Source organism: Scardinius erythrophthalmus (genome assembly GCF_964197995.2).
Source record: "Scardinius erythrophthalmus genome assembly, chromosome: 15".
Lineage (NCBI taxonomy): Eukaryota > Metazoa > Chordata > Actinopteri > Cypriniformes > Leuciscidae > Scardinius > Scardinius erythrophthalmus.
In genome coordinates, this window is record NC_138235.1 from 26,387,645 (window position 1) to 26,531,823 (window position 144,179).

The 144,179-nt window shown below is 35.1% G+C and overlaps 5 protein-coding genes across 6 annotated transcripts in view; 1 reads left to right on the forward strand and 4 right to left on the reverse strand.

The window, feature by feature from the left end:
- Window positions 1-11,038, reverse strand: part of lrp1ab (low density lipoprotein receptor-related protein 1Ab) — a 134,582-nt gene extending 123,544 nt beyond the window's left edge. The window contains exon 1 of the mRNA XM_081385685.1: window positions 10,432-11,038. Within this exon, the coding sequence (XP_081241811.1) occupies window positions 10,432-10,528 (97 nt within the window). The 5' untranslated portion in view covers window positions 10,529-11,038. The remainder of the gene's footprint in view (window positions 1-10,431) is intronic.
- An 8,265-nt stretch (window positions 11,039-19,303) lies between these two features.
- rbms2b (RNA binding motif, single stranded interacting protein 2b) lies at window positions 19,304-44,619 on the forward strand. Of its 2 annotated transcripts, none has more exons than XM_081385754.1 (14): window positions 19,304-19,471; window positions 28,579-28,745; window positions 34,370-34,428; window positions 35,143-35,234; window positions 40,248-40,405; window positions 40,492-40,571; window positions 40,648-40,757; window positions 40,859-40,905; window positions 41,025-41,118; window positions 41,487-41,537; window positions 41,619-41,729; window positions 43,681-43,761; window positions 43,856-43,943; window positions 44,161-44,619. In XM_081385754.1, the coding sequence occupies exons 1-13, from the start codon at window positions 19,322-19,324 to the stop codon at window positions 43,934-43,936; spliced, it is 1,281 nt and encodes a 426-aa protein (XP_081241880.1). In that variant the 5' UTR covers window positions 19,304-19,321; the 3' UTR covers window positions 43,937-43,943; window positions 44,161-44,619. The 2 variants fall into 2 exon arrangements, with proteins under 2 accessions (XP_081241880.1, XP_081241881.1); XM_081385755.1 differs by having other exon boundaries at window positions 40,657-40,757.
- Window positions 44,620-45,740: 1,121 nt separating this feature from the next.
- On the reverse strand, window positions 45,741-59,288 carry senp1 (SUMO specific peptidase 1). Its single transcript, XM_081386663.1, has 18 exons — window positions 58,683-59,288; window positions 58,160-58,221; window positions 57,871-58,070; window positions 57,628-57,724; window positions 57,343-57,526; window positions 56,988-57,135; window positions 56,644-56,762; window positions 55,612-55,895; window positions 55,464-55,527; window positions 55,349-55,387; window positions 55,162-55,246; window positions 54,943-55,086; window positions 52,759-52,890; window positions 52,376-52,579; window positions 50,773-50,852; window positions 47,555-47,639; window positions 47,357-47,452; window positions 45,741-47,261 (listed from the first exon to the last, which is right to left on the reverse strand). Exons 1-18 carry the CDS (start codon window positions 58,817-58,819, stop codon window positions 47,199-47,201), a joined length of 2,223 nt encoding a protein of 740 aa, XP_081242789.1. The 5' UTR covers window positions 58,820-59,288; the 3' UTR covers window positions 45,741-47,198.
- A 382-nt stretch (window positions 59,289-59,670) lies between these two features.
- LOC308702725 (protein lifeguard 2-like) lies at window positions 59,671-64,539 on the reverse strand. Its single transcript, XM_081385799.1, has 12 exons — window positions 64,323-64,539; window positions 63,357-63,441; window positions 63,030-63,130; window positions 62,886-62,950; window positions 62,750-62,803; window positions 62,530-62,580; window positions 62,364-62,403; window positions 62,094-62,131; window positions 61,781-61,868; window positions 61,575-61,670; window positions 61,435-61,488; window positions 59,671-61,230 (listed from the first exon to the last, which is right to left on the reverse strand). Exons 1-12 carry the CDS (start codon window positions 64,335-64,337, stop codon window positions 61,078-61,080), a joined length of 840 nt encoding a protein of 279 aa, XP_081241925.1. The 5' UTR covers window positions 64,338-64,539; the 3' UTR covers window positions 59,671-61,077.
- A 244-nt stretch (window positions 64,540-64,783) lies between these two features.
- fitm2 (fat storage inducing transmembrane protein 2) lies at window positions 64,784-67,250 on the reverse strand. Its single transcript, XM_081385927.1, has 2 exons — window positions 67,076-67,250; window positions 64,784-66,846 (listed from the first exon to the last, which is right to left on the reverse strand). The coding sequence occupies exons 1-2, from the start codon at window positions 67,246-67,248 to the stop codon at window positions 66,267-66,269; spliced, it is 753 nt and encodes a 250-aa protein (XP_081242053.1). The 5' UTR covers window positions 67,249-67,250; the 3' UTR covers window positions 64,784-66,266.
- Window positions 67,251-144,179: the final 76,929 nt, after the last annotated feature.

A 144,179-nucleotide genomic window follows, 5' to 3' on the forward strand; every position in this document is an offset into this window, starting at 1 on the left:
TGAGACAACCTTTGCTTGGAGAGAGCCTTTCCCTTCAGCTTCCCACCATGACAGACAAAGAGCTGGTCTGAAGTCCTGAAACACTGCGTTCTGTCTACGTAAGCATGGAGGGTGCGTACTGGACAGAGCAGTGCCAAGGCTGGGTCTGCCTCCTCCGAGGGCAGCGCTTGCAGGTTCACCACCTGGTCTCGAAAGGGTGTGGTGGGAACCTTGGGCACATATCCAGGCCGGGGTCTCAGGATCACGTAAGAGTTAGCCGGTCCAAATTCCAGGCACGCTTCGTCAACCGAAAATGCCTGCAGGTCCCCTACCCTCTTGATGGAGGCCAATGCAACCAGGAGCGCTGTCTTCATTGACAGGAACTTAAGCTCCACTGATTGCAGAGGCTCAAAGGGAGCACTCTGCAGGGCAGTTAAAACCACTGAGAGGTCCCAAGAGGGTACGAGGGGAGGACGAGGAGGATTCAGTCTCCTCGCTCCTCTCAGGAAACCGATGATCATGTCGTGCTTTCCAATGGACTTACCATCAACTGCATCATGATGTGTGGCAATGGCGGCACCATACACTTTCAGGGTGGAGGGAGACAGCCTTCGCTCCAACCCTTCTTGCAGGAAGGAAAGCACGACACTGATCAGGCCTTTCGTGGGTTCTTGAAGTTTAGAAGAACACCAGTTGACGAAGAGGTTCCACTTCAACGCATAGGCATGTCTCGTGGACGATGCTCTAGCGGAAGTGATGGTAGCCACCACCGCTGGTGGTAGGGTACTCAAACCTGCCTCGTCCCGTCCAGGAACCACACATGGAGATTTCAAAGATCGGGACGAGGGTGCCATAGGGTGCCCCGTCCCTGAGAAAGCAGGTTCTTTCTCAGAGGAATTGGCCAGGGAGGTGCTGTCGCGAGGAGTACTAGTTCTTGGAACCAGGTGCGGTTGTGCCAATACGGGGCAACCAAAATTACCTGCTCCTCGTCCTCCCTGATCTTGCGCAAAGTCTGCGCAAGAAGGCTCACTGGGGGAAACGCATACTTGCAGAGGCCCCGCGGCCAGCTGTGCGCCAGTGCATCCGTGCCGAGCGTGCCCTCGGTCAGAGAATAAAACAGGTCGCAGTGGGACGAGTCGTGGGAGGCAAACAGATCTACCTGTGCGTCCCCGAACTGATCCCAAATCAGCTGAACCGACTGGGGATGGAGTCTCCATTCTCCAGCGAGAGGCCGAAACCGAGACAGATCGGCTGCACGGTTCAGGTCTCCCGGGATATAAATGGCTCGAAGCGACCTCAGATGCTTCTGACTCCATATGAGGAGGTGGCGGGCGAGTTGCGACATACGACGGGAGCGCAGACCACCTTGTCGGTTGATGTACACTACTGTGGCGGTATTGTCTGATCGGACTAATACGTGCTGACCCCTGAGCAACGCACAGAAGCGGTGCAGGGCGAGACGTACAGCCTGCAACTCGAGGCAATTGACATGCCAAAGGCGCTGGGGTCTTGTCCAGGAGCCCGCGGCAGCATGTCCATTGCACATGGCGCCCCAGCCCATTGTGGAGGCATCTGTTGATATAACAACATGCCAGGAAACTCGTTCTATGGGCACTCCAGCCCATAGAAAACTGAGGTTCGTCCACGGGGTGAAGGTCTGACGGCAGGTCGAAGTCACTGGGACTCGGAGCGTGCCGTGTTGCCATGCCCACCTCGGGACTTGATCGCAAAGCGGTCTCATATGAAGCAAACCGAGCGACGTTACTGCGGCTGCGGATGCCATATGCCCCAGGAGCCTCTGAAATAGTTTCAGTGGAACCGCACTCTTGCCCTCGAACTGACGAAGGCAAGTTAGCAGTGACTGCGCGCGCTCGCTCGTAAGCTGCGCGCACATGGCGACCGAGTCGATTTCCATACCGAGAAAAGAGATCCTCTGCACGGAGCAGAGTTTGCTCTTCTCCCAGTTGACCCGAAGGCCCAGACAAGCTAGGTGCCGGAGCACTAGGTCCCTGTGTTCACAAACCTTGTCTCGAGAGTGAGCTAGGATCAGCCAGTCGTCGAGAGGAACAAGGGCTGCCTCGACAACCTTCATGAAGACGCGAGGAGACAGGGCTAGCCCGAAAGGGAGAACCGCGTACTGGTATGCCTGCCCCTCGAATTATATATATATATATATATATACTGGTATGCCTCATTTGCATATGTAAACATGACATTTCAGAAAACTTGTAATACAAAAAATGTCTGTCTCTATGTAAGTGAAAAACTGGAAAGGTTTTATGGTGATATCTATAACTTAAAATTTTTACCCTATCCACCTGTAGTGTTTCGGCTGTGAATAATGCACCTATTGTTTCAATAACAATTACAAGAAAATGGGACCCTTATTTCAATGTTATACGGTGGATCCTTATTCAGGAGACATTGAACTTTCTAAAAATGTGGTATAACAACTTTTCCTCAAAAATGCCTACAGGGTTACACAATCTTGAAGATTCGGACCTGACTAAAATATTAAAGGTATAGCGGAGGATCTTTCCAAATTTTAGATAAGACCCGCCCTCTCCACTTTTTGAAAAGTTTGATTGATTCACCAGAATGATTGACAATTAGGAGGACCAATAGTTTAGGTAACCCACCAGGAAGTAAAACATCCTCCGCTATACCTTTAAGCAGCACAACTGTTTTCAGCATTGATAATAATAAGAAATTTTACTTGAGGACTAAATCAGCATATTAGAATGATCATGTGACACTGAAGACAGCTTTGAAGTCACAGGAATAAATGACATTTTAAAATATACTAAAAAAGAATCATAAGAGCATAAGAGACTTCTTTCAAAAAAAAAAAAAAAAAAGATCCTAAACTTTTGAATGGTAGAATATGCAAAAGAGTGAATGAGAGAAATTGAAAAGGTAAAAAAAAGAAAGATATAAGAGTTCTAGTGCGTGAGTGTGGGATGTTTAGAAAACATGACAATTGGCCTCAACATTTGAGCAGCCATGTTTGCACCTCATGTGAGGAAGGAAGAAGGCAATCCATTTAGAACCTTCAACATCGTCAGATCTTCATACTCAGACTCTAAAGAAAGAGTCAAACACTTCACACAACATCCCATGTCCGCGATAATCATTACATCCCACCAAAAAGAACCTAGTAGTTGACAGAAGCACTTGCTAACCACTCGCTTATGTCACTGGCACATCAACAGCACCCACCTACTTGTGTTTTGCTACATGCAGCCATGTCCTCCTGGGTGTAGCAGTTAAATAGGGTAAACATTAATACCGCAAGCTGAAAACACCAATTACAGCATATTTAACTCAATACCATCAACAATATCCTCTTTTATCCACAGCTCCAAACCTCTCACACAAGGAGGAACCATGCGATATCTAGTCGGTTATGCAAATCCAGGTTTAGCCCTCAGTCCCAGAGGAGTCTTCCCAGGAAGAGGGGAGGTTAAAAGAGGGAGATTAGAGCCTCCTCAGGCCCTGGGTGGTAAGACTCCAGCTGAGCAATCTAATGCTATTACATTGTGCTTTGCTTATTTCAAAAGACAATTCCTGTATGCCGACAAAAATAAACTGTTGAAAATCTGATTTTCCTGAGGTTCCGGGTTCATTGCAAGCACAGAAAACAGAAAACTCGCGCGCACATAAAACCACGTCTCAGACAGCACGCAAATGTTGAGTCTTGCACTTGAACGGACAAATTCATGTCAACTTGCCAGACTTGGCGAGTATCCTAGCAAACGTAGTAGTTTACGTCTTAAGTGAACATAGACAGTTGATAAAGACAATATATTTGTATCAGTATCAGTGTACTGAATCTGTGCATTGTGTCTTAAAGTGACAGCAGACAAATATTCCTGCTTAAGGTTAAATCAAACAACAAAAGACAAGGAAATCACTCACTGCTCTTGACTGAATAGCTTTTGTAACTTATTTTATTTGTGCCTTTGCTCTACTTTATTAATTTGTGCTGTCGCTTGTAGTTTTGATTATTTGTTCTTATTTTCTTTATTTTTATTTGACATTAGTCCTTTTTTCCCTGAACATAGCGCAAACCGAACCGTACCAAAACTGTGATTCTAAAATCGTGACAAAAACCAAAGCGTGAGTAATTTGAACCGTTACACCCCTAGTACACACATACAAACCACACTCTGACATCTATACCAACACACCCTCAAAATTATAACTGCACAATTTATGCAACTGTCTCTATAATACAGAAATTAGGAAAAAAGTAAGTATTTGCTTTATAGGCCAAACCTGAGAAAATTGTTCCATCTGGTAAAAAATATAAATAACATTTTATTTTGAAGCTTTGCCAACAGAATGAAAGCCTATTACAAAGACTGCATTTTAATTAAATTCCCCTTGGATTAAAAATTGTAGTTTTAACTTTAAATGGGGTCATTTTTGTCCTTAATGTCCTAAGTGTTTTGCGTACCTAGTGTAAAATAGATTTATAGAAGATTAGAAAATAGATTTATATTAATAGATTTATTCCAATAGAAATACACACTTCTGCCTAAATGTATGCAGTTGGCATTAACACAGGGAAAATGATAAAAAAAAAAAAAAAAAATGAAAAAGACAAAAATGTCCTTAAGGAAGCAAAAACTTAATACAGATTTTTGAGTAATTCAAACCTACTTTTTCGTAGTTCACAGAACTAGAAATTACAAACAAAATGCAAATAAATGTGCTCACCTGACTCATATATATCCACTGTTTCTTTAAGTTAAAAAATGCATTCCTTATCATAAGGCTGACCTTTAAAATATCAGTTTTGACCTGGAAATGAGCAAATACCCTACTACAAACCTGATCTCTGGATCTATACACAATATACACTAATTATAGAAACAGTATAATATATTATTAAAATATTTGTGCATAACCTAAATGATATTCCCGAGCTATAAGAATTCCCCATTTTGCGACCTCAAAAACCAGCACATCAAACAACACTGACAGTGTGTCACAGATGCATAGACCCTGGAATATTCCTTAAGTAAGCGGTCACATTTGAATATCTGATGTGCAGTGTTCACTTCAAATAAAGGTTACGTAACAGAATTTGCTGTTGCAGTGCTCTTCAACTAACAACAACAAAAAGAAATCCAAGCCTGAATGAGAATGTTACCAAGAGGTTTATAATGTAGCTCTATTCATTCATCAAATGGGGCAGAGATGGTGTGGGAGAAACGAATGGCTGAACGAAAACTGAATGTATGAGTAGATGTATTAATGTATGAATGTGGGAGGATTCATGGATTTATCTCTTTATTCTACAAGAGGATTGTAGAAACCTCCGGAGTATCTGAGCCACAAAGACAGGTGTGTACATAAGATAATGCACTGATCAAGCAGAGGACAAAAACATTGGTTGGTTAGGATCAGTGTTAATATTGTTAAAGAAAACTAAATGAAAACATAAGTAAAAATAAAACATAACCAGAAAAAAGCTGAAACTAAACTAACATGTTTTAAAAACCAACTAATAACACTAAGACAGTGCTGAGAAATTTAACAACGTTAAACGTTTTTAAATGATACCAGTTTGCTCATTAACTTTGGCAGCCCTAAAATCAGTATTGTAATTCTCAAATAACTATTACAAATAGTTTTTATAAATCGAAATAAAGCTTAAATAAAATAAAAAATATTAGATAAACAACTTAAACGTAAAAAAAAACTTGTCCAACTAAATGAAATAAAATAAGTTTGTTAGAAGTACTAAAACTTAAAAACAAATAAAAGCTAAAAGAGAAATATTTTTTAAAACCTGATAAAATTACACACATACAATTACTAAAACTTACACTGAAATTAAAATGAAAACTGTAATTAAAAGCTAATTCAACATATTAATAAATACTAAAATAACCAAAAAAAGACTAAAAATTAAAACTTAATAAAATGTAAAAATAAAATGAATAACTATGAATGAAAAATTTGCCAATACCAACAAAAACTAAATAATAATAATATTTTTTTCCATTCCTGTATTTACAGACATGTTCTAAAGAGGGGTGGGCAATATACCGGTACGATTAACCAGAAGAAATTTGTCATCCGGTAGAGAATTTGGACTATTGTCTTTATTGCGGTTACGCTCATGTGATGTTGCTGTGCTACGCAGTCACGAAAGCTTATCATTTTAAAACATTTTTAAGGATACTGTAGAACTGAACTGAGTGCTTTTTGCTGACTAATTGGGCTCGAACGATTAAAAACATATACCTATGTGTTAAAGTAACCATATCTTTGCAAGTCAACACAGTCATTTATGTCGTAAGTGAACGTAAACTGTTGAGAAAGAAAACACACGAGTATATTGGATTCATGCAGCAGCTCTTAAAGTGACAGCATCCAAATTTACCTGATGCCGTTATTAATGGTAATCAAGCAACAAAAAAGAGAAAATCTCTCACTGCTCTTAACTGAATCACTTTTTGTAACTTTAATAAAAATAAATGTATAATTTGCACAGTGAAGACTATGCAGTGTTTTTATATACATTTAATTACTTTATACAACATAGTATTTCTTATTTCTAGTGTTTGAAGTTCAAAGTGTTTCAGGTAGGCCTAAGTCTATTTCATTTGAGTTTTTGTTCTATTGTAGTTTGTTTTCCTAAATACTTAGTTTTGCTTTCTTTATCACTGATGTATGGAAGCTTGTTTCCACAAAATAGAACATTTTAAAAGATAATTGCGACTTTTTATCTCACAATTGCGAGTTTACATCTCGCAATTCTGACTTTCTCAGAATTGCGAGTTATAAAGTCAGAATTGCATGAAATAAAGTCGCAACTGCGTGTTATAAAGTCAGAATTGCATGAAATAAAGTCGCAATTGCGTGTTATAAAGTCAGAATTGTGTTATAAAGTCAGACTTTTTTCTCGCAATTGTGACTTTATATCACGCAATTCTGACTTTATAACACGCAACTGCGAGTTTATATCTCGCAATTCTGACATCTTTTCTCAGAATTGTGAGATATAAACTCACAATTGTGAGATATAAAGTCCAATTCTAAGGAAAAAAAAAAACAGACTTTTTTTTTTTTTTACCTCAGAATAGTTTATATTTCACAATTCTGACTTTATAACACGCAATTGCGACTTTATATCGTACAATTCTGACTTTATATCTCCCAATTGCGACTTTATTTCACAGAATTGCAACTTTATATCCCGCAAATGCGACTTTATATCTCGCAATTGCGACTTCATTTCTCAGAATTGTGACTTTATATCGTGCAATTCTGACTTTATATCTCCCAATTGCGACTTTATTTCTCAGAATTGCGACTTTATATCCCGCAAATGCGACTTTATATCTTGCAATTGCGACTTTATTTCTCACAATTCTGACTTCATATCTCGCAATTCTGAGAAAAAAAAGTCACAATTCTGACTTGATATATCGCAATTGTGAGATAAAAAGTCGCAATTATTATTTATTTATTATTCAGTGGCGGAAACAAGCTTCCATACTGTTGACTGTTTTTTATTACTTAGGCTAATAACTATATTGTGATATATGGGTCATATCGCCCACCCCTAGTTGTAAAGCAGAAAAACTGGTCTACTCCAACACTGAAAAAGCATCAGTTCTCCTGTTCCAACAGTGATCCACACAAAGCCACGAGTTCCTGCTGTAGTCATTGACAGTAGACTGATTCCAGCTCGGGCCCACTCACCACCTACGCCTGAACCACTGCAAGGGTCACTCTGCATTCCATGAAGCCAAATGCTAACACGTACATTAAATCAGTGCTTAGCATTACATGCCAAAATGTGATCTAACAGTGAGGCAATGCCTCTGCAGATACATACTCCCAAACCTGCACGCCAAGGATGGTCACTAATGGTCTGCAGTGCTTTCCTATTCCTCCCTAAAGTTAGTTATGAGGTGGTCTAGAATAATGGCTCCGCTCTATCCAGATGTTCCAGAGAGCGTGGAGGTGGAGCAAGACAATACAACACAAGAACCTCCACCCTGCCTCTGTCCGCCAGACCACTTCCTCCTCATTTTTCAAAGAGCAGACAAACTCCCAGGTCATTCACATAGCATAAAACCAACATATTACTCTCATTTCATGCCAAGAAAACCTCATCTCATTAGTTTCATAAATGAGGAGTGTTCAAATATAGAATATTTGTTTATGACAGTAATCTTTACGTTCCAGTATAATAAAAATACCCACATCCCTCAGGCACCAAACCCTGTCTAGACAAGATAACGGTTCATCTGAGGTCTCCTGAGGTTCATTTGGTTCATTTTTTTGTGGTCGCAACTCGCAACTAAACCTATTATCAGAGATCAGCAGAGGCGACTCATCTGCGACAGTCAAAATCATCTGACAGGCCGTCTGTGGTGGCTGCACGTGGGTCAAATGTGCAGAACAAACAAGTTGAACGACTACATCACATGACTTGCGACACAATTGTTCATACGTCATTGATTCAACAGTCATATAAATTACACAAATGTTTCCTTAAGTAATTGAAAGGGATAATCAAAATAACTAAATATGTTCTTTTGTGTTACAGGCGGTTAAATGTTTTGTCCATACAATAAAATCAATGCGCTCCAAAAACAACACTGAACATCACTGGCTTTCATTTTGTAAGAATTTAATGAGAATATTCCACAGAGATAATAAAGTCAAATAGCCTTGGAATGCCTTGAGAATTAATATAAGATGATAGAATTCAAATTTTTGGGTGAACTATCCCTTTAAGACAAAAAAAGAAATTGCAGTTAAGATGTGATGCACTACCTAGTAAATGACTTCTGATCAGGCTTACATATGCACTTATTTCTCTGGCATGAGCATTGCATTTAGATCTGCATAATTCAAAATGTGGGCCATTTGTAGGCCATTTTTCTGAGCCCTACAAAAAAGGACTGTTGCATAATTTATACAGATGTCACAGAAAACTATCCGGAGTATTTATTCAAAAGGCATCCAGTGTGCTTTGTAGGCACCGCATTTATGTGGGTCGTTACTGTTAACATCACAAACTATAAAACAAAAGCTATAAAAAGTAATAACTAGGTCAAGCTCTTTGGTATTTTAAAATATTTAGCCAACTTAAATACCTCAAACTGCCTTGGAACAATCTGGAACAATCAGATGTGTCAGACAAAGACAACCATACTATGAATTACTTTGGTGGTTCTCAACTGGTGGGTTACAACTCAAAAATGGGTCACTGCTCTGACAGAAGGGAAAACAGAATGCTAAATGCAAATATTAAAATGTAACTAACCAAATAAAAGTGCACCGTCAGTGGGCTTCTCAGGAAGTAAAAATGCTACTCGAATCTTTTAAATCAGTGTGCAATCATGTTTCATGGTGCAAAACATTTGAAATTTCCATAAGCCAACAAAGATTTGTTTTGTGGCATGCTTTAATTCTTGAAACAAATTACTATTCAATAAAAAAAAACAACTAAGAAATATTCAATGGAATTACATTAAATACAGGTTCATTTGCAGCATAAACTTGGCTTGTACCATTTATGACAATAAGAATATTTTTGTTTCATTTTGAATAACAATAAAAAGTGCCTCTGTCAAAATCTGGGTCCTGAAGCAAAACTAGTTAAGTGCATACTCGGATTCAAATCACTTCTAAATAAACTAAACTTGTACAAACTTGGGATAAATATTGGAGTGCAAACACATTATCTGATTTTGGAGAGCAACTAGCCCTGAATATATATCCGTCTCAGATTATGGTGTTTTCGTCACGCAAAACAAACGCTAAAGAATCGACAAGACTCTTTTGTTGACGATAACGACTAAACGAAGCAGTAGTGCCTATCCGTGCACTTGAATAGACCGCTAAGAATGCGGGAATATGGAGCCTGTCCCCTGCATGCAAATAGACCTGTGGCGAGCTCCGCTTTCACTCATACTGTAACAATTCATCCAAGCACGAGAATAACATTTGACAGGCGTTTGAATTCATAAACGACTACAGCGAATGCACAGGCCTATTGAAGCTATTGCAATATAACTCAACTCCCACATCTCCAATCTGTCCCTAATGGCACAAACGCGTTAAAAACCGGGCGATTTGTAGCTTCTCTGCACAAATGCTGATAATGCGAATGTTTCATAATGAAATAGCGCGAGTCTGGATGAGGATAACAAGGACATATGTAGCAATTACAGCACAGGTGATAAGAAAACTGTGCAAATACTCTCCACAGCAAGCTGTTTAATTGATTCAAAATCAATCCCCAAACCTGAAATAATCACATATCGCTGCTGCCCACATAGTGGGTGTCGAAAGCAGCAGCCTGCACGTACTGTACGTTAGCTTGGTCACTATTACCAGGCCATGTCTGAAAACTTTACAGACTGTCTTCCAGATGCATGCATGGACAAAACAACACGTTTAATCGTGGTTACTCACCTTCAATGGCTCTGGTGGGATCTACAACCTCTATGGCAAAAACTACTCCCAGGTAGAGCAATCCAACAGCCAGCATGTTTGCATTGTAAGATGGCATTGCCTATGAAAATATCACAATTGTTCACGTAAAGCTGGATTCGAACACCTCATCCAAACCTCACAATTGTCCGTCGTGGTCTGTTGTTTCTTGCGCCCTCCGACACGCTAGAAAATGCAGCTGAGCAGACAATATGCACGGTAGAGAATGTATCATTCAAATGTATAAATATATATAAAGGCTTTTCCAGCCTAAAAAGGCGAGGTGTTGTACAATGGCACGGTCATGTATGTTGCTTACTGATTAACAGCATGCAAACAGAGGTTTATGGTGCGTTTTTTAAAAAATGCTTTAAAATCAAAGCGGTCTTCTCTGTGATGAAATTATTCCTTTTGCAAAATCAGGATAATAAAAATACAAGCTCGTCAGTTAGCGGTCCTCGCTGCAAAAATAAAATAAAAAAGGCTCCTCTCTTCTGTGCCCCACCGCTTCTGATGCTGGTGGTTACAATTTAAGTGAGGGGGGAAAAGTGGAGCCTCTACTGGACTGCTGCATGACGTCACCCACCTCGACAGGAGTCCAAAAAACTCAAAGCCCTACGCGGCACTGGGCTCCTGCGCATGCGCGGCTCAGCTTACGGATAACCATTTGTTTTCCCCCTCATTCGGTGGAAACTGATCCCGCCACGCAGCCATCTTGGCTCTTACTTCACGGCTCAAGTAATTAATTTGTATCCCTATTAATTGACTAGCCTATATGAAAGATTGCAATTAAATAATGAAGTTTTAAAATTCACATGTGGTAATAAATCTATTACTTTAGTTTGTATTGTATGTTTTTCTTCAGCATCAATGATACACATGATGGATGAATGATATGATGGATGAAGAACACAACAAAGAGCCTACTTGGCTACTTATATAAATAGTAATAAAAATGACAATAAACAATACTAAAACCAAAATTAATGTTTTTGTTAGTTAGTTATTGACTCCTTTGAGGTACGTTTAGGTGGCAAAATTTTGGCCTTTTTTGTATTTTGATTTATATAACCTAGATTTTAATGCACCGTTTTTTGTGTGACTTTTTTAAATGCTGATACATGACAAGAGGGGGAGTTTCCTTTTGTGGGCCTTTTTGTGCCTTCTTGCTTAAATGTCTTTTATCCAGGAGGAAGTTTAATGTCACAGTCCAAGGAACAGACAAATACATCTCTGGAAGCTTGGAAAATCCACCTCACTATAACAGCAGGAAAATGAGTCATGAACTTTTGTTTCATACAGCCCAGACAAACAGCCCAGGTAGCCTAGTAACTGTACGGTTATTGATCATGTTAAGACTGAAATTTAATTGACATAGAGTAGCTGTGTAATTAAGTTTCGCAGTTTCTTTTTCTCTATTTCTTTGTTCATCTTCGGGTTCTTTTGTCTCTTTTCGTACACAGATGACATGGGTCCATCTAGTGGTCAATGTAAATGATTGCATTGCATGACTGGAGTTGGTAATCGTGATTGAAAGAGGGGAGTTTCCTTTTGTGGGTCTTTTTGTGCCTTCTTGCTTAAATTCACGTGTCTTTTATCCAGGAGGAAGTCCAAGGAACAGACAAACACATCTCTGGAATTATCTGAAGCTTGGAAAATCCACTTCACTAACAGCAGGGAAAAGAGTTATCAACATTTGTTCCATACATCCCAGAAAAACAGCTCAGGTAATAGGCTTGTGTCTCTAAATGTGCCATTTTCTTATATTGTGTATATCTTGCACTCATTTATGCATTTACACTTTGAGCACCAACCAGAAGCAGAGAGACACCACCGTTACATAGGTTGCTATATTGTATATAGGCCTTAACTATGCTTGTTCTTATTATAATATATTCAGAATAATGTGTAAGTGGCCTGGTCTTTACAAAATTTCAGCATGGCTAAAGCATTTAAGGCACTTACATGGTGAAAGTATATAAATAAAACATGACAAATTGAATAATTATTAAATACTTTTAAAAATCTTAGTTCTCTCTCAACATTTGGAGGGTTTCTGTTGCAACTAACTTAAAATAAGTTGAAGTATACTAAAGTAAACTATAATAGGTATAAATTAAATTAAAATAAAATAATAAATGATAAATGACAAAAGCATAAAGCAGAATTACTAAAACTGAACCAAAATTAAAATGAAAAATGAAAACTGAAAAAATAAAATCTAATTTGTTTAGACTTTATTTTAAGGTGTTACAGTGTAATTATAGGCTACTATTAATATTGATTAAACATTTACTTTGTAATGGGGTTAGGATTTGCTTTAGGGTTACTATGCATAATTTACTGTTATTACTCATTTTAAAAAAGTTATTTAATGCTGTACCAGTGTATAATAATACTTTTAAAAAACTGCTGCCAATAAACAAGAACAAGAAAATCAGTAGGGTAGGATGGGGGATGATGCCCCCCTTAATAAAAAATTGTATTTACTTTTAAATTGTATCATATCTAGATACTGTAAGTTCAGCATGTGACGAAGCGTAATCTGAAATGTTTTATTAGAAAATAAATAGAAACATTTGCTAATTTAATTGTTATTGCACAAAATATAAAATTGTATTGTGTCAAATATTAAAAGAGGGGTAACATGGCCCCTACTGGGGTAAGTTGCCCCCACCTGGAATAAGAAGACCGCAGGTATAGACATATGAATATTTACTTATTAAATTGCCTATATTTTAATTGAAGATATGCCATAATAGCAACACCATAATAATGATTTCACTTAACTAACCTATAAGTTTTAATGAAAGCAAAGATGTCTAAAATCTAATTCATGGAAATACTGAATAATAACCCCATTACTTACAATAATTATTACATTTAAAAATAATAACACTATTAACAACATGCCACTTGCCTCATTAACAAATAGACACAAAAAACATTAATATTCAACATAATACAGTATCATAGATCACTATTTTCCAGAGACACAACACATAAAACATAAAATATCTAATTTATTCCATCAAAGTGTCCTGGCCACTGGGTGGCACTACACACCAGCCTATATTAGTCTTACTCTTCTCCACAGCTGACCTTAAGAAAGAGTGCACATTTTCTACATTTTATTTTAGCGCTTTTTGTTCCACCCTCTCTAATAAATCCCACTGTTGTACATTGAACAAGATACACAGCTCTTAAAGATTTTACAGCTCCCACTGAAGCGTAGCCTAATATACTATTAAGTGCGCCCGGCTGTTGCTTGACTTTAAGAAAAATCCTGTCAACAAAAAAAGTAGCTATACCTCCTTGCCAAACATGAATCATGCCCAAGAATGATGCATGGAATACCGCCATAGACTTCTTTTTAAGGAAGGTCCAATAGATCAAATGATGTCATGTAACATACAGCCTGTTGTGAATCAGTGATTAATTCACAGTTTTTATCTTCCTTGATAGTTTCCTTGTATTGTTTGGTACACTCTGTACTTTTAATTCTTTTATACCACAGTTTTAAATCTTGGCTGAATAACCTTCATGTCTTTTAACATCTGATAAGCCAAACAGTTGAGGGAAAAAATCCTACAAAAATAAAAAAAAATACATTCTTCATCTGAATGACATCTGCAACTCATAGAGAGGTCACGACAACAGACAGAGTCTCTGATGTGGGACATCCATTCCAGTCGAGTCTTTTGGGAAGATGTGCAGCCGGCAGATGTTGTGGAAAGAGAACAGCATTCTGGCTATGTGGAGCATCTGGGAGTAGCATAGTCGGTATGTTTGTTCGTCCACGTGCCTCAACATGTATCTACCCTCATTCCCCATGCCTCACTGGGAGAAAGGCTTGGGGGTGGTGATAAAGCTCATTGTACATTGGGGTATAAATCCAACAAGCTCTTCGTCTGACACAGCATGACAACCATGCATGCTTAATGACCTCCTCCCCCCTAGGCATCTGTGACAATCTGTGCATTCAACTGTCTCTGAAACTCACCCAGTGCAAGATTTGGCTGCCAATTTGGGTAAAGCAACCTCTTTTTTTTCCCAGTTTCAAGTGAGCCATTAGATTTGTCATCTTGTGCCACTATGAATCTGTGGTTTATTATGCGTATACCTATCAAAACATGTGGTCTCATCCAAGAAACCTTCATTAAAGGGAAAGTTCACACAAAATTCAGTCTCCATTTATTCACCCTCATGTTTTTCAAACCACAAAAAAAGATATTAAGCATGTCCATGCTGCTTTCGCCATAAAATGCAAGTGAATGAAAACCTATAAAATCCCATAATAGAGCTTCATATTCTTCTCACGACAGATATTGAAGTCGTTATAAACAGAAAACCTTTCTCTCATTATAGCTCTGAAATCTTATTTGTGAACCAATAAAATATGGTATCTCTGACGTCAAATCTGATATAACACATTGACATGATGTATTTGAAAACCGTGAAGCAGATTTAAGAGCAAAATGCAGCAAACAAATAGCCTGGCTAACGTCAGACCAAGTCTCATTTGAGACTTGGTCTGGGAACCACGTGTTCATTTTCTCGTATTTGAGGCGTGGTTTACGAATGCCCAGAGCCGTTTATTGGGCGCTATGAATGTCTATCAAATGTGCCTGTATGTAGCTCATAGCCAATCGCTTCAATTATACCAGATGACGTATGTAGAGTGACAGAAATTTGACGAGGAAAAAGACGATGGGTCAAAGATTTATTTGTACACGATGGCGTTTAGCGAATATTACCGTTTGTGCAAGATAAACATGAGGGTAGAAGGTAACGTCGAGTCTGATGCCATGTTGGATCCATAGATATAAACAAACTGCTTCGGTGTCGTCATGTCGTCTTGCTGCTCCCTCCCCGTTCTGTGATTGGTTCCCTTTTTCAGGGGAAAATTTGGTCCATGGTGTCCAGACTGCCTAGCAGCGTGAATAAAATCGCGCTGCGAGCAAGGCAGTATGGGGAAACCCAGGCTAGCAAACAAAGATAATAATGAATCAATAAACGTCAAACTAATATAGCATTTCAGGACGAAATGGAAGTAGCGACAGATCTTTTCTGTATTGTGACGGACATCCCATCAAATTAGCGTGAATTTTTATTCTATCCATCAGGTGTTGGCTGGATTGTGAGATGTGGGCGTTGCCAGCTTGTAGGGGCGGGGTTTAAGCGGACTAAATGATTGGAGGAGTCCTGCATACATCACCAGAGAGAAGTCTGTAATTTCCCCCGGGAAGATCCAGTTAGGACATTTTGATTAAAAATGACCAGCTCAAAAGCAATTTAAAACAATAAAACACATGCATGGATGAATCATTCACAATAAGATCTATAACATGCATTTAGAAACATATTTCATGCCAACTTCAACTAAATTAAGTCATTAGCCTACTTAAAATACATTTGCTTTATTTCAGGCAATGGATGCACCTCACGCTCAACAATTGACATGAAGATTGATGCGGATCAGTTAGCAGAACGGCTCCTGACTAGCAGTGGGGGAAAGAGATCTGTGTGTGTGTGGTGTCCTGTGAGGCCTACATGTTGTGTGGGGGTTGATTTGAGACAGTGCCAGCGTAAACAGTCCCAGACCACATGTTCTCTCAGGGCAAAGCGCTTGGCCACTCTCCAAGCACATCTGCACACAATCCCCCGCCTTCACCATCCACAGTGCTGGAGACTGAGCTGGTTACAATGGGGGTGGGGGGGGGGTGCACTGCGTACCCAGACTCCACCAACCTGCTGCAGACAGTCAGGAGTGCGAGAGACGAAATTACAAAAGTAACGATTTATTGATTAGAATCACTCAGTCCCTGATGATTTGGTTTTGGTGTTATTTTGCGTGCATGCATCTAGGGGTTGCTGTTTGTATGTATGAAATGAGTTTCTCGCTAGAAAATGGACCTGAAAACGTTACGGCTCATATTGCATAGCTGTGAGCCTTGCTTTCCGTTACCTTTGAGCGTCACCCAAATGTGTGAGAGCGCTATGAATAATTGGCAGCAATTGAGACCTTTTCTCTAGTGTGCCTTCGTGTTTGTGTATGCGTGTGAACATTGGGTAAATTACATCACACATCTTGGACTGTGGGATGTCTGCTAGGCCAACATTACTCCTCTGGCCCACAGCCTTGAGTGAAGAGACATAGCATAAATCAGGCCTGTGAATCTCCCAGCCCTGCACTGCAGATGTCACCGCGCTCAGAATGTGTTTGCATTTGCCAATGGTGACAGTGGAAAGATATGGCTGCGGCGTCCTGTTTGTGGTAAACAAAATATTTGCAACAAAATATGGAAATCCCAAAACGCTTGAACGTACGCGACCTGAAAGACAATGCATGATCTTTCTGTCCATTTCCTTCAAAGGAAGACGTCCTAAATAGCAGGTTAGGAAGTGAGCCAGGCTTCCACAGGGTGATAATTACGGCAAGGGCCATGCTGACAACACCTGAAGAATTCAAGGTATGCGCAAACACCAAAGATATTCACAACCCCCATCAAGACTTCATCCTCCACCTCCTGCTGCAAGCCACAGTCCGTATGAACACGATTTTGCCTTAGACTTGTAAAAAAGCTGTCGATTACTTGATATATTACATCACCATCATTAATTACGTTGTTATCGTTTTTATTTTAAATATGAAGAGTTCAGAAGCCTCTAAATGCCATCTGAAATTTTCTTCTAGAATGATCATTTTTATCAAGCTCGTATATTTAAGTTCAGTAATTTCACTTAAATGGCAATGAAAATGACCTATCAATTGTCATTTAAGTGAAATTACTGAACTTAAATATACAAGCTTGATAAAAATGATCATTCTAGAAGAAAATTTCAGATGGCACTGCCCAGTGCCATCTGCGAATATGTGAGCGAATATAAAACAGCGAATATGTGCTGCCCAGAAAAATATGTATTGTGCAAAGAGACAACCTTAATACATATATTGTTCAAATGTTGATCTCAGTACAAGACAGTAAAGACATTTATAATGTTACAGAAGATTTGTATTTCATATAAAAGCTTTATTTAACAAGGAATCCTGAAAAAAGTATCATGTTTTCAACACTGATGATGATGTTTCTTGAGCACCAAATTGAGCATATTGATTTCTAAAGGATCATTAGACTGGAGTAAGCCTGGCGCCATGACTAGACTAAATTACATTTTAAAATCTATAAAATATAGGTCTATTTTTTTTCATAAGGTGTTTGTAAGTATCTTTCTGATGTTAGATTTGTTCTGTGGAAGGCCAAACTGTTTATCTTGTGTACATACATTAGCTCAGTGACCTTCATTTGTCCAGGAAAGCTTAAAGGCTTGGAAACAAACTCTTATGTATTTTCTGATATTACCCAAGGTGAAATTGATTGCAAAACTAAACCGAAATCTCGGCAAACCATAAATAATTTCCGAATATGGATGTACATTTCCAGTCCTGTTTAGAAATTCTTTGAGAATGCCCAGCAAGGCTCTAATCATTAAAATGCAGAACGTATAAATATGTCTCTACATATTAAACACAGTACCAACACCGTAAGAATGTTGCATGTAGCTCTTATCTAAACATAAACAAGCAACATGACAGAGACCGGTACAGAAGGCTACAAGCAAAGAGATTTCATCTGCAGTGGCCAAACAAAGAAATCAGACTTTTAAACAACTATCCTCCCACATTAGCCACTCATCTGACTTCAGATAAACACTGTCGGCTCCTCTGCTGTTGTGTGATGCTGCAGGAGATGACTTGGCGGTGTATGACTGGGTTCTGCTGTGGGCTGACACGTGATCCTATGTGTCTTTTGGGCTTTGCTGGCAACATGGTGTTCCTTTGCTTACACTGTAAAGTGGTTAAATGGCAGGTCAAAAAATTCCCAATAAAAATGACAGTGTTACAGGGATTATGGGATGCATTTCGATGCATTTGATGAGCTTGATCAAACTCATAACTTATCTAATAAATAAATATGCTTATGTACAAACCTAACCATAATATGCACAAGTGATTAAAAAAACCATAACTAATTATGAGATTTATGCAGACTTCTGGGAACATCCTTGTACTGTTTTCACGAAATTAAAAGATAATTATTTTAAACATAATTTAACCACCCTGTCCTCGCAGATAAACTAACTAGATATGGCAATTTGCACACCATGTACACCAATTTGTACATGGTGAATCATACATAATGTATGATTAATATAAAAAACTATGCATGAAGGTCCACCCCTAATCACTGGTGCGTAAGCAGATCATACGAAAACATGAAAGAGATTGTACAAATTCATATGAATTAGTCACCAATTTGCCAAAACATTAAATAGTTTAACAATATTTTTCCTTCCACAAATTATAATTTTTACAGTAGGCTATTATATGAAAATTGCATATATTATTCCATTAAGCCTATAACGTAGGTTCATTTTTAATTTGTATAGTGTACTGCACCCAGATGTGAGTGTCACAAGAATACATGTGAATTTACATTCCCATATAGCCTAAATGTCTAGCTGTTCCCAGAGGTGCATACTATATGACCAATAAATATATTTAATGTTAGAATTTGTGCAGCTGGGAAAATTCAGCATTGGTTCCCAAGCAAGTTCAAGAAGAGGTATTTCAGTTGATTTCCCCCATTAGGATCCTTGTTTTAAAAAAAGTTAATATGAAACCAGAACTCTTATTAGTCATAAGAGAGTATATAGCTTTCAATACCATTTAAAGCAGAAAAGCGTATTGCTGTTTTTTCTTCCTGTGTGCTGAACAGCAGAGAGAGAGAGAGAGAGAGAGAGGGAGAGTGAGTGAGTGAGTGAGTGAGTGTGTGTGACTCGATCTCTTCCACAGACTCCAGCAGGCTGAATGTCCCCGGTGACGTCAGCGGAGTGTTTTGGCTGCACTAGGCGCTCCGGACACAGCGCTGCTGCTGCTGCTGTAAAAATGCTGCTCTCTGTACCGCCAAGGACAGGAATCAACCCATATAACGGCTATACCAGCAGAACCAGTAAAAAGGTAAATCCCCGTTCAAATGCGTTGGCGTCAGACGCTCAGGCCGGTGGAAAACGCTCATTTATGTCGCTTATCTCTCTGTGTGTGTAATTGCTTGAGTGTGAGCTGCAGTGTCCTTGAAAGTGGAACCGTGAAAATATTGAAGTGTATCATCGCGCGATCGTGCCGGATAATATACCGCTGTTGAGTAAGATACTAAAGTGAGCGTGTATTACAAGTGGGCATCTTAATGTAGATTGATCTACACTATTGGCTGGCTGAGAAGTCACTGACTCAACTTGCGGTCCGAAATGTTCACGGATAGCTACTTATTTATAGGGACACGATGATTTTGGATTCGTTGCTGTAAATCAGTATAGAGGACAATTATTTGGGATTCTCGAGGAAAATGGTTTGACGGGGGGGGGGAAGAAAATTAGTTTAACTTAAGTTTTACGTTGAGTCATTCGCCCCACCCCTATAAATCCCACTACTATGACGGGAAACATTTAGGTTTCGGATTGACTTCGCAGAGACAGAAAGTCAATGATTCCGACGTAGGATGCCTTTGAATTATCGGCTATTTATTTTCGGAGAGACTAGGTTAAAATAAGGAGGGGAGGAAAAGCTTTTTTAACATGTTAATGACGCAGTTTATTTGTAAAAATGAACGCATGTTCGACATAAGGTGGGCTATGATAGTGGTTACGTGCATTGAAGTATTAGAAAAACGAATATTATCAACAGATAGCCTACCATTTTTTTATGACCCATATGGTAGGCCTATTGATTGTTTTTATGATTCAGTGTAATTCAGAAACGATTTTTAATTATAATTTTATTTCAGACACAAATAATTATTCTAATCAATAAAAACAACATGCATTATGAATATATTTATTAATAATATTTAAGTTTTTAATCAATTTTAATAAAATGTTTTTTCTTAAGCTCAAAATGCTACGTATTTATCACTTAAGAATGAATTGCGGTTGAGCTTGAGTATGCATATTTATGCAAATACTATACATAAAGTTAGTTACTTCCCCTTTGAACACTGTTGTTGTTTTCTGCTGAACCCACAGAGATGCAATGCCATTGTGTACACTACTATACTATTCTTTTAAGACCCACCAAATTGTGACACTTATCAGTAGACTGAAGAACTGGTAACTGATCCAAAACTGTTTCTGTAAGAAATTTTGGTTAAATCAGTCAATCTCTACCTGACACATGGCGATGATTCTCTGCAAGCCAGTTCATGTATATATATATGCATTTATAGTTGTCTATGACCAGCATATATTTTTAACATAATGAGTAAATCAAGTGTGCTTGCTTGCAGCTTTATTCAAAGGACATCTTTATCTTCTGCAATCTTTAAGGCTTTTACAAGGTCATTATCATAGATGTATGAAAATTACCATTGCAATAAAAGGACAGCAGAAAGCAAAGAAAGACTATTAACGTGTTGATAATTTTATGAATTATTGGCTGATAACCTTTTTACCAGGGAGAGTAGATGAATGGGAAGCAATTATTTTGAAGGTGATATTGAGTATGATGGTCTATCTACTCATTAACAGTTTCATAAGCATACACCCTGTGATCTGATCCAGCTTGGCTCTCTAAATGTTATTTCAGCTTCACGGCCATGATCACGACAGAATCCAAGAACAACGCATAGATGTTCTCGTGTTCAGCTGTCCGACCCGGCTCACTGATTTTATATTACCTTGCAGTTTATGAAGAAATAAGAGAAGACCACAACAATAGAGATTCACTGTACATATTTAACCAAAGACTTTGACCCCATTGTCATTTTGTTATTAGAGCTAACCGTGGACTCATTTTTTAAAAATAAACACTTCTAAGTGTTGCTCTAGAAAACCATGAACTGACTGACTGCCACCAGCCCAGCCGCTGAGCAGGCAGGTGTCCGAGCCCATGGTGCATCTCTTCTCAATAATTCGCACAGCAGGTCGTGGTTACACAGTGCTGGGGGAGGAAGTGTAGGTAGTAGCTAGAAAGAAAGAAGCTGTGTTGGGCAGGTGAGCTCCATGTCCCTCGGCCATGAAGAGACTTCACTGAAAGGTTGTATGTTGGCATCGAATCTATAGATATTATGCCATGTATCACCCGAGGGATGCCGGTGAAGATGGTAGACAGTGTTTTTGGAAGCAGTTTTAGGCAGAATTTAATTCAGGGCATCTGCTTGCAATGGCAAAATAACTTGGTGATGTCAGAATCAGATTGCTTCTTCACCGGCTGGAACGGACTGGATGAAACAGTATTGGGTTTGAGTAGGGGCTTTTGGCCAAAAGCCTAGAGGCAGCCCTATCAGTTGAGTTCGGAAGGCTGTTGTTACTGCCAATGTGAGCCAAAAAGGAGGATGGCAAGTTCAGTTTGGACAACAATTTCAGACCCGTGAGGTCCCACTTGGAATGAGAAACGTGTTGGTCATAGTGTCCTGGCCATAGTGTATTGTGAAGCTGAGGGAGCCCTCTATATTGATTTTTGCTGTAGCTATGTAAAAATGCAGAGAGAGAATGTCATGTGTGGGTAAAACTACCAAACAGGATCTCTGCAGTGATACTGCAGTGTGGTCATTGAGAGGTCATACCATGAACAGAACGAAAAAGCTAATCAAATGCACTCTGGTCATTCGCATGTGGGTCAAATTTACTGAAATACTGGTTAACCTATAATGTTTGTCTTGAAATTTTGTGACTTTCTTGAACATGCTTGCAAAGTGTCGACACTCCAGTGTTTTGTTGAAAGTGCATACAAATGATCTATTAAGATTATGATGTTTGCGGGTCAATTTGAAATCGTTAAATAAGGCTTCTGCATATATACCTGAAATAAAAAACTTTTTTAAATTAATTTTGTTATGTCAGTTTCTCAACTACCCTCTAAGGCTATTTATATTTACATTTATGCATTTGGTAGACACTTTATCTGAACTGTACAATTTTATATATTCATGCATGTTCAGTTTGCTGGAAATCTAAACCAAGATCTTAGCGTTGCTAGCGCCATGCTCTGTTTGATCTTCAGAAAAGTACACAGAAGAAGCGCTTTTCCACACTTCTTCTGTTTAAAATGTTACAAAAAAAAAAACAGTTACAATACTATTAATAATATTCACAGTTTGATGTAGTGTGATTTTTGGTGAATTCAATTAGGGTCAGTTTGACCCTGAGCATAACAATTGTACACAGATTTTTAACCTAATGCAAGAGTTAAAAGCAAGTTAATAATTTTGGCAATGCAACTTCACCTACTTTAATACAAGATACATATTTAATAATACAAAGTTCACTCGTGTTCAATGTGAATTTTTGTGCTTGTTGTGAATAAGCTCTGCAGAAAATCACTATTTCCACAGTCTGAGTGCCTACGAGTTATCAAGGGACATTCATTTTTCCAGAATTTTTGGATATGGCGAGTGTGCAGCCACTGGTCTCTAATTTCCTCCTTAAGTGCCCCAAACTTAGATAGGCTTCCTAAGCCCTGCAGGTCTGCTAAGCACTGCTGCACTGACTCACAGAATCGCTGTCAGTTCTGGTGGAAGAAAATCCACTGGAAAATGACACTCTGTGGGATGGCAAAATGTTGCAAAAAATCATTTTACACAATATGAATATATGAAACTCATTAGAGTCTTCCGAATATTCTGTGACCTTTCAGGTAATGACAAAGGCTTTTAGGCGAACCACTCAATTTTGAATGTTAAGTTAAGGGCTTTGAGATTTTTATTGATCTAGTGAGGAACAATGAGAGCAGACTCTGGCTGCAAAAGAGCTTCTTATCTTTGCTGTTGGGTGGAAACCTTGTATCTCCAAAAACGCTACTTTTTTGGAAATGGAAAAAAAACACTGTATTTTTTTTAAATTATGATGAAACACTGTGTTGTAAAAAAGGTGATATTGTGGCTTTATATATGGTCAGACACTCATTATATTACTATAATTTTACCAAAATCAAGCTCAAATTTAGGTTTTTGACCAGCAAATGTCAGACATACATGTTTTGTCCGTTATTGGAACAGACATATTTGGGGCAGTACGTGCATCGCATTACATTTTCATCAATTTACAGGTTGTTAAGTTTACTATGGTTATCTGGGCACTCCGTTTTTTCTGTCATTTGGCCAAAATCTCATGTTATGAAAGATAAAGTGCTACAGGCTATTTAAGACAGTTCTGTAAATGAATTGATGACAAATGCTAGACTTAGACACTCCGCTTCTCAAATACATAAAACATTAGCCTTAATATATTGTTTCTTGAGTAGAGAAAATGCTGCACTTGTTAAAAAATCCAGTTCGGAGACGGTCCGAACTTCGGTCCAAATTTCGTGCAACACTGCATTCACGATAGAGGCGAGGGGCGGAGTTATGAGGTTTTACAGACAGTTTGAGGGTCCAATGGGATTACAAGTTTTAGTCACATGCCCTTTTTAATACTTTTTATTGGGTAAATATTAGCAAAAGCCAAACCCACAGACGTAAAGGGTGACCAATAGTAATGATTTATGAAAATATTTAATATAACACTTTACGCTGGAAAATGAAGGCACACAGTGCAAAGCTATATCAAGAGTAATTTAAAGTACTAATAATAAACACTAAATTGGAAACTTAGAATTTTAACCCTTGTAAAGTTTTAAATTATTAAATTGTTGGTGTGATTCTACAAAAATATTTGAATCACTCTCTTCTCTTGGTACCGCCACAGAAATGTGTGTTCACTCACACGCACGCACTTAGAAATTCTTCTTCACGGGATGGATCGCTGTTGAAAGACACAGTTTTGAAAACCAAGCAGCCTAGACGGAGAGTCATTCCCCTCCTTCCCGCACTCTTGGCAGGGATGCAGATTGCTCAGATAAATGACCTAGAATTCCTGGAATTCCCATCTCAAACATTGCATGGATCCTGGGTTACTGGCTGTGGTTTAAGTTATTTGTTACATTTCTTTCTTACCAAAGGTGATATTCTGACATTTTTGATCAGCCAAAAGATATGCAGACAGAGAGGGTGAGAAAATTGTAATACAAGATGTAATCCTGCTTTGTGAGTGTAGCTTGAAAAGGGTGGAGATTTTTCAGAGGGATTTTTGAAGCATTCCATATTTCACACGAATCGCAATATATGTGATTTAGAAACCATGTCTCTATTCATATCTCTGGGGAATTGGGATTGAGGGACAAAAATGTATTTCGAAGTATATTTTACCTCACAATACCGTATCAATATTCTTATGCCAATAATCAGTAATTCAATAATCTAAGTATTTTTAGTTACTTTTATTTTTAGTTTAGTTTATTTTTGAAACATTATGTACTGTATCATTAGGCCAACACACTTTTGAATATTTCTATTCAATCATAATACAGACTCTAATATGCAATTTCCCAGACTACAGAGTAATTTGACTAACTAAAAATGACATATTGCATTACACCAACATCTACAGTAGTGTCCAAAAGTGATGGTCGGAAAGGGAATGGTTTGGGTATTTGTTTTCAATGACCTGACAGGTTTGATTAAACCATCAAAATATGGGAAAAATATATTATAGTTTTAAATATTTTAAATGCGAGCGAAGAACAAAAAACACTAAACTTGTTAAATTACTTGGTAAACTACAGCTACAGGTTTTGTTTTACCATGCAAACAAAAGAAGAAGCTTTTTTTGGTTCTCTCTTGCTATTACATGTATTTATAATTGCTTTGTTTGATATACTGGACTAAATTTGGCATGTTTCACTGCGTTATCACAAATAAAACAATTGACTTCAAGCACAACCGCAATATGCTTACAATACAACATTTTAACACATTTTTAATAATTTGAATAAAAGAGTGATTATGTCAATTTTCCTATGCCTTGACCACTATATATGATACTATTATGCATATGTATTTTATGAAATTGAAAACCAAAAAAAAAAACCTTTTATTTTGTTTTATTAATCTCAAACGTATTAAACAAAAGTAAAATCATTAGAATGCCATTAAATTACCTCATTTCAAAAAAAATTTCTTTATAAAATGAAATTATTTGCACATGCTACTGCAGACGGCGTTATGCTGCAATGTGTGTTGGTAGGTCATTAAATGTCCATATTCCCCAGCAAAACCACATCACAATACTGTAACCTATGCAGGTTGGAGTGGTAGACAGACCATTTATTTCCATTCACAGTCACACCTGGTACCAGCCCTTTAGAGCCAGATCCCCTGCTAACCCTTCCGAGCTGCTCGCTGCCTCCTGTGACCTCTATTTCTGCAAGCCTTCCCAAGAGTCTGCCCTAGTGGCACTGCAATGGAGTAATCAAGAGAGGTGCAAACCCCGCCACGCTCTCATTACCACACTGCGCATATCTATGGAAATGAAGAGGCGCTTCCACTGCAGTGCTGTCTTCAAGTGCAAATAAGGGAAAACTATCGGGTTTCATTATAGTGCAACTGAGATGTTCTAGGGCAGGTTTGCTGGTATTGATTAGTTGTTGACAAGGATTTGTTCCGCATTCAGGTACAATCTGAAGCAAACGGAGCAATCGCAGCAGATGGAGCATGTGAGGATGGTCGTGATGCATGAATCACTGTCAGCACGGTTGTGGACTCGGAGGAATGTCTTCACCTAATATATCACATGCTTTGCATGAACAAGAATTAAAGCTGTAGGTTGAACAGATGTAGTTGAATGGGAGCTGTTTGTGTAGAGTCCATATGGGTCATGAGAAGTCATGAGAGGTATACAAGGCATGCAAATAGAGTTAAACAACCCTTTTTAAAATGCATAGCTTACTTTTCCTTCTCGGAATGCAAGCATAAAATGACCCATGATACAATTACACATTTTTGTAACATTACTTATTAATTGTTGTCAATAAAAATACATTTTAATGGGCTATAGGTTGAGCTCAGTCTTATAAACACTACCAGTTTGGGATCTAATTGTATTAAATGTTTTTGACTCTTATTCTGCATTTACAGTAAAAACAGTAATATAGTGAAATATTATGACAATTTAAAATAACTATTTTCTTGAATATACTTTAAAATATAATTTATTCCTATGATGGCAAATCTGAATCTTCAGCGTGTGTGTGTGTGTGTGTGTGTGTGTGTGTGTGTGAGTGAGTGAAAGAGTGATTTTTACATCTAAAAATGCTAAGAAAGAAAAAAAACTATTGAAGTTTCCTTTTAGGGGTAGGGTTATTATATAGAAATTATATCTTTTTTTTTTTAAATGAATGCACATATAAACATTTAAAAATGAATGCACATGTGTATCTTAAAATAACCCAATTTTTTTAGGTAAGAAAAGAGAACATCTGAAAATTAGAAGTAATATGACTTGATTTGAACAAACACGTCTAGCTAGATTTATGTCATTAGTGGGGGGTTGTTATTTTTAGCATATAATGTAGTGTTTGTGTGGGGAAGATGGGTGTTGTTAGGTGTGCGGCACTGCTCAACCTTGAACAGCGTTGCAGGGCAGATGGGCTTAGTGGGGGGCAGTGGTTCAGTCATCTGTTTTCCCAGGCAGAGGCAGAGTTAGCCGAGTAGAGCGGTCCTAATGAGACAGTGCTTTCTGACTGCACACAGCACATGAGAGGGATTAGCGCTCAACGCTAACAAGCTCAGATCTCAATTAGACAGGCTTCTATAACTAAGTTCAACCGGCTCAAGAGGAGAGCAAAAGACAAGAGTCCTATATATGACATAGTGTTTGTGCGGGCACTTCTGAATGTGCCCCTCTCCCTTTTTTCCAACAATCTCAGCCAAACCAGTGAACTTGTGGCATGTATTAAACTGGCCCATTGTTCCCTGTCTGAGATTTGATTTCACAGGCTTGACTAATGAAATACTTCATCCTTGCCTGCCCCTCTGACTGATGAGGAGTTAATTAGAAAACTAACAGAAACTCTCAGGAGAGGGAAAGCCCCAGGCTTTGGACACAACAACAATCGGAGGCATGTGCTTTTTCAGAATCTGCTTGTTGTTGTAAACAAAATTACATTTTTAAAGGGATAGTTCACCTAAAAAGGAACATTCTGTCATAATTTACTCATCCTCATGTCGTTACAAACCTATACACCATTCTTTTATCATATTCCTAGTCTTATGGAGCCTCATGTTAGCTTTAACTTGAGAACCGAATCATTGACTTGGATTCGTGAATGAACTGTTCTTTTGAGACTTGGGCTGCGTCTGAAATCGCATACTCTCTAGAGTGAGTATTTATTTTGAATAAATAATTACTTCACAACTGCCAAAAAAGTATGTTCTATATAGTATGAATGTAATCTGGATGTACTACTTTCGCCATGTTGTCATTATCATGTGATCTATATCAGCATCATTTGCATTCGCTTCACTGCCATTCACAAATCCTCTCCCGCGGCCTCATTAGATGGTATAATGTCCATTGTATGCACACTTCAGAATCTCTCCGGAAGTAGTAGTCCTTTTTGCCTACTCTTTTATGAGTACTGTGAATTCAGACATACTTCATTTGTCACATACTGTTATTCACCTACTGTAGGGAAGTATGTGATTTCGGATGCAGCCGGTTAACTTTAATGAACTAATTGAACCAGTTTGTGAATCAGACTAGTTTAGCTAGAATTAACAGTAAATAATGAATAAAATTTTGGTCAGTTTTTCACACAAAGCTTCAAGAAGGCACATAAATCGTATGGACTATTTTTATGGATCCTTTTTGTTACTATGAATGATTTTTGTTGCATGGAAAAGCGTTAAATCTTTCATTTGGTGTTGAATGGAAAGCATATGGGTTTGAAATGACACCCGGGTGAGTGATAATAACAGAATTTTCTTTAAAGGTGTGTTCTTTTTCCTTTAATTCTTTAAAGGTTAAGTATGTGGGGAAATATTCCTGTTAATCTATAGCGCCATTTTGATATTGCAGTGTTTTGCTTTGCATGGCAAGACTGAGTCACTAATGATTAGAAGAAGAATATGAAAATGATTCACTACTTCCTTAAAAGTCACAGGGGAAATTATAACACTTTCATTTTAAAACTAAAGGAAAGCTCTTTGGAATTGTAATCTAATAGCGTTGTATTGTATCTTATCTCTGTTTTTACAGCAGGCGTATGCATCCTCCACCCAGCAGATGGCACCACCCAGTCCCAACACCACCACCACCAGTAATGGAAGCAGCATTGCTGGAGACCAGCTGAGCAAAACCAACCTGTACATCCGTGGTCTCCATCCAGGAACCACAGACCAGGACCTGGTCAAACTCTGTCAACCGTGAGTGTCCTTTAGCGATCCTTGTTTCATGTGGAAATTAATTCAGGATTAGGTATGGAGAAGGCAAGTAAGGTCAGGTTCATAATCAGCAGTTGAAGAGAAGCTCAGTGTGTATAAGTCCAGAAAATGCATTGAAAAACAGGGGTGAGTGGGAAAGAAAAACTCAGAGTTTGAGTGTCCTGATTTGACCCTTCACGAGAAGGTTAGAAATGCAATGCTGCAGATCATGTTGAAATGAATGCGAATTACTTAAAGTGTTTTTGGATAGCCTTATGCAGCATCTTGATTTAGTAGATGTTATGTAAATCACACATTTCTATTCATGAAACGTTTTTGATATTTTTATAACATTTTGGTGCAACGCCTGAGGGTGATCGTTTTTCATCTTGGGATTGGTTCTCATTCCATGTGTTTTGTTCGTAGATAGGGAATTCATCTTTTGAAATAAATCTCATGTCACTTTTTCACATTAGATCCGTGCTTTCAAGTTAGAGGTCATTTTGGTGGAATGTAATGACACAAACTCAACAGAGGTTTGGGTTTCAAACAAAGCTCTTTTTTTGTTGACCGACTGCAGTGTTTTCAACAGCTAGGCATGACGGTTCCCTCTCCTCGCCTCTTTCCCCGTCTGTGCCTCACTTCCTTTTAGGGTTGATAAAAGTAAGGAAGGGTTTCAAGAGAGATCATTGCTTTTGCTTCTACCACCTAGATATTCCAAAGTATGCACAAAAATTAATTAAAGGGATATTTCACTGCTGGAAAGATTAACGTGTATTTAAATTGGGTCATTTATGTAGTAGAAATGTGACATTATTTTATAAGTTGGTGCCTTCTAGACTGAGAAAAGCCAGCAAATGTATTTTTGGCTCATGTGGAAGAAAGACAACAACTCCCAGAATGCACTTGCTTCGCTGCCCTACGAGGCCACTCCCAAGCCACGCCTACCGGTTACAGAGGACAGTATCGGAAGAAATGATACAACTAGGCTACTAGCTGACTCGAAACTGAAAGGACGCCGTTTTATCGTGAGATCCCCCTATCCCCCTATGGGCGGGTTGAACACATGCAGAACTAGCTCCTACTGGCTGTATAGCCTCTGGACAAAAAAGCAAAATGGCGATTTTTGCGTCATCTGAGTTTTTTTTCCAGACACACAATACAGAAATCTCTTGTCTCAGGGGGACATGAAGGAGGGAAGCACACTCATTCGAAAATACTACAGAGTTTCTACTGATACAAAGCTTAATGCTAATCGGTGAAGTATCCCTTTAAATAATATTGTTGTTGTCATCCATTTAATAACACAGTACTTTCTGTCATTACTACATTACTAATAATTTTGTGTTTTAGGGGTTTGATTTGATTTTCTTAATCACTAAGTACATTTAAAATGGTTTGTTTTTACTTAAAAGGTTATACAGCAATTTAAAAAAAAGGCTTTTTTGTAATATTTGTATATATTTGAAAATATGTTGGTAAACTGCAATGCAATGTAATATAATTGTTAACTAAAACTATTGAAAATGATTTTTGGTAAAATAAAAGAAAATAAAATATAAATATTGATAAATATAAATATGATCAAACACTTCAGATTAAGATTTGAAATGTTGGCTCGGAAACTAACTGAAATAAGTTTAAACTGAAATGACTAAAACTTAAGTGAAATAAAGCTTAATAGAAATATATAAAACATCTAAAAATGACAAAAGCACATACAAAAATTACTAAAATTAAAATTAAAACAGAATTTAAAAATAAAAATAATTCAGAAATATTAAATAATACTATAACTCTAAATGTATTAGTTTATTATAGAAAAATGTAATCCTCTTTTTTTTGTTTTTGTATCCTATTGCCAGAGCAAAAGTTAGCAACTCAATATATTTGATGCCGAATTTGATGTGATTTCTGTTGGGCAATAAAAATACGATGCAACAACTTTAGCTTTATTGAAGTATATATTTCATTTTAGAACAAAGTGCTCATATATTTAAGTTGGCGTAAAAAGAAAGTGCACAGATTTGAGAAGTAGTGCTGGAGATTCTAAGAAACGGCTGAGAAGAGGCTGCCCAGCCCTACAGGAAACTCTGAGCCCAGGGGGAAAGGGAAAGACAAACAAGGGCAACAGCTGGGAGGGAGAGGAGACCAAAAGTTGTTAGTGATGGGGGTGGGGAGGAGCTGGAAGAGAGAAAGAGAGATTTGTGAGAGTGTGTGTGTGTGTGAGAGAGAGAGAGAGAGAGAGAGAGAGAGAGATAAGAGTTAGTCAAATATATCAGGTGTTTCTTAGCAAAGAAGTTGTTGGCAGAGGGGGATGTTTGGTCAAGTAGTTCCTGTTACCTTTAAAGAATACGAAAGAGCTGAACACAAGCCGAATGGTTTCAGAACACTAAAGCAAATGCTATGGATAACACAAGCAAGAAGAATGGCAAAAGGACAGCCACGTGTCCTCACATAGGCAATATCACAAGTGCAAAATTGCCGTTTCTCTGAGTATCAGTGGTTCAGACCAACGGCACGATTGCATGAGATATGGCTTCACTTACATTTTAAACACAATATGTCTGTCTAAAAATGTCTATTTTTCATCTAAAAAAAAAAAATAGTTCCAAATGGAACAAAGGCTAAACAAACGTTGCTTCTTTATGATTTAGTGATTTTTGACCAAATCAGTTGAGTGAATGACTTGTTGACTCACTCATGAAGAGTCACTTGTTTTGTTTCTGAATGAATCAGTGTTTTGAATGAATAAGTAGAGTAAATGATTCGTTTCATTTAAATGAATTAGAAAGATTTCAGAAGTTAAAAAAAAACCTTTTCTTGGCTTTATTTTTAGTGCTAACTGCCTCAACAATGGTGCAACAATGTCAATATGAGTACTAGTTATTAGAGTCAGGCTACACTAATCTCTGCTAGTCATCACATAGTGTTTGCTTGACCATGGCTGCGTTCCAGTCCACTTTTAGACACGCACTTGCGAACTAAGCACTTCCCCTGGGGGGAATCCCTGCCGCCATTTTGAAGTGCGTTCCACTTCGTGAAGTGGACGAGGGAAGTTTATATGGACAGACCCTCGTTCCTTCGATTTTGACCGAGGGAGCGAGTCTACTTCATATGTACACTTCAGGCACCTATATGTCCCACAATGCAGTACGATTGTGACGTCACCACAGATCTCGTCTAATCACCACCACAACAAACAACTCTGATATATTAACTATAATTTTTATTTTATTAAAACAACCCAAACACACCTATAAACATTTGGATGCTGCATTAAACAAATTCTTAAAGGGAAAAAAATTTAAATAATAAATCAACTCCATAGTTGATTCCAAGTGATCAAGGGCTTAGGACGTTTCAGTTGAGCCCATTGCAGTTTCCGCCAGTAGTGGGCACTTGTTGCAACGTAAGCAGTGAAGTACATCCGAGTGAAGGAGATGGAGGGAAGTTAGCGAGTGAAGGGCAAGACAATATTGGACTGGAACGCAGCCCATGACTCTTGGTTGGGTCTTGGGAACTGTCCCTCCAGCATCTGGAAATCTGGGAAAAACAATTGTAAATGCAGCTAACCGTACAGTCATGCATATTTAGGATGGCAAAATAAATAGGTTTATCAGCTTTTAAAATGGAGGAGAAAAAGCTTCCCTTATTTTTTTGTTTTTGACGTCAATGGCAGTGCGTTCAATCAAACTAAACCATGTTTTGTAAACAGTATTTCATTTGTCACTTGTATGTGGCTAAAATTAAATTTGACCATTGTTTGTTCCATGTTTTTAGACTGGTTTATTAATAGTGATGTCCATAAATACATCAAACCCAAAATTAAAGTTTTCAACCAACCAGTAATAGAAACGTTCTTCGGTAACAAGCCGCCTCTTGATATTTCTTTTGAAAAATAATGCTACATATTGCTACTCTAGCATTATTTTTGGTCACAGTTGAAGTGCGTTCATACTGCTGACATGATTACCTGTTGTGTGCATGCAATAGACACTGACACAATCAAAACAGTCATTGGCGAACCGCTAACTGTTTCAGTCAATGACTTCGGCAGCCGAAACCAGATTTTAGTTTTTTTCTGTCTCGCCCAAATAATTTTAGTTGCTGATTTCTGTACAGCACTAAATTACTAAATTGCAGATTCCTCCTCATCTATGTCATTTTGATCATTTTACATATTGTAGGCAGGGCCTTGGTTTTTAAGATTTTTTTGTTACATTTGTACAATAAAAAAGTGGCAGCGCATTGGGTTGCCACTTGCATGCATCTGTGCTGTTTTTCATCTTTATTTTTAAATAAAACATACACTAGACAGATGTATTTGATTTGATAATTGAAGATGTCTTGCATTTTTTCTATTCTATGTCCTGCATGAACGACCCTTAAAGTCCCCCTGTAGTCAATAATTGTATCCCTTAAAACTCATCTTTGATCACCAAAATTACATACTTAAACTTTTTCCTTAGAAAAAAAATTCTTCATGCCTTAAAATAGCTTGAATGTAACTCTATTTTTAGAATGTAAAAATTCTTAATGCCTCATTAAGTATACGCGGTTCTATGAATATGCAAATTATCCCCGCCTCCACTCACTCGCACCGGTTTAGAGATCCACTCGTTGACGATCACACGTTGACGTGATTGGTTACAAGGTAGTTTGTGACGTCAGAAACACTAGCGATTTCAAACTGCGTCTTTGAGACTGTCTTTGGATCACTGCTGTTTTAAAGGAGAAAATACTCCGCAATGGTGTTGACATGAATTTGCACATGGTTTGTCTTAAAGCATATTAAAAACACCACAAAGACATATAAACAACATTAAAAGCTTGATTTTCACCACAGGGGGACTTTAAAGTTTGAGTGATTAAGTAAAAAACTGAAACTGCTTGTCATTTTTTCAGTGTTCTCACATTGCTTCCATCTATACTACAGTTACACTATATAGATTTAGTTCATTCATGAACATCAGTGTGAGAGGTGCTGTGCGCTGGCAGTAGGACCCATGAGGAGCCTGGCGGAGGGCATTGTTAGTTGATTGTTGTGGATCCCAGCCAGAGCTGTGCAGGGCAGACAAGGAGAACTCTCAGGTTACACTGCAAGCACATGCCTGGAGAGAGAACATCCTACCCCCCTCCCCGTCCCTCAAACACCCGCATGCCTCCAGTAATCCATGGAAGCATATGCTATCCTACAGCTATATACCTGAATCATGCTGCGGCAATGCCTCAGATATGCAAAGTAGCATGAACATGGTATGGAATCCATTATTCAAAGAGCATTACCATTTGATCAGGGTTCTCCACGGCACCGGCACCCTCATGAAGATTTAATGTACATGATTTCTGAATATGGGGGCCCGTTGAGTGGCGCATTGTGAATGGAGCGGTGCTGGTGCCCTCAGCTTATGAGTTTTTGTGCCCCCGCTGCCTGGCTGTTTTCGGCTTAGATTACTTTGGCTTTTCCAAACTGTGTTTGACCCTATAAAATATCTGATACATATCAGCAAGTCTAATGAGTTTGGTTTTATTTATGATTTTTAAGCTGTTAAAAATCTGTTTAAAGTGTTTATCTGTTCATCTAAACCAAATGTTACTTTTTGTTCTTGTTTTGTAATGCACAGCTATGGAAAAATAGTGTCTACTAAGGCCATCCTTGACAAGACCACCAACAAGTGTAAAGGTAAGATGTGTCGCAAAATGTAATATTTAAAGGCATAAAGGGATAGATATTTAAAGAGACTACTCTGACATTCTTTCACAAAAAAAATAATGTCACAGTGTTGCTTACTGTGAAAGCCATCAAAAAAGGCCATAAAAGTGGTCCATATGACTTATAGCCTACATTCAAAGTCTTCTGAATCCATATGACAGTTTTGTCTGAGAAACAGGCTAAAAATTAAGTTGATATTCACAGAAAATCTTGCTTGGAAGCTGTGGCCACCATTCACTTTCATAGCACGGAAAAGAGCAGCTTGGACATTCTTCTAAACATCCTTTTGTGTTCCACAGAAGAAAGAATGTTATACAGGTTTTGAAAATCATGAGAATGAATAATCGAATTTTCATTTTTGGCTGAATTGTTCCTTTTAACTTATGAGTGCTCTTTGAATATACTTCATCATCTATTTTATCTCTAGCAAATGTGTGCTGATGTAACAGCTATGAGATTGGTATTGCATAACCCTACATCTGTCAAGTGGACACACACACTATTACATTCGTGTGTGTGAGAAAGAGAGTGTGTATGGTTAACTTGGTCTGATAGCTCTTTTCTCACAGAGAGATTACCAGTGTGTGAACTAAGGTGTAGAGGAGTGTTAGGGAACGCTATTGGCTTAACTAAACTTTAAGCAATTATCACTGATCCTCTATGTGTGTGTGTGTGTGTGTTCAGGCTATGGCTTTGTGGATTTCGACAGCCCGGCCTCTGCACAGAAAGCGGTTACAGCGCTAAAGGCCAGTGGAGTTCAGGCTCAGATGGCAAAGGTAAGAGTCAGTGACACTGAACACCCTGTTCCTTGACTGCTCATACTTGCTCTAAACCTTCTGAGGCACTTTGAAACCGCTTCAAACGAATTCCAAACACAAGCATCAGTATTATTATTGCTCATACTCAAGTTTGGGATTTGAACAAACCGCTAAGCCAAAGTATTCAACTTTGACGCATATTTGTGCTACGGGCATGAATGATGCTTCAAATCATGCGGATTGATGAGGAAACATGTGCTATTACTTTTCTTAACAAACTTAAGATTTTTGGCTGGTAGATCATAAAATGGGTGAAACATTTCATAGATTTACACTGAAGGAGGAGATCCTGTTGCGTCAAAGGTTTTTGTTTACAACATATTTTTGCAGCGTTGAGCACGGATACCAATCACAGACTGGTCTGTTGAGCACATGAATACAATGACAGGTCAGAAGCATTTAAATAACTGCCGTAAAAAAAAAAAAAATCTACTCAGGAACGCTAAAAGTGTTTGTTTTGCCTGAGTTTTGCACTCACACACCACAGTCTGATTATAACCAATAAGATGCAAAAACGATATAAACTGCTGAACAAACGTTTGGGGTCGGTAAGATTTTTGAAAGAAGTAAAACAAATACAGTTAAACATGCAGAAATACAGTAAAACATTATACAGTAAAAAATATAGTAAAACATTGAATTGTGAAATATATTATTGCAATCTGATATAACTTCTATTTGAATATATTTTAAAATGTAATTTATTCCTGTGATGCAAAACTGAATTTTCAGCATCATTACTCCAGTCTTCAGTGTCACATGATCCTTCTTTGATGAACATAAATTTCAAAAGAACAGCATTTATTTGAAATAGAAATCTTTTGTAATCTTTTATAAATGTTTTACTGTCACTTTTGATCAATGTAATGCATCATTGCTGAATAAAAGTGTTAATAAAATCTTACTGACCCCAAACTTTTGAATGGTAGACAGCTTTATCAATCATAAAAATTATGATTTTTGTGAAGGGATGAAGCCCTACTGACAGGCACACTCACATTTGAGTAGTTTTAATACATTTCTTGGATAAGTTATCACCTGTAACAAAATATTGTGTATCTGATTCAAGGGGAAGCTAATTATTAATGTTGAAAGTAAATGGCGGCAATCACTTTAGTGTTGGACGGCTGATTATTTTACCACACTTGGCCTGTCTGTGGGTGTTGAGCCATGAAAACGGAGCTGGTGTCCCCATTAGGCTCATGCAGGTCTGCCATTGAGAGCAGTTCAAAGCAAGTGCCTGAGGAGTATTTGTCCCGTTTCTGCTCCTGCGTGGTGCTCCAGCTCTACAAAGAGTTTGTGTGTTCTCTCTTTCACCCATGGCTGAGTCACTGTCTGAGCAGCTTGGCTGGTAGTTCTGCACGCCCTCCGTAGAGGACTGTGGCCCTGCAGGCCAGCACTGCTCCTGCCCTGGCCAACCACTCACACAGACCCTCCTACTGATTTCACACATTTCATTTTAATGAGCTTTATGGTGAATCTCACGAAAACATTTCCAGATCATTTTTGACAAAAAAAAAAAAAAAATGTTACATTACATTTTCCATAAAGAATCTAATAGAAGACTATTTTAATATTTATTATTATTGTTATTAAGATATTTAGGGACATAATTTAATGACAATAATTGTTGATGAACAAATAATTCTAAGATCTTTTCTATGACATTTTCTTCCACTTCCCAAAAGTTCACTGTATAATTATTTTTATTAAGATTTTTTATTGTAATATTATTTTAATGACAATTAATATCTATAGATTTTATTATATTATTATTAAAATGACTATCATTATCAAAATAAAAAAAGTCATTACTGTAATGCAAAAAATTATTTTAAAAAAATCTCTAAAACTTTACATCCAGAATCACTGTTGTACTTTTTTTTCTAAATGGTAATCATCATTAATTTGTCATTACTGCAATACAGCATTTTTGGTCATACTTCCGATTAGGGTCCAAATCTCACTATTAACTAATATTAACTATGACTTATTCCTCGATAAACTCTCAATTACTGATTATTAATAGTTAGTAAGGTAGTTGTTAAGTTTAGGTATTGGGGAGGATTGAGGGATGTAGAATATGGTCATGCAGAATAAGGCATTAATATGTGCTTTATAAGTACTAATAAACAGCCAATATCCTAGTAATATGCATTATAATAAGCAACTAGTTAATAGGGAGAATTGGACCCTAAACTAAAGTGTTACTGTATTTTTTTTTATGTAAATCATCAAATTAAAGGGTACTTATACAACAAATATAAGTATGTTACTTTATTGATCTTTGAATTACAGTAAAAACATTTTCTTTTATTTTTTGCATTATGATAATGAGAGATTAGGGAGGGTTGTGCTTAATTGTGCTGAAAAGTATGTGCCAATACAAAAATGCAACAAAAATCAAGGTTGATTTTCATCAAGCACACCATTTTTTCCCACATTTTTCCCTTTAGTTTTGGGGTAAAATGTGAACTGAACATATTCTAGAAAGATTTGTGAGATTCACCCATTTAATCTGTAGATCAGCGTGAAAGTGCAACCTCTTCACACAAGAACATCACTAAGCACCCGTCTTAATTACAGCCATTTTAGAGTCTTTTAGTGACCTGACCTATTTAAGAGTCTGTTGAGGCAATTTCCGTGGATTTTCCTCCTCCCATTCACTCTGTGGAAAAAGCCACCGTCTCGCGGTGTGATTAGATCAGTGCAAAAATCACCTTCATCACAGGTCACTGCAATTAGATATTCATTATTCATGGTGGCGAGATGATCTGGTAATACATTTACAGCTCACATTTTAATCTCATCTGCACACCAAAGCAATGAATATGCAAATCAGCAGCGGGGTGATTTGGAGGTTTGCAGCTATCTTTACTGTCTTTCTGATTTGTTTTGACAAGTAACACACAGATCATGCTTCAATTATAATGCAGAAAATGAATTTGAGACGCATAATGTGATTAAGGAGTTTTGAGATCCTAAAGTAAAACCTCCTACTCACGCCTCATGCAGGAACTGGGTAATCTGAAGAAGACATGCAAGCGCCAGTTTTGTGTATCTCTTAATTTGAGGTTAGAAAGGTGTCACTTTGTATTGTATGCATATTTGCTGTCATGCCCGCAGCTTTAAATGAAGCTAATTAGGTGTTTATATGGTAATGAGCTGACTCAGTACTGGCCTTGAAAACGGTCATTCTGACACTTTTTCCCAAAAAACATATTGATGTCTAAAACTCCTGCATATAATTAGGCAAAGATAAAAGACAAATATGGCACAAAAATACACTCTTTCTATTTTATTTATATTTTTCTATGAATTTGTTCCAAGGACATCCAAGGCTAAAGTGATATGTATAGTTGACTTTCAACAAAATAAGCGCCATATTTCATATTTGAACTCATGTGCAGGATTCGGCAGGAGCTGAGTCTTATCTCTCCAATCAAACACACACACACACACACACACACACACACACACACACACACACTACATCAATGCATAAGGCTGCCAAGCCAACAGAAATCAAAAGAAAGATAGGAAAGACTGTGAATAAGTTATGAGGTCAGACCCTGTAAACTTCTGAACTCTTTCACAGTCTTTCCTACCTTCCTGCTTTGATTTCCAAAGGTGGAATGTGTCATTATTGGAATATTCAGGTCATTCCCAACTTAATGTCTGTATGAAGTTGTTGTTGAATACCACAACAAATAATAACAATAGATATGACTCTGGAAAGTTAACCCAGTTAGTTATCTATGTGAGCATACTGGGAAGGGACATGGAAAGGATGTGACATAACTATCCTAAAAAAAAGGCCCAGTGTTTGATGGTGCTCTGCTTTGTGTCTGACAGGCTGATGAGGTCTTTACCTCACTTACCCTTAATCCTAACCTTACTGAGCCTTGTAAGTCTGATCAGTCCTTCAGGAACAAAGCAGGGCACTTTGCGTACATCCACCTACAGGAATTATGGCAGTAACACATAACCAGAAGTTTCTCCACCTAGAAAAAGTGATGAGGATCAAGGTCCAAAAAGAAAAAAGCACCATAAGGGGCCGTTCACACAAAGCACGTTTTTGTATTCCTCAGCACTGCTATTCCATTTTCCGTTGTAAACATGAGCTAGACGGAGAGGGGCTCGCACATAACACGGCTTTCTAAAATATGACGCTCAAGGTAGTTATTCAACTAGTAATTAAAGACCTTGCGGCCTTTTTCCATTTCACTGTCATGTGTGAATGGCTCCTAAAAGTAGTCCAGATGACCAATGCGCTATATACCAAGTGCTTTATTGATCACTGTATTTATCGTAAGTCATATGTTAGCTTGTGTGAAAAAATGTGTGAAAAAAAATCAACCTCATGTCGCTTCGAACCCGTAAGATCTTAGTTCATCTTCGAAACACAAATTAAGATATTTTTGATGAAATCTGAGATATATCTGTCCTTCCATTGACAATCCACGCAATTACCACTTTGACGCTTCGAAAAGTTCATAAAGATATCGCAAAACTAATCCATATGAATTGAGTGGTTTAGTCCAAATTTTCTGAAGAGACACAATCTCTTTATAAGATGAACAGATTGAATTCTATTAGCTTTTATTCATTTATAAACTTTGATCACCGAACATAAACAGAAGCTCAACCTCACTGGTTCTTGCGTAGCTCAAACGTGCTCAAACTAGTTTAGCTCAAACTAAACAACTTCATGATCTCTTTATGAACTTTTTGAAGCATCAAAGAGGTGCATAGACTATCAATGGAGGGACAGAAAGCTCCTAGATTTCATAAAAAAATCTTGATTTGTGTTTCCGGAGATGAACGAAAGTCTTATGGGTTATGAACTACATTATTTCACAGAAATACGGACAAATTTTCCTTTTTTGGACAAACTTATTCCTTAGGATGAATATTCCTTTAACCTAGTCATGCCCACATTTGATTCTCTCTTCTTCATTACCTCTTCAGCAACAGGAACAGGACCCCACCAACCTGTACATCTCCAATCTGCCTCTGTCTATGGATGAGCAAGAGTTAGAGAGCATGCTCAAGCCCTTCAGCCAGGTCATCTCCACACGCATCTTACGTGATGCAAACGGCACCAGCCGAGGAGTGGGTTTCGCCAGGTACGCCTGACCACCTCTCGCGCATATAACCCGACATAATCGTCATTAATGTTCCACTAATAATACATTTGCAATTACTCTGTTAGGATGGAATCGACTGAAAAATGTGAGGCCATCATTCAACATTTTAATGGCAAATACATCAAGACTCCTCCTGGAGTAGCAGGTACTGCGTTACAGTAGTTTTCATATTGAGGATTGTGTGGTTACGACAGATAAATAATGACTAATGTTTATCTAAGTGCCTATAGAACCCTTGCTGTGTAAATTTGCCGACGGGGGACAGAAGAAACGTCAGAATCAGGGGAAATATCATCTAAATGGGCGGCAGTGGCCTAGAGAGGGCGAGACTGTGAGAGAGATGATTTTCTCAGCTTTTTCATGTTGATGTAAATCATTCTGTAGTCCAAGTCTTAAATCGACTGTCTCCCTCTCGTTCTCTCACACATACAGGGCGGGATGACGCTAACGTATGATCCTACTCCTGCTTTACAAAATGGGTGGGTTCTGAAACTATTACTCAAGAAATGTTGTACTTTGTGCTTTTATTATGACACAGCATGGTAAAAGCTCTTTCTTTAGAAAAAGCAAAAATGTGCGTGTTTGTCGCCCCCTGCAGGTTTTATTCCCCTTCCTACAGCATCGCTCCTAACAGAATTATTGCTCAGACTTCTATCTCTCCCTACATGCACTCACCTCTATCCACCTACCAGGTACTGTTTCTTTTTGCAGGAGCTATATTACTGATTTGCTTAATATGTATATTTGTATTATTGTTTAAAGGAATAGTTCACCCCAAAAATGAAACCTGTAATTCCAAACCCGTATTTTTTTTTTCTTCCATCAAGTGCAAAATTAGACATTTTTGAAGAACAGTTACTAAATACACCATAAAAATAGTGCACATGACTCATGCTCTATTCTAAGTCTTTTGACGATACGAAAAATAATTGATTTAAGACATTTAAGTTGGTATTTACTGAAAAATCTTGATATCCACCCTAGCTTAGGTATAAATCATTATAGATCTGAATTATATAGAATAAGGACCCAAATCTAAAGTATATTCTTTTAATTGCAGGTACACAATCCCTCCTGGATACATCACCAGTCTTACCTCATGCAGCCCACAGTAAGTTGCCTTTAAACTGCTGCTCCATTTCCTAAAGCACCTTTCTGTACCTGTCTAACTTCTTTTCTCTCCTGTCCACAGGGGACCGTCCTCACGCCTTCAGTGGACCACACCATGACCATCCAGCCCACTGCCATATTAGGGCCTCTCACACAGCAGATCAGCCATCTAACCCTGGGCAGCACAGGCACGGTACGTCCCCCACAGATGCACACAGAGATATTGCAAATGTTTTTAAAAAAAAAATTTGCATTTAGTTTATTATTTTTATTTGTAATCCATTTTTTCAATTTAATTTCGGTTTTCATTGTGAATTTTATTTTAGTTTTAGTTTTCAAGTTTCACATTATTTTGTTTTTATTTTAGTTTTTAGTATTTTAGAGCTACCAGAGTTAATGCTAACTGGTATAATTTATAATATTTAACTGCGTTAAATTTCTTAAAATTTCTGCGTTTAATATTACCATGTATCAGAATCTAAAACTAAGATTCAATTGAGGCCATTTTTATTTTATTTTAGGTAGTTTTGGAGTAATGAACATGTATTTTAAGTTTTCATAGTTTGTTAGTTTTAGAACAGCTCTCTCTATATACATACACACACACACACACACACATATAAATTGTATATATATAGAGTATAAATTGATATTGCAAAATACAAAGTTCACATATAAATTTGGCTGCAATCCACCTAAAAAGTTTGACAGTATAATGTTAGCTCTGCCCACTCCCGTGATGATACTGAAACGTGTCTATATATATATATATATATATATATGCAGATTTTGAAGGTATAATTGATGACGGCCGTTTAATTATTATAAAAATACCCGAGGTGGTAAAGCGGCCACGGCTCTAAGTGGAGTGTGCATTGTTTTTTAATAATTCAACGGCCGGAGTCAATTATTCCGCTTGTACTACGGTTACCACACCTCAAAACATTGTTCATATGACGTATTTCAAGACGTTTGTCAGGTTTTTGTCCTTATACACTTTTGTTTGTAGGACTAATTTCTTACGCATCTAATCCCAAGCCTCCGCTGTTAATTCCAAAATGTAATTTTAGATCTTATAAGGGGGGTTTGAGCCACTGATAGCAGAATAATGCAGTTATAATACAGTTATTAGAGAGAGAGAGAGAGAGAGATTAAGCATATGTGAATTACCTGAGTCTGTCTCTCTCTCAACAGTGTTCAGCAACACTAATACTAATAGCGGAACTGTAAGTTTATCTGCTCCAAGAACAGCGCTGTTATTACCTCACTAGTGAGAAATTCGCGTAGCTTTTAAGTTGTCAAACTATTTTACTGATAAAATTGTCAGAGCAGCGCTGACAACACATTTCTGTGCGAGTGCGTGTCCGTACTGAATGTGTGCGTTTGAGTGGTACACAATAAAGAGAGAGAGCAGGAGAAAGAGAGTAGGCTGTATGCTTTCCGTACATGATAAAACGTGATTTTGTGGCAAACAAACATGGAAATAATTTGTCGTTTTTATCCCATTGTTTACTATATTTATTTGCTTGGTCAGTGTCGTTGTGGGTTTTAGGTTTTTTTTGCTGTTGTAAGGACCTTTGAAATAATTGAAATCATTTGGCGAAGTGGTTTGGAACTGTAATGCGGTCAAGACCTGCCTGGAACTACTTTAGGCAAACGCACCAATCAGATTCAAGCATTCGTCAACCAATCAGATTCAAGCATTCAACAGCCCTGTAGTATAAATACATATAATCAACATTTGTAAACGAGTAGTAAATTATTTCTCTTTCATTTTTAATTATGCTGTTCGCAATGCTTCATGGGATTGTAGTTCTTTCCCTCACTCAAAACGTTAAGCACACAGTCTTGTACGTTATTTCCTCTAATATTGTGCAGCCCTAATTCATTTTTATTTCGTTTATTTAGTTTTCCTTAACGATAGTAACACTTACACTACTCTAGTACCCATTGTATTTAAAGTGTTACAGTCGAGTTCTTAACTCCTGCCACAACCAAGTAAATCTAGTAAGCCCTAAGAATAAAGCATCACAGGAATTATGCAAAACCATATGAACCAGTTTTTCATCTACCTAAAATATTCCTCTTATGCGTGCTGTCTGTGGTTATCACACATTTGTCAATGTGTGTCCATCTGTTCTCAGTATATGCCTGCAAACACAGCTATGCAAGGGACCTACATACCACAATATGCCCAAGTGCCTCCTTCAAGCATTACAGCTGAGGTACGAAACCCTTGCATGCTGAATTATTCTAAGTGTTTGAAAGCTTGAATCACTGCGATGGATTGTCAGTAATGTTGACCTTATGCCACTGCAGGAAAATAGCGTCCAACAGCAGCAGGTTGCCATAGAGACACCCACAGACCACACAACATACTCCTACCAGCATGGCAAGTGAAGAGGAGGTGGGCTACTTCCTGTTGCTTTGGAAATGCTCTGTTCTGTAATGGAAAGAGAGTAAAAACAATGTTTACCCACAAAATAATTTGTTAATAATATTGGCGTATCCAAACAAATGATGAAATCAATTCTTCTGAACTAGATGGATGAGTAATGAGTAGATGTTTTGTCTTTTTATAAGCTTCTATTCTGACTGTAGGATCTTTCTTTCTCTCCTTTTAGTACATTCATAGGAATGATGGAGGACTTTGGATACGGAACCACCTCTCTTGACATGAAAAGAAATGGATATTGTGGAAAGGAACTGAGAACCGTGTCTCTTTCCACTTGAAGAAAGCAGACATTTTTTGCGACTTTTTTTTTTTTCTTGGAGAAGGCCAACCGATAATGAAGCTAAACCTATTTTAGTAAGTGAAAGACTTGGGTGGAGAAAGCTATGACTACAAGATGTCATAAAAGCAAAGTAAGCTTTTTTTTAACACAAAGACTCACACACATACACACACTCCAACACACTTTGAGAAATATTTTTCTGCAACTTTATTTTCTAAAACATTCTGCAAAGCCAGAATGAAACAACTACGATGTTACAGCACCATGTGTCATTTTAATTTGTTTTTATGTTTTTGTAAAATTATTCAAAGATTTTGTTGACTGCTTTTGAACTGTCCACTGCAAAATGGGGGATTTTGTACATATATATATATATATATATATATATATATATATATATATATATATATATATATATATATATATATATATATATATATATATAAAACAGTTTTTGCAAAGATCTTGCTGCATTTTTCTTGAATATCGATTTAAGGAAATCCAGAGGAACCTGCTGAAACCAGCAGCTAAGTTGTTTGAATAGATTTACAGAAAAATGTGCTGTGTCGAAGAGTGTTGAAAATGCACTCACTGTTTCAAGCAAGTTTGCATCCAGTGAGACTAGACTGAATTCTGAAACCAAGACCTCATATCCCCTCACAAAAAAACTGTCCTTTTTTCCTTCCAAAATGCTGCTTTATCTTGTAAGTTAGGTTATGCTCTGTTTAAATGTTGAGATTTATTTTTGTATTTGAAGAAACATTTTTTAAAGAAAATTTCAAAGAGAAGCTATTTGGATGATAAACTTTTTATGGCTTTGTTTTCATGTCAATGGTTCTGTCTTGCCTCTTCATACATATTGGTTATGTCTGTTCTTTTACCCATTGTAAAGAGTGCTCCACCAACTCTGTAATGTAGGCCTGTAAATTAATTTTTCTTGCCTTGGTGAGTGAGGAGTGTGTTCTTTGGGCTGTGTCCCCTGAGTTATAAAATGGCAATATAAAGAAAACCAAGAGAGTTCTTCCCTTATTAGTGGATCACACCCTGTTTGTTTCCTTCTGAAGTACAAGATTCTGAGACTGGAATAGTGATTGTGTTTTGCTCTGTGTGAACATATAAATCCAAGGATGCTGAAATGTACATTTAAATTGGCTGACTATGGCAATAGTTCAGTGATGTATGAAATCAAATATAATACTATAACACCGTGTCCTAACTACACGTGACACGATAAAATTCCAGCGACATGCAGTGTGTCTGTCCACACTAGACGCGACGCGACTGTGACGAGACGCCACAACGTCAATCAAAAATCACAGCCAATCAGAACAGCGTGTGGGCGGAGTCTCGCGGCAAGTGCACAGCACTAGAGAGTAAACTTGACGGCACTCGCAAGAAAATTAATTAGTATTTTTTTTGTTTCTAAAATGATAATAATCGTCTGCCAAATTTACCCAGCAAGAGTTTTTGGTCTTATAGCGTTGGGTAAAATTAGGCCTATTAATTTCCAGAGTAACTGTGATGTTCATCTACCGATCGAAATCCCCCTGTAGTCAACAGTGGCTTTCGCACCGGATAGTTCTAAGAACTTAGTTCACGTGCGCAAAATAATAAAACTGAAATACACCAGCGAATGAATCAGAAAGTAAACAGGACATTTGTAGATACCCAACCCTGTCTTAACATCTTTAATATTTTTTGCTTTTTTGGTAGTCAAGTAAAATGTCGTGTCTAAAGCACATAAAACAGGAGTTTCTTAGATGATTCACAAAATCAAGAATTCATTTGAAATTATTTCAGTTGTCATCTGATACACACATAACCTCAGGAATTTATTTCTGTTAAGATCTGTTCCACGTACAAAAACAGATAATAAAAGGTACAAAATGAGTATTAAATATGTCTTCAAATTTACCGTATAGTCACTGTATATACAATATTTGTCAATATCCTGCAGAATTTTTTTTTAGAAAGAGTTGCAAAAAATAGTTTTCTCTTACACAAAAGAACAGAGTAATGTCAAGTAAGAACAGAAAAAAGATGACGCTGCTGGGTTGAGCGCAGTCTGTCTATGAGATGACCAAAAATGTCAAGACTCCTCAAATAATCAAAGAGCAAATACTGATACAAATAAACTTATGCCTGTGATGACAGAACTCCATCTCAAACCATACTGAAGTCAAAAGCATTGCAGCACAAGAGCATTTCATCACCCCTAGAAAAAAGAACCACAAATCTGACTTAAATCTAAAAATAAATTCTTTCCTCTAATTGAGTCTTAGTTGCTTATTTAAAAGGAAATGAACTTAACAGTTAAATACCTCAAGTTTCTGTATAAAACAGGTATCAAATGTCACAAATTTTAAGTAAACTGCTGTCTTTCATTATTACAAAACCACTGAGTGAGTCTGTGATTGTCATTTCCAGCTGTTTTACTAATACTAGAGTGAAAGATATCAGCTTAAAACTCAATCATATTACTATAACATTTATGACTTCAGATGATTTGAGATCAAGCACACTTTCTGCCAAATAACAGAAACAAATCATTTGAATTCATCTAAAGACAGGTCTTATATTGACAGTAACTGCATATGAATGGTAGCACAAGAAAATATTGAAAATATGAAAATAACATCCTTCCATAGTCAAACAACATTAGCTGGCTAAGCAAAAGTATGTCAAGTTATAGGGAACTATAAAAGGGCAAACATCCACTGCCCTGACTCTTAAAGGCTGAGACTGTGTCCTTTAGATGCATGAGGATTTCCCTTGTTTCATTTAGACAGCATAGAAATGAGCAGTGATTGAGGGCCTCCCATATTTGTCTTGGGGTTCCTGAAGTGCACAAGAGCCCTCATATCCATACGACACATCAAAATAATGTTCTGTACACACACACACACACACACACAAATAGTGTCCAATCACAAGAGTTTCTGTTTCAGGATCTCCCATACCATTCGTCTTCTGAAATAGGGCATGTTTTTCTGTTTAAAAAAAAGAAAGAATGAAATGTCAATTAAATGTCCATACACAAGTGTGACCAATAACATATTTAGAACTCTATGGAAATTATACTCACCTGTGTGAATGTGATTGGTCGGTCTTTGGTGATGTATTCAGCGTATTTGCATGTGAACATTCCACAGTCACTTCCATTCATTTGCTGAGGGATCTCCTGAGCATTCAGGGAAATAAATCTTTCAGATGATCCTAGAGGTTTTTTGAGTCAATATTAAACAATACAAGCCCTAAATGATGTTAATGTTCAAAAACTCACATTGCGCCTTTTACTCTTTAGAGTCCATTCTGAGGTATCAAAGTTCTGCCCTTTCTTGTCTTCACTTTCTTGTTTCAGATATTTTCTGAAATACAGAGGCACAGTAAAAGACACTTTTGACAATGTCTAGTCATGCATAATTCATTGTTTATTTCTTAACCCCTTAAACCCTGAGCCATTTTTGGAGTTTTTTTGTCTGAGTGACACACAAAAAAGTAAAGACTCATAACTTCAAAACTATAACAAGGAGAGTCAAAAGGTAGGTATCGTTTGATAGAACTCTTTTCAAATTTTTTGAAAATATAAATTACATTACATTTGGATATTCTCCTGCCGAGAAACTGCTGATAAATACAAAAAAAAAACATAATTTTTATTATGATTTTGCATATCTCTCTTGTTTGACATGCAATAACTCGGGGAGGAAATATGGTAGCACAAATTTTCTTTTTTGGGGAAGTACCCCTAAATATGAGCTGCATCTGAATCAAATTTTGTGGTGATCGCATAAAGTACTCAAAAGTTACAGCATTTGGAACAAAGGTAGCCTTTTTGTTTAGTCCTCAAACATTTGGAAAGCAATAAAAAAAAAAGAGTTTTCTGAGTGACATACACAAAACTAAAGACTCATAACTTCAAAACTATAGCAAGGAGAGTCAAAAGGTAGGTATCGTTTGAAAGAACACTTTTCACATTTTTTGAAAATATAAATTAAATTACATTTGGACATTCTTCTGCCGAGAAACTGCTGATAAAAGACAAAAAATAAATATAATTTTTATAATGATAATGCATATCTTTCTTATTTGACATGGAATAACTCAGGAAGGAAATAAGGTAGGAGGAAAATTCTTTTTTGGGGAAGTCCCTCTACATATGAACTGCATCTGGATAAAATTTTGTGGTGATTGGATAAAGTAATCAAACGTTACAGCCTTTGGAACCAAGATAGCATTTTTGTTGAGACCTTGACGCCCCCTCATGGGCATTTTTTATAGTGTTTCACCATGAAGAATATCTTGTCATAAAAGCAATAGATAAAGTTAATTTTGGGCTCATTTTAATTGTATGAATATGCTGTAAAAAATGAAGTGCCATTTTCAACGATTTTTGAATGTTTCGTGAGATGTATGATGTTTTTGACACATTGCAGTACATAGTACAAAAAAGTATTTTATAGATTATGATTTTTTTTTATATCTTTATCAGCAAATAACTCAGCAATACTTAGGAGTTTTTCAAATTGGCTACATTCACTGTAAAGTTCAGACTCTAAGGTTTCAAATGACACCAATTTTGTTTGAATCAAGGCAATATTTTTGAAAAATATGATAATGAATATTTTCGCAGCTAGGGGGCGCCATGGGTGGCGCACACGGGCGGTACACTCCGGTTTAGAGAGACTAGTCAGCACTCGTTCAGAGTTGATCGAAGTGGTTAGATTCTTTAAAAAGCTGAGATTCTAAGCTTTAAAATGATACATATTTTGTGTTATTCCACGTTTGAAAAAGAGCACGGACGGTTCCGGGAAAATTGGAAAACACTTTGCACCCAGGAAGGATGAGAGACTTGTTTTTTATCCAAGTATGCATTACTTTGTGAGGAATATCTCGTGATCAAAGCAATGGATTCTGTTGTGTGTGGGCTCTTTGTAATCGTGAGAATCTGTTGTCAATAAAGATGTTCGATTTTTCACAATCTATGCATGTTTCATTGAGTTATGAGCTGAAACGTCACATCAAAACAACATAGCATCACTGCTATTGCTACTTCATAGGTGCGCCTCTGGTATTTTTTTGTGTCAGAACGCTATAAGGAATATCTTTAGACCTGAGTGATGGATTATGGTGTGTTTGGGCTCTTTTTAATCGTAACATTCTGCTGTAAATAATGATGTGCCATTTTCCACAATTGATGCATGCTTCATTGAGTTATGAGTTAGAACGCGACATAAGTGCTACATCTATAATAAAGATCTATGTGCGCATTTGTGTTACAACTCCACGAGGCATAACTTTAGATATGAGTGATGGATTATGCTGAGTTTGGGCTCTTTTTAATCGTGAGAGTCTGCTGAAAATAATGATGTGCATTTTTCTACGATATGTGCATGCTTCGTGAAGTTATAAGTAAAAACCAAACGCGAGTGCTTCATGAGTATATATTTGGCTAGGTGCGTCTTTGGTATTTTCTGTGTTAGAACGCCATGAAGAATATCTTTAGATCTGACTGATGAGTTTGGGCTCGTCTTAATCATGAGCTCCTGCTGTAAATAACGATGTGTCATTTTTCATGATCGATGTATGTTTCATGAAGATACGAGTAAAAAGGCCAAGTCTAAGCTACCTCGCTTGGCTACGTGCGTTTGTGTATTTTTTGTGAATTAGAACTCCATGAGGAATATCTTTAGTTCTGAGTGATGGATTACGTTGAGTTTGGACTCATTTTAATTGTAAGCATCTGCTGTAAATAATGATGTGTCATTTTCCACAATCGGAGCATGTTTCATGAAGTTACAAGCGGAAATGTGTCTAAAATTCAGCATCCATATATGGTTTACCCATGGGTCTCTTGAGGGGCTTATTTTACAAAAACCTTGCTCAAGTTTAGTAAAAGCCTGAAACAATTATGCTTGTTGTATTCTACTCATTGAGAGCTTTCAAATGACATATGACACATGACTATCTGAGCAGTATGATGTTTTTGACACATTGCAGTACATAATAATTTCCTCTTCCTCATAAATTATGTATTAAAAAAAAATCATTTTATCAGCAAATAACTCAGCACTACTTTGGAGATAATCATAATGGCTACATTCATTGTAAAGTTTAGACTCTAAGCTTTCAAATGATGCCTATTTTGTGTTGATCAATGCAGTAGTTTTGAAAAATATGACAATTAATTTTTTCCATAGCTAGGGGGCGCCCTCCGGCGGTATAATCCGTTCTAAAGGAATAACTCAGCACCTTTTAGGAGTTGAATAAAATGTATAGGTGCATTGAAAAGCTGAGATTCTAAGCTTTAAAATGATACCTATTTTGTATCATATCATTCAGTGGTTGCTTAGTAATTTGATTATGAATTTTTTTCATGGGGTGCCGTCCCGCCGGCGGGACGCTTAGGGTTTAAGGGGTTAATGGGTTATCATGGGATTTATTTAGAAACGGCACTTCTTGCAGTCCCGTTTCATCATCTAATCCTCAGGCAGCACTCACAATAAAATCCTGCAGGCTTCATCATTGTTTCCTCCCATGGAATCAAAGTAAGTGATGCTCTTCTTACGAAAATCCACCACCTATCAAAAAGGAAGAAATGAGAACAATTAAAAACAATCCCAAAAGACTTCACAGTAAATAGTCAGTTCATGTATTAAAGGGGTCCTACTATGCTTTTTCACTTTTTCAACTTTAGTTAGTGTGTAATGTTGCTGTTTGAGCATAAAAAAGATCAAGGTTACAAAGCTCTAAGTCCACTCCAAAGGAAGATATTTTATTTAAGAGAATCCACTTTCCAAGAACTACAACGAACGACTTATGTTTAGACTACAATGCGTTTTTTCTGGATTTTATGAAGTCACAAATGTTACTCATTTAAATAATCTCCACCCACAGAATATGCAACAAAGGAGACGAAGCCTGGCTGAGCTGCATTAGAGAAGAATGTGTCAAAGAGTGTTTTTTTCCATCCCGTTTCCAAAACTCATTTGTTTGACCTTCCTAAGGCTGACGAACTCTGAGGGGTTAAATTTTATTTTAAACACTACTCCTGAACATTATAATCCCAATGTTTATCTGTGTGCTGCACATTTTACGGAGAACAGCTTCCAGAACCTAAGAGAGTACAATGCAGGCTACGCACAAAAGCTGAAATGGAGCAGTTCCCACTTTATCGGGACAATCTGTTGTTCCTGGAGCATAACTTAAGTATAACTCATTTTCAATTAACAGTTCCAATTATTAGTTTTATGTTGTTGCTACGATGTAAACAAAAGGCAAAGCTTTGCCTCTGCTCGTCTGCTAGCCAACATGTGTTTGTAACTTCTGTAAGCTCTCGCTGTTGTAAGGCTGTTCACCACACCTTAAGGAAATTAACCATGGTTTTGAGATCGATTACTGTTTGTGTTACCATAGTTTTCTGACAAGTATCATGATAAAACGGTGTATAACTTTGTATCTAAAAAGTATAAGAAAATTACAACAACAAAAAAACACACCACTCTGAAACATCCTGTGAAATCTGTGCTTGCTATGTCAGTGCATGAAACCCATCCTGCATGATCCTCTTGTTTGTCAACATTTAGTCTGAATCATGTAAATATTAAGGAAGGCGTAAATTTCAAACCAATTCACGCCTTCCTTAATATTTTTATCTGAGTAGAGCTTGAGGTTATGCTAAAGGGCATGACATTTCCCGAACACGCGCTCAGCGCTGCCAATCACAACACACTGGGCCAGCTAACAAATCACAGCACAGCTAACAAATCACAGCACATTTCCTATTTCAGAAGGAGGGGCTTCATTGAAACAGGAAATAAATGTCACGTTCGGACCAGACTGGGGAGAGAGGTGCTGTAATAATGTAAAATATGTGAAAAATGTGTTTGTTGAACAATCAAGCATGAAAGCATATTCTAGTACACCCCAAAAACAAAATCAAGACTTCATAAAAGGGCATGATAGGACCACTTTAAACTCATTGAAATGTATTACAATACCATTCTGAATAACTTGTCAATGACAGGAAAGAAAGCAGTCCAAATGCAATACATCTTCCATGCACAAGTCCTCAGTGTGACCTTGGTGCTGGTTAGCTACTTACAGACAAGCACCAGTGCACCCCCAGGTGGACAGGCACCAGAATAATGTCTACAGAAAAGATGTCCACTTTCTTAGTCCAGCGGCGAACAGCAGAGTAACCAGAGCTACGCAGCTTGGGATAAAAAAAGGTGTTGAAGGTGTAAGCGGAGGGCAGGTTGGGCTGTTTACTGCGCTCCACGAGTAGGTTCATGTAGAAATTAATAACCTGAAATGGAGAAAATATAGCAGTCAGGCACTCAAATCTTGAGACATCTTCAGCCACTGGAAAACTCATAGGCTTTGATAATTACGTAAAAGGACTCTTTTCAGAATTCATTTTAAAATACTACTGGAATTTACTGACAGGCTTGTACAGAAACCTGAATTATGTAGTAAAGCTCTGACCTCATCATTGAGCCAGTTGAGGTGGTTGAGGGTCTGCAGGTCCTTCCTGGTGATGGTGAGGCGGAAGCCTTCGCTGAGAATCTCATCTTGACTGCCGCCTTTCAGAGCTCTGCTCACCTCCTTCTCCATGTCCTGTGAACATCACAAACAGGAAACACCACTCAAGAACATTCCTGCACTGCACACTTCCCCAAACTAGGGTTTGTGAGTTGATGAAAAGCAGTAAGTTGAGTTGTGAGTTGAAAGTTTACATTTTTTAAATAAAAATAAATAAAAACAGAACACATACTAAAAAAAAAACAAAAAAACAAATACACATAGAAAGATTAACCATTTTATTTGTTTAATTTCATCTGACCATTACCTGACATCAGAGAACTGTAAACATGAGAATGTGATGTTAAATTATTGAAATATTTACTATTAAATATGAATCTCAGTGGGTACCGTACTAAATATTTTTGTAAATAAAGTTTGGCAATCTCTGCTGTAATGCATTTCAAGTCAGATAAAAATTGACATCACATCCTCAAACTTTATGATTATTAGTCAGTTAAAAAACTGATAAACTGTCATGATCAAACATCTGAGATTAATCACACTGAGAATCCGTTTTTTCTCCCATTCATTCAGTCAAAGTTTTAGAATTATGAAAAATTTAATATTCCTATTATTATTGCATAATTATAAATAACACAATAATAAAGGAAAAATAAGTTTGCACTCAAAAAACTTTATTGAGATTATAAAGTTCCTATAACTATGGATAGCCAGTTTTTTTAAAGTTTTTTTTTAAAGAGAGATTAAATTAAGTCATATTTAAATTCTTTGTAATATTTCAACAGCACTACGGTAACCAAATTGCATGCAAATGTGTAATGCTGACAATGTGAACATTGTGCACAAGATCAAGACCGTGCTCTAATAACAAAACAAGTTTATCTTTGGAACATTTTAAAACAAGCTGAATAACATTTTGGAGAAAGACAAATGCCAAAAACCAAACATTGTTTTGCAGAAAGACAAATGCAACATTTTCACTAATAGTCTCGGACCGGACTGAAACTGATGAACTTGAAGGGAAAGTTCACCCAAACATTGAAAATGCTGTCATCATGTCATTTCAAACCTGTAGGACTTCTGTAGAACATAAAAGAAGAGATTCTGAAAAATGCAACAAATGTTTTTTGCCCCTACAATGGAAGTCAATGATAACCAAAACAGTTTGGTTACAGACATTCTTCACAACATCTACTTTTGTGTTCTGCAGCAGACAATAAGGGCCTTTCACACTGGCAGTTTAGTTCAAACCAGAAAATGGTTTGCATTAAAATTGCTAATGTGAAAGCTGTCATGTGGACCTGGGCACCGGGATACCGAACCCGAGACTACCTGTAGTAGGTAGTGTGAGTTTGGTTGCACTGGAACTATGAACTAACGTGAATGTGAAAGCAACTCGGACTCGAGTGAGCACATGTTCAGGAAAATATAATTTAGCCACCGCCGACGTCATCAACAAAACATGTAGGAGACGACAATGGTGATGATGAACCTGGGATACGAGCGAGTGAGCAGGCAATGTAATCGTGCAGAGTGAGTGAGTGCAATCAGAGTAGCAAATGAATGGTTCGCAGTCAGCTTTCTCCTCAAAAGAGCCAGTTTGCAAGCGGCAGAAAGCCACCTTTATGTGACGCACATACAGTAGATACAAGTATCGTTCACACTGCTGCGTATAATAGCACCAAATTAATAAAGTCACAATATATTGACCCGAGATCATGCACCATGCATGTTAGAGATGACGTAAAATCACAAATAGAAATAGTTCAATAGAATGAAGTAGGGATGGGCATTCGTCAATTTTTCCATTTCTAGTACTAACATATCTAAAAAACACGTACTCCAGAGCAAGGTTTGCGTGGGGGAGGCGGGGCATTTCCGTCAAGGTGATAATGATATTTTATTTAAAACACTGTTACAAAAATTAATGTTGACAATAAAAATATTACAAGCAAATGTCTATCAAAAACTGGAAATATGACTAGAAAAATAACACTGATAGATTATCAATAACACGTGTATTTGAGTGGCCAGTGTGAAAACCCCCTAAGTTATACAGGTTTGAAACGACATGAGGGTGAGTAAATTATAACAATTTTCAGCTATCCCTTTAGGAGCACTTACCTCTGTTAACTCTGGGAATTCTTGCTCCTCTTTAACAGGCTGAGGCTCTTTGATAACTGCTGCAACAGGAACCTCCTTCTCTAGAGGGACTCGAACTTTCAGCTCAACACTCGCTGGGATGGCTCGACCCTCTCCAGAGAGACGCTGATTATGCAAATGAAAGCATGAGTGGGCTTGTCATATAAAATTCAGGTGTAAAATGAGGGGAAACAGACTCACCTGGCGCAGGAGCTGAGAGGCCAGAGCCTCCTGCTCTTCAATCAACCTCCGTCGCTCCCGAGCTCGAGAGTCATAGAGGCTAGTCCTGAAAATAAACACAAAGATGGCCGATATCAGAATCTATTTACTTCCACAAACTAAAGCAAGGAGACTTGTACATATTAGATAAAAGATAACAAGTACTCACAGTTCTTTGATCCACAGTTCAGCCTGGAAGCACGGCACACTAGAAAGAGGAAGAAGGGGTTATGTAAAGAAAAAAAGAAATAGAGATCAAAGGTAAACTCAAAATGTTCTCTTACCTCGAGCTCTCAGGCTTCTTGCCCTGTTGCTCCTTTACAAAAATGACTGAATCTCCATCGTGAGCTAAAGAAAGTGAAACAACACATTAAGCTAACCTTTAAGCCAGGATTACATTACAAATATGAAAAAGAACGAAATGGGACTCACCTGATGACTGTGTGTCCTGAGAGGAGGTATCCTGAAGGGCAGCTGGTGATGGAGCTGAGGGAACAGCTGGTCTTTTAGTGCTGGGCTCAAGGTCATGGGCCCATAACTGAGGCTCTGGAATGCTGGAGGCTGCACCAGGACTGGGCAGGGCACTGGAAGCCTGACTGGACCCAGGCTGGGGGCTGGGAGGCAGACTGGATAACCCGTAGGACGAAACACCAGCGCCGGAGCCTGCTGGAGAGGCACATTGAAGAAAACTTCGACTGGACGACAGGAAGCTGGAGCTGAAACAAGACCAAATGTTTCACCATAAGCGAGAGAAGCTAATATTAAAGGAATAGTTCGTCCAAAAATAGTTCTGTCATCAATTACTCACCCTCATGTCATTCCAAACCCATAAGGGTTTCATTTATTTTTGAAAATATCCATTGAAAGCCCACCTAAACTTTGAAGCTTCAAAATGTTCATAAAGACATTGTAAACTTTATCTATATGAATCGTGCACTTTATATGGTAAAACAGAAGATCAAACATGCTTGCTTAATGAGTGACAACCAATAAGGTTTGTTCTCACATGTCAAGCAAGCATGTTTGATCTTCCAAAAGAACCACTGAGGTTTGTTCTTGCACATCAAGCAAGCATGCACAAACGATTGAACTTGTGTTTACCAAATTTGATGAGCTCTTTCTTTGTGCATTGAGCAATGTTTATATGTGAATAAAAGCCTAAATTAAATCTGTTTATCATATATAACGACACGTCAAAAGACTTAAGGATTAGCTTGATTCATTTGGTTTTCTTTTACGATGTCTTACGATCTCTCTACAAACTTTTTAACGAGTGATCGATTCGGTTGCATGGACTTTCAATGGATGGACAAAAAGGATGAAATCTTAATTTGTGTTCTAAAGGTATTGTAACTGATGGCAGAATTTGTATTTTAGGGTGAACTAACCCTGCTTTAAGCAGATCAGGTTTAGACACTGACATAAAGAAAAAACTTTGTACAGTAATTTGACACAGATACTTACAAATCTCGATGCGAGCGAATGCTGGAGTGAGAACTTCCATCGTGAAGGAAGGTCGACTGGCCACTGGACACCACGGCTAAGAGCTGCCTGTAAACTTCCTTTTCCTCCTCACGCACAGACTTAAAAAACACAGATAAAAACAGTGAAAGCAAAGTCTAATTAATGCTGCCAATTTGGAAGGAAAAAAAGCAAATAAAAAAAATCATATCACAATTTCTGTTTTATTCTGATCAACCGTGCAGCCCTAAGGCTAATGAAGTTATTCTAGCAATATTTTATGCTTATGAAATATTTTGAAATTAATGAAATGTTTATTAAACAAACCAGTACAATGATATTCTAACCTCCTGTGCTGTACAGCGAACTCTGCTCCGGAGGAGACGGTTTGAGCTGCCATGTGAAGGACTCTGAACCACTCGAATGGGAAAGGTCTTCTCATACAGGCTGGTATAAGTGGCTTTTCCTGAACTGGTCTCCGCAGATGACAGCAAGCTACGACAAAAACAAACTTTCTTTCAGCTTCATAACCTTGCATTTATTACACTTTCAAACCAGAACAATAATATTTATCACAATAAAACATTAAACAACAAACAGTATTATTTAATTATGATTATTTCTAACAAAAATGTAATATATATTTCGGGTGACTATTTTTAATTCAAACATTTTATATAGTTTTTTTTTATTTAAGGTGACCTGTGTGGTCGATGGTACAGGGACCTGCCCAAGCGTGGAGAGGGGGATGGTTTTGGCGAGGAGGCAGCAGGTAAATTAACCGAGTGACCGTTAGCTTTGTGCGTCTCGTGGGATGGATGGTCCATACAAACTTGTCTTCTGCTTATTTTTGATATGGTTACTGACTGTTCCGTCCTTAAGGAGTCTGTCAAAACAAAAAAGATAGTATATATCAGTATATGTAATATGCAGAAAGAAAAATAACTACCTAAATGCAGAAACAAAGAGAAAATATTTTATTCTTACCAGATTTTGTGACAGTCTTCCACTCAACTGAACTAGATGGAGCCACAAATGTGTTGGATGATGGAGCCTCAAGTATATCACATGACCGATCCCCAAACTTTAAGGAAAAACAGAAATAAAACCATTAAAATATATAGTATAGATAAAATGTATTAGACAGCACAACCGCTGTTGCTCTTCTGTTATACCAGTTCTCAAGGATATCACAAATGCAAACAAAACAGATCTTGAGAAAACGAGTACCTTGTTTTCCACCCACAAAGATGCTGATGCAGCAGAATTGGCTGCGGGTTCTGATGGTATTCCTGTTTGAGGTGGACTCGGTGATGCCGGCAGCATGTTCCTAGGGTTAGGTCTGACACTGTTCTTCACCCAAATCGCAACACTCGAACCATGGGTCTTCACTCCTTCGGCTGCATTTTTCACCGTATCCATAAAGTCTCCTAAAAACAAGCAACAACAAAAAAAAAGTTCTTGGAATTGACATAACTCAGTTTTTATCATGTACTCAGAATAGTGTTACTTTAGTTACCCATTCTGAATTTCTTCACCACCCTCTCCTCCTCCTGATCAACTGCATCTCCATCATCCAAACTATATAGAAACAATTGAGACATAAGTAACAGAATGTGTTTTATTATAATAAATATGTAATACATATTAAAAATACATGTAATTATAAATATTTAGTACCCAAAAATATGTTATAAACGTTAATAATTAACAAAAAAATAGTTTACACAATTCTACTCGTAATATTAACTTCATTAAGTTGCGAATTTTATTGAAGTAGCGAAAATCTGTACATTACAAAAGAGGAAGGAAAACAGAAAATAAATAGTTTTTCAGGTGCTCGAGAAGCGCACGCGTTTCTGACGTCATTCTTTCAGAACAGTTGGCGCTTTAATGACCGAACCAAAACAACCTAACATACGACTAAAAAACAAACATTTAAAACCTATACTTTTAGTGTAAGACCAAAAGATAATTAAAAGCACAATTCTTCTTGCACACGTAAGCAAATATCTTACAATTGTTTGAACACCATTTAATACCTGTCTATGGGTCTTTTTCTCCGTAATGTCCCGTCCTGATCCACTCTCACGGAACCGGCATGAACAGCACCAGCTGGAGCTCCGTTTCGCAGACTGGCGATTCCGGTTCCGATCCATTCGTAGAACTTATTAAACATGATGAAAGCCTGAAAGCCTTTATTTTAGCGAAATAAGTCCTCGGAGCTGTCAGCGCAGTCCCAAACGCGGGCTCCCTCTGCCCTTCATCCGCATGCCACTGCTAACCAGCTTTGTTAGATTAAAAGTAGCTGAATCCTTCACTTGAGCACGACTGAACCAGTCCAAATAAACCCACACCGCTGACCGTTAGCCCAACCAGCTAACCAACTGCTAACGCGTGAGACTCCAGCCCAGCAATAATTATATCTGTGGTTGAGCGAGCTCCAACGTGTTGCCCGCGTGTTAGTATCTGCTGTGGGTATTTTATATTAACTGACTCGAATTTCTCAGAAACCGTAAGAGATACTGTGAATGAGATATTGAGTACACAAAGTTACATTAACGCCTCCCGCTTCTTCCTTATTTAAAAGAAGAACATGGCCGAAGCTCACATGTTAAAACCGCGCTTTCCCATTGGATGAGCGGAGCGGAAGAGCGTCATCAGTGCGCAGTGTTTTGAAAGAGGAATGGTTGGATCAAATGCAAAGTGTCTCACACGCTTTTACTTCAAATACCCTTTATAGTGTTAATTTTTCTCAGTGATTCGAATCTTTTGAGTTATTTAGTTATTCATTCAGTGACTCTTTCTTCAGTTTTCATCGTTATGCCAGTAGGTGGCGATAAATGAGTCGTTTGTTTGTGTTTTATGAGTGGGTCATTGAATCATTCACTGAGCTGAGTCTTTTTATATTAAAATTAAAATTTTATGTGAATGAGATTTCAAGACCCCTCACAATATGAGATATGTAAGTTTGTTCATTTTAGAGCACTGTGTTTATCTATAATATTACTAATAACAACACACAAAAAAGAGGAATTTGAAATTTTATTTTTCAGGAACTTTTACATTGATTAACTCTGATAAACCTTTTCTTTTTGCAATTTGCAACTGAAACATACATTGTCATTTATTGGCTTCATATTCAATATATTTGATAAAAATCTATAAATCACTGTCTCTACTATAAAGACCACAAACACGAAAAATTATATGTAGAACTGCATTCTGTTGAACCCAGCAACAGTGGTTTTGCACTCTTTGTGAACACTGTGAAGCTATGTACACATCCAAAATCATTCAAAATAACACATTTTCTTCAAAAATAGATCTTTACTATGATAATACATTAAAATTCTGTGTAATGATGAATTAATAATACATGCATTAATAATTAATAATACATATAGGTCTAAATAAAATAAATAATGCTCAACAAAGCATATCTGAGTTAAGTCATTGACTTTAAAATGGCAGTAGAAATTTTCCAATGGAAAATTCCTGACATATGCAAATATGATAGTGAATTTAAATAGAAACACTGATTATTTATTTTTTACAAAATCAGAAATATTCATTTGATTCACACTCCTCAAATCCAGCCAGCCATTCAAAACCCTTGTTAAATATTCACCTCCATATAGTTTCTCAGAATGATTTGTTGAAATGTCCTCATGCTGTGATATCACATTATGAATTTCTTGAGTCAGACACAGAGGGAATAGATGGATAAATACACAGTATAACCTCAATGTGATGCTGCTTGTGCTCATATCTGAGTATTTCATGCACTTTCACTGCTAATGACGTCATATAGGCTTCACAAATGTTGACACTAATGCATTTAATATGTTGTATTTTGTTTTCTATGGCACCATGTGTAAAACTAAATGGATGTTGCTAAAGTTTTACCAGTGTACATCTGTTATGTATATCCTTTCTGCTACAGGATAAACACATGCCACATTGTAAAAGCTGAGGAGAGGACAAACGGCAACACTACAAAAAGGTTCATTAGTTAACATTAGTTAATGTATTAACTAACATGAACTAACAATGAGAAATACATTTGTTACAGTATTTATTAATCTTTGTTAATGTTAGTTAATAAAAATACAGCTGTTCATTGTTTGTTCATGTTAGTTCACAGTGCATTAACTAATGTTAACAAATACAACCTTTGATTTTAATAATGTATTAGTAAATGTTGAAATGAATATTACCTTAGATTAATAAATGCTGTAGAAGTATTGTTCATTCTTAGTTCATGTTAACTAAGGTAGTTAAAAAAATTTAACTAATGAACCTTATTGTAAAGTGTTACCGGAAACACAACAGCGTGCACTGAAGATCCACATCGTGGTTGAGAGGACAGGATCACTCAGACCAGAGGGACAAAAGACACTCAGAGCCATAAGAGCTTCAGGTTAAACAGCACTTTCACTGCCGTTCAGGAGTACCAAACAACTGGAGAAAGAAAGAGAAGATGTAAACAACGTCCAGGTATATGCTGAGGGTGGCAAAGATGTATTCCTCGGGACTTATGGTGTATCGCTTGCTTCCCATCAACATCTGTGTGTCAAATGCCAGGAACTAAAAGACAAAAGGATGAAAATGATTAGATGACCATAATTAGCAACAAATATTAGAGGTAATGCTGCATGCGGTCTGGTTTATTTTGCAATAATGATATGCTGACTGTACATTATCATGCTTTTTACATGTCTACTCACCAAATAAATAAGTGCATTAACATTTAATTTTGATCTGAGTTGAAATAATTTTATAATTATGTACCATGCAAAACAGTATTGCTCCCAAGACAGCATACACAGTCTGCAACCATGGAACCTGAAGGAGAGAGAAGCCTTTGTCAAAGTACATTCTCGTTTCTGTGAATATTAAAGTCTACCAATCAATCAATCATCGGTACTTACATATCCAAAGGGCAGGATGAATGCCAGGACAATTCCACAAATAAACACTACTGTACAGAAGACTACCAGCACACCTTGGTATGAAGTAATATCAATCTGTAAAATGACAAACATTTGTATGATCTAAATAAATATATTCCAGATTACAGTTGAAAATTATTGCGGCCAAGAAAAATGGAAATATTTGTTGCTTCAAAAATACTAACCTTGGTTTGGAAGCTAAAGATGGTAATAGCAAGGCAGACCAAGACAGTAATACCCAGGCAGATGATGACAGATTTAGTATTGTAGTAGCTAAAGAGATAGAACCAGAGGGGAAGAAATCAATAGAAAGTTATTATTCTTCAATAAAAAAAAAAACCTATAAAAGATATGACGGATGCAAAAAAAATCCACCGTCATTAATCTTATGACATACATGCAGTAACAACATATTGTACAAGTAGGACAAAGGGAAAATATGAATATGCAACCATGAATGCAGGCCTACATTTATATACATACAACTTGAGACTGTACCTGGACAGCATTCCTGTCATGTAAGAAAGAGACAGAGTCTAGAGTAGGAGAGAAGAGATTACATGTTTAAATAGAGAAAGACTCTATATATTTTATATATAAAGTATATTATATATTTATATATTACTATATTTTAAATGTGACAACAGGCTTGTTCTTTGGCAATACTAGTCCTTCTAGTCCAGCACTAGCGCTGACTAGTAGATATGTGATAGTTCGATGTATCTGAGATGACCAAAATCTTGTTATTACGGTTGTTTTAATACTCACAAAGATCATGAGCAGAATCAGATTCCATGGGAACTGCCTCCTGTAAATGAAAAAAAAAAGATACGGGTAAAAAAACATGAGAATATTGAATGGAAATGAATGATTACATATGAAATATTATATTTTGCATTATTGATATCCATCTATAGACTACAAATACACTCACCTAGGTCCACGGCAGCAGGACAGGGTCAGATATGTGACAAAAAACACTGCACTATTGAGAAAAAAAGACAAGCCATTTTACATCACAACACATAAAGCACACATTTAAATACTAACTTACACTAGCACTGAATTACTGTAATTAAGGCTGTCTAAATTTCAACAGAATTTTAAGATTTACATTTTCAAACATCAACTTTAAAGTAATGATTTTTACTTACTATGATGCCCAGTACCAGCCAGGGTTGGTCTGAATGTAATCTTTCACGGGTTTGCTACAAAATAGACAAGACATATTTGTGAATCGAGCTTAAAAAAAGAACAATGCATTATGAAATTTGTAGCACACACACTCACCAGAAAACAAAAAGAGCCACAAAGGAAAATGTGACAGAAAGCTGGAGCATCAGGATGGTGTACACCTACAGGAAATATCGTTACATTAATTCACTTCATATCGTCCACAGCAGATCAGAATCACTATACAGAAGACAATGATACCTTGCGGATAAATATCCTCCTGATCCTTCGGTCATCCCAGCTGAATTCTGTGAGCATCTCACCATCTTCGGGAGAAGCTCCACTATAACAAGGACTGCCACCTTTCAACAACAAAAGGATATATTAAACATCTTGTTTCTCACAGGTATTCTTGAAAACATCCACAGTGACTGTCATGGGTGTTGAAGTGGTACCCATGCCATTGGTGTCCCCAAAGTATAGTAGTGCACAGTTACCAAAATGCAATTGCATTGACTGATTTAATCTAATTATCAGTGCAGATCAGTTTAAACAAGAAATTTAATAAAGGAAGAAAAGTAATATTACCAGTAGTTGCCTCATGGTAACTTGGAGGAGCTGAGGCCACCGGCTGAGCATCAGCGCCATTGTCTGACTTGTTTGTTACTGAAAGCTGTAAACATATTAAACTTTATTTGTTATTCTGTATATGCACTCAACGGCAATATATTGGTTTTCCATAAAAAATTCTAGATAGATAAGTAGGTACTGTTACAGAACTTGGTATTCATCCATGTAGTACATTATTCATCTGTCAGAACAATATTTTAATCATATGTCTACACTGCATACACTGGTAAATAATAGTACATAATGCCATCCAATAGTATGCGCTAACTGAGAATGGAGAGACTAAGAAATTTATTCAGCCATTACTTATCAATGACTGATTCACTGTAATAGGAGAGTTTACTACTGGTAAGTGACATCACAAGCCACCTTAAAAAGACGCTGTCCTCCTTAATGGCAACTGAGGAAAAACCTTGTTCACAGAAAATAAAAAGATAGTTGAAACTATAGAAATTCAATCATAATCAGATATATCTGTTCAATCAGGAAAAGAACACATGAAAATAAAATGTCTTGCAAACATTATTTTTCTAATTCTACCTTTGTATCTTGCTCATGCGCAGTTGTAAAACACTGTGATAGATGATAAAACAGCAGGTTTTAAGAAATGAAAAAGCGTTCCTGAAGCAAAAATATAAAAATGTAGCACTATAGAATTGATGGGCATAAATCAGTTTAAAAGTATAGGGCACAAATCCAAAACATGACAAAGCTTCTTTCAGCGTCACTGGAACCATCATTTAAACTGAGACAAAACCAGAACAGGGCAGAAAAACTAGCACATGAAACCAATTTCAGTCGAATTCGCAGACCAAAAAAATTAAAATTAAAAAAATAGAATTTCTTACTTTTGGTTAATGGTCAGCAATTACACACAAATATAATGATAAAATATTTAAAAATGGTAAGGAATAAAATGCTTACCTTTCCCTGGGTCATGGTCACAGCTTTGAATCTAATTTGGCTTACTTGAAAAAGTCTTCGTGTCTCTTTAGAGCTTTAGCCTGTGTTCTCTGCACCTGTCTGGGATGCTGCACGCAGATAGTGACGATGCTGTACTGAATAAACCGCATTTCTATGAGCACAACCCCCCCTCCCTCACTCTAAAAGGCACATTCTAGCACTATCCAGGTTTTAAAACACCATTGACTGAGACTTGGACTGTACCAATCAAGCTGGCAGAAAAGGGGGCATCATTTCCCCCATGACGTGCATTAAACTGTGTGTGCATCAGATCCCGCAGCATTTGTCCAGAGAAATCCAGAATTTTCCCACACCACCCAAAACAGAGAGAAGTGTAAGAGGAATGTAGGATGATGCAAAATATATTTCATTGAGTTTACTGAGTCTTACCTTGAGACAAAAATAAGAAATAAAATGCACGACAAAATCAATATTTATTCATTCAAACACCATAGTGAATTAAATAAAAATACACCTCAGTGATGTGTTGTTACACTAACAATATCTCCATGTCATCACATCAGTTGAAACGGGGACAGTTCAATGAAATGTCTGCGCTTGCTTTCTTTGAAATACTGATGTAACCTATTACAACAAACATTATTACAATGATAATCACCAAAATATTTTAATTAACACTCATGCAATGACTAATGGATGTGCCCGCCATAACCAGCATGTTCCATCATTTGTATGTTAGAATTAATTTACATCTAATTTTCATTGTTCCTCAAACCTGCAAAAGATCATTATACCCAGATAAATATTAGTGCATTCTAGTCTTCTTGGAAAGTTCGTAGGCCTATTTACGAGTTGGGAAGTCGTGTTTAGAACGTGGTGCGTTCAAATCAAGTCGGAGAAAGATGGCAGTGTAGCTTTTAATTAACTAGGCCTACAAAAAATACAGCAAGGTTTTTAAACTCTTCTTCTAAAAAAAAAAAAAAAAACAAAGAACGTGCATCAGGTGTGTTTTGCTTTTATATATTTTTAATTGATTTTGAAGCCACTGCAACTATAATATTAGGCCTATATTATTGTTATATTGCAATGCGATTATTGTGCAGACAGCTAGCTTATTTTGTTGTAAATAAATAAAAAGCCTGACAATGTCACTAAAACAGTATTGTGGTGTTCCAACACGTTTCTCACTGGCACGCCCCCAACTGGTAAAACTCGTGGCAAATCCCGAGCTTCCCACTCGTATTTACGACATTGTGGTTACGGTCATTTGCGTAAATACAATCATTCCAAAATGACTTAAAGGAACCATTACTTTAAAAGTATAACAACCCAGTCGCCAGATAGTGTTATAATATTTCACACAGTACATTTTAAATCGTTTTAGGTTTCAAGAACAGTCATCCTTTAATAAACTGATCAGACTTTTGACATTCATCAGTGCTATGAGGAATGATGACAACTGCGAATAACGAATCTAACAGTGGCACATGAATGAACAGTTTGGCCTTCAGGAAACACATAAAATGGTCCTATGAAAACATAATGCAAGTAACAAATGCATTCTGCTGCAATTCTCTGACTTCCAAAAACTATATAATATTAAAAAGATTAGTTTCAACGGACAAAGTCTAAATATTTACTGTTAAAAAAGGCAGCACAGCTGAAGATTGCAGGTTGATTACAGGAGGTAACGTTAGCAGCAGACTAATGTATAAGCTAAATTTACTGTCAGGTGTTCTATTCCAGCTCTGTATAAAGCAACAAAACTTTTGAAGGCAACAATAAGGTTCAGATGTGAGTTCTCAGATTACAGATTGTCATTTTAGGAACACCAGCTGCCTTCTGCTCCACATGGACGGCTAACCCATCATAGATCTCACATAACATTAACAGAGCAGATATTTGAAGCTTGTTGTAGTGCACTTGTACCATTTATTTCTCACACTAAGCATGTTGTTTCTGTTGTGGAGGGAGACCTGGAGAAATGACAAATGGGTACCAAACAACATAGGTCAAGTACCATCCTAATATCCCACACGAGGTCCCTAGAATCTTGTCGATAATATCATGGAAATACACAGAAGTGCATCCGAACATCCATATCCAGATGACTACAATCGCATTAAGTGCTATATAAAGACAATCAAGAGGAGCGTTTCTGCTAACATCAGTTATGTGTAACATGGGCACCATTTCCTCCACAATCACAAGAGAAGAGTAAGTCAAGATGAAGGAGTGTCCAGATATGTCAAATCCATCCCAGATGAATCCAGCCTTCCTGCATGCCGCCTTTGTGGTAATGTCACCATGGATGACTCGCATGTTGTCTGACTCATAGCATGAACCTGTAACGTCTTCAATGTAGAAAAAAAACTCAGTGCATGTGTACCAAATGAGAGTTGCTACCAGTAGTGATGTAAGCCGCCTCAACACAAATCGGTGGCTTTTGTTGTAAGAGTTGGAGTAAAGGATGAATGGCAGAAGCAAAACAATGGTCCAACCCCAAGAAACTTTCACAAAATATCTGAAAGTAAAAAAGTGAAGCAAAAAAGATTAAATGACTTTGAGCCAAACATCAATGTCATATTAAGTTGTCAATGACATGCGTTGCTTTTATTATTGCATATATTGCTTTATATGGCATATTAATATTATTTTCTAAAAACGAACACATCTATAGTAACATTATTTAGTTTTGCAGTGTTTCAATGAGTTCTAGCTGGGTAAGGGAGCTACCATAGACATGTACTCACAGATTTAAAACATTCCTACTGCTACTGAAGTAGCTCTCAGGCACGAGGTCGATCTTTTTCAAAACTGATCCTGTAAACGAAATACAAAAGAACAAGTGCGGTAAATAACCACGGGTACATGGCTGTCTCCAGAAACAAGCCAAGCTGTTCACTAAGCTGCCTACTGCAGCCATGTTGTTCTATGTGCTGTGTGTGTTTGAATGCGGAAACAGAAACCACACTTCCAAAAATCCTACTATGGTTACGGGTTGCTAATTAATATCCATGAGCAAGCGTTCGCCATTGGATAACTACCAAGCAACGTCGCCATAACGTAATTAATATTCAAGAGTCAGACGTCCGCCATTGGAAGGTTACCGAAAACGTCGGCGCTATTTGATTAATATGCATTAGTGAAACGGTCGTTGAAAGTCTTTGCTGTAATTTCGCAATCTGGAATCGGGTGAGTTGGACGGTCCTCAGTAGGCCCACTAGGCCGTATTTACAAAAAAAAAAAAAAAAAAAAAAAAAAAAAAAATCACGAACTCACGCTACTCAAAGAATTAATTTCTTTCCCCATCGTATGAGATAACACCAGAACAGACGTTGTTTAAATGTGAGTTCAATAGTTTAAACTAATAAAGCTATTTTAAAGCATGACAAAATATAGGCCTATTACATAATTATAAAATCTTTATCACCTAGTTGTTTCACCTTTTCAATGTAGGCCTATGTATCTTTCAAGAAGAGGAGTTTTGCAGGGTTTTTTTGTTCACTGTCCAATAGGTGGCACTATAATAAAGTCACGAAAAACCTCGAGACTCTTAAAAATGGTCACCAGCAAAGAATCATATCATTCTATCTGCTTAATTTTTATCAAACAATGTAGAGTTGGTGGTACGCATTTGTTGAAGACCACTGTTTTCACCTGAATGAGACCCAAACCTGAAGGTATACAGATACATTAGGCTAACCAATACTGTTCAATGTGCACTTATTAATTAGCTAAAATAACAATAATTAAAACAATATAATTTGGTATGATTTATAAATTTAGGCACCGTGGAAAGTTCCACTGGCTTGCCCTTTTTGCACTTTTTATTGGCAGGACAGTATTTATTCAGGGGCAGAGTTTCCAAGCATGTGTGCCATTTGGCTATGTTGTCTCTCCATTCTGCCTCCCTCCACACATTGTGCCAGACAGAACAGTCTGACAGGATGTTAAATACTGGTGTTTTAAAAGTGATTGTCATAGATTTAAAAATCATCTATAAATCTCTATAACAGTTACAATTGGAAGCCGTACGGGTCCAATTGGACCCTTATTTTAATTGCTAAATCCATTTTGTACACTACCTGGATGCAGTCATGAATCATCAAAAGAAGAAGGAGGCCATCTTAGAAACAGCTGTTAGCTGAATGGACCTAAAACGTTTGACATCCAAATTTTCACATGAGAATCGAAACCAAATTCTCTTTATTTTTATTCATTTTAGATGTATTTTTACATATAATAAACTAGCCTGCTGAATAGCTCTGATTTAAACATAAAAACAATAGGTTACTGTCGTAACCCCGGTTCTCTGAAACATCGAGTGGAGAGATCCACCTATGGGAAGGGCATCCGGTACCTGACCTCTGTAGAAGCATCCAATTGCACCAAGTCTGGTTAACAGACAGAAGTGCGCAGCCAATGCCCGGTAAGGCCACACCCCCTTACCTAAGGCATATAATCCCCATGCGCGCTCGTGTACCTCAGTAAGTATATTCGCTTCTCGTGCAGCAAGCGGGGCAAAGCTGGTGGATCTCTCCACTCGATGTTTCAGAGAACCGGGGTTACGACAGTAACCTATTGTTCTCTTTCATCATCTCGTTTCGAGATCCACCTATGGGAGACCTGGACAGCTCCCCGATTGCCCAATACACCTACAGTGAAATTATGAGACCAGAGAAGGACGGTCACCTCCGAGAGGTGGTGCCTGACACGTCCTAAAGAAACATGACCCTGCCAGCATAACGCCACGCTGACTGCAGTGGACAGGCAGAGCATGCATCATGCATGAGACACATACATGAAAATAGCCCCCCATTACAAATGCACAAGCTAAACCCAAAAAGGAATGCAAGTGTTTGGTGACTGGAATGAACATGACTGGCCCGCCCGTTCACTCCTCGTTGGATACCTAACGGGGCTTGAGGGAAAGGGTTAAGAGGACCCTACCCCTAGGACCGAGTGTGCCACCGAGGTTCTAGTGACATCTAACTGGTAGTAACGCACAAAGGTATGAGGAGAGGCCCAGCTGGCAGCGGAGCAGATGTCCTGCAGTGACACTCCCCTGAACAAAGCCCAAGAGGTGGCTAAGCCTCTTGTGGAATGAGCTCTGATGCCCTCAGGGGGCTGCACTCCCTTTGCTTCATACGCCATAGTTATCGCATCCACAAGCCAATGTGAGAGGTGTTGCTTCGAAATGGGACTCCCCCTGTGCGGAGGAGCCCATGAAACAAAGAGCTGGTCGCTCTTACGGAAAGCACTGGTCCTGGTCATATATGCTCGCAGAGCACGGACGGGACACAGAGCATTGAGCCTCTGATCCTCCGGGGAAGCAAAGGGTGGAGGGTGAAAAGCGGACAGCTCCAAAACCTCTGACGTGAACGCAGGGAAGCATTTCGGCATGAAGGCCGGGTTAGGCTTAAGGAAAACCTTATCTCCACTTAGGGAGAATTTGGCGCACGAGGGATGAACCGAGAGTGCGTGTAGCTCACTGACCCGTTTAGCAGATGCCAAGGCCAAGAGCAAAGCTGTCTTGAGGGACAGCAGCTTAAGGGAGATACTCCCCAGCGGTTCAAAGGGATGTAGAGACAGCGCTTCCAGCACCATGGAGAGGTCCCACTCCGGAACAATTCTCCTGGTGACCGGTAAAGAGCGGCGTGCACCCTTCATAAACCTGCGGATTAGAGGGTGCTGCCCAACCGACGAGCCCTCAAAACCCACATGGCAGGCTGAAATCGCAGCCAGATAGACCTTAATAGTGGAAAAGGACCTGCCCTTTTCCATGAGGTCCTGCAGGAAACACAAAATATCGGGCACCGAGCACTGATAAGATGTGAGACCACGCCCATCACACCACCCCTCGAACACTTGCCACTTACAACCATACAGGGATCGCGTGGACGCGGCCCTGGCATTCTGGATCGTGGCAATTACACGCGGCGGGAGCCCCAGTGCATTTAGGTTCGTCCTCTCACGGGCCAGGCCCAGAGAGCCACCCTGTCCGGGTGGGGGTGGTAAATCTCCCCGTTGGCCTGGGACAACAGGTCCGTGCGAGGGGGGAGGCGCCATGGCTCGGCGTATAACAGAGGGATTATCTCTGCCAGCCACGGGGCTTTGGGCCACCTGGGTGCTATCAGAATAAGAGACAGGCCATGCTCCCTCACCCTGGCCAGTGTAGGAATTATAAGGCACAGAGGAGGAAAAGCATACAGCAGCACTTTGGGCCATGGGTGGGCCAGTGCGTCCGCCCCGAGGGGCGCGTCCACGTCCTTTAGCGAGAAGAACATAGGACAATGGTGGTTTTCGCGCGAGGCGAATAGATCTACGGCTGCCTGTCCGAATCTCGCCCATAAAATCTCCACTATCTGCGGGTGAAGGCGCCAATCCCCGTAAATTGGGTTTCCCCTCGATAGCAGATCCGCGCCTCTGTTCAGAATGCCCAGAACATGAGTCGCGCGTAATGACAGAAACACCCGCCTGCTCCACACCAAAAGCTTGTACGCTAGAGCGTGGAGTTTCGACGAGCGCATGCCGCCCTGACGGTTGATATAAGCCACTGCTGTGGTATTGTCGCACCGTACTAGAACGTGATGTCCCTGCAGGCGAGGCAGAAAATGATTTAGAGCTTTCCAGATGGTCAGGAGCTCTAAATAATTTATGTGCGCTGAACGTAGTCTGCTCAGCCACAGACCGTTCACCGTTCTGCCTTCCTGGGTGGCTCCCCAGGCTGTTAAGGACGCATCTGTCGTCACAACTTTCCGCATCGTAACCGTCCCGAGGGGGGTTCCCCGTGCGTAAAAGCCCTCGCTCTCCCAATGACGCAGGGCTGCCGAGCAGGCGCGCTCACCGTAACTGAGCGGCAGAGATCGTGAATCGGGCTGAAATGAAGTGACAAAACCCATTTCGTGAACGCTCTCATTCTCAGTAGACCCAATGGCACAACCTGGATAGATGATGCCATGAGACCCTGCAGCCTGAGGCATGTACGGTATTGTACTCTCGCCCCTTCTCTGAAACGAGACAGACAGTCCATCAGAGAGCGAACGCGCTCTTGAGAGAGACGCGCTCGCATGGAGACTGAACTCAATTCCAAGCCCAGGAAAATGACATTCTGACTGGGAGTCAGATTGCTCTTTCTCATATTCACATTGAAACCGAGGGATGTGATGTGCGCGAGTACCCGGGTGGTGTCCCGCGACACACTCTCCTTCGATTCGGCTATGATGAGCCAATCGTCTATGTACGTCAGAATTCTCAGCCCTGATAGTCTCAGGGGCGTCAAACCCGCTTCCGCACATAAACAAAATGTTCGGGGACTCAAACTGAGCCCGAATGGCAGAACTGTAAATTCGTAACATGTGCCTTGGTAGGCGAAACGAAGATACTTCCTGTGTGGGGAGTAGATGCTTATGTGAAAGAAAGCATCTCTCAGATCGACTGATGTGAACCAGTCGTTCTGCTTTATGGCACGGGCGAGAGAGCCTTGTGTCAACATTCTGAAATTGTATTTCCTCAAGTGCTTGTTCAACACTCGAAGATCCAATATGGGGCGGGGTGGGCCGCATTTCTTTGGAACAAGAAAATACCGGGAATAAAAACCCTGGTTTATCAGATTGGGTGGTACCCTCTGAATCGCTCCCTTGCTTAGGAGAGAGGAGATTTCCTCTTTCAGAATGTGTGCGGCATTTTCCTCCGTGTGAGAAGAGAGAACACTGTTGAAATGTGGAGGTCTCATTGCAAACTGCAGCCTGTAACCCTTGGTTACGGTACGCAACACCCACTCGGGAGCTGAAATGGCCTGCCAAGCCGCTTCGTGACTCGCGAGCGCCCCCGCTCGGGCTGGAGCGGAGCTGTGAGCGTCCAGCTGGTTTGTCAATGATGCAATGCCGCCATCCAGTGGGCACACTGGGGGCGGCATGCATGGATTCGGAGGAATTTCCTCTTTCTGCAATGAGATGGGATCTCTCTGCAGAGAAGGGATTTCCCTCCGAAACGAATCTATGTAATTCGTGTTTTTTTGAATTGTGTGTGTTTTGTGCTGGACATGCACTTGGGCCGAAGCCTTTATTGAAACCGTGAGGGGAACAGAGGGCGAGTGGTGCTTTGGTGCCACTACACATGAACGTGACCTCACAGAGTGCCCCCTGAACGTGGGGGGAAAACACACACTTGCACCCGCGAACTGGGCAGTCTCGCGGCGCGGTGAGCCGAGGGCACCGCTGGGTCTTTTCGACGGGGGTCCTGAACAAAGAGGGGAGTCCGACGGGTTTGTGACCCGCGACGGCAGACTCGGAGTCCCCATCGGTAGAACGTCAGGCAGGCCGCTTGCGTTTCGAGTCGGTAGAAGTGGGGTTAGCCTGTCTCCCGGCCGCGGCCGCGGGGGGATTAGACTTTCCCCAGCGCTTGGCCGGCGCTGGGGCTTGCTGCCGTGGTGGAGGGATGCTGCGGGGTTTTTTCTTGCCCTGAGCAAACTGTCGACCTATGGCAGGTGGGTTAGGCACACGCGCAGGGGGCACCTGGCGTGGGGCAGCCTTCCTGGGAAGGCACAGCTTAAACGCCTCATCTTCTTTCTTCTTATCATCGCACCGTTGTTGCATCAGTGCGACGGCGGGACCGAAGAGAGCCCGGCCGGGCACCACCGGCGCGCCTGCGATGCGCCGCTTCTCGCTGTCAGGGAGTCCTGACAGATTGAGCCACAGCGCGCGCTCTCCCACTACGGAAAGCGCCATGGAGCGCCTGCAAGCTTGGACGGCCTGCCGGGCGTTACGGAGAACGAGGTCGTTCCCCATGAGGATTTCCTTCCAGAGGGTATCCGAAGGATTTCCTTTCACCAGCTGCTGTCCTAGTTCCTCGAGAATCTCCGCCTGGTAGGCGGAGAGGAGGGAAGAAACGTTCAGCGCCCTGACAGCCACGGCCGATGATTTATACGTGGCTTGGTGAATGGAAGCAGCAAACCGGTCCATCTTGTTTGGCAGGACCGGCTTAGGGGCGAGTAGCCCACCCTGAGCGGGGTTAAGGTGTCTGGCGATGGACGGCTCGACAGCGGGGGGGTCGCCCATACCGTGAGCCACCATATCCTTAGCCTCGAGTCCCGAGAGACCGTGTCTGAAGTCGAGCGGGTCGCTCCAGTACGTTCTCATGTGCTTAGCGCACGCCGGGAGGATGGGGAAGAGTTGTTTCCTCGGGCCGGGAGGGGGTCCCAGCACTTTCCCATCATAAATGTCCCTCTCCTGGTCGGTGACGTTCTGGGGAGTTGGCCACTCAACGTTGAGACGAGCGGCCGCTCGCTCACACACTTCCAGGAGAACGGCTTGTGGTAAAGCCGTGAGGGCCGTGCTAGCCTGGGGAACACCGGGGGGCGGGATGACCTCCTTGTCCTCGGAGACCCCAAGGATATCCTCCTCGCCAGAACCGGCCGGTTCGTGGACGAGAGCGAGGCCGCCCTCGAAGATGTCCTCTTCGGGGAAGGCGGAATTGGGCTGGTCAGCCCAAACAAACTGAGTCGCGCCCCGGGAGGCCCCCGGTAGCGCGTCATCACCGTGTCCTCCGTCCGAGTCCGAAGTTAGGGAGAGCTCGGTGCACTGTGTCACAGCTACCTTGAAACGGCGCTTCAGCAGCTTCCTCGGCAGCCTTAGACAAAGGCTGCAATTCTCAGGATTCTCCAAGGCTTCGCGAGCATGCCTCGGACCCAAGCAAACCACGCAAAGCTGGTGAGGGTCCTTCGCGGCAATAAGGGCTCCACACGCGGCCGGGCAGGCCCGTGATAGGGAGTCCCCCGACGAGGCGGCAGGCTTGGACAGCGACATATCCGCAAAAAAGCCGGAGAAATCCGTGGCGGGCAGCCGTTATTGGAGGAAAACGGAGATAGAGAGCGTGGGCGGCTCCGAATGCAACGCGCAACAGATGAAAACACGACTGTCACGTCCGGCGGAGGCTGATCGAGTCGATATGTCCTCCTGCAGACACGCGGTGAGCAGTGTGCAAATTTTCACTGAGCTGAGTAATACAGAGATCGCGAGAAGCGAATGACAACTGAGGTACACGAGCGCGCATGGGGATTATATGCCTTAGGTAAGGGGGTGTGGCCTTACCGGGCATTGGTTGCGCGCTTCTGTCTGTTAACCAGACTTGGTGCAATTGGATGCTTCTACAGAGGTCAGGTACCGGATGCCCTTCCCATAGGTGGATCTCGAAACGATATGATGAAAGAGAACTTGTAAATATAGGCTAATTTATACTCTAGATTAAAAAGTAATGAAAATATTTGCACAAGATTTCATTTATTTACATCACATACAGTACATTTCATAATTTTTTATATGTGTTACCCATGGCCACTGATAAAACCCTTTAGACACCACACTTTTGTAAGTGTCTAGACAAGATGATGTCATATTAGTGGAAGTGGGATTGTTTTTTGGCCTAATTGTCTAGAGGTGTTTCACCCAAGCTTGACCCACTTCATACTGTCTCACAAGAGGGCCTCAATGAGTTATGGCTTTGTCTCTTCCTCAGAGCATTCCTGACAGTAAATCTGAAATGTTACAGCTTGACATCATGTGTACATCATGAGTGCTTCATGTATGTGTGTGTGTGTGTGTGTGTGTGTGTGTGTGTGTGTGTGTGTGTGTCCATTTAATGAAAATCAGTGAGGTCCATTGTTGTTTTGGACCCCATTGATTTTCATTGTATGGATAGAAACATTCTTCAGAATATCTTCTTTTGTGTTCCACAAAGAAATAAAGTAAATGATGACAGAATTTTTGTTTTTGTGACTTTTATTTGAGGACAAAATGATTTTAGTTTTTCGTAATTTTCAGTTAAAATGAATGTTAATTTAGAGATTCTTAAATTTAAATTTTGTCAATTTTATTCCACATGTTGTAGGCCAACATGTTATGATATTTTACTGTTATGATTTTTTTTTTATTATAGGCTGTAGCAAATAGCAAATAACTGCAAAATAACTGTAGCAAATTGTGCTTTAGTACCAGGGTCTTGTTTTTTTTTCTTCAAAACATTCTTCAAAATATTTTCTTTTGTGTTCCATAGAAGAACTAAAGTGAATGATGACAGAATTCTTATTTTTAGGTGAATTATCCTTTTCAAATGATTTGAGGACAAAATAACTTGATTGATTAACTGAATTACAGTTGTTGGTAATATTCAATCAGTTGAATAATGTGTTAATTTAGAGTTAATATTTTCCTTTTATCAATGTTATTTGTTCACAGATTTTACATGAATATTTTTTTCTGCTATGATTTTTAATACATTTTTAATTAAATGCAGGCTTTCCAGTAGATAAACTGGTAACAAATGTTGCTAGCAATGCCAGGTCATTGATATGGGAATACTGAAAAAATAAGGTTTCAATCTACTTTTGGATAAAAGTGTCAGATCAATTGTATAAATTATAAGTTGGTATCTACTTATGAATAGTTAGTTCCAATGTGTTATAGGTGTAACTGCTAAATCAATGTGTAATGAGAATATGTGTGTGTGATTCCTTTAATTCCAGTAACTGGTGGTCAGAACAGACCCATTGTCTCTGTTCCCTTCAAAACTATCCATCACCATGAACAGCTACATCACTTAGCAAATTTGTTTTCAGGGCTGCCAAAACAAAGTTTAGACTGCTGAAATGACAAATGGAATAGCAGCAGGGAATGGGAAGTCCTGGCTCTTTGCTAAATGACGTGGTTCGTACAGAGAAAGACCCGACTGTCCTTTTCATTGCTGTGGAGGAGATAATGGCACAGCTGTGCACCTTTTAAAGTCACCATTTCTCTCTCTTTCATTCCCACAATGCACAAAGATCCTTCATCATTAAAGGGGTGGTTGATTTCACTTTTCTAACTTAGTGTGTAATGTTTCTGTTTGAGCATAAACAACATCTGCAAAGTTACAACGCTCAAAGTTCAAAGCAAAGGAAGAAATTTATTTTTAAAGAAATACTTTTTTAAGGACTACAACAAATGGCTAGTAGCCTATCCAGTGATGGGAATAACGGCATTACTAACGGCGTTACTTTTTTTAGTAACGAGTAATCTAATTGATTACTCTTCCCATCTTAATAACGTCATTACCATTACTTCCAAAAAATGCGGCGTGTTACTATAATTTAAGCTGTTTTCATCAGACCAACTAGATCTCTGATGCCGGTTTCACACTGCATGCGTTTGCAGAGTATGGAACGCCAAGTCACATTTCGCCACTAACCAAACGCGTTTCATTCTCAAAACGCCGGTGTTTACAGTGTTTAAGAGGAAAAGACACTGCAAAGTACGGCGTTCTGTGGTACAAACGCCACAAATTACGGTGTTAGCAAAGCAAAATCGCCGTTTTTTTTATCCAGTCAACAACGCCGTTTCTGACACCGCAGGCCATCCATAGTGCGCCGTAATTTGCGGCGCTTCTGTCTGACAAAGATGGCGTAAAAAGCGGCGTTTTGTATAATATTATAATCAGCCCCTCCCTTTTCTTCAAAGTTAAGCCCATCTAATGAAGCAAATGGAAACACAAATATAGTAGATTGTCGATCTGAATGGCGATCTGGCTTAAGGGTTCTGTTTTTCTAACGTTGGACTAGTGTTTGGACTTTTATCGTGTCATATTTTTTATTTCTTCATTGGGCACAAGTATATTGCTGATTATAATGATTTATATAGGCCTAGATGCTTCACGATATAGTCCATCTCAGTTTTAAAGCTACCAATTTGAGTTATTAAACCCAATAGCCTAGTGGTCAGTAGCCTACACTGTGCACTGGCATTTGTTGCTTTTTCAGCTTCTTACGACCCGAGTTCAAGTCCCGGTTCGTCAATCTTTTTTGATACTTCACTGTCCTATCATAATAAAAGGCAAAAAAATATATTCTTTAAACTGATGCAAGTTAAGCTCCATCCACACACAGAATAGAATAAGCATAAAAAGCCGATACATCAACATCTCTCATCATTGGGGTGGGGGAACAGATTTCGACAGCTGAACTATTTGCCGTCGGATTCTGTTCCCCCTATGTTTCTTACACCATGAGGTTCTAATATTTATCACATTTCAGTTTCATACCAAACCCAATAGCCTAGTAGTCAGTACATTATGCATCGGCATTCTTTGTTTTTCAGCTTATTACGACCCGAGTTCAAGTCCCGGTTCGTCAATCTTTTTTGATACTTCACTGTCCTATTGTCACGGTCACGTTCTTCAGCCTTCATCTGTGTGTGCACTTCATTCCCCAGAATCCTCCATGGCGCACACCTGCACTCACTCACCCAATCACCAATCATCATCACCTGCACTCCCTCATTAACCACCCTTTATATTCAGCACTCTCCCTTCACTCCTTGTCTGGTCTCGTCGATGTTCACCTTAACATGACCCACAGACTTCCGAACACTTACCTGGATTCCTACCTGTCATTTCATCCTCTCCAATCCGTCCTGCCTGCCATCCTGTTCTGCCTTCAGCCCGACATCATCTGCAAAGAGAAAGAAAGACAAGGACATTACCAACCAGCTAAGCATCCACTGTTATTCTGTGTTTCTGTTACTCACCATCTGTCTGCATCTCCACACTCCCTGAAAATAAACTATTAACCTTACCATCTTGTCTGCATCCTCTGTAAAACCCTGACAGAAGACCAGACCACACGAAGCATGGAAGTTGCTCACTTCACCCTAACCCCAGCTGATCGTCTGATTCATTGTTTTCAAGATGGCTGCTCAATCGAGGAATATGTCGCCGGCTTTCTGGAGCTTTCTGTTGGGGTAAGCTGGACAGATGATGTCCTAAAAACAGTATTTTGGGGCGGACTGGATAACCATCTGTACCAGCAAGCTCCAGCGGAGGCAATCCCAGGCTCATTTGCCCAGTATCTAGATCATGTGTTGAGGTTGAGTGGCTCAAGGTTCACCGTAGGTGATGTTGAGGACATCGCCACTCAACCACCATCTCCAGCCATCTTCACCACGCCACCCATCATCCGGAATTCAGTCACCAGCACTAGCGAGCCTGCATTTGACGCCAGTCCAGCCGAGCCTGCACTTCACGCCAGTCCAGCCGAGCCCGCACTTCACGCCAGAGCTGCCGAGACCAAGGCAGTAGGCGTCGTGCCCGCCGCCCCTGAGTCTATGAGCGTCATGCCCGCCGCGCCTGTGACTGACAGCGTCGCCTGCCCGCCAGAGCCAGAGCCCGAGCCGGTCGCCTGCCCGCCAGAGCCCGAGCCGGTCGCCAGCCCGCCAGAGCCAGAGCCGGTCGCCTGCCCGCCAGAGCCAGAGCCGGTCGCCTGCCCGCCAGGGCCAGTCGCCTGCCCGCCAGAGCCTGTGAGCGTCGTTCTCCCCGAGCCAGAGCCAGAGTTTTCAAAGCCCTCATCGCTGGTCCCGTCCAGCTCAAAGCCCTCATCGCTGGTCCTGTCCAGCACAAAGCCCTCATCGCTGGTCCTGTCCAGCACAAAGCCCTCATCGCTGGTCCTGTCCAGCACAAAGCCCTCATCGCTGGTCCTGTCCAGCACAAAGCCCTCATCGCTGGTTCCGTCCAGCTCAAATCCCTCTTCATCGCTGGTCCCGTCCAGCACAAAGCCCTCATCGCTGGTTCCGTCCAGCTCAAATCCCTCTTCATCGCTGGTCCCGTCCAGCTCAAAGCCCTCATCGCTGGTCCCGTCCAGCACAAAGCCCTCATCGCTGGTCCCGTCCAGCTCAAATCCCTCTTCATCGCTGGTCCCGTCCAGCTCAAAGCCCTCATCGCTGGTCCCGTCCAGCTCAAAGCCCTCATCGCTGGTCCCGTCCAGCTCAAAGCCCTCATCGCTGGTCCCGTCCAGCTCAAAGCCCTCATCGCTGGTCCCATCCAGCACAGAGCCGCCTTCGCCGCTGGTCCCGTCCAGCACAGAGCCCTCTTCACCGCTGGTCCCGTCCAGCACAGAGCCTAGCACAGAGCCTTCACCGCTGGTCCCGTCCGGCACAGAGCCCTCTTCACCGCTGGTCCCGTCCAGCACAGAGCCCTCTTCACCGCTGGTCCCGTCCAGCACAGAGCCCTCTTCACCGCTGGTCCCGTCCAGCACAGAGTCTTCACCGCTGGTCCAGTCCAGCACTGAGCCCCCTTCACCGCTGGTTCCGTCCAGCACAGAGCCCTCTTCACCGCTGGTCCCAACCAGCACTGAGCCCTCTTCACCGCTGGTCCTGCCCAGCCCAAAGTCTACACCGCTGGTCCTGCCCAGCACCAAGCCTTCACTGCTGGTCCTGCCCTGTACAGAGCCTTCACTGTTGGTCCCATCCAGCTCAACGCCCTCCTCACAGCTGGTCCAGTCCAGCTCAACGCCCTCCTCACAGCTGGTCCTGTCCAGCTCAACGCCCTCCTCACAGCTGGTCCTGTCCAGCTCAACGCCCTCCTCACAGCTGGTCCAGTCCAGCTCAACGCCCTCCTCACAGCTGGTCCTGCCCAGCACAGAGCCCTCATCGCTGCCCAGCACAGAGCCCTCATCGCTGCCCAGCACAGAGCCCTCATCGCTGCCCAGCACAGAGCCCTCATCGCTGCCCAGCACAGAGCCCTCATCGCTGCCCAGCACAGAGCCCTCATCGCTGCCCAGCACAGAGCCCTCATCGCTGCCCAGCACAGAGCCCTCATCGCTGCCCAGCACAGAGCCCTCATCGCTGCCGGTTCCGCCCAGCTCAGAGCCCTCTTCGCCGCCGGTTCCGCCCAGCTCAGAGCCCTCTTCGCCGCCGGTTCCGCCCAGCTCAGAGCCCTCTTCGCCGCTGGTTCCGCCCAGCTCACAGCCCTCTTCGCCGCTGGTTCCGCCCAGCTCAGAGCCCTCTTCGCCGCTGGTCCCGTCCAGCTCAGAGCCCTCTTCGCCGATGGTCCCGTACAGCTCCGAGCCCTCCTCGCCGCTGGTCCCGTCCAGCTCAGAGTCCTCTTCGCCGCTGGTCCCGTCCAGTCCAGAGCCGCCTTCGTCACTGGTCCTGTCCAGCCCAGAGCCGCTTTCGCCCCCTGCCTCTTCCAGTCCAGTGTTAAAGCCTGATATTTCCCCAAAGGAATTTTGGGGGGGGGGCTATCAGTCTTCTCCGCCATGGCCACCCGAAGGGTCTTCTCCGCTATGGCCACCTGAAGGGTCCTCACCACCGTGGCCACCCGAAGGGTCTTCTCCGCCATGGCCACCCGAAGGGTCCTCACCGCCGTGGCCACCCGAAGGGTCCTCTCCGCCATGGCCACCCGAAGGGTTCTCTCCGCCATGGCCACCCGAAGGGTCCTCTCCGCCATGGCCACCCGAAGGGTCCTCTCCGCCATGGCCACCCGAAGGGTCCTCTCCGCCATGGCCACCTGAAGGGTCCTCTCCGCCATGGCCACCCGAAGGGTCCGCACCGCCATGGCCACCCGAAAGGTCCTTACCGCCATGGTCCCCTGCTCAGCCTGTATCACCATGGTCCCCTGATCAGTCTGCTTCACCTTGGTTCCCTGCTCAGCCTGCACCGTCCTGATCACCTCCTCTGTCTGTCCTGCCACCATCCTGGAGTTCGTACTCCTGAACCTGCTCCACCTTCCCGTCACGGACTCCAGGATGCCCACCCCCCCCTCCCGTATGCTGCCTTCTTCGGCGCGGGACGCGCCTTATGGGAGGGGGGAGTAATGTCACGGTCACGTTCTTCAGCCTTCATCTGTGTGTGCACTTCATTCCCCAGAATCCTCCATGGCGCACACCTGCACTCACTCACCCAATCACCAATCATCATCACCTGCACTCCCTCATTAACCACCCTTTATATTCAGCACTCTCCCTTCACTCCTTGTCTGGTCTCGTCGATGTTCACCTTAACATGACCCACAGACTTCCGAACACTTACCTGGATTCCTACCTGTCATTTCATCCTCTCCAATCCGTCCTGCCTGCCATCCTGTTCTGCCTTCAGCCCGACATCATCTGCAAAGAGAAAGAAAGACAAGGACATTACCAACCAGCTAAGCATCCACTGTTATTCTGTGTTTCTGTTACTCACCATCTGTCTGCATCTCCACACTCCCTGAAAATAAACTATTAACCTTACCATCTTGTCTGCATCCTCTGTAAAACCCTGACACCTATCATAATAAAAGGCAAAAAAATATATTCTTTAAACTGATGCAAGTTAAGTTCCATCCACACACAAAAATAAAATCAGCATTTTTAAGCCATTACATCAACACCTCTCATAATGGGAGTGGGGGAACGGATTCCGACAGCTGTTTTTTTGCCGTCGGATTCTGTTCCCCCCATATTTCTGACACACCAAGGTTGTAATATTTATCAGATTGATGCTGTTTAAGCTCCATCCACACACAGAATAGAATAAGCATATTTTAAGCCGATACATCAACATCTCTCATCATTGTGGTGGGGGAACGGATTTCGACAGCTGAACTATTTGCCGTCGGATTCTGTTCCCCCTATGTTTCTTACACCATGAGGTTCTAATATGTATAACATTTCAGCTTATTATTAAACCCAATAGCCTAGTGGTCAGTACACTCTGCACTTGCATCCATTTTCTTTCAGCTAATTACGACTCGAGTTCAAGTTCCGGTTCGTCAATATTTTTTTTTTACTTCACTGTCCTATCATAATAAAAGGTAAAACAATATATTCTTTAAACTGATGCAAGTTAAGCTCCATCCACACACAAAAATAAAATCAGCATTTTTAAGCCATTACATCAACACCTCTCATAATGGGAGTGGGGGAACGGATTCCGACAGCTGTTTTTTTGCCGTCGGACTCTGTTCCCCTCATATTTCTGACACACCGAGGTTCTAATATTTATCAGATTAATGCTGTTTAAGCTCCATCCACACACAGAATAGAATAAGCATATTTTAAGCCGATACATCAACATCTCTCATCATTCGGGTGGGGGAACGGATTTCGACAGCTGAACTATGTGCCGTCGGATTCTGTTCCCTCTATGTTGCTTACACAATGAGGTTCTAATATTTATCATATTTCAGGTAATTACCAAACCCAATAGCCTAGTGGTCAGTACACTCTGGACTTTTATTCATTGTTTTTCAGCTTATTACGACCCGAGTGCAAGTCCCGGTTCATCAATATTTTTTTTTTACTTCACTGTCCTATCATAATAAAAGGTAAAACAATATATTCTTTAAATTGATGCAAGTTAAGCTCCATCCACACACAAAAATAACATCAGCATATTTAAGCCATTACATCAACACCTCTCATAATGGGAGTGGGGGAACGGATTCCGACAGGTGTTTTTTTGCCGTCGGATTCTGTTCCCCCCATATTTCTGACACACTGAGGTTCTAATATTTATCAAATTGATGCTGTTTAAGCTCCATCCACACACAGAATAGAATAAGCATATTTTAAGCCGATACATCAACATCTCTCATCATTGTGGTGGGGGAACGGATTTCGACAGCTGAACTATTTGCCATCGGATTCTGTTCCCCCTATGTTTCTTACACCATGAGGTTGTAATTTGTATAACATTTCAGCTAATTACTAAACCCAATAGCCAAGTGGGCAGTACAATCTGCACATGCATCCATTTTCTTTCAGCTTATTACGACTCGAGTTCAAGTCCCGGTTCGTCAATATTTTTTTTTTTACTTCACTGTCCTATCATAATAAAAGGTAAAACAATATATTCTTTAAACTGATGCAAGTTAAGCTCCATCCACACACAAAAATAAAATCAGCATTTTTAAGCCATTACATCAACACCTCTCATAATGGGAGTGGGGAAACGGATTCCGACAGGTGTTTTTTTGCCGTCGGATTCTGTTCCCCCCATATTTCTGACACACCGAGGTTATAATATTTATCAGAATGATGCTGTTTAAGCTCCATCCACACACAGAATAGAATAAGCATATTTTAAGCCGATACATCAACATCTCTCATCATTCGGGAGGGGGAACGGATTTCGACAGCTGAACTATTTGCCGTCGGATTCTGTTCCCCCTATGTTTCTTACACAATGAGGTTCTAATATTTATCACATTTCAGCTAATCACCAAACCCAATAGCCTAGTGGTCAGTACACTCTACACTTGCATTCATTGTTTTTCAGCTTATTACGACTCGAGTTCAAGTCCCGGTCGTCAATCTTTTTTGATACTTCACTGTCCTATCATAATTAAAGGCAAAAAAATACATTCTTTAAACCAGGGGTCACCAAACTTTTTTCTCTGGGGGCCACATTATCGTTCCTGACTGTGATGGGGGGCCGGGGCCGGGTCAGCTATATAACATAGAATTGTATGACCAAGACCAAAATGACCACCAGCAGGCCTCATTGTGTAGTAGAGATTACTAGCCTGCCACAGCCATCCCCACTACTATATCCACACTACTATATCAACACTTGATTCCTGGCACATATTTGTTTATCTTTACTAGTGGTTTGCAAAAGTTGTAATCGAGTCTTCACACTTTGTTTTATTTAAAGTTATTCTTCACAAATAATCGGTGGTCCCAGTGGTTAAACTGGCTTTTGTAGGGAGGGGGAGCCCTTATCGCATCGTAAAATGACTTAATGTGTTGAGAAATGTGGTGATCAATGTATAATTTCACTGTAATAAAGGTATTATCACACTTTAATAAAGGTATAATTACACATTTATATTACACTGTAATAAAGGTATAATTACACAATGTATTGCATTGTAATAAAGGTATAATAACTAGGGCTGTCAATCGATAAAAAAATTTAATAGCGATTAATCGCATGATTGTTATGAGTTAACTCGCGATTGAATGCAATTCATCACACATTTTTTATTTGTTCTAAATGTACCTTAAATTAAAACTTTTCAAGTTTGTAATACTCTAAATCAACATGGGCATGGATAAATATGGATGCTTTATGCAAATGTATGTTTATTATTGAAACCATAGTCAACATAGAGCATGAAGACAAGACATGTTTCAAAGGTCATAGATGTTTTTCAAAGAACTTGTTCATGTCTATTTGACACATGTAGAAAGAACAAAGAAATACCAGATTGTAATTATTCTCTTTCTTTGCACTGAGCAATTTACTAACACAAACATGCTTAGATTTTTGCATGACAGGGCAGCTCTTCTGAAAATGCTAAATGTACATTTATTTTTTATTATTACATTAGTTTGTCTGTCTCTGTGCCCATTTTAATGAAGCTAAATTCTGAATAAAACTGTTTTCATTGGTATATTTTACTGTTTCTTTTGTCAAACAACGGAATGAATATGAAATAGTGACTGAAATGCAACCCAATAAACATAACCAGCTCTCCCTTCCAAGACGTTAATCTGCACAAAAATCCTGATAATCGAGCCGTCGTCTGATGAAATCAAATACACATAAGATAAAGACAATATTTGTGTTGTGATTTCGGCTATACTTGCATGTAAAATTAGAGAAGCAACATAATATCTGTGTTTAACTGAATTAAAGATACTACGAGAAGCAGAGAGAGAGAGAGAGAGAGAGAGAGAGAGAGAGAGAGAGAGAGAGAGAGAGAGAGAGGTGCGCGCGCGTGCTGGGAGAGCAGTACCGGCGATTCTCAGAAACTAAATAAGGTTTGGGCGCTTTTTTGAAGGGAAAAAATGGCTAAAGGGGTCTGCAATGTCGCTAAATTGGCAAGACTGTGTATCTCCATTTCTTCAACTAGGGGTTGGGCCACGGGTCAAACAGAAAATATGCGCTGCGTTGATCAGCCAAAAAAAAAAATTGAGCCGTTAATATGATTTTGCGTTAACGCATTAACGCGCTAACTTTGACAGCACTAATAATAACACAATATATTATTACACTGTAACGAAGGTATAAGTACACAATGTATTATTACACTGTAATAAAGCTATAATTACACAATGCATTATTACACTGAAATAAATGTATTATTACACTGTAATAAAGGTATAATAACACTGTAATAAAGGTATATAATAAAGGTATACAAACACTGTAATAAAGGTATAATTACACATGTATTATTACATTGTATTAAAGTTATAATAACACAATGTATTATTACATTATAATAAAGGTATAATTTCAAGGTATAATAACACAGTGTATTATTGTAATAAAAATATAATTTCACAATGTATTATTACACTGTAATAAAGGTATTAAAAGACAATGTATCATTACACTGTAATAAAGGTATAATTACACAATGTATTATTATACTGTAATAAAGGTATAATACCACAATGTGTTATTACACTGTAATAAAGGTATAATAGCACAGTGTATTATTACACTGTAATAAAGGTATAATTTCACAATGTATTATGGCACTGTAAAAAGGTAGAATTACGCAATGTATTACATTGTAATAAATGTATAATAACACAATGTATTATTACGCTGTAATAAAGGTATAATACCAAAATATGTTATTACACTGTAATAAAGGTATAATTTCACAATGTATTATGGCACTGTAAAAATGTAGAATTACACAATGTATTATGGGACTGTAATAAATGTATAATACCACAATGTGTTATTACACTGTAATAAAGGTATAATAGCACAGTGTATTATTACACTGTAATAAAGGTATAATTTCACAATGAATTATTATATTTTAATAAAAGTAGAATTTCACAATGTATTACATTGTAATAAATGTATAATAACACAATGTATTATTACACTGCAATAAAGGTATAATAGCACAATATATTATTACACTGTAATAAAGGTATAATTACACAATGTATTATTACACTGTAATAAAGGCATAATGACACAATGTATTATTACACTGTAATAAAGGTATAATTACACAATGTATTATTACACTGTGATAAATGTATAATAGCGCAATGTATTTCATTGTCATAAAGGTATAATAGCACAATGTATTATTACATTGTAATAAATGTATAATTTCACAATGTATTAGTGCATTGTAATGCATGTATAATTACACAATGTATTATTACATTGTAATAAAGGAATAATTTCACAATGTATTATTATACTGTAATAAAGGTATAATAACACAATGTATTATTACATTGTAATAAATCTATAATAACACAATGTATTATTACACTGTAATAAAGGTATTATAAGACAATGTATCATTACACTGTAATAAAGGTATAATAACACAGTGTATTATTACAAGTCAAGTCAAGTCAACTTTATTTATATAGCGCTTTTCACAATACAGATTGTATCAAAGCAGCTTCACAGTATTAAATAAAATAGTACATCAGTGTTTGTTTCTAGTGTAAAACATCCATGTTTGATAATGCTGATCAATAGTATTGTTGATTGATTAATTAAATTAAGTATCCCCAACTGAGCAAGCCAAAGGCAACAGTGGCAAGGAACCGAAAAACTCCATCAGGTGACCTAATGGAGAAAAAAAAAATCTTGGGAGAACCCAGGCTCAGTCGGGGGCCAGTTCTCCTCTGGCGTTTATGAAGTAGAGACCGGATTTAACTGTAAGATTAAAATATTATATAAATGCCTGGCTGAAGAGATGCGTCTTTAATCTAGTTTTAAACTGGGAGAGCGAGTCTGAGCAACGAACAGTATCAGGAAGGCTATTCCAGAGTTTTGGAGCTAAATGTGAAAATGCTCTCCCTCCTTTGGTGGATCTGGATATCCTAGGTATGACCAAAAGCCTCGAATTTAGTGTTCTGAAAGAGCGCGATGGATTATAGGGCGATAGAAGATCGGTTAAATAGACTGGGGCTAAGCCGTTTAGGGCTTTATAAGTCAGTAGCAATACCTTGTAATTAATACGGAACTTTATAGGCAACCAATGCAGTGATGATAAAATTGGTGTTATATGGTCAAATTTTCTTGATCTAGTTAGAACTCTAGCGGCGGCATTTTGGACTAACTGTAGCTTGTTTATTGAGGATGCAGGACAACCGGCTAATAAAGCATTACAGTAATCTAGTCTCGAGGTCATGAACGCATGAACTAACTTTTCTGCATCAGAAACAGACAGCATATTACGTAGCTTAGCAATGTTTCTGAGGTGGAAAAAGGCTGTTTTTGTAACATATGAAATATGATTTTCAAAAGACAGGTTACAATCTAATATAACACCCAGGTCTTTTACTATAGAGGATAAAGTAACAGGACATCCTACTATGTTAAAGTTGTATTGTGAGAGGTTTTGTGGGCGGTTTTTTGAACCGATAAGTAGTACCTCTGTCTTGTCTGGATTTAATAAAAGAAAATTGCGCGTCATCCAATCTTTTATATCTTTAACACACTCTGTCAATTTGGATAATTTAGCGTTTTCATCCGGCCGTGATGAAATATATATTTGAGTGTCATCAGCATAACAATGGAAACTAATTCCATGTTTCCTTATAATATTTCCAAGTGGCATCATATATATTGAGAATAATAGAGGGCCTAACACAGATCCTTGCGGCACTCCATAGTTTACTGGAGTTATAATCGATTTTTCTCCATTTAAATAGACAAAATGGTAGCGGTCAGATAAATACGATCTGAACCAGCTTAATGCTTGTCCTTGAACACCGGTATAATTTTGTAGTCGATCTAAGAGTATTGTATGATCTATAGTATCGAACGCAGCACTAAGATCAAGTAAAACTAATATTGAGATACAGCCTTGGTCAGAAGCTGATAGTAAATCATTTGTGATTTTAACGAGCGCAGTTTCAGTGCTATGATGCGGCCTGAACCCAGACTGAAACTTTTCATAGACGTCATTTTCTTGTAAGAAAGAGCCTAGTTGGGCGGACACAACTTTTTCTAGTATTTTGGACATAAAAGGAAGATTTGAAATGGGTCTATAATTTGCTAGGTTATTTGGGTCTAATTGTGGTTTCTTAATGAGAGGTTTTATAACTGCCAGTTTAAATGTTTTTGGAACATAACCTAAAGTTAAAGATGAGTTAATAATATTGAGAAGAGACTCTTCCACTATAGGTAACACTTCTTTCAGTAGTTTAGTTGGTATGGGATCTAATAAACATGTTGTTGTTTTAGAGGAAGTGATAAGTTTATTTAACTCTATTTGTTCTATAGTTGTAAAGCACTGTGATTGTTCTTGCGGGGTGATAATCGAGGCTGAGTTATAAGGCGTGATTGAGGATTGAACGTTTACAATTGTGGTTCTGATGTTTTCTATTTTCTCAGTGAAAAAATTCATGAAATCATTACTACTAAACTGTAACGGAATATTTTGTTCAGGTTACGCTTGTTTATTTGTTAGTCTAGCCACGGTGTTAAATAAGAACCTAGGATTGTTTTGGTTATTTTCTATTAGTTTGCGGAGGTGCTCAGCCCTGGCCGCTTTTAGGGCCTTTTTATAACGTGACGTACTGTCTTTCCAAGCGATTCTAAAAACCTCTAAATTAGTTTGTTTCCATTTACGCTCTAAATTACGGGTTTCGCTCTTTAGAACACGCGTAGTATACACGTGTACCATGGTGCTTTAATTTTCTCTCTGACCTTTTTTAGTCTCATAGGTGCAACAATATTCAATTTTCCAGAGAGAATGGTGCTCATAGTGCTGGTTAGTTCCTCTAGTTCATCTGTTTGTTTAGGTTCAGACAGCAGCTGAGACAGATCCGATAAGCAATTTGAAAAATTATCTATGGTGGATGGAAGGATTGTTCTGCCTAATCGATAACGCGGCGCAGCATGATATATTACAGGGGTACGTAATATGCAAGTTACCATGTAATGGTCAGTGACATCGTCACTTTGTGGAATGATATCTATATCGGTTGGATCGGTTCCATGTGATATAATTAAATCGAGTGTATGATTAAAACGATGAGTTGGTCCGGTAACGTTTTGCTTAACCCCAAAGGAGTTTAATAAATCTATAAACGCAGCCCCTAACGCATCATTTTGATTATCTACGTGTATGTTAAAATCTCCAACAATTAATGCTTTATCGACATTGACCAAAAGATCTGAGAGAAAATCTGCAAACTCTTTTAGGAAATCAGCGTAAGGCCCTGGCGGTCTATATACGGTAGCCAAGGCTAAAGATAATAGGGATGTTTTTCTAGCGTCTAAGAGCGTAACATTTAGTACAAGTACTTCAAATGAAATAAACTTATAACCCATTTTCTGAGTAACACTAAGAAAATCTCTATAGATTGTTGCAATACCGCCGCCACGACCAATCAGACGGGGCTCATGTTTATAGGAGTATCCTGATGGAGTAGACTCATTTAGACCGAAATAATCCTTTGGTTTAAGCCAGGTTTCAGTAAGGCAAAGTACATCGAAGCTATTATCTGTGACTATTTCATTTACAATAACTGCCTTAGGTGTGAGTGATCTAATGTTTAGAAGACCTAGCTTTAGAAATTGTTTTTGTTTACTAATAGCAACATTTTCTGTTTTAATAACAATTAGATTTTTCCTAGATCCTGCAGTAGATTTATTATTTGATCTCACTAAACGAGGAATAGACACAATTTCTATGCAATGTTCTACACTAGTATTTATATCAGTTAATTTGGTGCAGCAGAGACTATGATTTGGACTTTTGGTTACTAGTCAAAAGGTATTTAACATTTTGGAGATGTTATCTGACAGAAGATCCGATCCGAATCTGCTTGGGTGTAAGCCATCAGCACGGTAAAGCCTAGGACGCTCCCAAAACAGATTCCAATTATTTACAAAGAGCAGTTTCTGCTCATTGCACCATGATATTAACCATTCATTTAGCGCGAATAATCTGCTAAACTTTTCATGACCTAGTCGGTACGTGGGAAGCGTTCCTGACACAATGATCGTTATATCAGGCGATGTGCTGCGTACCGTATCGATCAGATTCCTGAAGTCTTTCTTCAGAACCTCCGTCTGACGCAGCCTGATGTCGTTCACCCCTGCGTGCAGGACAACAGTTCCGACGTGCTCGTCATCGGTCAGAATCTTGGGAACGCGAGCGGCGATTTCAGAAACACGAGCACCAGGAAAGCAGTGACTGTGCACCTTATTTTTACCTAATGTAGCGTGTACGTGTCGAACGATGGAATCACCGATGATCACAGCATCGCATTCTGTTTCGCGAAGAGGGGAGAAGCGGTTTTGTGTAGATAACTCGAAAACCGGGAGGGTCGGAGAGAGTCTTGGTCTAGACCTGACTCGTGTCTTCCGCTGCGGAAATATCCAGGCTTCGTGATGGCGTGTTGGAGCCGGAGTGAACGAGACCATGGCTGGTCGCGACCTCGACGCTCGGGACCGATGCTGAGTAACGCATGGAGTAGACGAGGTCAGAGTCAGCGGGTTAGTAACATTAATCTCTGATTTGTGAGCATCGGCGGCGGCGCGAGATGTTTCAAGAGCTAAACGCCGGTCTCTCAGCTCGGCTTGTCTCACTAAAAGGTCGTGGATCTGTTTCTCAACAGCTTCCAGCTCAGACTGCAATGCGTGCAGTTCAAATGTGTCCTCACCTGCACCAAAAGGTAGACTACTTACATCTGATATATTTCTCCATTTTAACAGGTGGACAGTAAGTTAGCAACGACGCTACCAGTGATGCTATCAATATTAATACTAATTTCTGACTAACGTCTTAGATATAATCCGTCTTTTAGCGGTACGGGTGTAGAGTAGACGCACGATAGGCGAAAAAAAAATGTTTGTAAGTGTGTGTTGAGAAGACGCGTTCAGCCGTGATCCCCGGGAGTAATCTATAAGAGTATCCAGCGTTGGATCACTAACAGGCTTGAGACGCGTCTGCTCAACAGTCCGCGTTGTAACTATGAGGTTTGAGCAGTAGTGCTTCTCGGTGAGGAAAAGTAGAAAATGTTTGTTGTAAGTAAGTTTAAAGAGTAAAATCAAGAATTATAAATCAAATCGATGGAGCTCCAAAGACAACAACGCGTTCAGACGCGACGCATGCGCATCCGACAACAGGAAGCGATTCCAAACTTTTGTCATGTCAACGAGGCCTTGGCTGTATATTACACTGTAATAAAGGTATAATAAGACAATGTATCATTACACTGTAATAAAGGTATAATAACACAATGTATTATTACACTGTAATAAAGGCATAATGACACAATGTATTATTACACTGTAATAAAGGCATAATGACACAATGTATTATTACACTGTAATAAAGGTATAATTACACAATGTATTATGGCACTGTAATGAAGGTATAATTACACAATGTATAATTACACTGTGATAAATGTATAATAGCACAATGTATTATTACACTGTAATAAAGGTATTATAAGACAATGTGTTATTACACTGTGATAAATGTATAATAGCACAATGTATTTCATTGGCATAAAGGTATAATAGCACAATGTATTATTACATTGTAATAAAGGTATAATTACACAATGTATTATTACATTGTAATAAATATATAATAACACAATGTATCATTACACTTTAATAAAGGTATAATTACACAATGTATTATTATACTGTAATAAAGGTATAATACCACAATGTGTTATTACACTGTAATAAAGGTATAATTTCACAATGTATTATTATACTGTAATAAAGGTATAATAACACAAGGTATTATTACATTGTAATAAATGTATAATAACACAATGTATTATTACACCATAATAAAGGTATAATAGCACAGTGTATTATTACACTGTAATAAAGGTATAATTTCACAATGTATTATGGCACTGTAAAAAGGTAGAATTACACATTGTATTATGGGACTGAAATAAATGTATAATAAGAATATATTATTACACTGTAATAAAGGTATAATAACACAATGTATTATTACACTGTAATAAATGTATTATAAGACAATGTATTATTATACTGTAATAAAGGTATACTACACAATGTATTATTATACTGTGCTAAATGTATAATTTCACAATGTATTATATTGACATAAAGGTATAATTTCAAAAAGAATTATATTTTAATAAAAGTATAATTTCACAATGTATTACATTGTCATAAAGGTATAATTTCACAATGTATTATTACATTGCAATAAAGGTATAATTTCACAAAGAATTATATTTTAATAAAAGTATAATTTCACAATGTATTATTACATTGTAATAAATGTATAATACCACAATGTATTATTATTACACTGTAATAAAGGTATAATAGCACAATGTAATATTACTCTGTAATAAACTTATAATAGCACAGTGTATCATTACACTCTAATAGAGGTATAATTTCACAATGAATTATTATATTGTAATAAAAGTATAATTTCACAATGTATTATTACATTGTAATAAATGTATAATAACACAATGTATTATTACACTGTAATAAAGGTATAATTACACAATGTATTATACTGTAATAAAGGTATAATTACACAATGTATTATACTGTAATAAAGGTATAATTACACAATTTATTACACTGTAATAAAGGTATAATAGCACAGTGTATTATGGGACTGTAATAAATGTATAATAAGAATGTATTATTACACTGTAATAAAGGTATAATAACACAGTGTATTATTACACTGTAATAAAGGTATAATAAGACAATGTATCATTACACTGTAATAAAGGTATAATTACACAATGTATTACACTGTAATAAACGTATAATAGCACAATGTATTTCATTGTCATAAAGGTATAATAGCACAATGTATTATTACATGGTAATAAATGTATAATTACACAATGAATTATTGCATTGTAATAAAGGTATAATTTCACAATGTATTATTACATTGTAATAAAGGTATAATAACACAATGTATTATTACATTGTAATAAATGTATAATAACACAATGTATTATTACACTGTAATAAAGGTATTATAAGACACTGTATTATTACAATGTAATAAAGGTATAATAACACAGTGTATTATTACACTGTAATAAAGGTATAATAAGACAATTTATCATTACACTGTAATTAAGGTATGATTTCACAATGTATTATGGCACTGTAAAAAGGTAGAATTACACAATGTATTATGGGACTGTAATAAATGTATAATAAGAATGTATTATTACACTTTATTACATGGCTTGGCTGAATTCCAATGTATTTCTTGATAACAGACCGCTGCGAAGTATAACAGACCGTTGCCATGAAAAACAGCGCGTTGCTATGGACGCGGAACTGACTATTTTCTTTAGCGGAAGCAATAGGCTCTATGCACGATCGCTTCCGCGTTTTGTCTCAGCCCGCCCAGTTACATCCGGTGCTGCGTCAGAAGCCGTTTTTGCATTAGGTGGAGATAATGGCAAATTACACTCTCTGTTTACAAGAACTTCCAGCGGTTAACGTGAATGATGTTAACAATATTGTGAGGCAGTTAACTGTCACAAATATGAGTAAGAAAGAGAAGTTCTTTAAATTAAAAATTTCGAGCTACATCGACAACTTTGAGGGTGAGTATTCTCTCATATCACGCGAAATCCGACTTGAATTGTGAATTGTCCTATAGAATGCGCTATGCGGAAGTAAAGACGCCGGCTGAGATCCTACCGGAAATATGTCAGCAGCGTTCGTGCATAGAGCCTATACAATCGTTTTTAAATCAATAAACTCCTTTTTGAATAAATAATTTGTGTCAAATTATTTATTTATTTTGTATGTAGCCATGTAATAAGCGGGATAATGTATAGTGAGCCGGTTGTTATAGTGAAAAACAACCCCTTCAGGCTGATTCAAGATCCCTCCGCTTCGCGTCGGGATCCCGTTCAGCCTGTCGGGGTTGTTATTCACTATAACAACCGGCTCACTATACATTATCCCTTACGTAATAAAGGTATAATAACACAATGTATTATTACATTGTAATAAATGTATAATAACACAATGTATTATTACATTGTAATAAATTTATAATAACAAAATGTATTATTACATTGTAATAAATGTATAATAACACAATGTGTTATTACACTGTAATAAAGGTATAATAACACAATGTGTTATTACACTGTAATAAAGGTATAATTTCACAATGTATTATGGCACTGTAAAAAGGTAGAATTACACAATGTATTATGGGACTGTAATAAATGTATAATAAGAATGTATTATTACACTGTAATAAAGGTATAATAACACAATGTATTATTACACTGTAATAAAGGTATTATAAGACAATGTATTATTACACTGTAATAAAGGTATAATAACACAGTGTATTATTACACTGTAATAAAGGTATAATTACACAATGTATTATTACACTGTGATAAATGTATAATAGCACAATGTATTTCATTGTTATAAAGGTATAATAGCACAATGCATTATTAAATGGTAATAAATGTATACTTACACAATGAATTATTACATTGTAATAAAGGTATAATTTCACAATGTATTATTATACTGTAATAAAGGTATAATAACACAATGTATTATTACATTGTAATAAATGTATAATAACACAATGTATTATTACACTGTAATAAAGGTATTATAAGACAATGTATTATTACACTGTAATAAAGGTATAATAACACAGTGTATTATTACACTGTAATAAAGGTATAATAAGAAAATGTATCATTACACTGTAATAAAGGTATAATACCACAATGTGTTATTACACTGTAATAAAGGTATAATTTCACAATGTATTATGGGACTGTAATAAATGTATAATAAGAATGTATTATTACACTGTAATAAAGGTATAATAACACAATGTATTATAACATTGTAATAAATGTATAATAACACAATGTATTATTACACTGTAATAAAGGTATAATACCACAATGTATTATTACATTGTAATACATGTATAATAACACAATGTATTATTACATTGTAATAAATGTATAATAACACAATGTGTTATTACACTGTAATAAAGGTATAATACCACAATGTATTATGGCACTGTAAAAAGGTAGAATTACACAATGTATTATGGGACTGAAATAAATGTATAATAAGAATGTATTATTACACTGTAATAAAGGTATAATAAGACAATGTATTATTACACTGTAATAAAGGTATAATAACAAAATGTATTATTACACCATATTAAAGGTATAATAACACAATGTATTATTACACTGTAATACAGGTATTAGAAGACAATGTATTATTACACTGTAATAAAGGTATTATAAGACAATGTATTATTACACTGTAATAAAGGTATAATAACAAAATGTATTATTACACTGTAATAAAGGTATAATAACAAAATGTATTATTACACTGTAATAAAGGTATTATAAGACAATGTATTATTACACTGTAATACAGGTATTAGAAGACAATGTATTATTACACTGTAATAAAGGTATAATACCACAATGTGTTATTACACTGTAATAAAGGTATAATAGCACAGTGTATTATTACACTGTAATAAAGGTATAATTACATAATGTATTATGGCACTGTAATGAAGGTATAATTACACAATGTATTATTACACTGTGATAAATGTATAATAGCACAATGTATTATTACATTGTAATAAATGTATAATAGCACAATGTATTATTACATTGTAATAAATGTATAATAACACAATGTATTATTATACTGTAATAAAGGTATTATAAGACAATGTATTATTACACTGTAATAAAGGTATTATAAGACAATGTATTATGACATTGTAATAAATGTATAATAGCACAATTTATTATTACATTGTAATAATTGTATAATTACACAATGTATGATTACATTGTAATAAAGGTATAATTTCACAATGTATTATTATACTGTAATAAAGGTATAATAACACAATGTATTATTACATTGTAATAAATGTATAATAACACAATGTATTATTACACTGTAATAAAGGTATTATAAGACAATGTATTATTACACTGTAATAAAGGTATAATAACACAGTGTATTATTACACTGTAATAAAGGTATAATAAGAAAATGTATCATTACACTGTAATAAAGGTATAATACCACAATGTGTTATTACACTGTAATAAAGGTATAATTTCACAATGTATTATGGGACTGTAATAAATGTATAATAAGAATGTATTATTACACTGTAATAAAGGTATAATAACACAATGTATTATAACATTGTAATAAATGTATAATAACACAATGTATTATTACACTGTAATAAAGGTATAATACCACAATGTATTATTACATTGTAATAAATGTATAATAACACAATGTATTATTACATTGTAATAAATGTATAATAACACAATGTGTTATTACACTGTAATAAAGGTATAATACCACAATGTATTATGGCACTGTAAAAAGGTAGAATTACACAATGTATTATGGGACTGAAATAAATGTATAATAAGAATGTATTATTACACTGTAATAAAGGTATAATAAGACAATGTATTATTACACTGTAATAAAGGTATAATAACAAAATGTATTATTACACTGTAATACAGGTATTAGAAGACAATGTATTATTACACTGTAATAAAGGTATTATAAGACAATGTATTATTACACTGTAATAAAGGTATAATAACAAAATGTATTATTACACTGTAATAAAGGTATTATAAGACAATGTATTATTACACTGTAATACAGGTATTAGAAGACAATGTATTATTACACTGTAATAAAGGTATAATACCACAATGTGTTATTACACTGTAATAAAGGTATAATAGCACAGTGTATTATTACGCTGTAATAAAGGTATAATTACATAATGTATTATGGCACTGTAATGAAGGTATAATTACACAATGTATTATTACACTGTGATAAATGTATAATAGCACAATGTATTATTACATTGTAATAAATGTATAATAGCACAATGTATTATTACATTGTAATAAATGTATAATAACACAATGTATTATTATACTGTAATAAAGGTATTATAAGACAATGTATTATTACACTGTAATAAAGGTATTATAAGACAATGTATTATGACATTGTAATAAATGTATAATAGCACAATTTATTATTACATTGTAATAATTGTATAATTACACAATGTATGATTACATTGTAATAAAGGTATAATTTCACAATGTATTATTATACTGTAATAAAGGTATAATAACACAATGTATTATTACATTGTAATAAATGTATAATAACACAATGTATTATTACACCGTAATAAAGGTATTATAAGACAATGTATTATTACACTGTAATAAAGGTATAATAACACAGTTTATTATTAAACTGTAATAAAGGTATAATAAGACAATGTATCATTACACTGTAATAAAGGTATAATACCACAATGTGTTATTACACTGTAATAAATGTATAATAACACAGTGTATTCTTACACTGTAATAAAGGCATTATAAGACAATGTATTATTACATTGTAATAAAGGTATAATAACACAGTGTATTATTACACTGTAATAAAGGTATAATACCGCAATGTGTTATTACACTGTAATAAAGGTATAATTTCACAATATATTATGGCACTGTAAAAAGGTAGAATTACACAATGTATTATGGGACTGTAATAAATGTATAATAAGGATGTATTATTACACTGTAATAAAGGTATAATAACACAATGTGTTATTACACTGTAATAAAGGTATAATTTCACAATGTATTATGGCACTGTAAAAAGGTAGAATTACACAATGTATTATGGGACTGTAATAAATGTATAATAAGAATGTATTATTACACTGTAATAAAGGTATAATAACACAATGTATTATTACACTGTAATAAAGGTATTATAAGACAATGTATTATTACACTGTAATAAAGGTATAATAACACAGTGTATTATTACACTGTAATAAAGGTATAATAAGACAATGTATCATTACACTGTAATAAAGGTATAATTACACAATGTATTATTACACTGTGATAAATGTATAATAGCACAATGTATTTCATTGTTATAAAGGTATAATAGCACAATGCATTATTAAATGGTAATAAATGTATACTTACACAATGAATTATTACATTGTAATAAAGGTATAATTTCACAATGTATTATTATACTGTAATAAAGGTATAATAACACAATGTATTATTACATTGTAATAAATGTATAATAACACAATGTATTATTACACTGTAATAAAGGTATTATAAGACAATGTATTATTACACTGTAATAAAGGTATAATAACACAGTGTATTATTACACTGTAATAAAGGTATAATAACACAGTGTATTATTACACTGTAATAAAGGTATAATAAGATAATGTATCATTACACTGTAATAAAGGTATAATTTCACAATGTATTATGGGACTGTAATAAATGTATAATAAGAATGTATTATTACACTGTAATAAAGGTATAATAACACAATGTATTATAACATTGTAATAAATGTATAATAACACAATGTATTATTACACTGTAATAAAGGTATAATACCACAATGTATTATTACATTGTAATAAATGTATAATAACACAATGTATTATTACATTGTAATAAATGTATAATAACACAATGTGTTATTACACTGTAATAAAGGTATAATACCACAATGTATTATGGCACTGTAAAAAGGTAGAATTACACAATGTATTATTACACTGAAATAAATGTATAATAAGAATGTATTATTACACTGTAATAAAGGTATAATAAGACAATGTATTATTACACTGTAATAAAGGTATAATAACAAAATGTATTATTACACTGTAATAAAGGTATTATAAGACAATGTATTATTACACTGTAATAAAGGTATAATACCACAATGTGTTATTACACTGTAATAAAGGTATAATAGCACAGTGTATTATTACATTGTAATAAATGTATAATAGCACAATGTATTATTACATTGTAATAAATGTATAATAACACAATGTATTATTATACTGTAATAAAGGTATTATAAGACAATGTATTATTACACTGTAATAAAGGTATTATAAGACAATGTATTATGACATTGTAATAAATGTATAATAGCACAATTTATTATTACATTGTAATAATTGTATAATTACACAATGTATGATTACATTGTAATAAAGGTATAATTTCACAATGTATTATTATACTGTAATAAAGGTATAATAACACAATGTATTATTACATTGTAATAAATGTATAATAACACAATGTATTATTACACCGTAATAAAGGTATTATAAGACAATGTATTATTACACTGTAATAAAGGTATAATAACACAGTTTATTATTAAACTGTAATAAAGGTATAATAAGACAATGTATCATTACACTGTAATAAAGGTATAATACCACAATGTGTTATTACACTGTAATAAATGTATAATAACACAGTGTATTCTTACACTGTAATAAAGGCATTATAAGACAATGTATTATTACATTGTAATAAAGGTATAATAACACAGTGTATTATTACACTGTAATAAAGGTATAATACCGCAATGTGTTATTACACTGTAATAAAGGTATAATTTCACAATATATTATGGCACTGTAAAAAGGTAGAATTACACAATGTATTATGGGACTGTAATAAATGTATAATAAGGATGTATTATTACACTGTAATAAAGGTATAATAACACAATGTATTATTACATTGTAATAAATGTATAATAACACAATGTATTATTACATTGTAATAAATTTATAATAACAAAATGTATTATTACATTGTAATAAATGTATAATAACACAATGTGTTATTACACTGTAATAAAGGTATAATAACACAATGTGTTATTACACTGTAATAAAGGTATAATTTCACAATGTATTATGGCACTGTAAAAAGGTAGAATTACACAATGTATTATGGGACTGTAATAAATGTATAATAAGAATGTATTATTACACTGTAATAAAGGTATAATAACACAATGTATTATTACACTGTAATAAAGGTATTATAAGACAATGTATTATTACACTGTAATAAAGGTATAATAACACAGTGTATTATTACACTGTAATAAAGGTATAATAAGACAATGTATCATTACACTGTAATAAAGGTATAATTACACAATGTATTATTACACTGTGATAAATGTATAATAGCACAATGTATTTCATTGTTATAAAGGTATAATAGCACAATGCATTATTAAATGGTAATAAATGTATACTTACACAATGAATTATTACATTGTAATAAAGGTATAATTTCACAATGTATTATTATACTGTAATAAAGGTATAATAACACAATGTATTATTACATTGTAATAAATGTATAATAACACAATGTATTATTACACTGTAATAAAGGTATTATAAGACAATGTATTATTACACTGTAATAAAGGTATAATAACACAGTGTATTATTACACTGTAATAAAGGTATAATAAGAAAATGTATCATTACACTGTAATAAAGGTATAATTTCACAATGTATTATGGGACTGTAATAAATGTATAATAAGAATGTATTATTACACTGTAATAAAGGTATAATAACACAATGTATTATAACATTGTAATAAATGTATAATAACACAATGTATTATTACACTGTAATAAAGGTATAATACCACAATGTATTATTACATTGTAATAAATGTATAATAACACAATGTATTATTACATTGTAATAAATGTATAATAACACAATGTGTTATTACACTGTAATAAAGGTATAATACCACAATGTATTATGGCACTGTAAAAAGGTAGAATTACACAATGTATTATGGGACTGAAATAAATGTATAATAAGAATGTATTATTACACTGTAATAAAGGTATAATAAGACAATGTATTATTACACTGTAATAAAGGTATAATAACAAAATGTATTATTACACCATATTAAAGGTATAATAACACAATGTATTATTACACTGTAATACAGGTATTAGAAGACAATGTATTATTACACTGTAATAAAGGTATTATAAGACAATGTATTATTACACTGTAATAAAGGTATAATAACAAAATGTATTATTACACTGTAATAAAGGTATAATAACAAAATGTATTATTACACTGTAATAAAGGTATTATAAGACAATGTATTATTACACTGTAATAAAGGTATAATACCACAATGTGTTATTACACTGTAATAAAGGTATAATAGCACAGTGTATTATTACATTGTAATAAATGTATAATAGCACAATGTATTATTACATTGTAATAAATGTATAATAACACAATGTATTATTATACTGTAATAAAGGTATTATAAGACAATGTATTATTACACTGTAATAAAGGTATTATAAGACAATGTATTATGACATTGTAATAAATGTATAATAGCACAATTTATTATTACATTGTAATAATTGTATAATTACACAATGTATGATTACATTGTAATAAAGGTATAATTTCACAATGTATTATTATACTGTAATAAAGGTATAATAACACAATGTATTATTACATTGTAATAAATGTATAATAACACAATGTATTATTACACCGTAATAAAGGTATTATAAGACAATGTATTATTACACTGTAATAAAGGTATAATAACACAGTTTATTATTAAACTGTAATAAAGGTATAATAAGACAATGTATCATTACACTGTAATAAAGGTATAATACCACAATGTGTTATTACACTGTAATAAATGTATAATAACACAGTGTATTCTTACACTGTAATAAAGGTATAATAAGACAATTTATAATTACACTGTAATAAAGGTATAATACCGCAATGTGTTATTACACTGTAATAAAGGTATAATTTCACAATATATTATGGCACTGTAAAAAGGTAGAATTACACAATGTATTATGGGACTGTAATAAATGTATAATAAGGATGTATTATTACACTGTAATAAAGGTATAATAACACAATGTATAATTACATTGTAATAAATGTATAATAACACAATGTATTATTACATTGTAATAAATGTATAAGAACACAATGTAATATTACATTGTAATAAATGTATAATACCACAATGTATTATTACACTGTAATAAATGTATAATAACACAATGTAATATTACATTGTAATAAATGTATAATAACACAATGTATTATTACACTGTAATAAAAGTATTATAAGACAATGTATTATTACACTGTAATAAAGGTATAATTACACAATGTATTATTACACTGATAAATGTATAATAGCACAACATATTTCATTGTTATAAAGGTATAATAGCACTATGTTTTATTACATGGTAATAAATGTATAATTACACAATGAATTATTACATTGTAATAAAGGTATAATTTCACACATGTATTATTATACTGTAATAAAGGTATAATAACACAATGTCTTATTACATTGTAATGAATGTATAATAACACAATGTATTATTACACTGTAATAAAGGTATAATAAGACAATTTATCATTACACTGTAATAAAGGTATAATTTCACAATGTATTATGGCACTGTAAAAAGGTAGAATTACACAATATATTATGAGACTGTAATGTATAATAAGAATGTATTATTACACTGTGATAAATGTATAATAGCACAATGTATTTCATTGTTATAAAGGTATAATTTCACAATGTATTATTACATGGTAATAAATGTATAATTACACAATGAATTATTACATTGTAATAAAGGTATAATTTCACAGTGTATTATTATACTGTAATAAAGGTATAATAACACAATGTATTATTACATTGTAATAAATGTATAATAACACAGTGTATTATTACACTGTAATAAAGGTATAATAAGACAATTTATCATTACACTGTAATAAAGGTATAATACCGCAATGTGTTATTACACTGTAATAAAGGTATAATTTCACAATGTATTATGGCACTGTAAAAAGGTAGAATTACACAATGTATTATGGGACTGTAATAAATGTATAATAAGAATGTATTATTACACTGTAATAAAGGTATAATAGCACAATGTATTATTACATGGTAATAAATGTATAATTACACAATGAATTATTACATTGTAATAAAGGTATAATTTCACAATGTATTATTATACTGTAATAAAGGTATAATAAACAATGTATTATTACATTGTAATAAATGTATAATAACACAATGTATTATTACACTGCAATAAATGTATTATAAGACAATGTATTATTACACTGTAATAAAGGTATAATAACACAGTGTATTATTACACTGTAAAAAAGGTATAATAAGACAATTTATCATTATACTGTAATCCAATCCACTTTATTTCTATAGCACATTTTACAAACATAGAGTTACCAAAGTGCTGCACAAAAGACTCAGAACATACAAAAGAATCAGTATAAAATCATTTCAACAAAATAAGAAAACATATATATATATAAAAAAAAAACATATAAAAAAAATAAACACCACAGAGGACCACACAACTCACGCGGAGTTAAAAGCCAGAGAATAAAAATGAGTCTTTAGACGAGCCTTAAAACACTCAACTGTAGGGGCAGTTCGGACATGGAGGGGCAGAGCATTCCAGAGTTTAGGTCCAACCACAGAAAAGGCCCTGTCCCCCCGAGTTTTAAGTCTTGACTTGGGGACCGCAAGCTGGAGCTGGCCCTCTGACCTCAGTGTCCGAGCTGGCGTATAAATTTGGATGAGGTCCGAGATATATGTTGGGGCCAGTCCATTTATAGCTTTAAAAACAAACAATAAAATCTTAAAATCAATCCTAAAGCGAACAAGAAGCCAGTGCAATGAAGCAAGAATTGGGGTTATATGAGCGCGCTTTTTGGTTCCTGTTAAAAGACGTGCTGCAGAATTTTGGACTAACTGTAAGCGTGAAAGTGCATTTTGATTTATACCAATATAAATTGCATTACAGTAGTCTAAACGAGAAGAAATAAAAGCATGTGTAGCTTGTTCAAAACTGTTAAAAGACAAAAACGGTTTAACTTTGGCTAAAAGGCGAAGATGATAAAAACTAGATTTCACTACTGCATTTATTTGTTTGTTTAGTTTAAAATCACTGTCTATTTTTACCCCAAGGTTAGTTATCACAGGATGCACAAAATCATCGAGGGGGCCCAAATCTATCATGGGGTTAGTGGGGCCAAACTGCATAATCTCTGTTTTACTTTCATTTAATTTAAAAAAATTTTTTGGGCCAACCACGCTTTGACGTCATAATAATAATAATAATAATAGTAATAAAGGTATAATACCACAATGTGTTATTACACTGTAATAAAAGTATAATTTCACAATTTATTATGGCACTGTAAAAAGGTAGAATTACACAATGTATTATGGGACTGTAATGTATAATAAGAATGTATTATTACACTGTAATAAAGGTATAATAACACAATGTATTATAACATTGTAATAAATGTATAATAACACAATGTATTATTACATTGTAATAAATGTATAATAACACAATGTATATTACACTGTAATAAAGGTATAATACCACAATGTATTATTACACTGTAATAAAGGTATAATAACACAATGTATTATTACATTGTAATAAATGTATAATAACACACTGTATTATTACATTGTAATAATGTATAATAACACAATGTATTATTACACTGTAATAATTTATAATAAGACAATTTATCATTACACTGTAATAAAGGTATAATTTCACAATGTATTATGGCACTGTAAAAAGGTAGAATTACACAATGTATTATGGGACTGTAATAAATGTATAATAAGAATGTATTATTACACTGTAATAAAGGTATAATAGCACAATGTGTTATTACATTGTAATAAATGTATAATAACACAATGTATTATTACACTGTAATAAAGGTATTATAAGACAATGTATTATTACACTGTAATAAAGGTATAATAACACAGTGTATTATTACACTGTAATAAAGGTATAATAAGAAAATTTATCATTACACTGTAATAAATGTATAATAACACAATGTGTTATTACACTGTCATAAAGGTATAATTTCACAATGTATTATGGCTCTGTAAAAAGGTAGAATTACACAATGTATTATGGGACTGTAATAAATGTATAATAAGAATGTATTATTACACTGTAATAAAGGTATAATAACAAAATGTATTATTACACTGTAATAAAGGTATAATAACACAATGTATTATTACACTGTAATACAGGTATAATAACACAATGTATTATTACATTGTAATAAATGTATAATAACACAATGTATTATTACATTGTAATAAAGGTATAATAACACAATGTATTATTACATTGTAATAAATGTATAATAACACAATGTATTATTACATTGTAATAAATGTATAATTACATAATGTATTATGGCACTGTAAAAAGGTAGAATTACACAATGTATTATGGGACTGTAATAAATGTATAATAAGAATGTATCATTACACTGTAATAAAGGTATAATAACAAAATGTATTATTACACTGTAATAAAGGTATAATAACACAATGTATTATTACACTGTAATACAGGTATTATAAGACAATGTATTATTACACTGTAATAAAGGTATAAGACAATGTATCACTACACTGTAATAAAGGTATAATACCACAATGTGTTATTACACTGTAATAAAGGTATAATAGCACAGTGTATTATTACACTGTAATAAAGGTATAATTACACAATGTATTATGGCACTGTAATGAAGGTATAATTACACAATGTATTATTACATTGCAATAAATGTATAATAACACAATGTATTATTACACTGTAATAAATGTATAATAACACAATGTATCATTACACTGTAATAAAGGTATAATTTCATAATGTATTATGGCACTGTAAAAAAGTAGAATCACACAATGTATTATGGGACTGTAATAAATGTATAATAAGAATGTATTATTACACTGTAATAAATGTATAATAACACACATGTATTATTACATTGTAATAAATGTATAATACCACAATGTGTTATTACACTGTAATAAAGGTATTATAAGACAATGTATTATTACACTGTAATAAAGGTATAATAACACAGTGTATTATTACACTGTAATAAAGGTATAATAAGACAATGTATCATTACACTGTAATAAAGGTATAATTACACAATGTATTATTACACTGTGATAAATGTATAATAGCACAATGTATTTCATTGTTATAAAGGTATAATAGCACAATGCATTATTAAATGGTAATAAATGTATACTTACACAATGAATTATTACATTGTAATAAAGGTATAATTTCACAATGTATTATTATACTGTAATAAAGGTATAATAACACAATGTATTATTACATTGTAATAAATGTATAATAACACAATGTATTATTACACTGTAATAAAGGTATTATAAGACAATGTATTATTACACTGTAATAAAGGTATAATAACACAGTGTATTATTACACTGTAATAAAGGTATAATAAGAAAATGTATCATTACACTGTAATAAAGGTATAATACCACAATGTGTTATTACACTGTAATAAAGGTATAATTTCACAATGTATTATGGGACTGTAATAAATGTATAATAAGAATGTATTATTACACTGTAATAAAGGTATAATAACACAATGTATTATAACATTGTAATAAATGTATAATAACACAATGTATTATTACACTGTAATAAAGGTATAATACCACAATGTATTATTACATTGTAATACATGTATAATAACACAATGTATTATTACATTGTAATAAATGTATAATAACACAATGTGTTATTACACTGTAATAAAGGTATAATACCACAATGTATTATGGCACTGTAAAAAGGTAGAATTACACAATGTATTATGGGACTGAAATAAATGTATAATAAGAATGTATTATTACCCTGTAATAAAGGTATAATAAGACAATGTATTATTACACTGTAATAAAGGTATAATAACAAAATGTATTATTACACCATATTAAAGGTATAATAACACAATGTATTATTACACTGTAATACAGGTATTAGAAGACAATGTATTATTACACTGTAATAAAGGTATTATAAGACAATGTATTATTACACTGTAATAAAGATATAATAACAAAATGTATTATTACACTGTAATAAAGGTATAATAACAAAATGTATTATTACACTGTAATAAAGGTATTATAAGACAATGTATTATTACACTGTAATACAGGTATTAGAAGACAATGTATTATTACACTGTAATAAAGGTATAATACCACAATGTGTTATTACACTGTAATAAAGGTATAATAGCACAGTGTATTATTACACTGTAATAAAGGTATAATTACATAATGTATTATGGCACTGTAATGAAGGTATAATTACACAATGTATTATTACACTGTGATAAATGTATAATAGCACAATGTATTATTACATTGTAATAAATGTATAATAGCACAATGTATTATTACATTGTAATAAATGTATAATAACACAATGTATTATTATACTGTAATAAAGGTATTATAAGACAATGTATTATTACACTGTAATAAAGGTATTATAAGACAATGTATTATGACATTGTAATAAATGTATAATAGCACAATTTATTATTACATTGTAATAATTGTATAATTACACAATGTATGATTACATTGTAATAAAGGTATAATTTCACAATGTATTATTATACTGTAATAAAGGTATAATAACACAATGTATTATTACATTGTAATAAATGTATAATAACACAATGTATTATTACACCGTAATAAAGGTATTATAAGACAATGTATTATTACACTGTAATAAAGGTATGATAACACAGTTTATTATTAAACTGTAATAAAGGTATAATAAGACAATGTATCATTACACTGTAATAAAGGTATAATACCACAATGTGTTATTACACTGTAATAAATGTATAATAACACAGTGTATTCTTACACTGTAATAAAGGCATTATAAGACAATGTATTATTACATTGTAATAAAGGTATAATAACACAGTGTATTATTACACTGTAATAAAGGTATAATACCGCAATGTGTTATTACACTGTAATAAAGGTATAATTTCACAATATATTATGGCACTGTAAAAAGGTAGAATTACACAATGTATTATGGGACTGTAATAAATGTATAATAAGGATGTATTATTACACTGTAATAAAGGTATAATAACACAATGTATTATTACATTGTAATAAATGTATAATAACACAATGTATTATTACATTGTAATAAATTTATAATAACAAAATGTATTATTACATTGTAATAAATGTATAATAACACAATGTGTTATTACACTGTAATAAAGGTATAATAACACAATGTGTTATTACACTGTAATAAAGGTATAATTTCACAATGTATTATGGCACTGTAATAAATGTATAATAAGAATGTATTATTACACTGTAATAAAGGTATAATAACACAATGTATTATTACACTGTAATAAAGGTATTATAAGACAATGTATTATTACACTGTAATAAAGGTATAATAACACAGTGTATTATTACACTGTAATAAAGGTATAATAAGACAATGTATCATTACACTGTAATAAAGGTATAATTACACAATGTATTATTACACTGTGATAAATGTATAATAGCACAATGTATTTCATTGTTATAAAGGTATAATAGCACAATGCATTATTAAATGGTAATAAATGTATACTTACACAATGAATTATTACATTGTAATAAAGGTATAATTTCACAATGTATTATTATACTGTAATAAAGGTATAATAACACAATGTATTATTACATTGTAATAAATGTATAATAACACAATGTATTATTACACTGTAATAAAGGTATTATAAGACAATGTATTATTACACTGTAATAAAGGTATAATAACACAGTGTATTATTACACTGTAATAAAGGTATAATAAGAAAATGTATCATTACACTGTAATAAAGGTATAATTTCACAATGTATTATGGGACTGTAATAAATGTATAATAAGAATGTATTATTACACTGTAATAAAGGTATAATAACACAATGTATTATAACATTGTAATAAATGTATAATAACACAATGTATTATTACACTGTAATAAAGGTATAATACCACAATGTATTATTACATTGTAATAAATGTATAATAACACAATGTATTATTACATTGTAATAAATGTATAATAACACAATGTGTTATTACACTGTAATAAAGGTATAATACCACAATGTATTATGGCACTGTAAAAAGGTAGAATTACACAATGTATTATGGGACTGAAATAAATGTATAATAAGAATGTATTATTACACTGTAATAAAGGTATAATAAGACAATGTATTATTACACTGTAATAAAGGTATAATAACAAAATGTATTATTACACCATATTAAAGGTATAATAACACAATGTATTATTACACTGTAATACAGGTATTAGAAGACAATGTATTATTACACTGTAATAAAGGTATTATAAGACAATGTATTATTACACTGTAATAAAGGTATAATAACAAAATGTATTATTACACTGTAATAAAGGTATAATAACAAAATGTATTATTACACTGTAATAAAGGTATTATAAGACAATGTATTATTACACTGTAATACAGGTATAATACCACAATGTGTTATTACACTGTAATAAAGGTATAATAGCACAGTGTATTATTACATTGTAATAAATGTATAATAGCACAATGTATTATTACATTGTAATAAATGTATAATAACACAATGTATTATTATACTGTAATAAAGGTATTATAAGACAATGTATTATTACACTGTAATAAAGGTATTATAAGACAATGTATTATGACATTGTAATAAATGTATAATAGCACAATTTATTATTACATTGTAATAATTGTATAATTACACAATGTATGATTACATTGTAATAAAGGTATAATTTCACAATGTATTATTATACTGTAATAAAGGTATAATAACACAATGTATTATTACATTGTAATAAATGTATAATAACACAATGTATTATTACACCGTAATAAAGGTATTATAAGACAATGTATTATTACACTGTAATAAAGGTATAATAACACAGTTTATTATTAAACTGTAATAAAGGTATAATAAGACAATGTATCATTACACTGTAATAAAGGTATAATACCACAATGTGTTATTACACTGTAATAAATGTATAATAACACAGTGTATTCTTACACTGTAATAAAGGCATTATAAGACAATGTATTACATTGTAATAAAGGTATAATAACACAGTGTATTATTACACTGTAATAAAGGTATAATAAGACAATTTATAATTACACTGTAATAAAGGTATAATACCGCAATGTGTTATTACACTGTAATAAAGGTATAATTTCACAATATATTATGGCACTGTAAAAAGGTAGAATTACACAATGTATTATGGGACTGTAATAAATGTATAATAAGGATGTATTATTACACTGTAATAAAGGTATAATAACACAATGTATTATTACATTGTAATAAATGTATAATAACACAATGTATTATTACATTGTAATAAATGTATAAGAACACAATGTAATATTACATTGTAATAAATGTATAATACCACAATGTATTATTACACTGTAATAAATGTATAATAACACAATGTAATATTACATTGTAATAAATGTATAATAACACAATGTATTATTACACTGTAATAAAAGTATTATAAGACAATGTATTATTACACTGTAATAAAGGTATAATTACACAATGTATTATTACACTGATAAATGTATAATAGCACAACATATTTCATTGTTATAAAGGTATAATAGCACTATGTTTTATTACATGGTAATAAATGTATAATTACACAATGAATTATTACATTGTAATAAAGGTATAATTTCACACATGTATTATTATACTGTAATAAAGGTATAATAACACAATGTCTTATTACATTGTAATGAATGTATAATAACACAATGTATTATTACACTGTAATAAAGGTATAATAAGACAATTTATCATTACACTGTAATAAAGGTATAATTTCACAATGTATTATGGCACTGTAAAAAGGTAGAATTACACAATATATTATGAGACTGTAATGTATAATAAGAATGTATTATTACACTGTAATAAAGGTATAATTACACAATGTATAATGGCACTGTAATGAAGGTATAATTACACAATGTATTATTACACTGTGATAAATGTATAATAGCACAATGTATTTCATTGTTATAAAGGTATAATTTCACAATGTATTATTACATGGTAATAAATGTATAATTACACAATGAATTATTACATTGTAATAAAGGTATAATTTCACAGTGTATTATTATACTGTAATAAAGGTATAATAACACAATGTATTATTACATTGTAATAAATGTATAATAACACAGTGTATTATTACACTGTAATAAAGGTATAATAAGACAATTTATCATTACACTGTAATAAAGGTATAATACCGCAATGTGTTATTACACTGTAATAAAGGTATAATTTCACAATGTATTATGGCACTGTAAAAAGGTAGAATTACACAATGTATTATGGGACTGTAATAAATGTATAATAAGAATGTATTATTACACTGTAATAAAGGTATAATAACACAATGTATTATGGCACTCTAAAAAGGTAGAATTTCACAATGTATTATGGGACTGTAATAAATGTATAATAAGAATGTATTATTACACTGTAATAAAGGTATAATAGCACAATGTATTATTACATGGTAATATGCGTCGCGTCTGAGCGCGTTGTTGTCTTTGGAGCTCCATCGATTGATTTATAATTCTTGATTTCTCTTTAAACTCACTTACAACGAACATTTTCTACTTTTCCTCACCTCATAGTTATAACGCGGATTGTTGAGTAGACGCGTCTCAAGCCTAGTGATCCAACGCTGGATACTCTTATAGGTTACGTCCGTGGATCACGGCTGAACGCGTCTTCTCCGCACTCATTTAAGTTACAAACAAACATTTTTTCGCCTATCGTGCGTCTACTCTACACCCGTACCACTGAAAAGACGGATTATATCCAAGACTTAAGCCATAAATTAGTATTAATATTGATAGCACCACTGGTAGCGTCGTTGCTAACTTAACTTACTGTCCATCTGTTAAAATGGCGAATATATCAAATGTAAGTAGTCTACCTTTTGGTGCAGGTGAGGACACATTTGAGCTGCACGCGGTGCAGTCTGAGCTGGAAGCTGTTGAGAAACAGATCCACGACCTTTTAGTAAGAAAAGCCGAGCTGATAGACCGGCGTTTGGCTCTCGAAACATCACGTGCCGAGGCACACAAATCAGAGATTAATGTTACTAACCCGCTGACTCCGACCTCGTCTACTCCGTGCGTTCCTCAACATCGGTCCCGAACGTCGAGGTCGCGATCAGCCATGGTCTCGTTTACTCCGGCTCCAACATGCCATCACGAAGCCTGGATTTTTCCGCAGCGGAAGTCGCGAGTCAGGTCTAGACCAAGAAAACTCTCTCCGACCCTCCCGGTTTTCGAGATATCCACACAAAACCGCTTCTCCCCTCTTCGCGAAACAGAACGCGATGCTGTGATCATCGGCGATTCCATCGTTCGACACGTACACGCTACGTTAAATAAAAGTAAGGTGCATAGTCACTGCTTTCCTGGTGCTCGTGTTTCTGAAATCGCTGCTCACGTTCCCGAGATTCTGAACGAGCGCGTCGGAACCGTTGTCCTGCACGCGGGAGGGGCCGACATCAGACTGCGCCAAACGGAGGTTTTGAAGAAAGACTTCAGGAATCTGATCGATACGGTACGCAGCACATCGCCTGATATAACGATTATTGTGTCAGGACCGCTTCCCACGTATCGACTAGGTCATGAAAAGTTTAGTAGATTATTTGCGCTTAATGAATGGTTAATGTCATGGTGCAATGAGCAGAAACTTCTCTTTGTAAATAATTGGAATCTGTTTTGGGAGCGTCCTAGGCTTTACCGTGCTGATGGCTTACACCCAAGCAGATTCGGATCGGATCTTCTGTCAGATAACATCTCCAAAATGTTAAATACCTTTTGACTAGTAAACAAAAGTCCAAATCATAGTCTCTGCTGCACGAATTTAACTGATATAAATAGTGTAGAACATTGCATAGAAACTGTGTCTATTCCTCGTTTAGTGAGATCAAATCATAAATCTACTGCAGGATCTAGAAAAAATCTAATTGTTATTAAACCAGAAAATGTTGCTATTGGTAATCAAAAACAATTTTTAAAGCTAGGTCTTCTAAACATTAGATCACTCACACCTAAGGCAGTTATTGTAAATGAAATAGTCACAGATAATAGCTTCGATGTACTTTGCCTTACTGAAACCTGGCTTAAACCAAATGATTATTTCGGTTTAAATGAGTCTACTCCATCAGGATACTCCTATAAGCACGAGCCCCGTCTGAATGGTCGTGGCGGCGGTGTTGCAACAATCTATAGAGATTTTCTCAATGTTACTCAGAAAACGGGTTATAAGTTTATTTCATTTGAAGTACTTGTACTAAATGTTACGCTCTTAGATGTTCGAAAAACATCCCTATTATCTCTAGCCTTGGCTACCGTATATAGACCGCCTGGGCCTTACGCTGATTTCCTAAAAGAGTTTGCAGATTTTCTCTCAGACCTATTAGTTAACTTCGATAAAGCATTAATTGTTGGAGACTTTAATATCCATGTAGATAATCAAAATGATGCGTTAGGGGCTGCGTTTACAGATTTATTAAACTCCTTTGGGGTCAAGCAAAACATTACCGGACCGACTCATCGATTTAATCATACACTCGATTTAATTATATCACATGGAACCGATCCAACCGATATAGATATCATTCCACAAAGTGACGATGTCACTGACCATTACATGGTAACTTGCATATTACGTACTCCTGTAATATATCATACTGCGCCGCGTTATCGATTAGGCAGAACAATCCTTCCATCCACCATAGATAATTTTTCAAACAGCTTATCGGATCTGTCTCAGCTGCTCAGTGAACCCAAACAAACAGATGAACTTGAGGAATTAACTAGCACTATGAGCACCATTCTCTCTGGATCATTGGATATTGTTGCGCCCATTAGATTAAAAAAGGTCAGAGAGAAAAGTAAAGCACCATGGTACAACAATACTACGCGTGTTCTAAAGAGAGAAACCCGTAATTTAGAGCGTAAATGGAAACAAACCAACTTAGAGGTCTTTAGAATCGCATGGAAAGACAGTATGTCACGTTATAAAAAGGCCCTAAAAGCGGCCAGGGCTGAGCATCTACGCAAACTAATAGAAAACAACCATAACAATCCTAAGTTCTTATTTAACACTGTGGCGAGACTAACAAATAAACAGATGTCTCCTGAACAAAGTATTCCATTACAGTTTAGTAGTAATGATTTCATGAAGTTCTTCACTGAGAAAATAGAAAACATCAGAACCACAATTGTAAACGTTCAATCCTCAATCGCGCCTTATAATTCAGCCTCAATTATCACGCCGCAAGAACAATTACAGTGCTTTTCAACTATAGAACAAAAAGAGTTACATAAATTTATCATTTCCTCTAAAACAACAACATGTTTATTAGATCCCATACCAACTAAACTATTGAAAGAAGTGTTACCTGTAGTGGAAGAGCCTCTCCTTAATATTATTAACTCGTCTTTATCTTTAGGTCATGTTCCAAGAACATTTAAACTGGCAGTTATAAAACCTCTCATTAAGAAACCACAATTAGATCCGAATAATCTAGTAAATTATAGACCCATTTCAAATCTACCTTTTATGTCTAAAATACTAGAAAAAGTTGTGTCCGCTCAACTGGGCTCTTTCTTACAAGAAAATGACACCTATGAAAAGTTTCAGTCTGGATTCAGGCCGCATCATAGCACTGAAACTGCACTCGTTAAAATCACAAATGATTTACTTTTAGCTTCTGACCAAGGCTGTATCTCAATATTAGTTTTACTTGATCTTAGTGCTGCGTTCGATACTATAGATCATACAATACTCTTAGATCGACTACAAAATTATACTGGTGTTCAAGGACAAGCATTAAGCTGGTTTAGATCGTATTTATCTGACCGCTACCATTTTGTTTATTTAAATGGAGAAAAATCTATCATAACTCCAGTAAACTATGGAGTGCCGCAGGGATCTGTGTTAGGCCCTCTATTATTCTCAATATATATGCTACCACTTGGAAATATTATAAGGAAACATGGAATTAGTTTCCATTGTTATGCTGATGACACTCAAATCTATATTTCATCACGGCCAGATGAAAACGCTAAATTATCCAAATTGACAGAGTGTGTTAAAGATATAAAAGATTGGATGACGCATAATTTTCTTTTATTAAATCCAGACAAGACAGAGGTACTACTTATCGGTTCAAAAAACCACCCACAAAACCTCTCACAATACAACTTTAACATAGTAGGATGTCCTGTTACTTCATCCTCTACAGTAAAAGACCTGGGTGTTATATTAGACTGCAACCTGTCTTTTGAAAATCATATTTCATATGTTACAAGAACAGCCTTTTTCCACCTTAGAAACATTGCTAAGCTACGTAATATGCTATCAGTTTCTGACGCAGAAAAGTTAGTTCATGCATTCATGACCTCGAGACTAGATTACTGTAATGCGTTATTAGCCGGTTGTCCTGCATCCTTAATAAACAAGCTACAGTTAGTCCAAAATGCCGCCGCTAGAGTTCTAACTAGATCAAGAAAATATGATCATATAACACCGATTTTATCATCCCTACATTGGTTACCTATAAAGTCCCGTATTAATTACAAGGTATTGCTACTGACTTATAAAGCCCTAAACGGCTTAGCTCCAGTCTATTTAACCGATCTTCTATCGCCCTATAATCCATCGCGCTCTTTAAGGTCACTAAATTCGAGGCTTTTGGTCATACCTAGGATATCCAGATCCACCAAAGGAGGGAGAGCATTTTCACATTTAGCACCAAAACTCTGGAATAGTCTTCCGGATACTGTTCGTTGCTCAGACTCGCTCTCCCAGTTTAAAACTAGATTAAAGACGCATCTCTTCAGCCAGGCATTCATATAATACTTTTAATCCTACAGTTAAATCCGACCTCTAGTTCATAAACGCCAGAGGAGAACTGGCCCCCGACTGAGCCCGGGTTCTCCCAAGGTTTTTTTTTTTCTCCATTAGGTCACCTGATGGAGTTTTTCGGTTCCTTGCCACTGTTGCCTTTGGCTTGCTCAGTTGGGGATATTGGGGATATTTAATTGAATTAATCAATCAACGATACTATTGATCAGCATTACCGAACGTAGACGTTCCACTAGAAACAAACATTGATGTATTGTTCTAATTTATTACTGTGAAGCTGCTTTGATACAACCTGTGTTGTGAAAAGCGCTATATAAATAAACTTGACTTGACTTGACTTGACTAATAAATGTATAATTACACAATGAATTATTACATTGTAATAAAGGTATAATTTCACAATGTATTATTATACTGTAATAAAGGTATAATAAACAATGTATTATTACATTGTAATAAATGTATAATAACACAATGTATTATTACACTGCAATAAATGTATTATAAGACAATGTATTATTACACTGTAATAAAGGTATAATAACACAGTGTATTATTACACTGTAAAAAAGGTATAATAAGACAATTTATCATTATACTGTAATCCAATCCACTTTATTTCTATAGCACATTTTACAAACATAGAGTTACCAAAGTGCTGCACAAAAGACTCAGAACATACAAAAGAATCAGTATAAAATCATTTCAACAAAATAAGAAAACATATATATATATAAAAAAAAAACATATAAAAAAAATAAACACCACAGAGGACCACACAACTCACGCGGAGTTAAAAGCCAGAGAATAAAAATGAGTCTTTAGACGAGCCTTAAAACACTCAACTGTAGGGGCAGTTCGGACATGGAGGGGCAGAGCATTCCAGAGTTTAGGTCCAACCACAGAAAAGGCCCTGTCCCCCCGAGTTTTAAGTCTTGACTTGGGGACCGCAAGCTGGAGCTGGCCCTCTGACCTCAGTGTCCGAGCTGGCGTATAAATTTGGATGAGGTCCGAGATATATGTTGGGGCCAGTCCATTTATAGCTTTAAAAACAAACAATAAAATCTTAAAATCAATCCTAAAGCGAACAAGAAGCCAGTGCAATGAAGCAAGAATTGGGGTTATATGAGCGCGCTTTTTGGTTCCTGTTAAAAGACGTGCTGCAGAATTTTGGACTAACTGTAAGCGTGAAAGTGCATTTTGATTTATACCAATATAAATTGCATTACAGTAGTCTAAACGAGAAGAAATAAAAGCATGTGTAGCTTGTTCAAAACTGTTAAAAGACAAAAACGGTTTAACTTTGGCTAAAAGGCGAAGATGATAAAAACTAGATTTCACTACTGCATTTATTTGTTTGTTTAGTTTAAAATCACTGTCTATTTTTACCCCAAGGTTAGTTATCACAGGATGCACAAAATCATCGAGGGGGCCCAAATCTATCATGGGGTTAGTGGGGCCAAACTGCATAATCTCTGTTTTACTCTCATTTAATTTAAAAAAAATTTTTGGGCCAACCACGCTTTGACGTCATAATAATAATAATAATAATAATAGTAATAAAGGTATAATACCACAATGTGTTATTACACTGTAATAAAAGTATAATTTCACAATTTATTATGGCACTGTAAAAAGGTAGAATTACACAATGTATTATGGGACTGTAATGTATAATAAGAATGTATTATTACACTGTAATAAAGGTATAATAACACAATGTATTATAACATTGTAATAAATGTATAATAACACAATGTATTATTACATTGTAATAAATGTATAATAACACAATGTATATTACACTGTAATAAAGGTATAATACCACAATGTATTATTACACTGTAATAAAGGTATAATAACACAATGTATTATTACATTGTAATAAATGTATAATAACACACTGTATTATTACATTGTAATAATGTATAATAACACAATGTATTATTACACTGTAATAATTTATAATAAGACAATTTATCATTACACTGTAATAAAGGTATGATTTCACAATGTATTATGGCACTGTAAAAAGGTAGAATTACACAATGTATTATGGGACTGTAATAAATGTATAATAAGAATGTATTATTACACTGTAATAAAGGTATAATAGCACAATGTGTTATTACATTGTAATAAATGTATAATAACACAATGTATTATTACACTGTAATAAAGGTATTATAAGACAATGTATTATTACACTGTAATAAAGGTATAATAACACAGTGTATTATTACACTGTAATAAAGGTATAATAAGAAAATTTATCATTACACTGTAATAAATGTATAATAACACAATGTGTTATTACACTGTCATAAAGGTATAATTTCACAATGTATTATGGCTCTGTAAAAAGGTAGAATTACACAATGTATTATGGGACTGTAATAAATGTATAATAAGAATGTATTATTACACTGTAATAAAGGTATAATAACAAAATGTATTATTACACTGTAATAAAGGTATAATAACACAATGTATTATTACACTGTAATACAGGTATAATAACACAATGTATTATTACATTGTAATAAATGTATAATAACACAATGTATTATTACATTGTAATAAAGGTATAATAACACAATGTATTATTACATTGTAATAAATGTATAATAACACAATGTATTATTACATTGTAATAAATGTATAATTACATAATGTATTATGGCACTGTAAAAAGGTAGAATTACACAATGTGTTATGGGACTGTAATAAATGTATAATAAGAATGTATCATTACACTGTAATAAAGGTATAATAACAAAATGTATTATTACACTGTAATAAAGGTATAATAACACAATGTATTATTACACTGTAATACAGGTATTATAAGACAATGTATTATTACACTGTAATAAAGGTATAAGACAATGTATCACTACACTGTAATAAAGGTATAATACCACAATGTGTTATTACACTGTAATAAAGGTATAATAGCACAGTGTATTATTACACTGTAATAAAGGTATAATTACACAATGTATTATGGCACTGTAATGAAGGTATAATTACACAATGTATTATTACATTGCAATAAATGTATAATAACACAATGTATTATTACACTGTAATAAATGTATAATAACACAATGTATCATTACACTGTAATAAAGGTATAATACCACAATGTGTTATTACACTGTAATAAAGGTATAATTTCATAATGTATTATGGCACTGTAAAAAAGTAGAATCACACAATGTATTATGGGACTGTAATAAATGTATAATAAGAATGTATTATTACACTGTAATAAATGTATAATAACACACATGTATTATTACATTGTAATAAATGTATAATACCACAATGTGTTATTACACTGTAATAAAGGTATAATACCACAATGTGTTATTACACTGTAATAAAGGTATAATTTCACAATGTATTATGGCACTGTAAAAAGGTAGAATCACAAAATGTATTATGGGACTGTAATAAATGTATAATAAGAATGTATTATTACACTGTAATAAAGGTATAATAACACAATGTATTATTAAATTGTAATAAATGTATAATAACACAATGTATTATTACACTGTAATAAAGGTATAATAGCACAGTGTATTATTACACTGTAATAAAGGTATAATTTCACAATGTATTATGGGACTGTAATAAATGTATAATAAGAATGTATTATTACACTGTAATAAAGGTATAATAACACAATGTATTATTACACTGTAATAAAGGTATTATAAGACAATGTATTATTACACTGTAATAAAGGTATAATAACACAGTGTATTATTACATTGTAATAAATGTATAATAACACAACGTATTATTACATTGTAATAAATGTATAATAACTCAATGTATTATTATACTGTAATAAAGGTATAATAACACAATGTATTATTATACTGTAATAAAGGTATAATACCACAATGTGTTATTACACTGTAATAAAGGTATAATAGCACAGTGTATTATTACACTGTAATAAAGGTATAATTTCACAATGTATTATGTCACTGTAAAAAGGTAGAATCACAAAATGTATTATGGGACTGTAATAAATGTATAATAAGAATGTATTATTACACTGTAATAAAGGTATAATAACACAATGTATTATTAAATTGTAATAAATGTATAATAACACAATGTATTATTACACTGTAATAAAGATATAATAGCAAAATGTGTTATTACACTGTAATAAAGGTAAAATAGCACAGTGTATTATTACACTGTAATAAAGGTATAATTTCACAATGTATTATGTGACTGTAATAAATGTATAATAAGAATGTATTATTACACTGTAATAAAGGTATAATAAGACAACGTATCATTACACTGTAATAAAGGTATAATTACACAATGTATTATTATACTGTAATAAAGGTATAATACCACAATGTGTTATTACACTGTAATAAAGGTATAATAGCACAGTGTATTATTACACTGTAATAAAGGTATAATTACACAATGTATTATGGCACTGTGATAAATGTATAATAGCACAATGTATTTCATTGTTATAAAGGTATAATAGCACAATGTATCATTACATGGTAATAAATGTATAATTACACAATGAATTATTACATTATAAAAAAGGTATAATTTCACAATGTATTATAATACTGTAATAAAGGTATAATAACACAATGTATTATCACATTATAATAAAAGTATAATAACACAATGAATTATTACACTGTAATAAAGGTATAAGACAATGTATTATTACACTGTAATAAAGGTATAATTTCACAATGTATTATGGCACTGTAAAAAGGTAGAATTACACAATGTATTATGTGACTGTAATAAATGTATGATAAGAATGTATTATTACACTGTAATAAATGTATAATAGCACAGTGTATTATTACACTGTAATAAAGGTATAATTACACAATGTATTATGGCACTGTGATAAATGTATAATAGCACAATGTATTTCATTGTTATAAAGGTATAATAGCACAATGTATTATTACATTGTAATAAATGTATAATAACACAATGTATTATTACATTGTAATAAAGGTATAATACCACAATGTATTATTACACTGTAATAAAGGTATAATAACACAATGTATTATAACATTGTAATAAATGTATAATAACACAATGTATTATTACATTGTAATAAATGTATAATAACACAATGTATTATTACACTGTAATAAAAGTATTATAAGACAATGTATTATTACACTGTAATAAAGGTATAATAACACAGTGTATTATTACACTGTAATAAAGGTATAATAAGACAATGTATCATTACACTGTAATAAAGGTATAATACCACAATGTGTTATTACACTGTAATAAAGGTATAATAACACAATGTATTTTTACATTGTAATAAATGTATAATAACACAATGTAATATTACATTGTAATAAATGTATAATAACACAATGTATTATTACACTGTAATAAAAGTATTATAAGACAATGTATTATTACACTGTAATAAAGGTATAATAACACAGTGTATTATTACACTGTAATAAAGGTATAATAAGACAATGTATCATTACACTGTAATAAAGGTATAATACCACAATGTGTTATTACACTGTATTAAAGGTATAATAGCAGAGTGTATTATTACACTGTAATGAATGTATAATTACACAATGTATTTTTACACTCTGATAAATGTATAATAGCACAACATATTTCATTGTTATAAAGGTATAATAGCACAATGTATTATTACATGGTAATAAATGTATAATTACACAATGAATTATTACATTGTAATAAAGGTATAATTTCACACATGTATTAGTATACTGTAATAAATGTATAATAACACAATGTATTATTACACTGTAATAAAGGTATTAAAAGACAATGTATTATTACACTGTAATAAAGGTATAATAACACAGTGTATTATTACACTGTAATAAAGGTATAATAAGACAATTTATCATTACACTGTAATAAAGGTATAATACCACAATGTGTTATTACACTGTAATGAAGGTATAATTACACAATGTATTATTACACTGTGATAAATGTATAATAGCACAATGTATTTCATTGTTATAAAGGTATAATTTCACAATGTATTATTACATGGTAATAAATGTATAATTACACAATGAATTATTACATTGTAATAAAGGTATAATTTCACAATGTATTATTATACTGTAATAAAGGTATAATAACACAATGTATTATTACATTGTAATAAATGTATAATAACACAGTGTATTATTACACTGTAATAAAGGTATAATAAGACAATTTATCATTACACTGTAATAAAGGTATAAAACCGCAATGTGTTATTACACTGTAATAAAGGTATAATTTCACAATGTATTATGGCACTGTAATAAATGTATAATAAGAATGTATTATTACACTGTAATAAATGTATAATAACACAATGTATTATTACATTGTAATAAATGTATAATAACACAATGTATTATTACATTGTAATAAATGTATAATAACACAATCTATTATTACATTGTAATAAATGTATAATAACACAATGTATTATTACATTGTAATAAATGTATAATAACACAATGTATTATTACACTGTAATAAAGATATAATAACACAATGTATTATTACACTGTAATAAAGGTATAATAGCACAGTGTATTATTACACTGTAATAAAGGTATAATAAGACAATGTATCATTACACTGTAATAAAGGTATAATTACACAATGTATTATGGCACTGTAAAAAGGTAGAATCACACAATGTATTATGGGACTGTAATAAATGTATAATAAGAATGTATTATTACACTGTAATAAAGGTATAATAACACAATGTATTATTACACTGTAATAAAGGTATTATAAGACAATGTATTATTACACTGTAATAAAGGTATAATAACACAGTGTATTATTACACTGTAATAAAGGTATAATAAGACAATGTATCATTACACTGTAATAAAGGTATAATTACACAATGTATTATTATACTGTAATAAAGGTATAATACCACAATGTGTTATTACACTGTAATAAAGGTATAATAGCACAGTGTATTATTACACTGTAATAAAGGTATAATTTCACAATGTATTATGGCACTGTAAAAAGGTAGAATTACACAATGTATTATGGGACTGTAATAAATGTATAATAAGAATGTATTATTACACTGTAATAAAGGTATAATAACACAATGTATTATTACACTGTAATAAAGGTATAATAACACAATGTATTATTACATGGTAATAAATGTATAATTACACAATGAATTATTACATTGTAAAAAGGTATAATTTCACTATGTATTATTATACTGTAATAAAGGTATAATAACACAATGTATTATTACATTGTAATAAATGTATAATAACACAATGTATTATTACACTGTAATAAATGTATTATAAGACAATGTATTATTACACTGTAATAAAGGTATAATAACACAGTGTATTATTACACTGTAATAAAGGTATAATAAGACAATTTATCTTTATACTTTAATAAAGGTATAATACCACAATGTATTATTACACTGTAATAAAGGTATAATAAGACAATGTATTATAACATTGTAAACCCAGCCATTAGGGAGGCACAAGCCAGTGCACTCTTAGTGCCGGTCCCAAGCCCGGATAAATGGGGAGGGTTGCGTTAGGAAGGGCATCCAGCGTAAAACATGTGCCAAATCAAATATGCGGGTCACGAATAAGAATTTCATACCTGATCGGTCGAGGCCCGGGTTAACAACGACCGCCTCAGGTATCGTTAGCCAACAGGGTACCGGTGGAAATTGGGCTACTGTCGGCCGAAGGAGGAGGAGGAGAGGAGGAAGACGTCTACAGAGGCGACGGGGAAAGGAGATGTGTAGGAGAGTGGAGGTTCGGGTTGGTACTTTAAATGTTGGCACTATGACTGGTAAAGGGAGAGAGTTAGCTGATATGATGGAGAGGAGAAGGGTAGATATGTTGTGTGTTCAGGAGACCAAGTGGAAAAGGAGTAAGGCCAGAAACATTGGAGGTGGGTTTAAACTGTTCTATCATGGTGTGGATGGAAAGAGAAATGGTGTAGGGGTGATTATGAAGGAAGAGTACAGTAAGAGTGTAGTGGAGGTGAAGAGAGTTTCTGATAGGGTGATGATCGTGAAGGTGGAAGTTGAAGGGATGATGATAAATGTCATCAGTGCCTATGCTCCACAAGTCGGCTGTGAGATGGAGGAGAAGGAAAGATTCTGGAGTGAATTAGATGAAGTGGTAGATGGTGTACCTAGAAATGAACGATTGGTGATTGGGGCAGACTTTAATGGACATGTAGGTGAGGGGAACAGAGGTGATGAGAAGGTTATGGGTAGGTATGGCCTAAAGGAGAGAAATGTGGAAGGGCAGATGGTGGTAGATTTTGCTAAAAGGATGGAAATGGCAGTGGTGAATACGTATTTTAAGAAGAAGGAGGATCATAGGGTGACCTATAAGAGTGGAGGAAGGTGCACACAGGTGGACTATGTTCTATGTAGGAGATGCAACCTGAAGGAGATTGGAGACTGTAAGGTGTTGGCAGGGGACAGTGTAGCTAGACAGCATCGGATGGTGGTCTGTAGGATGGTTTTAGAGACGAAGAAGAAGAGGAGGAGAGTAAGGACTGAAAGAAGAATAAGATGGTGGAAACTGAAGGAGGAAGACTGTAGTGTGAGGTTCAGGGAAGAGGTCAGACAGAGGCTAGGTGGTGGTGAAGAGGTGCTGGATGATTGGGAAACTTCCGCAGGAGTGATGAGGGAGGCAGCTAGAAAGGTACTTGGTGTGACATCTGGAAATAGAAAGGAAGACAAGGAGACGTGGTGGTGGAATGAGGAAGTGCAGGGGAGCATAAGGGGAAAGAGGTTAGCAAAACAGAAGTGGGATCGACAGGGTGATGAGAAAAGTAGGCAGGAGTACAAGGAGATGCGGCAACAGGTAAAGAGGGATGTGGCGAAAGCCAAGGAAAAGGCATACGAGGAGCTGTATGAGAGGTTGAACACTAAGGAAGGAGAAAAGGATTTGTACCGATTGGCCAGGCAGAGAGATCGAGCTGGGAAGGATGTGTTGCAAGTTAGAGCAATAAAGGATGGAGATGGAAATGTGTTGACTAGTGAGGAGAGTTTGTTGAGAAGATGGAGGGAGTATTTTGAGCAGCTGATGAACGAGGAAAATGAGAGAGAGAGAAGGTTGGATGATGTGGTGTTAGTAAAGCAGGAAGTGGATAGGATTAGTAAGGAGGAAGTGAGAGCAGCAATTAAGAGGATGAAGAGTGGAAAGTCAGTTGGACCAGATGACATACCGGTAGAAGCATGGAGATGTTTAGGAGAGATGGCAGTGGAGTTTTTAACCAGATTGTTTAACAAGATTTTGGAAGGTGAGAGGATGCCTGAGGAATGGAGAAGGAGTGTGCTGGTACCGATCTTTAAGCACAAGGGAGATGTGCAGAACTGCAGTAACTACAGGGGAATTAAGTTGATCAGTCACACCATGAAGTTATGGGAAAGAGTAGTGGAAGCCAGGCTGAGAGAAGAGGTGACCATCTGTGAGCAACAGTATGGTTTCATGCCGAGGAAGAGCACCACAGATGCCATATTTGCTTTGAGAACGTTGATGGAGAAGTATAGAGAAGGACAGAAGGAGCTGCATTGTGTATTTGTGGATCTAGAGAAAGCGTACGACAGAGTGCCAAGAGAGGAGTTGTGGTATTGTATGAGGAAGTCAGGTGTGTCAGAGAAGTATGTGAAGGTGGTGCAGGACATGTATGAGGACAGTGTGACTGCAGTGAAGTGTGCAGTAGGAACGACAGACTGGTTCAAGGTGAAGGTTGGACTGCATCAAGGATCGGCCCTGAGCCCTTTCCTGTTTGCAGTGGTGATGGACAGGTTGACGGACGAGGTCAGACAAGAGTCTCCCTGGACTATGATGTTTGCGGATGATATTGTGATTTGTGGTGAGAGTAGTGAGCAGGTTGAGAAGAGCCTGGAGAGGTGGAGGTACGTGCTGGAGAGGAGGGGAATGAAAGTCAGTAGGAGTAAGACAGAGTACATGTGCGTAAATGAGAGGGAGGGCAGTGGAGTGGTGCGGTTACAGGGTGAAGAGGTGAAGAAGGTGGAGGAGTTCAGGTACCTGGGGTCAACAGTGCAAAGTAATGGAGAGTGTGTTAGGGAAGTGAAGAAAAGAGTGCGGGCAGGGTGGAGTGGGTGGAGAAGAGTGACAGGAGTGATTTGTGATAGTAAAGTATCTGCAAGAATGAAAGGAAAAGTTTATAGGACTGTGGTGAGACCTGCGATGTTGTATGGGTTAGAGACAGTGGCATTGAGTAAAAGGCAGGAGGCGGAGCTGGAGGTAGCAGAGCTGAAGATGTTAAGGTTTTCGTTGGGAGTGACGAGGATGGACAAGATTAGAAATGAGTTTATTAGAGGGACAGCGCATGTTGGACGTTTTGGTGACAAGGTGAGGGAGGCGAGATTGAGATGGTTTGGACATGTGCAGAGGAGGGACATGAATTATATTGGTAGGAGAATGCTGAGGATGGAGCCACCAGGAAGGAGGAAAAGAGGAAGACCAAGGAGGAGGTTCATGGATGTGGTGAGGGAAGACATGCAGGTAGTTGGTGTAAAAGAGGCAGATGTAGAGGACAAGGTGGTATGGAGACGGATGATCCGCTGTGGCGACCCCTAATGGGAGCAGCCGAAAGAAAAAGAAGAAGAAGAAGAAGATTATTACATTGTAATAAAGGTATAATAACAATGTATTATTACACTGTAATAAAGGTATAATACCACAATGTATTATTACATTGTAATAAAGGTATAATAACAATGTATTATTACACTGTAATAAAGGTATAATACCACAATGTATTATTACACTGTAATAAAGGTATAATAACACAATGTATTATTACATTGTAATAAATGTATAATAACACAATGTATTATTACACTGTAATAAAGGTATAATAAGACAATTTATCATTACACTGTAATAAAGGTATAATTTCACAATGTATTATGGCACTGTAAAAAGGTAGAATTACACAATGTATTATGGGACTGTAATAAATGTATAATAAGAATGTATTATTACACTTTATTACATGGCTTGGCTGAATTCCAATGTATTTCTTGATAACAGACCGCTGCGAAGTATAACAGACCGTTGCCATGAAAAACAGCGCGTTGCTATGGACGCGGAACTGACTATTTTCTTTAGCGGAAGCAATAGGCTCTATGCACGATCGCTTCCGCGTTTTGTCTCAGCCCGCCCAGTTACATCCGGTGCTGCGTCAGAAGCCGTTTTTGCATTAGGTGGAGATAATGGCAAATTACACTCTCTGTTTACAAGAACTTCCAGCGGTTAACGTGAATGATGTTAACAATATTGTGAGGCAGTTAACTGTCACAAATATAAGAAAGAGAAGTTCTTTAAATTAAAAATTTCGAGCTACATCGACAACTTTGAGGGTGAGTATTCTCTCATATCACGCGAAATCCGACTTGAATTGTGAATTGTCCTATAGAATGCGCTATGCGGAAGTAAAGACGCCGGCTGAGATCCTACCGGAAATATGTCAGCAGCGTTCGTGCATAGAGCCTATACAATCGTTTTTAAATCAATAAACTCCTTTTTGAATAAATAATTTGTGTCAAATTATTTATTTATTTTGTATGTAGCCATGTAATAAGCGGGATAATGTATAGTGAGCCGGTTGTTATAGTGAAAAACAACCCCTTCAGGCTGATTCAAGATCCCTCCGCTTCGCGTCGGGATCCCGTTCAGCCTGTCGGGGTTGTTATTCACTATAACAACCGGCTCACTATACATTATCCCTTACGTAATAAAGGTATAATAACACAATGTATTATTACATTGTAATAAATGTATAATAACACAATGTATTATTACATTGTAATAAATTTATAATAACAAAATGTATTATTACATTGTAATAAATGTATAATAACACAATGTGTTATTACACTGTAATAAAGGTATAATTTCACAATGTATTATGGCACTGTAAAAAGGTAGAATTACACAATGTATTATGGGACTGTAATAAATGTATAATAAGAATGTATTATTACACTGTAATAAAGGTATAATAACACAATGTATTATTACACTGTAATAAAGGTATTATAAGACAATGTATTATTACACTGTAATAAAGGTATAATAACACAGTGTATTATTACACTGTAATAAAGGTATAATAAGACAATGTATCATTACACTGTAATAAAGGTATAATTACACAATGTATTATTACACTGTGATAAATGTATAATAGCACAATGTATTTCATTGTTATAAAGGTATAATAGCACAATGCATTATTAAATGGTAATAAATGTATACTTACACAATGAATTATTACATTGTAATAAAGGTATAATTTCACAATGTATTATTATACTGTAATAAAGGTATAATAACACAATGTATTATTACATTGTAATAAATGTATAATAACACAATGTATTATTACACTGTAATAAAGGTATTATAAGACAATGTATTATTACACTGTAATAAAGGTATAATAACACAGTGTATTATTACACTGTAATAAAGGTATAATAAGAAAATGTATCATTACACTGTAATAAAGGTATAATTTCACAATGTATTATGGGACTGTAATAAATGTATAATAAGAATGTATTATTACACTGTAATAAAGGTATAATAACACAATGTATTATAACATTGTAATAAATGTATAATAACACAATGTATTATTACATTGTAATCAATGTATAATAACACAATGTATTATTACACTGTAATAAAGGTATAATACCACAATGTATTATTACATTGTAATAAATGTATAATAACACAATGTATTATTACATTGTAATAAATGTATAATAACACAATGTATTATTACACTGTAATAAAGGTATAATAACACAATGTATTATAACATTGTAATAAATGTATAATAACACAATGTATTATTACATTGTAATCAATGTATAATAACACAATGTATTATTACACTGTAATAAAGGTATAATACCACAATGTATTATTACATTGTAATAAATGTATAATAACACAATGTATTATTACATTGTAATAAATGTATAATAACACAGTGTATTATTACACTGTAATAAAGGTATAATAAGACAATTTATCATTACACTGTGATAAAGGTATAATACCACAATGTGTTATTACATTGTAATAAATGTATAATAACACAATGTATTATTACACTGTAATAAAGATATAATAACACAATGTATTATAACACTGTAATAAAGGTATAATAGCACAGTGTATTATTACACTGTAATAAAGGTATAATTTCACAATGTATTATTACATTGTAATAAATGTATAATAACCCAATGTATTATTACACTGTAATAAATGTATTATAAGACAATGTATTATTACACTGTAATAAAGGTATAATAACACAGTGTATTATTACACTGTAATAAAGGTATAATAGCACAGTGTATTATGGCACTTTAAAAAGGTAGAATTACACAATGTATTATGGGACTGTAATAAATGTATAATAAGAATGTATTATTACACTGTAATAAAGGTATAATAACACAGTGTATTATTACACTGTAATAAAGGTATAATAAGACAATGTATCATTACACTGTAATAAAGGTATAATTACACAATGTATTAATATACTGTAATAAAGGTATAATACCACAATGTGTTATTACACTGTAATAAAGGTATAATTTCACAATGTATTATGGCACTCTAAAAAGGTAGAATTACACAATGTATTATGGGACTGTAATAAATGTATAATAAGAATGTATTATTACACTGTAATAAAGGTATAATAACACAATGTATTATAACATTGTAATAAATGTATAATAACACAATGTATTATTACATTGTAATAAATGTATAATAACACAATGTATTATTACACTGTAATAAAGGTATAATACCACAATGTATTATTACACTGTAATAAAGGTATAATAACACAATGTATTATAACATTGTAATAAATGTATAATAACACAATGTATTATTACATTGTAATAAAGGTATAATAACACAATGTATTATTACACTGTAATAAAGGTATAATACCACAATGTATTATTACACTGTAATAAAGGTATAATAACACAATGTATTATTACATTGTAATAAATGTATAATAACACACTGTATTATTACATTGTAATAATGTATAATAACACAATGTATTATTACACTGTAATAAAGGTATAATAAGACAATTTATCATTACACTGTAATAAAGGTATAATTTCACAATGTATTATGGCACTGTAAAAAGGTAGAATTACACAATGTATTATGGGAATGTAATAAATGTATAATAAGAATGTATTATTACACTGTAATAAAGGTATAATAACACAATGTATTATTACATTGTAATAAATGTATAATAACACAATGTATTATTACATTGTAATAAATTTATAATAACACAATGTATTATTACATTGTAATAAATGTATAATAACACAATGTGTTATTACACTGTAATAAAGGTATAATAACACAATGTGTTATTACACTGTAATAAAGGTATAATTTCACAATGTATTATGGCACTGTAAAAAGGTAGAATTACACAATGTATTATGGGACTGTAATAAATGTATAATAAGAATGTATTATTACACTGTAAACCCAGATTTTGTTTCTAATTAAACTTACGAGTAATCATTACTTATTCTTTTATGTTTAGTAAAAACCTGCTATCATTACTAAACAACATTAGTTGTTTGTACTATTTAGCTGAAAGATTCATTGCACTAATCATGTTAAGCTAAGATAACTCGCTATGTTAAGCTTTTGTAAGGGAGGGGCGTGGCCTATTTAAACAGGTGACAGTGCGCAGAGTGCGCAATTTAAATTTTGAACCGAAGATCGAACATTACCAGCTTAACTTATTACTAAACAGACTGACTTTATTTCTGTCAGACCTCTACAAAAGATCTTGTTGAGAATCAACAGAGGTTTAGATGTTGATTATTTATTGTTTCATTTGTAGTCACCATGATGGTGAAAGGTGTTGGCTTTAGTTGGGCTCTTGCCTTTGACATTTAAACATTATATGATCTCTGGCTGCTTTAACTGTGACTTTGAAAGGTACAATAGTTATAGCAAAAAGCCAAGAATAATCTGATTAATCGATTGTAACTGCCTATTAATGCTGTTATCAATAGAGATTATAAATTATTAAAGTCAGTAGCACTTGACTTTTGCTGTTATTTTCCAGCAGAAAATCCAACGGAATTGTATATGAATCTGAACAATGGTGACACTTGCAATGCATGCTGGGTATCCAATAGTAAACCTATTATCCTAAACCATGTAAATACAACATAACATGTTTAGTTTCAGCTTGTGTAAAAGGTTAGGGATATATGTTAATACAACTCAACATGTTTAGTTTCAGCTTGTGTAAAAGGTTAGGGTTCCATGTTAATACAACTCAACATGTTTAGTTTCTGCTTGTGTAAAAACTAAAGTGGTATAAGGCAACGGGTTTCCTCGCAATTTGCGAGTAAAGTCAACTAATTCGGGTTAAGAGTGTACACTGTAATAAAGGTATAATAACACAATGTATTATTACACTGTAATAAAGGTATTATAAGACAATGTATTATTACACTGTAATAAAGGTATAATAACACAGTGTATTATTACACTGTAATAAAGATATAATAAGACAATGTATCATTACACTGTAATAAAGGTATAATTACACAATGTATTATTACACTGTGATAAATGTATAATAGCACAATGTATTTCATTGTTATAAAGGTATAATAGCACAATGTATTATTAAATGATAATAAATGTATACTTACACAATGAATTATTACATTGTAATAAAGGTATAATTTCACAATGTATTATTATACTGTAATAAAGGTATAATAACACAATGTATTATTACATTGTAATAAATGTATAATAACACAATGTATTATTACACTGTAATAAAGGTATTATAAGACAATGTATTATTACACTGTAATAAAGGTATAATAACACAGTGTATTATTACACTGTAATAAAGGTATAATAAGACAATTTATCATTACACTGTAATAAAGGTATAATACCACAATGTGTTATTACATTGTAATAAATGTATAATAACACAATGTATTATTACACTGCAATAAAGGTATTATAAGACAATGTATTATTACACTGTAATAAAGGTATAATAGCACAGTGTATTATTACACTGTAATAAAGGTATAATTTCACAATGTATTATGGCACTGTAATAAATGTATAATAAGAATGTATTATTACACTGTAATAAAGGTATAATAACACAATGTATTATTACATTGTAATAAAGGTATAATACCACAATGTGTTATTACATTGTAATAAATGTATAATAACACAATGTATTATTACACTGTAATAAAGGTATTATAAGACAATGTATTATTACACTGTAATAAAGGTATAATAACACAGTGTATTATTACACTGTAATAAAGGTATAATAAGACAATTTATCATTACACTGTAATAAAGGTATAATACCACAATGTGTTATTACATTGTAATAAATGTATAATAACTAGGGCTGTCAAATTTAGCGCGTTAATAACGCGTTAACGCAAAATCATATTAACGGCACTATTTTTTTTAACGCTCGATTAACGCAGCGCGTATTTTCTGTTTGACCCGTGACCCAACCCCTAGTTGGAGAAATGGAGATACACAGTGTTGGCAACTTAGCCACATTGCAGACCCCTTTAGCGATTTTTTCCCTTCAACAAAGCGCCCAAACCTTATTTAGTTTCTGAGAATATACCGGTACCGCCGGTAGCCTACTGCTCTCTCAGCACGAGCGCGCGCCTCTCTCTCTCTCGCTCTCTCTCTCTATCTCTCTCTCTCTCTCTCTGCGTCTCACGCGGAGGAGCAGCGCTTTAATTCAGTTAAACACAGATATTATGTTGCTTCTCTAATTTTACAAATATAGCCGAAATCAGAGCACGGATATTGTCTTTAGCTTTATGTGTATTTGATTTCACCAGACGACGGCTCGATTATCAGAATTTTTGTGCAGATTAACGTCTTGGAAGGGAGAGCTGGTTATGTTTATTTGGTCGCGTTTCAGTCACCATTTCAAATTCATTCCGTTGTTTGACAACAGAAACAATAAAATATACGTTTTATTGAGAATGTATTGATAATTTAGCTTCATCAAAATGGGCACAGAGAGAGACAAACTACAATGTAATAATAAATGCTAAATGTACATTTAGCATTTTCAGAAGAGCTGCCCTGTCATGCAAAAATCTAAACATTTTTGTGTTAGTAAACTGCTCAGTGCAAAGAAAGAGAAGTAATGGGAACCTGGTATTTCTTTGTTCTTTCTACGTGTCTAATAGACATGAACAAGTTCTTTGAAAAACATCTATGACCTTTTGAAACATGTCTCGTCTTCATGCTATATTGACTATGGTTTTAATAATAAACATACATTTGCATAAAGCATCTATATTTATCAATGCCCACGTTGATTAGAGTATTACAAACTTGAAAAGTATAAATTTAAGGTATATTTAGAACAAATAAAAAATGTGCGATTAAATGCGATTAATCGCGAGTTAACTCATGACAATCACGCGATTAATCGCGATTAAAAATTTTAATCGATTGACAGCCCTAATAATAACACAATGTATTATTACACTGCAATAAAGGTATTATAAGACAATGTATTATTACACTGTAATAAAGGTATAATAGCGCAGTGTATTATTACACTGTAATAAAGGTATAATAAGACAATTTATCTTTATACTGTAATAAAGGTATAATACCACAATGTGTTATTACACTGTAATAAAAGTATAATTTCACAATGTATTATGGGACTGTAATAAATGTATAATAAGAATGTATTATTACACTGTAATAAAGGTATAATAACACAATGTATTATAACATTGTAATAAATGTATAATAACACAATGTATTATTACATTGTAATAAATGTATAATAACACAATGTATTATTACACTGTAATAAAGGTATAATACCACAATGTATTATTACACTGTAATAAAGGTATAATAACACAATGTATTATAACATTGTAATAAATGTATAATAACACAATGTATTATTACATTGTAATAAAGGTATAATAACACAATGTATTATTACACTGTAATAAAGGTATAATACCACAATGTATTATTACACTGTAATAAAGGTATAATAACACAATGTATTATTACATTGTAATAAATGTATAATAACACACTGTATTATTACATAATAATAATGTATAATAACACAATGTATTATTACACTGTAATAAAGGTATAATAAGACAATTTATCATTACACTGTAATAAAGGTATAATTTCACAATGTATTATGGCACTGTAAAAAGGTAGAATTACACAATGTATTATGGGACTGTAATAAATGTATAATAAGAATGTATTATTACACTGTAATAAAGGTATAATAACACAATGTATTATTACATTGTAATAAATGTATAATAACACAATGTATTATTACATTGTAATAAATTTATAATAACACAATGTATTATTACATTGTAATAAATGTATAAAAACACAATGTGTTATTACACTGTAATAAAGGTATAATAACACAATGTGTTATTACACTGTAATAAAGGTATAATTTCACAATGTATTATGGGACTGTAATAAATGTATAATAAGAATGTATTATTACACTGTAAACCCAGATTTTGTTTCTAATTAAACTTACGAGTAATCATTACTTATTCTTTTATGTTTAGTAAAAACCTGCTATCATTACTAAACAACATTAGTTGTTTGTACTATTTAGCTGAAAGATTCATTGCACTAATCATGTTAAGCTAAGATAACTCGCTATGTTAAGCTTTTGTAAGGGAGGGGCGTGGCCTATTTAAACAGGTGACAGTGCGCAGAGTGCGCAATTTAAATTTTGAACCGAAGATCGAACATTACCAGCTTAACTTATTACTAAACAGACTGACTTTATTTCTGTCAGACCTCTACAAAAGATCTTGTTGAGAATCAACAGAGGTTTAGATGTTGATTATTTATTGTTTCATTTGTAGTCACCATGATGGTGAAAGGTGTTGGCTTTAGTTGGGCTCTTGCCTTTGACATTTAAACATTATATGATCTCTGGCTGCTTTAACTGTGACTTTGAAAGGTACAATAGTTATAGCAAAAAGCCAAGAATAATCTGATTAATCGATTGTAACTGCCTATTAATGCTGTTATCAATAGAGATTATAAATTATTAAAGTCAGTAGCACTTGACTTTTGCTGTTATTTTCCAGCAGAAAATCCAACGGAATTGTATATGAATCTGAACAATGGTGACACTTGCAATGCATGCTGGGTATCCAATAGTAAACCTATTATCCTAAACCATGTAAATACAACATAACATGTTTAGTTTCAGCTTGTGTAAAAGGTTAGGGATATATGTTAATACAACTCAACATGTTTAGTTTCAGCTTGTGTAAAAGGTTAGGGTTCCATGTTAATACAACTCAACATGTTTAGTTTCTGCTTGTGTAAAAACTAAAGTGGTATAAGGCAACGGGTTTCCTCGCAATTTGCGAGTAAAGTCAACTAATTCGGGTTAAGAGTGTACACTGTAATAAAGGTATAATAACACAATGTATTATTACACTGTAATAAAGGTATTATAAGACAATGTATTATTACACTGTAATAAAGGTATAATAACACAGTGTATTATTACACTGTGATAAATGTATAATAGCACAATGTATTTCATTGTTATAAAGGTATAATAGCACAATGTATTATTAAATGATAATAAATGTATACTTACACAATGAATTATTACATTGTAATAAAGGTATAATTTCACAATGTATTATTATACTGTAATAAAGGTATAATAACACAATGTATTATTACATTGTAATAAATGTATAATAACAAAATGTATTATTACACTGTAATAAAGGTATTATAAGACAATGTATTATTACACTGTAATAAAGGTATAATAACACAGTGTATTATTACACTGTAATAAAGGTATAATAAGACAATTTATCATTACACTGTAATAAAGGTATAATACCACAATGTGTTATTACACTGTATTAAAGGTATAATTTCACAATGTATTATGGCACTGTAATAAATGTATAATAAGAATGTATTATTACACTGTAATAAAGGTATAATACCACAATGTATTATTACATTGTAATAAATGTATAATAACACAATGTATTATTACATTGTAATAAATGTATAATAACACAATGTATTATTACACTGTAATAAAGGTATAATACCACAATGTGTTATTACATTGTAATAAATGTATAATAACACAATGTATTATTACACTGTAATAAAGGTATTATAAGACAATGTATTATTACACTGTAATAAAGGTATAATAACACAGTGTATTATTACACTGTAATAAAGCTATAATAAGACAATTTATCATTACACTGTAATAAAGGTATAATACCACAATGTGTTATTACATTGTAATAAATGTATAATAACACAATGTATTATTACACTGCAATAAAGGTATTATAAGACAATGTATTATTACACTGTAATAAAGGTATAATAGCACAGTGTATTATTACACTGTAATAAAGGTATAATTTCACAATGTATTATGGCACTGTAAAAAGGTAGAATTACACAATGTATTATTACATTGTAATAAATGTATAATAATAAGAATGTATTATTACACTGTAATAAAGGTATAATAACACAATGTATTATTACATTGTAATAAATGTATAATAACACAATGTATTATTACATTGTAATAAATGTATAATAACACAATGTATTATTACAATGTAATAAATGTATAATAACACAATGTATTATTACAATGTAATAAATGTATAATAACACAATGTATTATTACATTGTAATAAATGTATTATTACATTGTAATAAATGTATAATAACACTGTATTATTACACTGTAATAAAGGTATAATTTCACAATGTATTATGGCACTGTAAAAAGGTAGAATTACACAATGTATTATGGGACTGTAATGTATAATAAGAATGTATTATTACACTGTAATAAAGGTATAATAACACAATGTATTATTACATTGTAATAAATGTATAATAACACAATGTATTATTACATTGTAATAAAGGTATAATAACACAATGTATTATTACATTGTAATAAATGTATAATAACACAATGTATTATTACATTGTAATAAATGTATAATTACATAATGTATTATGGCACTGTAAAAAGGTAGAATTACACAATGTATTATGGGACTGTAATAAATGTATAATAAGAATGTATTATTACACTGTAATAAAGGTATAATAACAAAATGTATTATTACACTGTAATAAAGGTATAATAACAAAATTTATTATTACACTGTAATAAAGGTATAAGACCACAATGTGTTATTACACTGTAATAAAGGTATAATAGCACAGTGTATTATTACACTGTAATAAAGGTATAATTACACAATGTATTATGGCACTGTAATGAAGGTATAATTACACAATGTATTATTACACTGTGATAAATGTATAATAGCACAATGTATTTCATTGTCATAAAGGTATAATAGCACAATGTATTATTACATTGCAATAAATGTATAATAACACAATGTATTATTACACTGTAATAAATGTATAATAACACAATGTATCATTACACTGTAATAAAGGTATAATACCACAATGTGTTATTACACTGTAATAAAGGTATAATTTCATAATGTATTATGGCACTGTAAAAAAGTAGAATCACACAATGTATTATGGGACTGTAATAAATGTATAATAAGAATGTATTATTACACTGTAATGAAGGTATGATAACACAATGTATTATTACATTGTAATAAATGTATAATAACACAACGTATTATTACATTGTAATAAATGTATAATAACTCAATTTATCATTACACTGTAATAAAGGTATAATACCGCAATGTGTTATTACACTGTAATAAAGGTATAATTTCACAATGTATTATGGCACTGTAAAAAGGTAGAATCACAAAATTTATTATGGGACTGTAATAAATGTATAATAAGAATGTATTATTACACTGTAATAAAGGTATAATAACACAATGTATTATTAAATTGTAATAAATGTATAATAACACAACGTATTATTACACTGTAATAAAGATATAATAGCACAATGTGTTATTACACTGTAATAAAGGTATAATTTCACAATGTATTATGGCACTGTAAAAAGGTAGAATTACACAATGTATTATGGGACTGTAATAAATGTATAATAAGAATGTATTATTACACTGTAATAAAGGTATAATAACACAATGTATTATTACACTGTAATAAAGGTATTATAAGACAATGTATTATTACACTGTAATAAAGGTATAATAACACAGTGTATTATTACACTGTAATAAAGGTATAATAAGACAACGTATCATTACACTGTAATAAAGGTATAATTACACAATGTATTATTATACTGTAATAAAGGTATAATACCGCAATGTGTTATTACACTGTAATAAAGGTATAATTACACAATGTATTATGGCACTGTGATAAATGTATAATAGCACAATGTATTTCAATGTTATAAAGGTATAATAGCACAATGTATCATTACATGGTAATAAATGTATAATTACACAATGAATTATTACATTGTAAAAAAGGTATAATTTCACAATGTATTATTATACTGTAATAAAGGTATAATAACACAATGTACTATTACATTATAATAAAAGTATAATAACACAATGAATTATTACACTGTAATAAAGGTATAAGACAATGTATTATTACACTGTAAAAAGGTAGAATTACACAATGTATTATGGCACTGTAAAAAGGTAGAATAAGAATGTATTATTACACTGTAATAAAGGTATAATAACACAATGTATTATTACATTGTAATAAATGTATAATAACACAATGTATTATTACATTGTAATAAATGTATAATACCACAATATATTATTACATTGTAATAAATGTATAATAACACAATTTAATATTACACTGTAATAAAGGTATAATAGCAAAGTGAATTATTACACTGTAATAAATGTATAATTTCACAATGTATTATGGGACTGTAATAAATGTATAATAAGAATGTATTATTACACTGTAATAAAGGTATAATACCACAATGTATTATTACACTGTAATAAAGGTATAATAACACAATGTATTATAACATTGTAATAAATGTATAATAACACAATGTATTATTACACTGTAATAAAGGTATAATACCACAATGTATTATTACATTGTAATAAATGTATAATAACACAATGTAATATTACATTGTAATAAATGTATAATAACACAATGTATTATTACACTGTAATAAAAGTATTATAAGACAATGAATTATTACACTGTAATAAAGGTATAATAAGACAATGTATTATTATACTGTAATAAAGGTATAATAACACAATGTATTACACTGTAATAAAGGTATTATAAGACAATGTATTATTACACTGTAATAAAGGTATAATAACACAGTGCATTATTACACTGTAATAAAGGTATAATAAGACAATTTATCATTACACTGTAATAAAGGTATAATTTCACAATGTATTATGGCACTGTAAAAAGGTAGAATTACACAATATATTATGAGACTGTAATGTATAATAAGAATGTATTATTACACTGTAATGAAGGTATAATTACACAATGTATTATTACACTGTGATAAATGTATAATAGCACAATGTATTTAATTGTTATAAAGGTATAATTTCACAATGTATTATTACATGGTAATAAATGTATAATTACACAATGAATTATTACATTGTAATAAAGGTATAATTTCACAGTGTATTATTATACTGTAATAAAGGTATAATAACACAATGTATTATTACATTGTAATAAATGTATAATAACACAATGTATTATTAAATTGTAATAAATGTATAATAACACAACGTATTATTACACTGTAATAAAGATATAATAGCACAATGTGTTATTACACTGTAATAAAGGTATAATAGCACAGTGTATTATTACACTGTAATAAAGGTATAATTTCACAATGTATTATGGCACTGTAAAAAGGTAGAATTACACAATGTATTATGGGACTGTAATAAATGTATAATAAGAATGTATTATTACACTGTAATAAAGGTATAATAACACAATGTATTATTACACTGTAATAAAGGTATTATAAGACAATGTATTATTACACTGTAATAAAGGTATAATAAGACAACGTATCATTACACTGTAATAAAGGTATAATTACACAATGTATTATTATACTGTAATAAAGGTATAATACCACAATGTGTTATTACACTGTAATAAAGGTATAATTACACAATGTATTATGGCACTGTGATAAATGTATAATAGCACAATGTATTTCATTGTTATAAAGGTATAATAGCACAATGTATCATTACATGGTAATAAATGTATAATTACACAATGAATTATTACATTGTAAAAAAGGTATAATTTCACAATGTATTATTATACTGTAATAAAGGTATAATAACACAATGTATTATTACATTATAATAAAAGTATAATAACACAATGAATTATTACACTGTAATAAAGGTATAAGACAATGTATTATTACACTGTAATAAAGGTAGAATTACACAATGTATTATGGGACTGTAATAAATGTATAATAAGAATGTATTATTACACTGTAATAAAGGTATAATAACACAATGTATTATTACATTGTAATAAATGTATAATAACACAATGTATTATTACATTGTAATAAATGTATAATACTACAATGTATTATTACACTGTAATAAAGGTATAATACCACAATGTATTATTACACTGTAATAAAGGTATAATAACACAATGTATTATAACACTGTAATAAAGGTATAATAACACAGTGTATTATGGAACTCTAATAAAGGTGTAATAAGACAATTTATCATTACACTGTAATAAAGGTATAATACCACAATGTGTTATTACACTGTAATAAAGGTATAATTTCACAATGTATTATGGCACTGTAAAAAGGTAGAATTACACAATGTATTATGGAACTCTAATAAATGTATAATAATAATGTATTATTACATTGTAATAAATGTATAATAGCACAATGTATTATTATATTGTAATAAATGTATAATAACACAATGTATTATTACACTGTAATAAAGGTATAATACAATAATGTGTTATTACACTGTAATAAAGGTATAATTTCACAATGTATTATGGCACTGTAAAAAGGTAGAATTACACAATGTATTATGGGACTGTAATAAATATATAATAAGAATGTATTATTACACTGTAATAAAGGTATAATAACACAATGTATTATTACACTATATTAAAGGTATAATAACACAATGTATTATTACACTGTAATACAGGTATTATAAGACAATCTATTATTACACTGTAAGAAAGGTATAATAACCAGTGTTGGGGAAGTTACTTTTAAAAAGTAGTGTTTGCTCGTTACTCGTTACTTTTTAAAAAAAGTAATCCGTTACTTTACTTAGTTACCCCATTTGGAAAGTAACTTTTTACGTTACTCGTTACTATTACGTTACTTTTATGTTGCTTGACTTTGGGCAGAACCCAATATCTGTTCCTAAATATGTAGACATAAAGTTATACAATGGAGGACATAACAGGTCATTATTTTGTGCTCTTTATTATAAAAAATAGTATCAATTTCGAAAGAAAAAAAGTCCTTCTCATTGGCGCTGCTGTGTGCGGCAACTTTTATTATCAGCCGGCTCTGCATCATGAGGTAGAGTGCGACACTCCGCGATGAGCAGCGCTCCCGCACCACTTCTCTCCGCTCCGCTCCGCCTATCCACCGAACTTTAAATTTCGGCAACAGCCAATAAAGCGCTCCTGCTCTCCAACACCGGTGCTAATCGCGTCTTGATAGCATAGGACAAAATGATATAGAAGACATAAGCTTGTTGTATCAAAAAAGATTGACAAACTGGGACTTGAACTCGGGTCGTAATAAGCTGAAAAACAATGAATGCAAGCGTAGAGTGTTCTGACCACTAGGCTATTAGGTTTGGTGATTAGCTGAAATGTGATAAATATTAGAACCTCATTGTGTAAGAAACATAGGGGGAACAGAATCCGACGGCAAATAGTTCAGCTGTCGAAATCCGTTCCCCCACCACAATGATGAGAGATGTTGATGTATCGGCTTAAAATATGCTTATTCTATTCTGTGTGTGGATGGAGCTTAAACAGCATCAATCTGATAAATATTAGAACCTCGGTGTGTCAGAAATATGGGGGGAACAGAATCCGACGGCAAAAAAACAGCTGTCGGAATCCCTTCCCCCACTCCCATTATGAGAGGTGTTGATGTAATGGCTTAAAAATGCTGATTTCATTTTTGTGTGTGGATGGAGCTTAACTTGCATCAGTTTAAAGAATATATTTTTTTGCCTTTAATTATGATAGGACAGTGAAGTATCAAAAAAGATTGACGAACTGGGACTTGAACTCGGGTCGTAATAAGCTGAAAAACAATGAATGCAAGCGTAGAGTGTACTGACCACTAGGCTATTGTGTTTGGTGATTAGCTGAAATGTGATAAATATTAGAACCTCATTGTGTAAGAAACATAGTGGGAACAGAATCCGACGGCAAATAGTTCAGCTGTCGAAATCCGTTCCCCCACCACAATGATGAGAGATGTTGATGTATCGGCTTAAAATATGCTTATTCTATTCTGTGTGTGGATGGAGCTTAAACAGCAACAATTTGATAAATATTAGAACCTCAGTGTGTCAGAAATATGGGGGGAACAGAATCCGACGGCAAAAAAACAGCTGTCGGAATCCGTTCCCCCACTCCCATTATGAGAGGGGTTGATGTAATGGCTTAAAAATGCTGATTTTATTTTTGTGTGTGGATGGAGCTTAACTTGCATCAGTTTAAAGAATATATTGTTTTACCTTTTATTATGATAGGACAGTGAAGTAAAAAAAAAATATTGACGAACCGGGACTTGAACTCGAGTCGTAATAAGCTGAAAGAAAATGGATGCTAGTGCAGAGTGTACTGACCACTATTGGGTTTGGTAATTAGCTGAAATGTTATACATATTAGAACCTCATGGTGTAAGAAACATAGGGGGAACAGAATCCGACGGCAAATAGTTCAGCTGTCGAAATCCGTTCCCCCACCACAATGATGAGAGATGTTGATGTATCGGCTTAAAATATGCTTATTCTATTCTGTGTGTGGATGGAGCTTAAACAGCATCAATTTGATAAATATTAGAACCTCAGTGTGTCAGAAATATGGGGGGAACAGAATCCGACGGCAAAAAAACAGCTGTCGGAATCCGTTCCCCCACTCCCATTATGAGAGGGGTTGATGTAATGGGGGAACAGAATCCGACGGCAAATAGTTCAGCTGTCGAAATCCGTTCCCCCACCACAATGATGAGAGATGTTGATGTATCGGCTTAAAATATGCTTATTCTATTCTGTGTGTGGATGGAGCTTAAACAGCATCAATTTGATAAATATTAGAACCTCAGTGTGTCAGAAATATGGGGGGAACAGAATCCGACAGCAAAAAAACAGCTGTCGGAATCCGTTCCCCCACTCCCATTATGAGAGGGGTTGATGTAATGGCTTAAAAATGCTGATTTTATTTTTGTGTGTGGATGGAGCTTAACTTGCATCAGTTTAAAGAATATATTGTTTTGCCTTTCATTATGATAGGACAGTGAAGTATCAAAAAAGATTGACGAACCGGGACTTGAACTCGAGTCGTAATAAGCTGAAAAAAAAATGGATGCAAGTGCAGAGTGTACTGACCACTAGGCTCTTGGGTTCACTAATTAGCTGAAATGTTATACATATTAGAACCTCATGGTGTAAGAAACATAGGGGGAACAGAATCCGACGGCAAATAGTTCAGCTGTCGAAATCCGTTCCCCCACCACAATGATGAGAGATGTTGATGTATCGGC

Coding starts and splice junctions, on each gene's coding strand:
- senp1 (XM_081386663.1), bottom strand. CDS start 58,819: ATGTTTAATAAGTTCTACGAATGGATCGGAACCGGAATCGCCAGTCTG. Junction 55,528..55,611: donor TCAGGACACACAGTCATCAG/GTGAGTCCCATT, acceptor CACTTTCTTTAG/CTCACGATGGAGATTCAGTC. Junction 55,087..55,161: donor CCTCTCAGCTCCTGCGCCAG/GTGAGTCTGTTT, acceptor TTGCATAATCAG/CGTCTCTCTGGAGAGGGTCG.
- rbms2b (XM_081385754.1), top strand. CDS start 19,322: ATGTCCCCGGTGACGTCAGCGGAGTGTTTTGGCTGCACTAGGCGCTCC. Junction 40,572..40,647: donor GACTCCTCCTGGAGTAGCAG/GTACTGCGTTAC, acceptor TGTTTATCTAAG/TGCCTATAGAACCCTTGCTG. Junction 41,538..41,618: donor CTTACCTCATGCAGCCCACA/GTAAGTTGCCTT, acceptor TCCTGTCCACAG/GGGACCGTCCTCACGCCTTC.
- fitm2 (XM_081385927.1), bottom strand. CDS start 67,248: ATGGCTGCAGTAGGCAGCTTAGTGAACAGCTTGGCTTGTTTCTGGAGA. Junction 66,847..67,075: donor AGTAGGAATGTTTTAAATCT/GTGAGTACATGT, acceptor TTTTACTTTCAG/ATATTTTGTGAAAGTTTCTT.
- LOC308702725 (XM_081385799.1), bottom strand. Junction 61,671..61,780: donor TCTTTAGCTTCCAAACCAAG/GTTAGTATTTTT, acceptor GTCATTTTACAG/ATTGATATTACTTCATACCA. Junction 61,489..61,574: donor TCATCCTGCCCTTTGGATAT/GTAAGTACCGAT, acceptor TCTCTCCTTCAG/GTTCCATGGTTGCAGACTGT.